The sequence below is a fragment of the Cyrtonyx montezumae genome, unplaced genomic scaffold (assembly GCF_038088225.1).
Source record: "Cyrtonyx montezumae isolate F1298 unplaced genomic scaffold, pur_monq_1.0 scaffold_10, whole genome shotgun sequence".
In the NCBI taxonomy this organism is placed as follows: domain Eukaryota; kingdom Metazoa; phylum Chordata; class Aves; order Galliformes; family Odontophoridae; genus Cyrtonyx; species Cyrtonyx montezumae.
The window spans coordinates 31,016,091-31,141,950 of NW_027071826.1; the positions used below are offsets into that span (position 1 = coordinate 31,016,091).

A 125,860-nucleotide genomic window follows, 5' to 3' on the forward strand; every position below is an offset into this window, starting at 1 on the left:
ACGGGAACAGGCTGCACAGAGAGGTTGCGGTCTCCTACTCTAGAATTACTCAAAACCCTCCTGGACGCTTTCCTGCTCTAGCACGCAGGGGGTGGACTGGATGACCTCCAGAGGTCCCTACGATTCCGCGGTTCCCGTCAGCCCTGAGCCGAGGCGGGGGGAAGCGGCCGCTGAGCAGAAGGGAGACCTGCCGCCTCTTCGCAGTCAGCGCCCGCGCGGGGCTGCCCCTCAGGTGCCGCCCCCGGCTCCAGCTCCGCGCCGCCCGGGGCCAACCTGCGCCGCCCGCCTCGCGCCCGGCAGCAGGGCGGAGCGCATGGCCCCGCCGCCCCGCCATTGGTTCCGTCCCGCGGCGGCTGCGCTGCGATGGGCGCGCGCCCCGCTCCGTGCCGGCGGGCCCCGCCCCGCCGCGGCTTTATAACGGGCATCCCCATGGCCGAGGCGGGTAACCTGCCGTGCCGGGAGGGGCAGAGCCGACCCGGGGTACCGCCCGCCCGCCGCCCACGGACGCGCCGCCGCCGGGCCCAGGGGCGGCCGCCCGGGAGAGCAGCCTGCGGTGGCCGCCGAGCTCCGCCGCGCCGCCGCCGCCGTCGTCGCCGCACCTCCGCCGCCCGCCCCGAGGGACGATGCCGCCCCGGGCCTGGCGCGGTGCGGGGGCTCGCCCGTTCCTGCTGGCGCTGCTGCTGGCGCATCTGCCCCAGGGTGGCGGCCACCGGGCCGCGGGGCCCCGGGTAAGTGATCCGCCCCGCTGCGGGCGGCCCCGCTCCCGCCGGCACCGGCGGCGCCGCAGGTGGAGCCCCGCGGCGGGTCCCGTGCCGGGCGCGCAGCCCCGGGGGCATCCGCTCTCGGTTGGGTACGAGCCGGGGTGCGGCCGTCGGTGTGAGTGTCGAGTGGGTGCGGGAGGGAGGGAGGGAGGCGTGAGCAGGCTGCGCTTTATGCTGCCCGTCGCGAGGTAGTCGCTCCCAGAGCGTAGCTTCGGGACTTTTTCATTATGTTCCCAAGGAGGGATTAAATGAATCCCAGCAATAAAGCTAGACGCCTTCGGCCCAGACTGCTCCCTGTAGGAGACTAGCTCTGTTTTTTTCTTAATCTGACAACGTCTGTCTCTTGTTGGGGCTGTTAATTTCACTTAGCATACAATTACGGTACTCTGGGGGAGAACCCAGCATCTTTTCTAAATATGGTCCTCCCCGTGCGCTACCGCCGCTGCACCGCGATGGGGTAGCAGGAGAGCTCTCTTCTTCAGCCAAGGCTGCAGGAACGTAGTTCTGGGTAAGTGGAAAAGCTCAATCTCTCTGCAGGCATGTTGGATGCACTGGCCATGTGCATTCTTGACCCATCAGTCTGAAGTGTTATGAAATGCAGTACTTAATTAACTTCTACCGTGGTTAAGCAAGATCAGAAGGCTTTGGAATCCCTACTCAGACAGAGTATAACAATAAGGGGTTTGAGCGCAGTGCTGTAGTTTGTTAGAGCTGATGTTTGACCATGAGGGCAGTTACGTGCTTCTCAGGACTGCAGAAAGCACACTGGCTGCTGTTCTGTCCTGGTGTTCGGCTACAGCCTCTTTTATGGCCAGATGTGTAACAGCAGCTGTTAGGAAGTGGCAGATTAGATTTAGTGTGCATCGTAATTCCTCGCAGACCTGTTTTGAAGGATAGGGAACCACTGGCTGCTTATGCATGCGTCTCTATTACCTGACAGCAAACCTAGTCCTTGAGTCTGGAGCAGAACCACATTTGAGGAGCTTTGGGGTGGGAGGCAAGAGTGACTGGAGTGCTAAATCACTAATAGTATCTGAATGCTTCAATGAGGAGCAACTGAGACAAAGAACAAAACAGAAAATTCAGTCGGCAGTGCATGATTGTACAGTGAGCCTGTCTATCAAACAGCTTCCGTATAGGCTACTTTTATATGCTGTGCTTTACAAGGCAGTTTAATTGCTCCATGTGTTGTGTCATCTATGGAATGGATGACTATCTACTTCAGCTCCCTTAATACAGCTCCAAGTACCAAGGACTTCTGGTTTACTTGTTGCTTGAAATGATGAACTGATTTTACTCTTCCCTCCTTTGTGACTGAGGGGAAGGGGATTGGCTGAAGTGAGCACCACTGTCTGTGGTTCTGCAGAAAGATCTGCCTTAAAATTGTAACTTCAGAGCTCTGTAGTGGAAAACTCTGGACTTCCAGGATATTCTGTGCATAAAGCATGAAGCGTATTTTCATGCTGCCAAGTGTTCTGCCTACCAACATGCAATTTGGCACACTCATTCGCAACCATGTTGCTAGATCCCTAGGCTTATTCTCTTCTTGTGATTAGACATTGCCTGTGTAACTGTTACCTGGTGTAAAGGCACTGTACTATAGATTCCCACGCGCATCAGAAAGCACTGAATTTTTCTTTTTTCTTTTTCTTTTTATGATGACTACCAAGACTTATACCACTGTTTCTCAGAAGGACTTGTGATGAGGACTGTGTTCTGTTCAGGAACCTTCCCTGGAATCTGGGGTCAGTGTTGCAGTCCTGGGGTCTAATCTTGAAGGTGTTCAACTGCTAGGAGTGATATTTACATGTTCATGCCACTTTTTGTATGGTGGGCTCTAGAAATACAATACGTGCAAACTCAAATGCTTTTAAAGGTAAGCAGCAGGGAGAATACTGGCCAGCAATTAATACAGAAAAGGGAACTGTTCATGTAATCCAGTTCTTCTTGATTAGTTTTAAATAAGCAGCAGTAATACTTGAAACAAGTTCTTGATCTGTTTCTATTCTTGTATTTCCTCTTTACTACAGCAGTATTCTGCTAATCTGGGCAACCAGCAGTGTCACTGAATGTGTAAACAGAGAAATATGACCTACGTCATAGAATCACAGAATATCCTGAGTTGGAAGGGACCCACAAGGGTTACTGAGTCCAACTCCTGGCTCCACACACACCACCCAGAATTCAAACCTCACGTTTGAAAGTGTTGCCCAAATGCTCCTTGAGCTCCAGCAGCTTGGGGCCACACCTGCTGCTCTGGGGAGTCTGTTCCATGCCCACCACTCTGGTGAAGATCCTTTCCCTAGTACCCACCTGACTCTCTCCTGATGCATCTCCATGCCATTCTCTCAGATCAAGCCACTGCCACCAGAGAGCTCACCCGTGCTCCCATTGTGAGGAGCTGTAGGCTGCCGTGAGGACTCCACTCAGCTTTCAGGCTGAAACTGGTGAAAAGTTAAGGGCAGCATAGAGAAACAGGCAGATGTACATTTCTTGTGTCAGTGCAGGAACAAACTTTCAGGTGCAGCGAGATGACCATTTGGATACTAAAGTAAATTACAAGAGCAGCTGATAGCTGCTGGCCTGCTGAGGTACCTCTGGCTCTCAAAAGATGTTGTACAAAGCTTGGTGTTTCCTCTTAAGAGTAAAGCTGAGCAGGGACATGAATCACTTTAGGCTTCGAAAGTGTCAGTGACCTATAGGGAACATCTGGCTTTTGTATATCTGCTGTACTGACAGTTAATAATTGTCCCAAGTAAATCCCCATAGGAAGCTGAATGTCTTGGAAGTCTGAGGCTATTGTGACTTTATTCTTTACTTGACAGACTCTAGGATAAAGTGTCTGCTCTGTGAAGCAATTGCTTGATCACTTCTACTCTTGCTGTGCACGTGTGTATTTGTGTCTAAAGAATGTTTCCTTGTGGAAAAAGATAATGAGGCTTTATTTTTCTATTCACATTCCCTTCCTGCATGCCTCTTTCTCTCTGCTAGCATGAGATGAGGAATTGTGTGACAAGCCAAGTTTTGTCATTTCTTCTCCTTGACCCCACATCTTGGCTTGGAAATATGGGGAGCTTGAGTGTGCCGGCTCTTGCATCTCCTACTGTGTGATGAATTTGGGCAGTGCACTCTCATGGCAGATTAAATAGATCATGCCACTAAGCTCTCTTTTCCCCATTTGGACAATGAATTGTGACCTTTGGCTTTCTAGTTCAGAAAGATAGAGCTGTGTTTCCTGTAGGCTCCCTGCGCTTTGAGGCCGACTCCTGACCATTGCGAACTTGCTCCATTTATAGCAGAGCTATTATTGGCAGTAATAACAAAAACTAGAATAGGAAAATGGTGTGTGCTTGCAGCAGAAGCAAAACGTAACTGCAACAATCAGAAGTTAGGAGCAGCCTCGAATTTGTGGAAGATGGGGGTTCTGTACTTCCCCAGCTGACTGAAGAGAACTACGAAATGGGAAAGGAAAGCGTTAGCTATAAAGGTCTTCCTAGCTTTACACGTACTTACGGGATGTATTGCATATTGCTTCACAATAAAAGGATGCTGGCTTCAGTTTGGTGATGCTGTAAATGGAAGATAGTAAATAGTGAAACTCTGAAGATACCTACATGTCCTGAAGCCTAAACTGGAGTAGAACAGATCAATGTGAACTCCCTTCTACAGCTGGTTACTAGTTAGAACCTCACATGAGCACCTTAGTAAAAGAGGCTTCAAAAGCTTTTGCATTGCTGCCATTTCCCCTGGAGGGAACAGCATTTCCCCTGGAGGAAGCAGCCTGGTGGAGGAAACTTCTGCTGTGTCCTCACAGCAATGCTGCTGGTAGGGCTCTGCAGAGCAGGTGTCCTATGAACACCCTGCTGAAATTAGGGACAGTGTTTCCTTTGGGGTAGGAAGAAATTGGGGAAAGACATAAAATAATAATACAAGGCTGTGTGTGAAGGAGATCTAGAAGAGTGGTACTTAGAATGGGCTTTCGGCAGTTGACTTTTGGTGCTTGTTTTGAGCTTGGATCATCACATTGCAACAGTCTAAGCTGATGAGTAACAGAGGAAACGTTTTAGTGAAGAAATAAGTACTTAAGGTAAGTGCCTAGAAAAGCATTGCCTAACAGGACAGATTTGTTATTCTATGATAAATAGCTTTTGTTTGGAGTTAATTCTGTTTTGTCTGAATGATAGTTGTTCTTGCCTAAGTAGAAACTGTAATTAAACATGAAACTGTAGTAATGATTTTTCTCCCCTTTCTTGTTCATATTTGGACCTTTAATGTTAAATAGCCAAATCCCTTGCAAAGTAACAAGCTGATCTGACTTGCTTTTTAAAAATTATGCAGCTGTGCTGAGGAACAGGATTCATTCTTGGGTGGAGAAGTATTAAAAATTACAGTACTTCACTATTAGAACAGTGGGTCCTGTTCTAAGCAAGAAAGAGCTATAGGACACAACTTGTTCTATATAGTCCTAGTGTGTTTTAACTGCTTGAGCTTCTGAGTTGACTTCAAGAATATTTCACTCATGTTAATTACCTCTGCACCTAATGAAAGATTCCTGGCCAGCAAAAGATTTTGTGAGGAAAGAGAAACTGCTCATGTACTTCTGCTGGCGGTGGCTGCAAGCTCTGCAGCTGTGGAACATCTATAGTGATAGTCTCTTGGGCTAATTTTCAAGTTTCTAACGCAAGTCATGTGCTAAGATAATCTTTGCAACCATCAGTGCAGAACAGATGTTGTCTTGGCTTCTTTTATTTCTAGATGGCCTGAAGCAATTGGTAAGATGACTGTAAACTTCATTTCAGTGGTACAGTGGTGCTGAAATACTAAGACTGCTGTTTAAATATCTTAGATGTTCTTATCCTGCCATCTTAAACTAATTGCGACATCACTTTGTTGGGAAAAAACCCCAAACAAAAACTCATTTGTCTCCTACTTGGCTGCTGAATCCCCAGTTCTTCTGAGGCTGACATATCCAACAGTGTACTTAAGTGTTGCACAATAAACTTCATGCTGACATTAAAGACTGAATGTTGAGGCAGTACAGGTGAAACTGAAGCTCATCCTGCAAGTCTGAGAACTGCTGTGCTGATTGTAACACTTGTGTGACAGCATAAGAGCTTCCCTTTCAGAGCTCCAGGTAGATTCCATGAAGTCACTGGTGACATAATGTTGAGGGATGGTGCAATGCAGTAGAGCTCATACCAGGCTTTGTGTGTGAGATGGGCAGCTTGCTGCTTTGCTCTCAAGTGAAGCTCAGAAAGAGAAGGAAAAGGTGTAACTTGCAGCTTGAACCACGAAGCTTCCTTTTTTTTATCTTTTATTTTTAATTTTATTTTTTGTTAGATTACAAGCTTAACTACTATCACAGAATTGGTGGAGTTAAAACTCCATTTGTCATGCTTCCTTGTGAGAAGCTTTTCCATTTGTTAGGTTCTTGCCCAGGCAGCACAAGGCTGCCATTGCTGTAAGGGATTTGCTTCAGTGCTGGAGCTTTCTGGGTAGCATGTGGTGTCCGTGTGAAATGTTTGCTGCACAGAGAGATTACTGAGATGTGCTGGCTGTGTATGGAGCTACCTCCCTCTTCTGTCGGGCTCACACTAACAGTTAGCCTTAAGCAGTTTTCATATGAAGCCATCTGCATGTGATGGTTTCTATGCTTGTGTGTGCTGGCAGGGCACTGGCACAGAGGCCCTTCTGGTGGTGGTTGTGTGATAACCAGCTCTACCTTCTTTTCTGAGAAGCTTTGTAGCTTATAGGAGAGAAACCGTAGGAAGGTGTAGCTAGTCACACCAGAGTAAAGTCTCTGCTCAAAGTTTGGAAATAACCACCCCACTGTACAAAGGAGTCCTTTGTATGTGGCCTCGTGTGGGCATAGGGTGGCTCTTCAGTCTGAGAGCAGCCAACCCAAATCAGCTCCCTCAGGACCAGGCCTTGCCTTGAAATTGGGCTCATGGCTCCTGTCAGGGATTGTGCTTTCTTTATCACAGTAGGCTCCTGATATAACTTCATCTCTTGCATTAATGCTGTAGATGGTGCATGCTATACTCATGAGTATTTGAGAAGAGTTGTCTGCCTGTTTGAGGGAAACATTGCCTTGCAAAGAGGGCATGCCCACTCATGAATGCTGCCTGTTCTGCAGTGGCAGACAACAAACAATGGCTGTTGTGCTCCCTTATACAAGTTTCTCTGAGGGAGACCTGTACTGTCTGATCAAGAGGCTTACACACTAAAAGTACATCCCTATGGGGTGAGGAGGGATGATGTGGGAAACCAGTTATAGCATGTAAAGGGATTTGCTGTAATTTGCGTGACCCTTCCAAGGCAATGTAAAGTTGACATGGGCCTGACTGGACTTTGTGAAAACCAAGATTTGTGGGGCCAGCTGGGAGGAATGGGCTTCAGTATGATGGTTTCCCATGGCAGTTCCTCTGAGGCAGTTGTGCTTCTATCACCAGAGCAGGGGTGTAGAAGCCTCTGTGAGCCTAAAGCTGCCCACACTGTCAGTCTCTTCTGTGGTGACCTCCCAGATGTAGCCTGTTTCAGAGGATGTGCTCGTCTGCTGGGCTCATGCATTTTGCATCCCACTGCCTCATGGGTGAGCCAGCTGCCTTTGAGAGCCTTCTGACAGGTGTTCTCATCTGGAAAGGCACGTAGCTGTGCGGTGGGAATGGTGTCAAATGAGGACAAGCCTTGAGGGGAAGCATCTGTGACTAGAGATGGGGAAATAATGCTAGTTACTATAGGCACGTACCACTAAAGGTTGACTTGGGGCTGTGTCAAGTAGCAACCCACCAGTGTTGTTGGCAGATTCTTCTAGGTAGGTGGGGTTCCTTCCATGCAGGAACTGGTGAGTGTAGACAGATAACTTGCTCTGCCATGAATGTCCAGGCTGACTGCTCTATCAAGCAGGAGTTCTTAAGGACCAACTGCTGCCTCTGAATGAAGAACATGGATGAATGTGAGGAGAACAGTACTGTGTAAGTTCTATAGAGTACTGTGCTGTTCACTGCTTTAGTACTAACCCATACACTGTTATTGTTTTGTAAACTGGGTTGTCTTGTCTCAAACATCTTGGTATTGAGTTGTTAGAAAGAAGCAATTTGCGTGCATTAATCTGTGTGTGCGTGTGAGATGTTAAAAGGAGGACTGTCTCATGGGTGAGTTTGAAAGAATCATAGGAAATGGAAAAGGGGAGGCACATAGGAATAAGGAAGATGGGGAAGTAGGACAGATGAAGTAATGTGCTTTCCTGAGGTTGTTCTTGGCCACTAGTCCAGTTAATGATAGTTGGAATCATATCCAGAGGGGAGTGCTGATCCCTCCAATAGGTAGGAGAGGTTCCAAACACTTAGTGGGCAGATTTGGTTTCAGAGTTTCTCTTGGCTTACCAGACCCCAGTTACCATTAGCTGGGTCACAGACTAGAAGGAATGTGGAAAATGTTATCCATCTCTGTTCTCTTCCCTGCTCTGTGACCGAGATCAATCACTTAAATTGCTTGAGGAAGCCATAGCCTGTCTTTTGATGAGAGAAGTCTATCAGCTGATCTGCTACACTTCTGCTTGCTATGGGATATTTCACAGTGCTTGCTTTTGTACTTTTCTGGAGTTCCAGTATTGGGAGTATTGGGTTAAGGAGTATTTGTATTTATACAGAGAACATGAAGTTTGATATTGTCTGATGCTTCAGTTTAAAATTTAGTGCTTCAGAGTTTGATGCTCCAACAGATTAAAACCATCCAATGCAGTCTTAATGTGGTGTTTTACAGCAACCAGAGTCTGTTTCTTGAGCTGCAGAAGTGTGGTGAGGCAGTGTCTTGTAAGGAGTGTGAGTGAAGTAGGAATCAAGAAGATAAGGAAGCATGCTCAAGCGAGAACACCTGGTAAAGGTAGTGATATCCTGTAGTGTACAACAGGAATGTATGCCTAGAAAAGCTGTTCAGATGTCCACTATCTTTAGATCTCATTTCTCTGTGTACGGGTTTCTTGTCACAAGCAGATAGGATGATAATCTTTTGTTGCAGCCCAGGCTCCCTTGAGTAGCATGAAGATTAAAGAGCCTGCTCTAGTTTGTACATCAAACATTTCCCTTCCTGTTTCTTTGAAGCTGATTTACATGTAGTCTATCTACACTTAGGCTTAAACAAATAGTTGGTGGAACGAGGTACAAACTGAGAACTGAAAAGCCAGAAGCTCCTAGGTGTGATTTCCACGTGGAGGATATTAAATGAGTTGGTGTTTGTGGATATTGGCCAGGTAAAGGGGTTTATATCTCAGCCAAATAGCTACTTGTGATTTGGGTCTAGCTACCATCCAGAGTAGTGGCAACTCTTATTGGCTCTTATCTGGAGTTTTGCATTTGGCTTGTTGCTCTGCTGTTCAGAGTGAGTGGGCAAGTGTTGCAAAAGGAGCTTTCTAAATCGTGTGTCTGGAATACTAGAGGATAGTTTGCTCTGAACTTGTAAAGGAAAGGCAGATTTTATGTGTGTGTGTCTCAGAGGAAGTAAAATACATCAAAGTCCATGAAGACTGATATATGAAGGGAACACAGCGTGGGGTTTTTCGGAGGTTTGGTTTTGTTGGTTTTTTTTTTTTTTTTTTTTTTTTTGCTACACAGTTCTAGATATCTAGGGATCTAGTATAAGACAGTATTGCAGCATTGCTGTCATTTCTTGCTGCTGCTGTAATAAACCGTAGCCATTTGGGTTCTCTGTGCTTTTGCTATCGTCTCATTTAGATGCAGTGCATCTGAAATGTGCTTGAAAGTTGTCATATGCCAAAAACCGTCCTGTTAGTGCTTTAACTTCTGAAAGCTGTTGCTATGAGATAGGATATCATAAATGCACTGCATGTGTGTACAAGTCCATGGGTTTATTTCATAACTGAAAGAGTGTGGTGCCCCCGGCTGTTGAACCCAGTAGCCTCACGTTTTTCTAGAGATGCTGTTCTGCTTCTTTATGTCACAACCTGATGTGGTTACAAAGTGGATATTGCTAATCTGAACACTTAAAATTGAGTGGTGGAATAAGTGACTGGGCTACCTAGTAAGGGGCTCATCCTTTGTGTGATTAAGGGGTAAACACTGGAGGAATTTTCTATGAATATTATCAAGGCTGCTGCCAGCATCCCACTGCCTTGGTACTATGTATGAGGTGTCTTCCCATCTTTACTGTTGTACAAGTACAGCCAATATTTTTAAGACCTAAAGTCATACCATTGGGTATGGGTTTGAAAGTTAAAGCTGTCCTCTGCAGACTTCAGCCTGTTAGGTGCTCTGCAAAGCCAGTGATGGTCTGCTGCTTTGAGGCAGGATGCTCTGTCTCTTACATTGACTTTGCTCTTCATTACTTATGCTCGAACTGTGGAAGGGGTAGTAGCTGCAGTTTCTTCAGGCATTTACAAAGTGGTCATAAACCTGTATTGCTGGGGTTGGTATATCAATGATGGGTAAAGTTATTCCCCAGAAGTATGGGGAAGCACATCAGCCCAAGTTTGATTTGGATGCTCGTTTTCAGGGACTTCTGAAGAACTAAGCATTCTCCTTGCAGTGAATACGTTTTTACATTGAAGCAGGCTGGACTTAGTCTAAGGCAGGCTTAGTCTTTCCACATCTGCTAGATTTTGTCCTTTTCCTTTGTCCCAAGGTAACGAATGTGCAGACAGGGAAAACTGTCTTGAACTGTCCCTTTCTTAACACTTTTAGAGTTGTTGAAACCTAATTGTAGGAACTGTCTTGATCTTTACAGTTCTATTAACCTATAATCTATCAGTTATTACACCCAAAAAATCAGGGTTATTTTTAATGTATCTGATAGTGTTGGATAGTTAAACGTTTTCTCCATGGTGTCTGTAGTATCCGTGCCTTTTGAGGGTGAACAGGATGGGGAGTAAGAAACAGTGGATGTGCAAACCTGCCTGCTGCTGCTTTTCTTGTCTTTGTCTCACTGAGGACTGAAGACTGTCTCAATTTCAAGATTTTTATTGCTAACTATAGATAGCTGAAGGAATTCCAAAGTAGCTGGAATGGGAACAGAAAGAAGCTGAGCATTTCTTTACCAGGATACTACCTGAAGCATTTTGGCAGTAATATTGGAACTGAAGCTATCTGAAGCTCATCAGCATACTGCAATGAATGGTCTGCAGTTTTCTAAATGTAAAGCAACTGTAAGGCAAAGCCCTGTAACTCATCTGTCTGTAACACATCAATTTGTACAGATACAGTGTAGTTGTTAGCTCTTATCCTAGGAAGCTGAAGCTATCCTGTTGTTTTTCCATTAAAGCAATTAGGAAAAATCAGTCTCAGCTTTCAAGCTGAGTTTTGCCTGTAAACTTCAGAAAAAACTCAGCATGTTTTCTAGAAATCTATTATTTATTTATTTAGTGCTGAATTTGGAATTTAGTGGGAACTGCTACTCTTGACTTGGAGTAGATCTGCATGTGTGTTTTTAAAACTTGCCCTTCATATCTCTGGAACTGACCCTGTTGTATTAGTACATTTTGAGTTGAAAGTTTTGAGATGCTGATCTAGCTTGAGTGGTTGGTGTCAGAAATAAACTGATTTTTTTTTAAGTTTCCCACTGGAACTCTTAAGAATTTACCTACAAGGCTCCAAGTTCTGCTGGCATGAAAACAAACTAAAAATAAAAAGCTTCCACAACTGCTTTGCATAACCCAGGGACTTCCCCCCGTGAGCCTCAGAGTAGATGGGGAAGAATTCAGTAAGAAAATACCATACAACTTAGAAGAATTTGATTTTGCTTGACAATTTAAAAACCACAAATGCTTATGCTGTTGAATGAATGACAGTCTTAAATAGTAATTCATACTTAATTATCAGCAATTCTTTTCTACAGAATGAGAGCATGAATTTCAAAGGAATATCTTTTTCCATATACTAAAGAAAAAGTAGGTATAGTATCAGAATAACTGGTCTTCCTTGCAAGACTTAATACCTTCTTGGGTGTCCTATGCTAATCTTACCTCATTATTGCTTTTCAAGTTTAGAAAAAGTCCACATCTGACTCAAAGTGAGGAGACTTAACCATAACTACTTCTAAGTTAAGCCTGTTCATTGGTAGTGTCAGCTTAAGCCTTCTGACTAGCTTTCTCCTCATCCTTGTCAAACTGTTCCATACTCTCCAAATTGTTCACTTTGTGCTTCTGTTCAGACATGGCAAGGAGAGTGGGAAGACAGTTCTCAACTTGGTAGTTCTTGCTGAACTGTATCTGGAGCTATTGCTCTGTCGAAGGTGAGTCTTCACTCATTGTTTCCTTTGGAAATCACTGGGGCAAGCACACTATGTAAAACTTCAAATATGTTTTCCACCTGATGTGCTTTCTTTCCATTTGCTCAGCTTTGATAAACATTTCTCAGTTGTAGAGAAATAACCAGCTTTTCAGTGCAGTGGTTAAATGCAGCATGTCAGAGCAAAAACTAAAGAGGGCTTTCACTTCTGTTTCCTTGTCTTCAACTTCTATGAAGCCATAAGGAATACAAGCTCTTATTCAGGAAGTGCCAGGAGGCAGATATTAGACATGATGAAGTCACCTCAGATTAAGAGGACAAAATAGGGCGTTATCTTTGGCTTGACTCTTTGGTTAGTATTTACTAGAAAGCAAGCCTAGGGATTACCACAAACAAACTAAGCCAAGCGCTTCAGCTCTTAGTAGATGGCAAACTGCTGTTCATGCATATCCATGTATTTCCTAAGGCAAACAATTAGGATCAAGTAAGAAGACAGAATCTTGTTAAATCTCATGCCAGTGTTCAGATGGTTAGAACCATTCCTGTCTAAAATTGCTGTAGTGGAACTGGCTAGTAAAACAAAAGCCACTAGCAGGTGCTGATGTGAAGATAGAAGACTCTCAACATTGGTTTTGTTGTGAAGTGATTGACACCAGTGGTAGGCACTATTTACAGAAAGCATCTGAATGAAGTCACCACGGGATTCAACAGTGAGATACTAACTGAAGACAACACTTAAAAATGCTGATACTGCAGCTTGCTCAATTAATGCCCTGTACTAAGCTGCGTAAAGGATTTGATGGTTCTGAATCGAGGAAACCTCTTAAAATCACCAGGGGGACAGGGTTTTAGGATGGATTTTTCTCTGAGTAGAGGGAGTACTTTCTTCCTCGTGACCCAGCTCTGCCCTTATTTTTGCTATATTTTTATAGTTGCTGAGTTAGAGTATCAACTCTCTGAAAGCTCTGTCTAGCTGCTGTTTGGCTTTTTGTTGTTTTTGATCCCTTGGCTTGGAGCTCCAGATCTCTGAAGCAAAGGGAAAGTATGAGGAAGCTTCCAGCTACTTCTGGTAGGGTCATGCCTGTCTTAGTTTTTACTGGACAGGGAGTTGATGGTGCTCACTGTGGTCTTGTCCTCAGTTCATTGTAAGCTTGTGCTTGGGAATCTTTTATAGGGAAACATCTTAAATCTACTGGTTTATGCAGAGGCTGCTCAGCTTGAATGGTGCAATCTGAATCCACTTCTTTCAGATAGTAAGAACTGTGGGAATCTTCCCCATGAGTGTGATTCTCCCTTTGAGAGAAATCTTGGTAGATATTTAGGAAGATTAGAAAGGCTTTCCACTTTAAAACTCAAATTGCAGTGATTCAACAGACATTACAAGCATCTAAAGAAACGATTGCTAGAGTGCCACATAAGTAATTGATGAGTGTCTGTCTTAGTTGAAGCTTGGAATCCACTGCGGTAATTGCAATGCAAGCTGTTAGGCTAGGAAACAGAAGGTAGATGCTTCTTTGTCACTTTAAAAGGTCAATAGTTCCCATGAAAATAATAAGATAACAAAACTCAGAATTGATGACTTGGTATTGGTCACTATAGCAAGATTAAACTGAAATGTAACTAATAATTTGATTCACTTTATTTTGTCGTCCCCTCTCTTGATTGACTTACTGGATTATTCATTTATGACAACTTCAAACTATCCCTGTATTTCTTAGCTCACTTGTGTTTAAGTCACCTCTGACAACAAGCAAGGTGGTATTAAGCTATCCACAGGACCAAATGGTATGGGCTGTTCTTAACTGAAGTGTGAAGATGGTGCCTAGGATCTGCAACATGAAAAGATTTCTGCTTTCCTCCTTGCTGGGGCAGTGAGTTGACCTTGGCCAGCTGTCCACTCAGCTGCTCTCTCATCCTCCCTCAACCAGTCTGGGGGGGAAAAAAGATGAAAGATCAGGGGTTGTGATGAAGATGGAACATCACTTAACCAGTACAGTTAAATCACCGAGCCAAATCACACTATTGACTTCTTATTCTCTTATTTTAAAAGAGGAAGAAAGCACACAGTTGTGAGGAAGCAGTGCTGTTATTGGTCATAGTACTGAATAATTCTGAAAAGGAACTGCCAGATGTTATAACTTGGGCAGCTTAAAAGAGACTGTGTGTAAATTCTGGTGTTCTGTACCCTTGGGTTTGGCCTTATGCTTTCCCTTCTGCAGGCATGTTTGTCCCTTACCAGCAGAAAACCTAGCTAGTTATGTCACTGCTATTCAGTGAGGCAGAGGGTCACAATAGAACTCATAAATTAAAACTAGTCTAATCCTTTTATCTCAAAAGCTCAAGTTGCAGGTGCTAAAACTTGACAAGCAATACTGCTAGTGCTCCATGGTGGGAAGGAAGCTGAAATAATTGAACAGACTTGATCTTTAGAGCGTAGCTTCTGCCAAAATACTTGGGTTGTTTGGTTAAATATTCTGTATGTCAGAGACCAACACTGGACTTGTCTTGACACTTTTAAGTTATTTGAGGCTAAAACATTGTTGTTGTTTTTAGATTCTGTCTTTCTGGGACAGCAAGAAGTCAGTAAGTAATTCCAGTCACAAGCAGACTCCAAACAAACCTTTAAAAGTTTCTAGAATCTGCTGACTTCTCTGTCATCTTAATCTGAGTGTTTAGACCTTCATCAAATCATCTTCTAAAGCCTAACGAAGGGTATGCCATGGCAGTAATTCACAAGCACTTACTGACCTTACACTTTAAAGCAGTAATAAAATTTTACTTCCCCTCTTGCGTTGGTAGCTGCCTTTTGGCAGGATTCAGTGGAAAGTACAAGTTCTGAGTGAAAAATAAAACAATTTATGAAAAATAATGGTCTGTTATAGTTTGAAGTAAGATTGTTGGTCATGGAGGACAACAGGCAACAAGCTTAGCTGGGTACTTCAAGCTCTAATGGCTGCCTGTTTTCAGTCTTTTTTTTCCAACTATAAGCAATCATTTATTCTGAATATGTATTGTTGGTTTTGGTTGCCAAGCTCATGTCCAAGTACATTCTCTGGTTACCTTCTGTGGGTTGAACTAGTTTCTCTGGCCTGTTGTGAGCTACAGCTGGGCTCCAGGCAGAACACATGCTTCTGCAGCAGGGCTGGCATTGAAATTTTGCCTGCTAGTCATGTGGCTGGAGCTGTTTTTAGTCACCTGCCTTGGCAGTCAAGTGTCAGTGAAGGACAACTAGTGGAGGCAGTCTGGACAGCTCTAGCCTCTTGGTGGAGTCATTGATTTATCTTCAAAGTTGAATGGCTTTTAGGTGATGGGAACACCCTTTTGCTGTAGTTCCTGATAGCCAGCTTGTGCAGGCTGTGGGCATGGATGACACAAAGTAGGCTCTTTCTGCTCCTGACTCAGCACATCTAGTTATCAGGCAGTTAAAACACATGAAAGAACTTGACTCGTTTCATTCATGCATCCTACTTAGTGAATTGGGTAAGGCTAGCTTTTGAAACTGCTCCTAAAGGCATGGAAATTAAAAAAAATAATAATAAAGTAAATCTGCTCCTTGCAACTTATATTTTGGAGAGTGGGTGCTCATACTGACGGTACATCTCCTGCTTTAGAAGCCTAAGATTGCCACTGCCTAAGATTGGTTTATTAACTCTTACTGTCACCAACAATAGAACTGCTTGACTTCCCCTGGATTGGAACTGTTGGGAATCATATAATAGAATCATGTCATTTAATGGCTTAGGTTGGAAGGGACCTTAAAGATCACTTAGTTCCAGCCCCCTGCCATGGGGAAGGTTTTTCACCTACTAGATCAGGCTGTCCAGGTCCCCATCCAACCTCGCCTTGAACACCTCCAGGGATGGAATATTCACAGCTTCTCTGGGCAACCTGTATATACTAGATAGGCTTGATAGATCTGTAAAAAAAAAAATTTGCTGGGTAAGCAGGATTAATTCCCCACTGAATATAGTGTATGTCTCAGAGTAGAACACTTATTTGCTAGTGTGAAGTGAGGCAGACTACTTCAGTGTGAGAGTAGTTAAGGGTATCTGGGCTAATGTTAGCTTAGGCAGATCTCTTTGCATTTAACACAGGAGCATTTTGCTGTACTGAAAGATCTTTTATAATGTACTTATTACCGAATATTGGAATTGCAACAGCTTATCTGCTAAAAGGGAAAGCTAGATATCTGTAGGTATCTGAAAGAGATCTGATGTACCTGGTGTGTCTCAGCCTTGGCATTATAAATAATTTTGTCCAGCCACTCGTTGGGCAGCTTTCCTTTCATGCCTGGTATAGTGGTGGGGATTAGATCTAAGTTGTTTACAAGTGTTGTTAAACTCAGCAAGGATGCCCACCTTTGGAAGCAACTGTAGAAAATGTGCCCTTGAAGTCTAGGCAATGCTCTGGAGCTGGTTGGACTATCAAGAGATGATTAAGCGTGCTGATTTAGAGCATGTTGCACTCTCTCTTCAAACTGGATGTAGCATGCTAGGGAATGTGATTTCTCAGACCCTGGCAGAGTTGTCTGCAGTGCACTGGAAACTGAATTTTAAAGATGTTTTGATTGATGGGTTTGGTCTTGCATGTATCCAACAAGAGCCTCTATTTGAACAGGGGAAGGAAACAGAGTCCTCGGGTACATGTGATAAATTAGATCTAGCCTAGCTAGGACACACAAATGAATTTTGGCTTCTGGCATGTACATTCTCCTTACTTTCAAGTTCCATGATCAACCTGTGCAAGGTTCTTGTCAGGTGCTTTTTATTCTCCTTTGTCAAGTAAGTAAGTAAGTAGTTGCTTGAAATAGAACAGTGAGCAGGTTCTGCTTAGTGCAGGCTTTCTGCCTTCATCTGTTGCCTGTTACATGTGAAAATTCAGGAGTGTCAGTTAGCCTTCAGTTCTCCTTGTTTAGGTTTGCAGCATGAGAAAGTGAAGATCTGTCATGGTTGTACGTAAACACAGTATGTTAAAGCATTCATGCTGCAACTGTGAACAGGACACGATTGAAATGAAGAAAGTAATTCTGGAACATTTAGCAATGTTGAGCAGTTTAGAAGGGAAGATAGTGTTGCTGTCTGCAGATGGGGCAGAGAATGCTCATAAATCCTGCTGCCTTCCAAAAAAAAAAAAAAAAAGAAAAAGAATAATAATAAAAAAAAAAGGAAATGGAAGGGCATACTTGACCAGTTTACCAGTGGCATGCTGGAATGGGAAGATACGGTTTGATGTGGTTTCTGTCCTTCTGTGAAATTGCTGATGGAAACTAAAGGCTGAAGTTTGGCATTAAGTCATCTGTGCTGCAGTAGATAAGGACTTCGGGTAGAGAAAGGCAGAACCAAACTCTTATGACTTCACTTGAAAGTATATGGCAAGACCTCTCTCACAATGAATCCTATTTTCAGAGCAAATATCAATGCCCTCTAGTGGCTTTAACCATGCAAGGAATTACTGTTTGGTTATCTACAACACCAGCCACCTGTGTCTCATGCGGCAGAAGAGGTGATTGAAGTGGTGACACAACCATGCTGCAGCTCTGTGGAAATTAACAATGGGAAACATCCGGGAAAACATATTGCAGAATGCCAAGGTGAGATCTAGAGGCACTTTTGCCCTTTTAGGCTGGGAATAAATCTTCTCTGGGAAACTCAGTGTAGATGAAGTTCAGCATTCCCTTCTGTGAGAGCCATAGTTTTTAAGAAAAGAATCAAATACTTGGAGGAGGAGTTAACAAAGACATACTTTCAGAATTGCATAGTGCAGAACTGCCTCAGCAGCATGAAAAAATGGTTTGAGGATATGCATACTGTTTTATCTACAGTGCAAGAGCGATGGTAGACTGTTTGGGCTTTGGGTTGTCTGTATTGGCAAACTGAGTACAGTTGTGAAGTCTTGAGATAGTTTAGTCCCCTGAAGCAATGGCTCAGCTTTGAATGCTGATGCTTGCGTGCTATCATGTTTGTCCTTTTACTTTCAAGGAGTAAAACCTGGTGAGTTCAATGTTTGTGCAGCACAGAAGGCAAAAAGGTGTTTGGTGGCGTAACTGGCTGTCTGAACTTGCTTACTACCAAGAAGAAAAACTAGAATATGCCTCAAGGAGCTTTCAAGATCAAAACTACTTGCAGAACTCTTGCTTTTAAATCTGATCTTTAAATTTACTGTAGCTTCTAATAACATTATTGTAGTTCAACTTCCATTCAGTATGTTGTTGGGGAAAGTTAATTAGATGCTTTAATTCCACTTGAATAGTCTGTCTGACCAATGGTACAACTAGTTGGCCACTTGGGCCATTTGAAGGTATGTGCATTGGTGTGTAGCATACTGATAAGGTGTCTCAAAGATGGCTTTCTTGTCTGTGTAATATAAAGTACTTTGAACCTGGAAATTGAGCAATTACATTTAGAAGCAGCTAATAAAAGTAGTGGAAGTGGTACAATTTGTATGTGAATGAACAACGATTGGGTTACGCATCTGTATCTGAAGACTTACGCTCATTTAACTGTGCTTGTGGACTGGAGAATCTCTGTTCTTGTAAGTTGTTCAGATTGTGTTTTAAGCTGTAGAATTCCTGAATAGGTTCAGCGTGATCAAAATGAGCCTAAAATGCAATTTGTGTTCTTTGAAATTCTTTTCCCCCATCTTGTTAAGGCTTTATCCAAAGAACTGAAGGATTTCATATCACTAGGCTTAGAATCTTGAGTAACTCTTGAGTGAGGTGAATGGCACACTAGGCAAAAATGTTTTAAAGATATCTTGTCCTACAGTAATACAATGGATATATAGCTGCCAAAATACTTGTCTGATCCTGTCTTTCTCAGAGTCCAGTGATCAACTTACTTCAGTAAGAACAAAATGAAGCTTCTGAACAATCAGAGGATGGTGTCTCTTGTGCCTACTGCTAGTTGTAAAACATCTAAAGTTACTTGCCTGTGTAATGCTTCTTCACAGACACAGCTGGAAGTCTGAGGAGTTCAGCAAATCTAAATGATTACTTTGTCTTGTACAACGTGGAATCGTTTAAATAAGAAATATACTAAGGCTGCTGCAAAGGTCTAGAAACAGACCTGTGATTTGGCAGGTGAGGAAATCCTTTGAGGCTCCCAACTGTTGTTTCAACAGGTCTGTGCTCTGGTGATAAAGCATTGAATCGGATTCTTCAGCTTCTGATTGTATCATTTTTACTATGCTTGATTGCAGCTGTGTTGCTGAGTTTATCTTGTGAACCCTGTTTGATATTGACCTTGGATGTTCCTGTGTTGGATACAAAAGAGCAATAGTGAGACGGCAAAACAGTTGCTAAAGCTGCTATGCTACTTCTTTAGTTGCTTTGAGCCAGTTGGTTTGGATACATCTATCAGTTTATTGCTTTGATGTCCCACAAAGGTTGCACACCTTAGATCTGATGTACATATATATATAAATATATATATTTAACTGTGAGCTTATCAGAAGCTGAGCAGTGTTCTCCATGAAAGCAAATGATGTTAGCGGTATAAGTATAGTAAAATTCATTGTCAACAACTTGTATGTTGTCCACCAAATTTGCAGGGCGGAAATAGGAACTGTGCTGGAATCTTTCAGGAATAATCTGCCAAGCTCTGAATCTTATTGGGAATTCCTTGTCACGCTGGTCGCTTTTTCTGGCTTTTTTCTTGTCTGCACTTAAATTGAGTCTGGAAGGGGGTCTCCCTGTTTTTGCATGTGTAGCCCCATCCCTTGTTTTGTAGTGCCTTATGCTTTTCCAGCTCCTAGTTAGGTAGATGAGTGACCTTTTTACTTTTACAGAGGAACTGCCATACATTTCTAGATTTGCAACTGAGAGGAAGTGCCACTACTGGAATAATACTGAAAATAAACTTGTTCTTCACTGCCTGTCCCAAGGCAGCAAAGAACAAGTCCAGGCTCTTAGGGTGATGGGGAGGGATGGTGCATAGAAGTCCTGTGGTGTGCTGCTCTCTGAGGGCACAAGGTACTCCTCTGAGCTCCCAAATGGTACTTTGCACTGCTGTAGTTGAGTTGGGGCCATGTTTACACTTAACTTGCCCCAAAAGTGGGGAAATGGAGGGGGAGGAATGTCAAGTATCTTCAACTTGCCGCAGGATGTGATCAGGTAACATAAGAGGATTTTCAAGTCTTTCAAACAATGAGTAAACATGTCAAATGTGATGGAAAGCTCTGGAGTGTTATATGGACTATCTAATTCTCTCTGTCAAACTTGGAGCATCAGGTTAGTGTTGAATTTCTACTCTCTTTTGACCCCTTTCCTTTGTGGAGAATGTACCAGCTGTTGGAGGGGAAACAGGCCCTTCAGGGCTGAAAAAAGAATAACTTGCCCCCTTCCTATGAATGTTAATGTCTTATGGCAAGCTACTAATGAACTCATAACTTTTTTTTTTTCTTTTGTGAGAAACTGGATGGGTCTGAGTTCCAAATTACACTTGACTCATGACCCGAGGTTAGCATATGTGCAACTTTTCTAAAAGTCCAGGCAAGTTGGCAAGACTGTGGTAAGAATGCCATGAATTCACTGAGCCCTAGCTGTTCTGCCACCTTGTGTTTCCTCTTAATCTTTCCTTGACAGATGAAAGATCTCTGGCAATGCTTAGTGTAACATCTTGTCTCCAGTGTAACACATGCTGAAGCAGTGTAAAAGCAGTGATAGGTTGTTGCTTAGCACTTCTCTCTTGAATGGCATTCACTGCATTGGTCCTGTCAAAATAGTATCACTACTTCATTCTGCTCTCCAGTCTTGTTCATTACCCCCTCCCACCCCGTATTAAGTGGCCTTAGCAAGAGTTTCACCGTAGTTAAAGTGACATCACTTATAAGTGAAGCCTGTATTTCCTTCACTGCTGTAATTGCCAAGAAGTAAGAGTTCTAAGACATAAGGAGTTAACTAAATGCTGCCTCTCACTGCAGTGATGCATTATTGTACCCTTGTCTTGGCTGTGATTTTGGGTAACTCTGAACATGACCAGAAGCTGGGGGAGAGTAGCTTTCCATGCATCAGGTGCTTGGAGAACGGCGGCAGCTTGTGCTGGCTTTCTTTTCTGCTGGCTTCTTTTGTGAACTTGACTGAGTTGCCATCTCTGAAGATTCACCTAGAGAGGGATAATGCCTTTTGTACAGGGGTGTGGTGGAGCCTTTTTCTTAGTAAATATGCTGTCATCCACAGATAAAAGAAGTCTTAGAAGTGCAAAACCTCTGAAGCTGCACAGCATGCTTATAATATATCCCCATTAAACAGCTGTTTGGCAATGTTTGCTGCAATTTCCAGTTAATGAGGGATGTTTTCAGACTGGGCCTAGAGAACAGGTGATGTTTTAAACTGATATATTTTTTAATAAGTCTTTATTTCGTAAGAGACAGCCAAGTATGTATCCTGTTGCATTTGATGGGATCCTGGCCATTCTTGTTTTTAAATAGGATCCCAAATTCTATTGCTCAAGCATTGTACATCACCCAGGAGAATCCTTGCCTTAAAATTCAAACGAGTAGAGAGTATCTGGGGTGTCTACACTGTATTGAGAACAGCAGAGAATCTTTTTGAGTATCAACCCCACAGTCCACTAAAACTTGGAATAAGCTACACTAGAGGGTTTGGTATGTCCTCTCTTAAATTTAAGAATGTGAATGTGTTCTGATGTGGTGATTGCTCAAGGGGCAGGCTGCTAATACAGCAGTAGAAGTTGCTTATCCCATTAATACTGTGCTTCTGCATCCAGATCCACAGTGCAAAACATCAGGAGATTGTTCAGTTTCCTGCAGAATGCAGCCAGTACTGAAAACTGCTGGCTGAAGAGTCCTGACAGAGGTTATCTTAAGAATGCTTGAGATGGCAATTGTCTCTTGCTGCTTTCTCTTCTGGGCTGTGTAGTCATAGGCAATAAGTGTCTGAAACAGAATCCGTGCTGATTGTTGCATTGGTTTGTTGCAGAAGAATGTGCTTGCCATGTAACAGTTCTTATGGAGCTTGGGGAGGTAAGAGGTAGAAGTGTGATACTATTTATGAGCTGCCTTGGCATTAGATGTGCTGTCCTCACTGCTTCTAAAATATCTCAGAAAGAAAAATACTTATTTTTGGCATTATTTCCTCTTTGTTGTGAAGTGCAAGGAACTAAATCTTAGAGAAGATCATGGATGAGATACTCAGACTGAAAGACCGCACCAGATAGAGATCGTTCCTGATAAACTATATTTGAAGTTGGCTGGAGATTAGAGTAATTAAAACAGCCTTTTTGATGGGCATTATTAGGAAAATTCAGTCTTAGGAAAGATGTTCACAGTTAAATATTCTGTGACTTTCATACTAGGCTTTCATTGGATATGATATGCTTTCCTTTGCCATTCTGTGTGCTGTCCTTTAAATCTCTGTCAGTATCTTTCCTGATGCTTAGCTTTCATGGCATGTTTTCTTTGCAGGTATGATACTTTTTCCTAAAATGCTCAGTTGCAACAGAGTAGTATGCAGAGTTGAAACTCCTTGTAGATACTTAACTTCTGAGGCTGGAATTCTAAGCTACTGCCATTTACAGCTGTGTAAGACAGCTCAAGGTGGTCAGGCTGCAGGATTTCTCTAGTGTTCCTGTTATATTTTCAACAAGGCTAAAATAACGTATCTTTCTCAAGAAGGGCAGACTCATGCTGCCTGAAGAGGTTGGTGGACTTGAGAAACCCATTTTTCTCAGGTTAGGAGACACATTCATACAGCACTAAACCTGCTGCAAACAGTTCTGTGTGGGGCAGAAAGTCGAGACCTTGGTGGACAGTTCTACTAATAGTAACCATAATAGTAAGTCCTCTTAGCCTCAGACTAAGTCCCTTGTTAAGTTTCCTTGCTGCTATACAACTTAAGGGGATCATTTCCCGTGCAAATATCTGCTGTTTCCTGACTACTGGTTTTGTTCTCTAATACCTGACCCTACAAAACTTGAAAGCTTTTTCTCCATGTGGGTAAACGTTCCTTTGTGTGCGTGGACATATTTTAAAGGTAATGCAAATGTGCAGCTCTGTAGATCTTAAGAAGTATATTGTAGGAGCCCATGATAAATTGTTTGTTACATGAATTTAAACAGGCCTTTTGTGATACCTCTGCAATGCAAATACATAGAGTATTTGTGCTGTGACAGCATGTACTCATGATGCATGTGTTCATGCATGCTGTATTCCACTTGGTGAAACAAGACTGTGTGAGTGGGGGAGGAGGAGAACTAGTGTAAGCCTGAGGATGGCAAGCTTTATCAGAAAATACAGTTGTGCTGAAGGAATAATTTATAAATGGGACATGGAGCGCTCCTTTCTGGATACCGACATCAGACTGCCATAATTTTGCAGAATGTCCAGGCCCCATAAGTAAATTATCACTTGAAGGCCACATTAGTACAACATCTTTGAAACAAATTCTTCTCCCTAAATTCATACTGCTTATACTGAGTTTCTGTGGGGATACTGTGTTTCTGTTTCTTGGGCTGATGTCACTTTAAGCTGAATGCTTATTTATTTATTTTTAAATATTTAGCCATCTGAAGCATTGCATGCATTCAGAGCTCTTCAGTTCAGAGAACAAATCTGAGTAAAAATGTCTGGGGCCGTTGTCATTAGTGCTTGATAACCTGTGATTCAGGGTGACTAGTTGCATTGCTAGGCATCTCTCCAGATTTGTTTACTGATCTTTAGGAATTCATTCAGAAACAGATTTTTAGGGACTCGTGCTTACATTTTGGCTACTTCTGAAGAAACTTCTTTCCATGGTTAATGATATACACAGTTCCTACTTTCAAGGCTTTCTCATAAAAATTTCTTTGTACAAGGCCATCTGTTGCTGGGATTCATCCAATTTGGAGTACTTTAAGTGACTCTGTTTTAAGAACAGCACTCAGCTGAAGATCTCTGCTCTAAGGCAGACTTCATATTCTGACAGAATCAAATTCTGGGCAGAGACACGGAGAATGATGAAATAAGCAAGGTATATGAATCTGCCTGCTAGAGCCAAATATTTCTGTCAGCTTCTTTGCGTGCAAACTTTAGAACTTCCCTCCCTTAAACCTTGCTCACAGGTGTTCAAAATCTGGCTCTGGCTTTACCTATTGAAACTTTCCCTCCCTTTTACCTAGGGATTAATGATGACTAAATTACCCTGCAAACTTTTCTAAGAAGTTTGTGTTGGGCTCTGTTGAGAAATGAGGAAATTCCAGTGGTGGGGGGAGAGGGAAGAAGGAAGCTCCTTGGCAGAGACTTCACAGCCAGATTTGTGTGACTTTTGTGAGCTGTAAGATACCCATATACCTAGCAGGTTCTGGATGCACAAGAAAAGTAGCTGAATCCAGAAATGAATTCTCTACAGGACAACTTGCTGTTGCTTTCAGACATTTTGCATTTTCTTAAGGATAATTTGCTTGCTTGTTTTTTTTTTTTTTTTTCAGGCAGTGGTTATGCCTACTTGTCACTGTCTTGGTACTGAAATGTAACTGTATTTTGTGGTGCTTCTAAGAAATCTTTGCATGAAACTGAGTTCTGTTTCTCTGCCAAGTGGCCAACAACTAGGTGATACCCAGTGGCTTGTTAGGGGTAGGATTCAGAGCTACGCTGGCCTTGTCCTGTTGCTGAAATGTAATGAAAATCTAATCTGTTTTCTGGACCTACAATTTTTCTTCCATTGTGATGGTTCAAAAACAAGGCAACGTTATTGGACTGGCTTACTTCTGTCTGACTCCTCTACAGCCCAGATTCAGAACTCTTGTGAAAACAAAGAAAATATACTGGCTAGAATATACAGCTCAAGTAATTGAACTGTAACTGGTAAAAGAAGATAGGGGACTGAAGTAGTATCAGGTGATAGAGAAGATTACTGAGTACAATTACAGCTTTTGAAAGTCTGGATAATAATTTCCTCTTCCAACTTGCATTCTGAATGAAAAACTGGCTAATGAAGTAGTATGGGTTTGTAAGTGGCACTGGGATGAGAGGGAAGATCTGGGAAGCTGCTTTTGTTGAGAATTGGAGAGGAGAAGCTGGAACAATAAGCTGGGATGGAAATGAACCAGCAGTTTGGCATGCAGATAAACCTGTTAAGAAGATGCTTGGTGCATCAACATTTCTGTCTCTTAAGATGTTAGTGTAATTGCTAATGAAAATCTTTCAGTCAGTTATGAGATTGCCAGCTCTTGTGCACAGAATGACCGTACTTCGAGGGGAGGAGCAGAAGTGTCTCTTTTGTGCTTTAATGTATTCCCAGACAAACAAAAAACAAACAGAACTCAGCTAGGGTCTGCAGTACTTCATAGTTGCAGTGACTAGAGCTCTCCTGAGGCTTACTTTTGAGCAGGGTGAGGCAGCATGATTTGCTAGTGTATTACTTCCTGTGTAGGTGAGAAGGAACTTGTCCTGTAATTGCTAGATGGCGGACTGTAGGCATATAGGAGAAGGGATGAGAGATGCTTCATCTCCCTTGTTCCCTGCCGCTGTACTAGTTTGTCTCTCAAGCAGTGCAGTACCTTATGAGCAGTAAGTAGCCTTCCCTTCTTTTATGATATTCAGAGAAAAACCAGCCTTGCTTCTTCTAATCACTCTTACTGGAGATACTTTGTTCTTTCTGGGCTCATCTTTGTATAGGGCGTAGTCCAGGCTGTTGGGAAGGTGGGGCATACTCTCCAAATGAGAAGAGTGACCTTAATCTTTGGAGTCAGAAATGCAAACTCCTTTAGTTGAGATCAGACCCACCAACTTCATAGACTCTTGGAGTTATGAAGGAAGAAATCTGTTCCCTCCTATGCAGAGGAAACTCCCGGTACTCTTCCAGGTGTGGTGGTGACAGGAGCACTAATTACTCTTCATAGTTCAAAGAAGTCACAAAAAAATATATGCAGAAGCTGGTGTCACATGCTACTTTTAGTCTGTTGACTAAAAATGTAACTTTAGTTTTTGTCCACTTTGAGAAGTCTGACCAGTGAGCCTGAGTATGTGTTTGTACTGAGGCCAGGTCTCAGACCAGACTGAAAGAGATCCAGAAAATCTTAGGAATCCAGATAAAGCCACAGCTGTTTTGCCATAGCTTTCTCAATAACATGCCCTGAAAAGGAAGATGAGAAAGTGCAACAATCTTTCCAATTATCTGTGTCAAGGATTTATTGTGAAAAGGTTTCATATTTGCTTGTATTAAGGCTGATGCCCTACTCCCTTCAGGGAGGCAGGCAGCAGAAATAGACTCATATGTACAATAGTGGTGGGTTCTTCTGGTGCATTATTATTATTATTATTATTATTATTATTATTATTTTATTTTATTTTATTTTTTAGCTTCCACTGAAGACACAAATACAAATAGTTAGCACGGAGTTAGCTGAGCACTTCCAGAAGCCCAGTGAGTGCAATTGTTTGGAGGAAAGTTAACCTGGCGAGTTCTGTGTGAATTAGCACTGGAGGTGGCTACTTCTATGAGAAGTTGACAGGCCTGGATGGAAAAGCTCTTGTTTGAAGGTACACCACTAGCCTGAACAGCTTTTGACTGCAAGGATCTTAGTACAATGAAAGTTAACTTCTCTTGTATTTAAGGGTCAACTTGAAATGCTCTAAAACTTAATTCTGCAGAAAGCAAAAAAAATTAAGATACTAGCGAAAAGGAATCTTCATAAGCATTCTGCAGCTCCTCACCAAAGTGTGAAAAATAGGTCAGTGTCTCTAGAATCAACCTTTCCTCCCAACTGAAAGCAAACATATTAAAATAAACAATTCCATAGTCCAAAATGTGAAAAAGCTGTCAAGCTGAGCGTGTGAACAGCCTGTATGAAGATCAGTCATCCTCCAATGTTCCGCTTGGATGTGGGGATTAAATATATGTACAACATAGTGGGGTGATGGAAAAGGAGTGTTGTATCATACTGGGGAAGCTCATACCGATGACCTGATGCAGCATCAAGACACCTGTAAATGCTTCTACTTGCATAGACACCTCTTGTCTTTGCTTTCCCTTCCATATATTAAAAACTGAAGGCCTTGGGAGTCTTAGAGCAGCAACCCTCACGGGTTAGTGATGACTTGCAGATCTCTTTGAGAGTACTGCTGTTTGTAACATTTTACAAACCACATTTGTTGTTTCAGTACTGCAAATATTCTTAATCTGTGTGAACAGTGTGTCAAGATAATTAAATAGAAACATTTCCTGGCAGTTCAGTATCATAGAATCACCAAAGTTGGAAAAGATCTTCAGGATCATCTAGTACTTCTGTTCACCTACCACCAGTATTTTCCCACTGTCTGTTAGTATAGCATCTAAGTGTTTCTTGAACACCCCCAGGGACGGTGACTCAACCACATTCCTGGGCAGAGGTCCCTTCCAACCCCTACAATTCTGTGATTCCAGTACCTGACCACTCTTCCAGAGAAGAAATTTTTTTCTAACATCCAACCTGAACCTCCTCTGGCACAACTGAGAGCCGTTCTCTCTAGCCCTGTTGCTGTTACCTGGGAGAAGAGGCTGACCTTCAGCTTGCCACAACCTCCATTCAGATGGCTGTAGAGAGCTATAAGGTTTTTGCTGAGCTTCCTCTTCTCCAAGCTGAACAATTCAAGTTCTCTCAGATCCAGACAACTCACCAGCTTCATTGCCCTTCTTTGGGCACACTCCAGGGCCTCAAAGTCTTTCTTGTAGTGAGGGACCCAAAACTGAACACATTACTTAAAGTGTGGCATCACCAGAGCTGTGTGCAGGGGTACAACCACTTCTGTTCTCCTGCTGGTAACACTATTTCTGATATAAGTCAGGATGCTATTGACCTTCTTGGCTACCTGGACACACTGCTGGCTTATGTTTAAATGAGTGTCAGCCAATGCCCCCAGGTCTATTTCTTCCACTTTCAGCCACTCTGTCCCGAGCCTGTAGCGGTGCCTGGGGTTGTTATGGCCAAAGTACAGGACCCAGCACTTGATCTTGTTGAACTTCATCCCAATGGCCTCAGTTTAGCTATCCAGCCTGTCCCGTTTTCTCTGTTGGGCCTTCTTATTCCCATGCATATCAACACTTCCTCCCAGCTTGGTGTCATCTGCAGACTTACTGAGGGCACACTCAATTCCCCCCATCCAGATCATCAGTAAAGATACTAAACAGGACAGGCCCCATTTCTGACCCTTGAGGAATACCATTCATGACCAGTTGTCAGCTGGATTTAGTTCCATTCACCACCACTCTCTGGGTCCAGCTATATAGCTAGTTCTTTACCTGGTAGAGTGTACCTGTCTAAGTGTGGGCTGCCAGCTTACCCTGGAGGAAACTGTGGGAGGCAGTATCAAAGGCTTTGCTGAAGTCTAGGTAGACTATGTCAGCAGCTTTTCCCTCATCCACCAGGCAGGTAACTTGATCATAGAAAGAGATCAGCTTGGTCAAGTAGGACCTAACTTTCATGAACCCACATTGGCTGGACCTGATCCCTTGGTTGTCCTGTGCATGCCATCTGATTTCCCTCAAGATGATCTGCTCCATAACTTTTCCTGGCACCGAAGTCAGGCTGACAGGCCTGTAGTTTCCCTGATTCTCCATACTACACTTCTTGTAGAAGGGAGTTGTGTTGGCAAGTTTCCAGTCCTCTGGGACCTCTCCAGTTCAGCAGGAATGTTGATCGATGATAGAAAGTGGCTTGGCAGTCATCTCTTCCAGCTTCCTCAGCACTCTTGGGTAAGTCCCATCTGGTCACTGGGCAGTAAAAGTGATAAAATGCAGCATCTTGCTTCTAGGCTTTCAAAAGATATATAAACTCTGTACTTAAATAAGATAGAAAACTTTGCATGCTAACAATATGCCAGTTTGAAATGGCATTGCCTGGTATGCAGTAAATGGCAGAACAATAGCAATAGTAATGTTTGACCTGTTTTTAATTTCTTCATTTCAAGTTTCTGATCATCACCAAAGTTACTGCTGCAACTCTGAGGAGAGAGATGTGTAATTGTTAAGGAATCCTGTCTGCAGAAATGAAAATATATATTCATATTTACTCCTCATTGTGTACACTAACACATTTCTGAATGTTGTCTGCTGCTGACAGCAGATGATGGAATTAAAACTAATGAGGATCCTTTGTTTTTTGCCTTGCATAAGTGTTTTATCTTAGAACTGTCTCTTGTAACTTTTTCAATTCCTGAAGCATCTAGTGCATCTTGTCTGTAATGGAATGTTCATCAAATATTTAGATGGTCATATTGAGTAACTTTTTTGAGGTGGGAACAAGTAATTAAATCTTCATACTGGCAGAATTGAAGTTTCTGCCCTGAGCCTTCCACTCACAGTGAGTTCTTCCATTTGTGGTCCAGAAGTACTTCAGCAATGGGGAAAGCTTCTCTGCTGCTGCCTGTGCTGTGCCAAGAAGCTTTGACTGTCTGACTGTTCAAGGAAGCGTTGTCCACCATTATTCATACAGAGCAGAGGGCTCAACTCTGCAGGTGGTTGTCCCCTATGCAACTGAGCAAAGCATTTCGTTTAAATGAAGGAGGAAAGATGAGAAATATTGTAAACACTGTAAAATACAATGCGAACAGAGCTGCAGAATGAAGAAACAAAACAAGGGCTCTTTCCCTTAGGGAGTTAGGGGAAAGACTTCTTTTTTTTTTTTTTCTGACTTTTTACAGGAGTTTCAGTTCTGTTTCATACATCCTTTCCTGATTTTTTTCCCTCTTGCTTTAAATTCCTGGCTGGCATATTTCTTTTCTTGGTAAACAAGACTATTTTATTCTGAATTTAGACCCTGCCTTAGATGAATGCATCCATTTATGTCAGTGTAGCATTTACTGAGATAGGTTTGGCACTTGAAGCAGGAACTGTTAAAAGGTGAAAGATAGGAGGCTTGCAGTGACAAAAGCACCCTACTGGAGGGCTATTCTGAGGTCGCTATACTGATCTGCAAAAGCAAGAGTTAAGATTGCTAAATGGTACATACTTAAATGTTATCATTTGACTTTTAAAGCTGTCTCTGGAAGCACCTGTCTGCAGCTCTGATGATCTGAATGACAGATAATTCTGTGTGATTGGACTGTGAACGTAACTACTGCAGTGCTTCATAGGAAGAGCAAAAAGGACCTCATAGCTATTCACTGTTAGTACATTTACTGAGTTTGATCTTTATTGTTGTCTCTTTGTCCGTAGACTGAGAGGCAGGGAGTGAGACAGCCTCTAAGATACTAGGAAAAAATCTCTTTAAGAGCTCTGTGGAAGGGTGAGTTATAAATGTGAGAAAAATATTACTTTCATAGTGCTGACAAAATGAGTTACTCTGTATTTAATAAGAAAACATGATATTCTGTAATTAAGAAGGTGAATTTCCTCTTTCTTTTCTTCATTTCACTGCTTTTGGTACTTGTAGTGGAGTAAATAAGGGCAACCTCCTTTATTATTCCGTGTAGTGGTGAGAACCTAACTGAGCATTTGCATATGCAGAAGTACACCTTCTATAAAAGGAGATGTGTCAGTATAGTTATTTTCCAAGGCAAAGGTAGTAATAGAGTGTCAGAAGCACTGATACTGAAGCATTGATGATAGTAAGTATAAAGTCAGTGGAATGTGGTGAACTGCTTGATGCAGCCACCTTCCACCGAGTTCTCTTTTGTTCATCACTGTCTTTGGATCATATAAATGTAAGCATGTAGATAACAAATGTAAAATCCTCAGTGATCACAGTACCTTCTTTTTCAATATCCCTCCTCTGCAATGGAATGCCAGACCTGGCATTCAGTTAGTATACCTCTACTGATGGGCAGCCAGTCCTTGCTGGGTTTTGAACTAATGAGCTCAGCTATTTCTAATATCTTCTTCTTGGTTCTGCTGTTGGCAGCAGTAACAACTATAATGAAGGCTTGATGCCAACTTCAATTTGAATGACTCTTTCAGTGTTTTAGGCGAATTGATTTAAGAAGGACTGAAACTTGTAGGGCTATGGATTTTTAATGGGTGTCATTTTCAATCCTGGAATATCTACAAGAACAAAACATTTGTGTTTCTTATGTATACTGTGTTTCCATTGGAGCTCAACTCTAAAGATACAGCTACCAAGCTGTGCCTATAAAGTTGGTTAAGCGTCACTTTGTCTCGTGATAATTTGCTAGCAGAGTTGAGGACTTTGAGGGATTGTAGTTCTCTTCATACATCTGCCTTGTTTACAGTGATAATGTCTGATATGTATGGCTAGTCACTGAAGTGAGACTGACAGTGGTAAAGGCTGGATAGTGGCTATTTTTCTTGCCTTGCCAATTTGGGGTAATTTAGAAAGCTTATCGGCTGACTGGGAAACTCCATTTAGAATAGGTGCTCTGCTCGTATAGATAAAACACCGAGGAAGGAAAGGGAAAAGTACTTTTAGCTCTTGAGGTGAAGTATGAGACTGCTCAAGAGAAGGATTTGGATGAGTTGACATCTGATGATACAAACAAGTTTTAAGAACTTTTGAAGTGAAAGAGAAGTTGTTTATAGCTACCAGGCTACTGGTGGAAACTCAGAGAGCTTTTATTTCACACAGAAGATCATTCATTTAAGAATGCTTTAAAAAAAACTTGGTTATAATTGGACATGTTAATGTGCAACAGGCTTATGTAGGAAACTTATTTGAAATAAACTCTTTGAAACAACTTCGGAGCTAGAAGAAGAGTTACATTGTTCAGTACAGTGTGGTGAAACGTAATGTTGGGGAGACTCACATGAGAATAGTTTTGAGACAAGTTCAAGGGAAGGGTCTCACACTTGTTCTTGTGCAGTAATAGGTCCCACAAAGGTTCTAATGGAATTATTGGGAAGGAAGTAAATATAAGTGGAGAGGAGGAGTATGATGGATTACATAGCTGGATCTAGTTAGGTGAACTTCTGTCTTCCTCAGCTTGCTAACTCTGTCTGCAGTACTCCTAGTTCTTTCCCATGGCAAAAAGGGCGTTCCTAGGGCTAACTGTAGCCATTTCTAGCACAGGGAGTACAATGGGGAAACTGGGCTCAGGGAAGTATTCTCTTATAGCTGAATTCTGTACTTACATGGGAAGTTTAGTCACCAGAACTCTGCAAAGTCTGAAGCTGACACATAGTTGGTTATATGGTGAAGGGTAAGAAAGCACACACTTGAAACTCCTACATTATTCAGAAGAGTCAGAGGCAAGAGAGTCTGCTCCAGATCATGAGGAACATGTTCATGACACAAAAACCTTCCTGTTAAGAACAGGGAATGCTTCCCACAAAAATCTTGCTTGAGAAACTGCCCTCTTTTAAACTAAGCAACGTATATTGCTTCAATTCTGCTGCTTTCCTGAGACTTGAGTTTCTATACCCTATTACAGTAGAATTGTTAACTTCTCTCCTTCTAGTGACAGCACAGAGTTATAATCCTGCTACACTTGCTGAGGAAAAGAACAGCCTTAGCTATCATTAAGACGAACTAAAGTAAGGATATATGTAGCCTGAAAGGAGGCTAACCTGGCATAAGTTGTACAGGATGAAGTTTTAAAGTCTGGTTCTCTTCTTGAGTTGTGCAGAAGAAGACTCCCTAAATCAGAGTGACTAATGTACATTATTAAACAATACAATTTATTAAAGACAGCATTCCACCTTTAAGTCAATGGAAGTTTTGCCATTGTTTCCTTTGGGACAAGAAATTCATTGCTTGACTGTGCAAACATCTGGATTTTCTATCTGGTTCAACGTTATATATAGTAGCACAGCTAATGAGAAGAAATAGTCCAAGTTAAACATACCTCCTCTTGTCAATGTGTTTGACAAATTAAATTTAATCTCAAATTTGTTCTAGGCTTGCATGTCATCTTGGCTGCAAGAGTAATCTGACTATGAGCATGAGCTTTGACAGAAGCTGAAGTAATGTTATTTCAAAGGAATTAAATCACATTCTACCTTAATACTGCCAAACTAGAAAGATTTAGAAATCATGTTAGAATTATAAAATAAAAACTTCTGTTCAAGTACTATATTCTAGAGATTTGTTTTCCTCTGTTCAGTTGATCAGCGTGTTGATCTGTGATCTAACTACTAATCTAATATGCTGCAACAAGCTAGATATTTATCAAACTGAAGGAACTTTTATACACATACCTGTATCCCCTTTTTAAAAACTCTATGGAAGAGGAAAGGGTTGTTTAAAAAGCTTAAATGAACTTCTTTATGTCTCAGTATTCGGTATTTTCCTTCTGATAGATGAACTTTAGTTAAGCAATTTTACTTAACTGCATAAGCTTGCACCTTGATAGCAAAAGGGACTACTTGGAAAATTTACTCTTGTACTGAAATGGCTTTTCCTTGTTTTGTTTCTGAAGACAAAAACAAACAACAGAAAACAAGAAAAAAACACACAGCCACCCCCTGCAAAACAAACAACCCAACAAACAAAAAAATCCAGCAGAGCTTTTCTGGGAATGGTCAAATTCTAAGGCTTTTCTATTCAGCTATTTGTTGTAGGAGAGCCCTTAGAAAGCTTCTTTAGCTCTAGTCCCTAGTCTTTGAGCACAGTACAGCTTCTGCAACATACTTTCTTCATGAGCTGACTCCCCAGACTGAAGTATTATTTCCATAGCTGGAAGTCTTCTAGCAGATGAAGCACAACGCTTCAGCTCTCTCCTTCCTTGTGGGGGCTTGCACAGAGTAAAAATTGAGGGAGAATCACTGCAAAAAACAAGGTTTCTAGCCTGAAAGGGAGGAAACTGTCTTTAACTGAACTCCTACAAATACGTACAGAGTTTGTCTGCTTTGTGACTTGATCATGTGTGTTTGCCCAACGTTCACCATCCTCAAGCACCCAGGCTGTGTGCTTTGAACCCATTCTTGTTTGCACAGCTGGGGGCCGGGGGTTGAAACATAAGTGGTGCTTTAACTTAGGCTAGGACTCTTTGCAGGTGGGATGATTCAAGGAATAAAAGCGCTTCAGTGCCCTTAAGTCTCTCCTGTCTGAGGATGGAGCAGAGCCCTTTTAAAATCTGTTGGGAAAGCCTTAAGTTGGAGTATGAAACTGTAAGGAGGCAAAAAGCACCTGTACAGAGACTAGAACTTATTAAGATGCAGATCTTTGAGAAACTTGAGTTTAAAACCTTATCTGTGTGGGCGAAAGTGAAGTACGTATTTCCAAAAAGGGAATATTAAAATCAATTAATGCTCTCCTCCACCACAATACACAGCTGGTTTTGCAGGAAGCTGCCTTTGAAAGTTCTTTTTTTTTTTTTTTTTTTTTTTTTTTTCCTGCTAGATAAAATGTGAGGCTGAAGGTCCTGGTCAGTTACTGGGAGCTGTGGTGGCTCTGGCTCTGGCTGACATTATATGCATGAGGGATACTGCAAACCATGATGGTCCCATTCCTGCCAGAGTTTCAAAAGCTTTCAGGCTTTCTTTCTGCGTTTCTAGAAGCCAAATGTTTTGAGTCTCTGGCTTAGAGCAGGGTCATTGACACCTTTGAGGGCTGCTAGGTTCCATGGCAGGAAACCTGGCTGAGATCCCAAACTCATGGCTGGAGTTGAAGTTCTTGGGCCCTATGTAGGCAGCCTGCCATGGGGCTTAGAGTCTAGCCATGATTAAAACAGGGACTTGGCTGCAGTTCTTCCTCCAGTATGGTTGGTTGCACCAGTTTGGAGCTTGAAACCAAAGCATAAATCTGTAAGGTTAAAACTAGGAAATGTGAAATGATGCTTTCCAACAACAACAAAAATGTCCAGAAGTTTATAGTCTCTTCTAATGTATAAAATGGTATGGTTTTCCTGGGGAATTCTCCTTGGGAAGGACTGGCTCATTTGTACTTAAGACAGGCCAGTCTGAATGCTTAGACAAATGGGTGACTGCACACCTAGATTGATCATTTTTTCCAAAGGTGTATTCTAGAGGGTCTTTAAACTTGAAGTCTGCCAAAACTGGAATAGGGCATTGCATATGCTGTTTCCTCTATCTCTCTACTCCTCATTAATTTAGGCAGCAGCCTGTACTACTATTGTGAAACAAAGCTGCTAACCAGCTGAGGTGCCTCTGGTTTGATCTGCAGTGAACACTTGTCTTTCAGATTTGTTCTTTAATAGACTTCCAGTTTCTCACATCCCTGTCACTTGTGTCCCTTGGTCTCTCTTTTCCTTGGAACTTTGCAAAAGCGCTTTGCAATGCTGCGGCCATTTCTTGCCACCTCTATCACAAAGAGCTGTGCTGTTCTGTTTGTGCTTATAATGTACCCAGATGGTGAATAGAATGAGTGACCACCAAGCTCATTTTCACTTGTGGGGTCAGACCTTTCTCGGCTAAATAACACAAGTGTTCCCAGCTGCTATGCAGCTGCGGGGAGTCTGCTTTCCTTCACAAGCATTAAAAACCCTTTAATCAGTGTTTGTTGTTTGTCAGCAGTGGTGTTGAGGTGTGGAGAAAAAGAACAGATACGCTTTGTTGGCAAAGTTAACTTTATTTTGACCTCTTATCTTTCCTTCTTCTTTTCAAGTCTGAAGAAGCAGAAAGTAGTTTGGGAAGTGGTTTCTGCAAACACCTGTGTAAATGTATTTGCTAAGGGAGGAGGTTTATGCCCTCATACAGATACAACGTTTGACATAAAATGATGCTCTGAGAACTGCCGTGAACTTTTTAGAGCAGGGACTCTCTAACTGATTGGTGTTGGAACAGAGCAGTTTCCTTTAATTAAGCAAATACTGTGAGAACATAAGTATTGTTGTCTAATTCTAGTGTTACTTATGCTAATTTTAGTATAGAGTCTATGTTTAACAAATAACCATTTAAATATGGTCAATTACAACATTTTCCTGGAAAATAGATTCTTCCAGCGTTTTTGTGGGTTTTGTTATTGCTGCTTGTTTTGTTTTATTTTTGCTTCTGCTTCTAATAGCTCTTCTCCCTTGGAGAGAAAGGGAGGAAAGAAGGGGACTGATAAGCAAGTGACACCCTCTCCAGTTCCATTTGTTTTGAATGTCATCTGTTCTGAAGGAAATGAAAACACAGGTGTCAAGAAGAGGCTTCAAGAAATCTCCGAATTAAGATAATGATTTCCATATTCCTTCTGGGTGAGGCTTTGGAATGGCTGGTGCTGCACATTTGTTTGCAGGGTTACTTTTTCCATGGGTGCAGAACTGTTCACATTGTGTGCCAGCACCCAGCACACCTCCACACGCGCTGATCATCTCGCTGTTTGCAAAGTCTGTTTGTGTGGGAGCCCCGAGGCTGTTAGGACTTTGATTCCAGCTGCAAGAGCTATAGGATGTTCTGTATGAAAAGCGCAATAGCTAATCTTCTCTCTGAAGGGAGCAGAGATTTGTGGGGCTGCTGTGGTGTTGCCCGATGGGATTGGAGGTCAGGCTTTGTGAGCATCACGTCTACCTTGCTTGTGGCCTTCTCTGGGTCAGTGGTGCCTCCTGCCACAGCCTAGGGCTCTCTGGGAGCATCATCCTGGTCACTCGAAGTGGGGAGGAAGGATTGGGAACAAGGAACTTGTGAATTGAGTCCTAGCTGTGACAGTGATAGATTTGAGTGCTCTCGCATTTGTTCCCCGCCCCAGGTGGGCAGACATATTTAAGCATTCATGCAGCATTTTTCTGCTCTATGTTGCTGAGGCTGCTAACAAAGGAGCATTCTTGGAGAAACAAAATGCTGGAAAGAAAACATCCTGCACAGGCTGGGAGGGGATGAGCACTCAAGATAGCTGCTTCCTTAAGGATTTTTGGATGGGCTGTGTTGATGATTGCTTGTGTTATGTTAGCACCTCTAGAAGTGGTGGATAAAGAGCCGCCATTTTGTTATCTGAAAGCTTCCAAGCAGAGGCGAGGGCTCAGAGCCGTGAAGTGTCTCCTGTCAGAGGTGGGTTCAAGCCCTTCAGCAATGCCTGCAGGGGATGCAGCCTTGCTGGCAGTGCTAGCTGCTCACATGGACCTTGATCAGACAGGCACAGTCCTGGATCCTTCTGGAAGTTAATGCAAACTTTACTATTAAAATCTAGTCAAACAAAACAAGCACCATCTTGTGCAGCTACGTAAACCATAAACTTTTTTGGCAAGGCAGGTGTGGCATCTTCAGTGCCTGGAAAGCACCTAACATGCTGTGTGGGCTCTCTGCTGTAATCCAAATTATAAATGCTAAAAAGGCTTTGATATATATATTTTTTAGGTGGTTCTTGGCTTCATTAGGATAGGCAAGAACTTCATAGAGACTGCATTGGGGCACTCTGCATGCTTCCTCAGGCCCTTGTAATTAATCAATGTCAAACTGTTCCTCCCCATCCCTCTGTGAAGAGGCACCCATCGAAAGCTGTTTGATAGCCCTGGTTTCAGCTCGTTTGTATTGGCTGCCTGAGGGGGGCTTTGTGTTCCTCATCCATGCCCTCTTTGGGAGCAGGGGCAGTCCTGTCCTATAAGGCCCTCTGGCAAGTTTTGTGGTGCAGGCAGCCTGAGGTTTAGGTGAGTTTCCAATATATTTGCGGTATGGTTTGATGTTGGAAACTAATATTCTGGTTTTTTGGTGCTCCTCTGGCTAGCTGGTATGTGGAACTCATTTCCTGACGCAAAGGGTTTGCAAAAATGGCTTCATGCTGGTAGCTCAAGCCCAGAGTCATGGTAAATGATAAATATTTCTATCTTTTGAAGCAGAATGGCTTCTGTGTTTAACTGAATGCTTAACCACTGCATGTGTACTGTGCTATGCTGTCAGGTGCTCTCGCTTTTAAAATCTGTTTACATAAACAGCTGAAAAGCCTTGCAAGTCTTTCACAGTCTCTGACGTAACACAGTGGGGGGATGCTTCAGCATCACTGGTCTGCTGCCTGTGTCTTTACAGACACTGGGGATCTTTGCACTTCAGGAGCTACAGAAAGACATGACTGTACCAGAGCAATTCCATCCTAACTTCTGGTAGACAAGAACTGGGCAAAAATCTGGTCCAGTTTTACAGTGTTTTTATAGTCTAGTCCAGGTCTCTATAAACCATCTAAAATTGCCTTCAGGTTTAAATTTTCCAATTTCCCATTTGGAACAGGTGTTGCCAGGGTATAGAAAGTGTTGCAGAAAAGGAACAAAAGCATTAAAAAAAAACCAACACTGCTGTTAGAAATTTTGGTAAATCTCTGACAGATGAGAATTGAGGGGAAAAAAAAAACACCAAAAAAACAAAAAAACCCAAAACTTTGCCCCACCCAAGTTAAAACAAGTGCAGACCTTGCTTACTTTTCACAGCTGTCAGATTTTAATAGGGTTCTTAGTAATGCATGAGTCTTCAGAAGACCCAGCAGTATGGAGCTAATATGTTTTCATATGAAAATATTCAATTTCTCAATTGTTTTTCATCTTGCTTAATTGGGAGGGGGAAAGAAAACAAAGAATTTTTTTTTAAATGTCAAAAAACAAATTTCTGAGATGCACGTTGCTGGAGTGGTTAAAAACCATCCCAAACTAGGCTTCAGGCAATGTTTTTTCAACAGCTTTAACCTCAAAGCATGGAGCAGACAGCTTTGTAGGCAACTGTAACACCAAGGTGATTATGGTAGTGACTCACACTTCCCTGTAAGGCATCCAGCTATCAACACACTTGGAGAGCGTGGCTTTGTGCATGCAAGCAGGGTGTCAGTCAGTGCCCACTTGCCAGCCAGCTCCGAACTCCAGAGCTCTTAAGTACTTTGACAGTGTGCTGGGATCGTGGTGTATCAGAGAGCAGCTCTGGTTCTCTCAGGCTCGCAAGAGGCTTTAGAGAGATTGCTTAGAAAGGGGAAGTGCAAGACAGGTTTAACTTCCCATCTCTTTCCCTTGCTTAATCCTCGTGACACTCATTTAAAGTCTGCTGAAATCTTCCTGTTGATCAGATACTTGGGTTTGGGGATGAAGTAAGGATTTGACTAACCACTAAGCAAAGCTGTGAAAAGAGTTGCTACTGTACTGCCCCACTGAAAGTAGGCCAGTGATTATGGAAAGAGAACCGATAATCATGGTCCTTGGGAAGACAGCATAAACTTGGGAAAGAGATCTGGCATTGCTGCAGTCAGGTTGGAGTGCAGCTGAGGGTATAATGTTAACCCATCACCAGATATTGAGCTTTGCAGGGAACAAGCTGATGGAAGGGGAGGACTTGTCCGTATGGACATTGTGGCTTTCACTGACTCAAAAATATAAGGCAGAAACTAGGATGACTTCAGAGAAGGGAAACACCAGTGTTGTGGTGTGGCGGACATTAGGGTGAGGACTTGGGATGCTGGGATTTCCATGCAGAGAGACTGACGAGAAAGGAGTGCCGTGTGCATATAGAAAAACAGGCTGCATCTGCACTACATGCTTGGAAAGAGGAGACATTCAGAAAGATGGCAAATGTTAAACTTCTGATTGGAAGTAGTTTTTCATGTAGTGTGCGTTTAGGTTGTCAGCTTTCAGCATCAGGAAGCAGGAAAATGTGGCCTTGGGAGTGTGCAGGTCTATGCTGTTGCAGGTGGTATCTGCAGATGATACAAGTAATGCTTTAATAAACAAATAACTGGTAATATAAAGCTGGCCACATCCATGGTTTGCCCACAAGGCCCAATCTTGATGGGTTGTTTGGGTTCCTCCATCCTTGGTGATGGGTTTCTTACGCCTCTGACTAAAGTTGTCTTGTACCAGATGCTGTTTGTGTCAGGGCACTGGGCAAGCTGGGCTGATGTGACTCAGTATTGCCCTTCCCGTGTGGGTTGTGTTTGGCTTTGCACATCTTGTGTTTTCAGAGGTGAGGCAGAGTGAGTAATGTTTCCCTTCTATTAAAGAAAATGGAATGGCAAAGACCCTTGAAAAAAAATTAAAAAAATATATGTGTTTCATTTTAAGTTCCCTTCAGGCAAAGTCAGCTTTGGTAGGCAGCTTAAACTGTATTACAGGCTATATTGATATTGTCATAAAAACAAAGCGTGCTGTGCTGTGTTTTGGGAAACTAAACAAAATCAATGTCTTTCTTTTTCCTCCCACTCTCCCTCCCTTTTTTTTCATCTCCTTCAGTTTTTAATAAGCGACCGTGACAGAGACCCTCAGTGTAACCTGCATTGCTCCAGGTCCCAGTCCAAACCCCTCTGTGCCTCCGATGGCCGAACGTATGAGTCCATGTGCGACTACCAGCGAGCCAAGTGCCAGGAGTCCAGCCTGAGCGTGACACATCGTGGCCGGTGCAAAGGTAGGTGGACTTCAAACCCCTTTGAGTGGGGGAGTGGCAGTCCTACCCACTAACAGACTAGTTGCTTGAGTTTGTTACCATGTACTGTGAGAAAACTGATTTAAATTATGTGTCGATGTGAGCACGGATATCTGAATCTGAGATGTAGATGGCCGAGGTAAGAACTAATTAAATTACCAATGAAAGAGGTCAAGAGAGGCAGGGACACCACAGAAGAAGGCCCCAAATATGTGTCCGTGGAGCAGAATGAGTTGAATTGTGGAAATGCAAAGTCAGATCCTGAAAGAGGGAGTTTTCCTTGCTACTGCGCCAAAGAGAAACTAGGTTACCTTTGGGCAGTAGGAATGTGGAATGAGGAAGAATGTGCAAGTGCATTAGTTGCACAAGCCTGAGAAAGGACCTTTTCACTGTGCTGAGCTAAAGACGACAGAATGCATGCAAGTCTTTACATGGCTTCTGCCGTTACACCTTTACTTAAAAGTGAGAATATTGTCTTTCTGTTCAGCATTTCTTTTGCATAGCACAGAGATGAAGCTGCAACTTTTTTATTTTAGGAATGTTGGTGTCTTGTCACACAAACGGTTTATGTCTGCAGTGAAGTGAAAAATTGAGTGCATTTTCTGAGAGCACCATTGACTCAGAGGGCAGATGGCACAGATGTTTTTAGCAATTGGTTGAAAGTGACAGGAGAAACATTAATATCCCTGTGGAAGGATAAATAGGCATATGTTTAAGCCTGACTTATTTATGAAAATTCTTTGATTTGTTTGATTTTTTTTCCTATTTTAAAAATGTATTTTTAAATTGCTGTCAGAAGTGCTTGTTCTAAACTGGAAATATCTTTTCAATGTATTGACAAGTTGTATAGTTTAGGTGAATTGTCAGTATGACCTCCAGTATTGCTGACTTTTAAATGGATGAAAAAAGCTTACTTGTATGATTTTTCTTAGAACTGCTGGATTGTTTTACATCAGCTTCTTTCCTACAGCAGGATGGCTTAAATAAAGATAAAAGAAAACCCCAATTCCATACTGCAACTAGCACAGAAACTGTAATGTAGTACAGCAATGTGTAAAAAAGTTGTTTTTTTGCAAATGGGGAAAATGCTGATTGGAAAACTGTGTGGTCTATCATGATTGCAAGGGCTTCCAGAGAAATAACTATATTTATTCTCTTAAGCACAGGTGAACCTTACTTTTCGTGCTTAGACAACTGAAATGTTTAGTTGAAACTGCGTTCTCCTTTCCCTTTTCCCGTTACCCAATTTCACTGTGCAGCCACTTAATAATGTGGCGGTGTTTGACAACCACAAGTCTTGCTTTTAGGCCACTGTCTAACACCCAAGTGAATCTCTGGGAAGTAGAAATATTTTTTTAACTATTATATTTAATTTTGCTGGTGCTGCAAAAGTACTTTATTTTTCTAGTCACGATGGGAATATGGCCTCTGCTTGTGCATAGAGATCACTGTTCTTGCAAATGCAGACAGTTGCAAGACAGGTGTGCCTATCTACAGGTCTGTATCTTGTGTTCTCAATAAGGGAATTATCACCAGTAGTTCTTGAGCACGTTCTACCAGTGGCAGTGGAGCCCCAGGTTCATGCTTAACAGCCTTTGTTCTTTCTGCATGATAACTGTGTTCTGCAAAGGAACTCCTATAGACCTAGAAGGGATCCAGAAGGCCATCCCAGTAGACACCAAGTTATATTGGGTATCTGTGTTTTAAGTACCTAAGTTCAGTGCTAACTGGCTAAAGAGCAAAAGGTGTAACTCTTGAGCAAAAGATCTAACTGGCGTAGGAACTTGTTTGCTTTATTTAATTAAAAAAAGGAGATGGAATGTATTCTGAAGGTTTCCGTTTAGATTTATAGTGATTGGTTTTGAAAGTGGTGATACAGAGCTTGTTCTGCAATCACAGGTCACTGTGTAGGATGAATCTCTCTGTAAATTACTGGTGGGAATTGTAACAGAGGTCTTCAGCCCGTATTCCTGGGAGACCTTGGTGAACACAACTTTGGCTAGCGTGCTGGAAAGGGAGATCTCATTGTGACTAGTGACGTGATGTTTGAAAGGTCCATTTTCCTCTATGCACAGTTCTCTCTGGGAAGGAAATTTTTTTTAGATTTACTAGATTAATATTATTCTTATGAAGTTCTTTGAACTTTCTTATTCCCATTGAAGGGTAGAAAAAAAAAGCCCCTTTTTCTCAAAATCTGATATTTTCAATCCTTTTTCAAATCTTTGCATGTTTTTAGATCTGCTCCAAATAAAGTAGGGAGCAGCAGTGGTGTCTGGATATCAAAGAAGCAGCAAAGTGTGTCAGCATGGAAGGAAACATGTTGGAGACTGCAGGACTATAGAAATGAAATGAAAACAATTGGAGTGTGGAGAATGACTGACATTGTGTGAGACAGATGAGCACATTTTTGTAGTTGGCTTAGCTTCCATTTTTGCCTATTTTGTGTAAAGACAGATCATTGGCTGGAGAAAACGGATATGAATCTGCTGATTTCAAAATAGTTGGGCTGTCTCATGTCTGATGGGGGTCTGGCTTGTATGTGAGACAGTTACCTAATGCAACTATTAATAGTTCAAAAGCTGTTTGGATCAATTTTTGCCCTTAGGGCTTTTGATAAAAACAAAACTAAATAGCTAGATTTTTGTGGTTACTTAGTATAGATTAGCTGCTAGTGCTCTGTAGGTGCCTGAAGATGTTTTGTTCTGTATTATTAGGATACCTTTAGTCCTCATACCATGATGCTGTGTGGTTTCAGAACTGCCTCTACCTGTTGAAGAGAGGATGCTGGAATTCTTGGGACCTATTCAGGAGTGCACTGTGTATATTATGAGGGACATGGTGGTCTGGTTTGAATAAACTATTCATGGATAAGATCAGCCATGGTAACCAGCCAACTTCATTGCAAAATCCAAAATTGTGTGCACCTGTATTCTGCAGATTAGACCCCAGATGTCAGAAACATCACGTGTAGTTGAGTCTTGTGGTTGCCAACTAATAGCCTGAGAATGAATTTTCTTTAGAAGGCAGCTTTCTGAGCTGCATTGAAACTATCTGAAGTTTGAAGACATTTTAAGTAAAATTATTTAACAGCTTGGTTTTTTAGAAACCATCCTGGTTTCTTCTTTTTTTTTTCCTTTTTTTTTTTTTTTCACCTTACTTATGGAAGGGAAGAAGGTCTTCTTTAGTCTGTCTGGGCTGTAAAACTGGAATGCAGTAATGACATTCTGTTTTATAAACTTGGTGTTTGATAATTCTGAGAACATTTTTAAGAAAAGAAAGTGCTGAAATGCTTGATTAAGCAATGCAGGATAGGGTACGTGAGCCTACATCATAGCATCAGGCTTTAGTGAAATTTGTAATGCATCTTATATTTGGGGTGAGCCATTTGGCAGCTACTTTTTAATGCTTGGCACTTATGTAATATTTTATATTTTCTAATTAATAAAGCAAAAATAGCAAGGTGAAGTAATCCCACTGAAATCACGTGTTATTGCAAACATAAAAATACCAGTCTGTGTAGTGAGGAAGGGAAGGATTGATTGTCCTTTTAAAAATGAATGGGTAAATGTTGATATTAAAGGCACTATTCTTACTGGAACTGATCTGTGAAACAACAGACAAAAAGATAGCAGCATACACATGCCTTTTTTGCCTGTGCAGTAGAGTTGATTATTCCAAGTCAAGACTGTAAGAGGTCTGGTATGACCTTTGGAAATCAATGAGGGAGGATGGGAGAAATAAATTAGTGCTGAGTGTTCCTGAAGAGGAGAAAAAATTGCCATCTTTTCTGTGCTTCTTCAGCAGCAATTTCTGAAAGATGCCTCTTGAGCAAAAGGTTGAATTGTGAAAGAAGATGTTGCAACAGTGATGGGCTCTTAAACTCTTTGTTGGAGTGGTGGTGTGCTACACAATGTGGTCAACTGTGTGAAAGAAGAGTTTGATCTGTAAAGACCTGTTAAAATTGCTAGAAAGGGCAGAGCAACTTCAGTGTACTGTTTAAAGCATCTTTTTACTGTGAGGGCTTGGTTTTGTGTGCATCAGATGGACTGAATAAAGATTGGAGATGACTGTCCTCTCCCCAGGCTCTTAGCATCTTCATGCTACAAGGGTACCACAAAAGATTTGCTCCTACCATCATGGTGAAGCATCAAGTTTCAGTTATGTAGGCAGTGCTTTGTGTGAGGCTTAAGTGTACTGACACTTAAGTAGATGCTATGTGGAAGTGCTTTACACTTCTGTTTGATAATCTCCTATGTCATGCTAGGCAAGATAAGGCTCCTAAGCTTGAACAAGAGATCTCTAGGTGATGGTTAGGTATTTAGTCAGCAGCATTGCTAGTGCTTCTTTTCCAGCAGAAGAAACTAGCATGTAGCTTGCAAACCTGTCCTCCAGTGGAGGGAGGTATGCAAACAAAATCTTGTTGTCTGGTGACTTTTGCACCCGAAAATTGAAATTCCAGCCTCCATGTTATATCAAGGCTAATTTAATCAGAAAATGACCAAAATAAAGCCTACTACTGCTTCTCAAAATTCAGTGTAAATTTAAGACGCTCTGACTTTTTTTAAACTCTGTAATAACCTTAGTCTTCTTATGAATTCATCTTAGGTCCACCTGAGATAGAAGGCCTGTTTGCTGAGGGCATTGTGCAAACAACTTCCAAACAAGTTACAATGTAAATGTGAGAGTTACATAGGATCAGTGAGGATACAGAGTCGTAGGGGGCTGAGGTCTCTGCTTGTTGGTCAATGGCAGAACTGATGCAGGCCTTGCTTTGTAACCCAGTGCTTAAGCTACAGGTATCTGTGCTGAATACTTCTGCTGCAAATAATGATCTTTTTTTTTCTTTGTTTTTTCAGACAGAAGGGGATTGATTTCCATAATTTCATAAGACTTCTGAAATACTTACTGGAGAGTGTGTTAATGTGATAGGTTCAAAATGAAGTTGCATAGACGATGTTAGCAAACCTGACGCTTAGTTTCTCGACTCATCAATTTGTGTGAAGTGCTCTTTTTTGCACTGAAAATCTTTCAGTCTGTGGATGCTTGTGAAAAGGAAGGAGGTGCTGGTCCCTGTGTCAGTCCCATAGAAGCAGATGTTTGCTCTTTTCCTTCTTTAAAGACTGAACAGCAACACTGTTAAACATTGTGCTTTTGAATGCAAACACAGAGTCAATCTATATCTGTGTGGGACAGAACTCTCCTCTTTGACCCATCAGTCAGTCCTGTCTGGGCCTACATTCCATAAAGGTGCTCTAGACTTGGAAGGGGTTAAGGTCATGCTACATGCAGCCATCATCTGAAATAAGTGCAGAACTGAGTTCTTAACCCCTTCAAGCTCAACTCGCAGAGCAATATTTGTTTAGTGTCAGAGTCGTTGATATGAGGAGCTGTAATGCATGCCTAGCTGTGAGCTATGGGACTAGAGGTAGAATTTGAGTTTGAGTAAGCCACAGACAGTGACATGTCTGCCTTATATGAACCACATGAAGGTGAAAACTTAGCTGAGTGACTGGTTATTTTAGCACTTAGCTGGGAGAATTGCTCTGAGAATCTTTGCTGGGGCCATTCCTTCTTTCACACTGTTTGCTTCTCAGCCTAAATTATTCAGTTTATGCTAAGTTACAGGCTGCTAACAATAGAACAAACACAACTTCCTCCAGAAGGACCTTTCATTGTGTAAATATTATGCATGGAAGAAGCCTCAAATGTCCTTGGATGACCATAAATACTACTGCCAAGAGGAACTGGGCAGCTCCTCATTAACTGGCTCAAAGTTTGACGCTATAGATGTGTCTTTGGGAGTCATCACTGCTTACTCTATAGTAATGGTTGTTGATGTCTTTTTTTTTTTTTTTTTTTTCTCAGCAGCATTGTGCATCTGGAAGCCATGAAGAATCCAAATGGTTATTTGCAATTATTTGCAAAATGGGGTTTGCTTCTCTTTTTGTAGATGCCGGCCAAAGCAAGTGTCGATTAGAGAGAGCTCAAGCACTGGAACAGGCAAAGAAGCCCCAGGAAGCAGTCTTCATCCCAGAATGCAATGAGGATGGATCATTCACACAGGTAAAGTTTCCAGTCTTCCTTCAGGCAGGCTCTCAGAGGCTGCAAGGGATTTACTGCTAAGGTGTGAGCCAAGTGCGAACGGCAATGTGGGTACACAGTCTGATTCAGTTACTAAGGTGAAAGTGTTGAAAGCTGAGGACTTGTTCAATCAATAGGACAGTTTGATTCAATCGCCATCTGTTCCATAAGACACTTACATATATGATGGTATCTACCTCCAGTGTAGAACAAAAGCAAATCTATGCTGGAAGTTGCAGGGGAGGCCAAGTTTTCTCTGAAGATGAGCTGGAAAGTGCATTTTGACTCACACAGAACAGGGTGAGTCAAGCTTACTCTGCTTTTACCTGTGCTTCTTCTGTCTCAGCATAAGAGTTGTCTACTGAGCTTCTTCCCTCTGTATGGCACTTCTTACTCTTGCTTTCTGTTCTTTGCCCTATTGTGGTTTGAGAGTCTAGAAACTAAGCAATGAGAATTGTTTGGGGTTTCTGATTAAGTATTTACTTGCTGGAAGTAAGTGATATGCTGGGTTAGTAGACTGTTTTATAAGTTGCTTCTCTTGAGAAACAGCTATCCCATGCAGGGAAGCAGGGGAGGCTCATTGTTTGTTGGCCTTTAATGTCTGTGCAAAATCAGTAGTCAGTGTTGGTTGGTAACTGAAAATAAGTGACTTCACAAATAGTTCAACTGAGAGAGGTCCTGCAGGTTCCCAGAGAAGCTGGAATAGTTGTGGGAAAAGGAAAGCACTCATGAAGGAAATTTGGAGAGGAAGAGTGGTCTGCTAATCATATAATGGTTTGGGTTGGAAGGGACCTTAGGGATCATCTAGTCCACCCCCCCCTCCTGTGGGCAGGGACACCTTTCACTAGATTGGGTTGCTCAAAGCCCCATCCAACCTTGCCTTGAACACTTCCAGTGATGGGACATTGCCAAGGCAGGGTAGAAATGTGCAATGTTATTTGGCTTTGTTACTGCTGGCATGTTAAGGTAGTGTTCTAGTGCTGACTGAACTGGATGTTAAAAATTGTTCATGTGCCATTCCCTGGCAGATAGGAGAGGTAATCAGATCTCAAAAACCCAGATTCTGTATCTTTGGTGGCTTTGTGAGCTTGGGTAAATCATGCAACATTTTGTCATAGCTTCCCTATATCTAGACTGTTCTATACATCTTGTGACTGAGAAATCTGAGGATTGAGTAGTTATTGTTGTTTACAAAGTCTTTGGAAAGTTATAAAAAAAAATCCAAAGTAAAATCAATATTGGCTTCAAAAACATGAGAAGCTGAGAAAGCTTTGGGGCTGGTTCAGAAACTCAGCAATGCCTGGGGAAAAAGGAAAGATTTTTTTTATGTTAGCCCATGAAAAATCTGTATACCGTCTCAGCCTTACCCTCCCATTATCTATTGCGTAGGAGTGTTTTTGTTTTGTTATTTTGTTTTGTTGTTGTTGTTGTTGTTTTTGTTTGTTTGTTTTCCACGGTGAATTGGGGAAAGTTTTAACCATCGTGCCAACTCTGCATACTTCTTTGGAGCAGCATCATATCAACGTGCAGTATGGAGCATCTTGGCAAGGTGGGAGTAAGAGATGTGGCCACATTTTCTTAAAATCTAACTACAGCCTCAACCAATTGTTGAAATTGGATTTTGTGCAGTTGCTCAGGTTATGTTGGCACTGGAATTGGAATACTTATAAAAACCTAACATAGCAGCCAACTAATTGTTCCATGTTGAACTTTATAGTTCAAGAAGAAGGGAGTAAGGAAAGCTGAATTTTCAGTTTGTCAGCTGTCCATCGGCCTCTTGGAGAGGTGAATCCTAGTAAGCTAGAATGAGGGTGAAGTCGATAAAGCTTTATATTAGACAGGTTTAGGTGGTAGATAGGTACTGGCATCTAGGTTGTGGAGCAGTTACTGAGCCTTTTTTTCTGCACATTCTCTGGCCACTGTGGTTTGTCAGTGTTCTCAGTGGAGGAGCAGTATGAAACTGCTTAGCGAAATTGTGTACTCTGATCTGATGGCCAAGTTATGTTTTACATTCTTCCTTTATTTAGCTCTGTCTGTGAACATGAAAATTCTTCTGTTTTACCTAGCACGTGGAGGAAAGCCCATGATCACTTTGCAACTGGCATTAACTGAAATTCATATCATTCTTTGGATCTTAATGCCCTGCATTCCATACCTCAGGAGCAAGCTATGTCGGTTGTATTGCAAGATTTAAGGTCGTTGTCCCTGCTGAAGATGTGAATGAAAAACAATGGCCGAGGAAGTTAACTGGTTTCAATCTGCATTTGAGCCAAACGCCTCTGGTTCAAATTAATATAACTTGATTTTAAAAGCATGATTAAAAAGTAGAATTTTGGTAAACAGTATAAACAGCTTTTGCTTCCAGCAGCTCACAAATAGATCTGGTTTGTTGGAGGTTGTTTGGACACTGCATCTCTTTAGCAGAGAATTGGCACCCCCGGGTTCAGCTCTGCAGAAGAGCTGTGTAGGCTGGTTCTTCAAGTGCCTGGGGCCTTGCAGAAGTCAGATCTGTGCTGTTATTAGTTTATTCTGGTTCAGTACCGCCTGAGTGGCTCCATTCAAACTCCAGAATCTCATCTGGGAAGTTTACACAGTGTAGCATCTTTCAGTGATGTTTTTAGAAGGAATATCCAGTAAGATCTTCAGCTTTGGATCCCTTTCCCAACAAGAATCTAACCAGTTACATGCATTTCAGGGTATGCCCTGTACTTGGACTTGTCTGGGGGAGACTTTTTAGCAATTTCATCCTGATCATGTAACTTTTATTGCAGACGTATTTAAGGTGAAAGAAAATTTTTGATGAGAGGGATAAAATATGCATGTGTACTCATAGAATATCAGATGTCTTGCTTGTTACAGCACTCACAGATCTTGAGCTGAGCCTCTCCCTTGTAGACACATACATAGCATGTAGATGCCTGAGCCAACATCACTGTCCTTGCCATCAGACTTCAGAATATCTGTTTTTGTTTCTTTAATGAGTGGAAATTCATGAAATTCTTGTGGGAGCAAGAGACAGAAACAGTGCAGGTTTGGAAGCTGCTTTTGGTAGTGCTAACAGTATGTTCTCAGAACCTTCTTGATGTTTACCAGATTGAGCTGTTGATTTTGTTTCATCATCATCCTCTTGATTAGAAACCAAATTGGTATCATATGTTGCACAATGGATAAACACAGAAAACGGTGCTAAGTGAGGCTTTTTGAGGCAGCTCATGTCTACACTTTCTTGCTCCTTGAATTTCAAACAGAAAAAATGGATTGAGTTTGGGGGCTGGATGTACCACACTTCAGATGAGTCTATAGGCTCTAGAACAGGGCATGGCTGCTCTGGTGTTGTGCCCCCTGCAATATGTGCTGTACAGGGAGCAGCTAGCAAGGGGGGGACCTTGCTGGTATTAGTTCTTCCTGCTTTCCTGCAGAAGAACTGGCTCAAAGACCAAACAGTTGGATGGAGTAGCAGTGGTAAAAAGGAGGAGGGCCTGAGGGCAAAGACTTTGCTTCAGTTTATGTTTAAACACTTTGAAGGAATCCTGTATGTCTTACATGCATTCCTATAGACTCTTTTCATAGTCTGTAAAATCTAGACTGAAAAGAATTATTGCCACCAGGTATATTGATGGATGTCCAATTTTCCTTGGCAGGGCTACTTCTAATGAATTTTGTGTACTTCATGAAAGGGAGCAGCCACCTGTTGATTTCTTACTTTTCATAAATGTACCTATGCACCATGTCTGCTGCTTCCCTTATTCTAGGAGTTTGTGCATTGCCAACACCTTATCAAGCCTCCCTTTTAGCACTGCTTGTACATCTAAAAATGTAATGTGGATCTTCAGTGTGGGAGAGGTGGTGGTGTTGAAGGCACAATAAAATGACTGTATGTAGGGGCAGACCTGGTGAATTGCTCTGGAAAATGCAGTAAGGCTATTTCTTTGTATTTCAGTCACTGTGTGAGGAATATATATATTACTTATATAACAAGCACTCAGTGATTAATCAGTAAGCAGGCAGATAAAATTTGAGTTATTCAGAACATAAGGATGTTTGTTTGATAGGAGTAATTTGATTAATTGTACAACACTGAGGTCATGTTCTGTTGTGCAGAATTGGACATGGCTAAAACCAGTTTCTGTTCCCAAGACTGGCTCTCTCCGTTTTGTTGTTATGCTGTATTTTGCATAAATGCCATTCTCTTTCCATCTTTCCATGCTGCACTTAACCTGCTGTGATCTGTTCTTCATAAACAACAGGCTCTATTGGGTAATCTGCACACTTTCTTTTGCTGCCTGGTGCCATTGGGCTTGTTGCCATGGGCTGAGAGAGACTTGCATTCTTCATAGTTTTCCCCCCAAGCAGTTTTTTTTTTTTTATAATAAAAAAAAAGGTTGCTGAGGTTTTAAACAGAATGAGTTTCAGACAAATGAATATGAACATGAATAATGTTAACCTTACTCTGAGGGTGTAGTCTTGTGTGGCTTTTTATGATGTCTTGCTATTTTGCCACCTCCTTCCACTGTTTAGCTTTGTTGTATTTTTTTTTTTCAAGACCAACTGCAAGTGGCTGAGATATAAATATATATTTATGGCATTTCTTCAAGGAAGAACCAGTTTAGAGAGTAAAGGAAAATAATTTTAAAACATGAGTGGAAAACTGTATGGAAAGTGACAGTATAAGATCATTATCCTTAACATTTAAAGAGTCACTTTTTGCTTCTGAAAGGATCAGTGTGTCTTTAGCTGGGGGTTGCACTCCTGCTAAAAGTGATATCTGTGCAGAGTGTGTATCTTGGCACTTCTCTTGAGCGTGGCTGACATGCTTTTGTCACAAATCGCTTTTCCCCAATTACATTAATAGTGAAATCGCCGTAAAGCAAATGTTTCTTGAACAGTGCATAGATGTGAGGAAGGGTGCTGCAGAAAGCCTTGGTGGGAATGTGGGAATGTGTCTGTGCAATGTCATTTGGAAAGAGTTAAATGTGAGAGGGAGACAGAAAAAATGATGAGAGCGCTTTAAGGGATTGAAATCCCAAAGAAGCTCAAACTTAAGTTGTAGGCTGATTGCTCCCTAAAACTGTCAGTAAAGGAAAGGCATGCTTCTGACAAAGGTCAGCTGACAGCCTAGAAGAAAGAAGGACACAGACCAGGTCTTAAGCAGTCCTGCACGATATTTAAGCCAGAGCAAAGGTTCCATCACTGGGGATAAGGATAAATAATCAGCCCCTTGATTTGCCTTTTCAAAAAAGCTGAGAAGGGAAGATGTAGCTTGCTTGTTAAGAATGCTTGTGAGCCTGATTCTGGCTTTTCCACTGAGATGCTGAAGAAACACAAACACAAGTGGCTTTTTCTCTCAGGAATTAAGAGGCAGAGGTGTCTGCCAGTGACCGTAGTTTTAATGTTTTCATATTGTAATGAACATGATGAAGGCAGGTGTTCATTGATGCAGCCAGTGACTAGTGTGGTAGCTGCTGGCTAGTTTCACACATTGTGATGGCACAGGGGAATAAGAAGCTGCTGCCAGACTCTTAATTTGGGCAATGGCAGCAGAGCAATTTTTGTTGAGCTTATCCTTTGAGCTTTTCATCATTCCATTGAAGCTCCACTAAGGTGACATACCTCTCACCCCAAAAATATGAAAGGGGTGTTCCTCTGTGTATTCAGGGATGCAGATGCTCACAGGGCTTTAAATCAGATTTTTATTTATTATTATTATTATTAGTATTTGAAAATGTAGCTGTTAGTGGGGAATCCAGAAGACCTCTGATGATTTGCATCATTATTTGGCAGGTTCCCTCCTATATAACTTAAAATGTTTTGCTGTTGGACAGGTGTATCTCAAGTAACAACTTGAGATGTCTAGCTGTCTGTATTAGCCTTTCCTGCAGCACTGAGCACTCCAGAGCTTGGTTAGGTATTTTGTATACAGAACTGATAATGTCTTTTTCATGTGTAGTCAGCTTTAGAAGATCTATGAGAAGGAGAAAAAAAGAGGAGTCAAACTCACTTTTGGTATAACCCAAATAAGAAACTCAATAGCAAAGATTAGATTTGTGCAGTAAACATGTCATTTCTATTCTTCTCACTAAAGCGATATTTAAAAATCTTGCTACTGTAAGAGTAAGATTAGATTGAGGTTGAATTTCGAATAGAAAATTTTAATGTGAAACACAACTCAAGCCTAAGATCATTGGAAACTCATTGGAAAAATTAAAAACAAAACAAAACACAGCTGAATCTCTAGGGTTCCTTACTGTTAGGAACTGTGGAACAACTGATACTTTACAGTGTCTTATTTTGTCTACGCACAGTGTTTAGAAATGGTGCTGGATCAGCTTATTGCCTTTACATTTTTCAGATACACAGCAGTGCTGAGTAATTGAGGAAGAGTATTTCAGTTTTTTTGTTGTTTGTTTTCCCAGTATTTAAGCTGGGAACTCTCTAGTATGTAGGCTGATATTCTTATGATATCTAAATGTGCTGAAACCTTTCCAGGTATCATTATGAAAAGTAACATCTCTTAATGTGAAGACCTTCAGGAAAGCCAACTTAGGTGAATTTTTGAGGTTTATGAAGTATCTATTTTTCATAGGTAGTTGTTTTGTCTTCAGGAATGAAAAGAACAAGGGCTGTGCTTTCATTGCTCCTATTGACTGTTGTAGGGAAGTCATTTTGTGCTGCAGTAAAACATGAGTGGTGTGAAAGCGCTGTCAATTTGATTTTTTTTTTTATTTTTTATTCTTATTTTTCCTGATGAGATGGGAAAGATGCTATGAGATACCAGAACAGAGAGGGCTAGATTTCATTTGAGTTATTCACAGGGTTTCTTTGCCTTTATCAGTGTAATATCCTTGAACTGAATAAATGATTGATATGTAATTAGTAACTTTCCAATGGAATAAGCTGCATGACATGCTCTTTGATGTGTCTACCCTAAATCTGTCAGTATACTTCTTGGACTTCTCGCCATCAACTCCATTATTTTCTGAAAGTTTGACTGAAGGATTTTCAGTTCACTTGAATTTTTAAAAAGCGTGTGAGCTATATTAGGAGATCCAGAAGAGATGATGCTGTACAATTTTAAGTTGGAAAAAAAAAAAGTAGTACAAACACGTATTAAAAAAGCCAGTGATGTTCATTATACCTTTGTTTTGAAAACACTTCAGTCCACGTGTCCAATTCTGAAGAAGTGATCTAAAATGCAGACATTTCTATAATAATGTAGTAATCTTGCTCTTTTTGCTTTTAGGGCTCAGATGTAAAGTCAGCAAGTCAGCATCTTTTGCCCTTGAGAATGCAAGCATAAGATCAGAAAAGTTAAACGTTAAACATGGAAATCCTAGCATTTCTATTCTGTGTATCTTAAATATGCCATTGATTAAACCAAGGAATAAGAAATACTTTGTAACTTGATTATTGCTAGTTGTATTCATAATGCTTTTGAATAATTCGCCATCAATTTTGTGTTATTTTGAGAGAATAAATAAAAGTGTGCAGATAGCAAGAATGAATTTAGTAATGTGGGTACATGAGAGTATTGTTGATTTTGGCTGCTAAATGTGAATTTGCTTGAGGCAAAATGATTGCTTTGTGCTTTAGTAAAATCCAAGATAAACACGCGGTAGTGTGGCATAATTGCTCTTAGATCATGTTTTATGTGATACTCAAAGCCTCTTAAAAAGACCATCGTTAAATCTCTGAACAAACTCCACTACCTTAGGGAATCAGAGCCAGCTGTCAGCAATAGGGGGAATAACTACTCTGGTTCTGAAAGATTCCTAATGAAGAGAATGGGGCAAATACATTATATTGCTCGTCTGTTCTCTGGGGAGAGTACTGGAAAGGGAAATCAAAAAACAGAGAATGGACAGAATTCAATTTAAAAACAAAAGGTTTCTGGAGTGATTTCATTTCTTGGTGTTATCAGAACTCTATGATGGAGCCATCTATAGGGCCTGTATCAGTAAGAACTGCTATATCATTTCAGGATGCTGGTATTACTGATGCACAGACTTGACTACAACTGAAAGTGTGTTTGCTAGGAAGAATTTTGGAAACTGATAGTGTTTACACAGATGCCTGTGTGATGATCATTTACTTCTGTCTTGAGAAGTCAAATGGCATCCTCAGTTTTATCCAAGTGCTGATCACTCTGTGAAAGTTGAGGCAAAAGCTGTAATGTTAAGCTGGATGAAACTATAGCACCACTAATATCTGCATAGACATCACTAAGACTGCACTGCTAGGTCAGGATTTCACTCTTCACGTATTAACTAGTCAGTCTGGTGTCCTTCCACAGTGGAAAGATGGTTGGAAAGAGCTAGGCAATTCTAAAGTTAAGTTCAGGTGCAGAGGTTTAAATGTGAGGTAACTGAATCTTGTGCTGTGCACCCTTTGGCTCACGCATCCCTCACTGAGTGTTCTGAAATCCTATCAATAATCACAGAGCAAGCATCTTGCTCCCACTGCCTGAGCTGACACAGCAACAAGAGTGAGCTCAAATCTGTCTGAAGAATGTTTGTTAGTATATTGTGTTGTGTTTTTCTAGCCATGTTTACTGAAAAAAATGCTCTCCCAGCTCCCACAGAGCACTGCTCTCAAGCAGTGTCTGTAGAAATGGGCTGAGGTGGCCTTTCCTCTTTCCAAGTGGGATGTGATGGGACTCCAAGGATAAATTGTTTAATGGTAAATAGTAAACAAGATTTAGCAAAAGGTGGGACGAGCTGAGCTGTGATTGCTGCATACCCAAACTGAAGTGTTCTCAGCTGAGTATCTGTAACTTCTGTTACCCCCTGAATTTTAGCTAAAGGAGTAAGAAAAATAACCTTTCTTTGGGAAGGGAGGTGGGAGGAGAAAGTCTTTGTCAAAAAAATATATTCACCAAACAATACAATGTGACTTCCTTGCTCTGAAGTACTTCCTTGTGTTGCTTCAGGGCTGGGACTTCCACTGAGATGCTGGATTGTAATAATATTGGTGGGTGAGAGAGTGAGAAATGAAATGCCTGCTCTTTGTTTTATCAAACAGGTGCAGTGCCATACCTACACTGGATACTGCTGGTGTGTGACACCTGATGGCAAGCCTATTAGCGGCTCTTCTGTACAGAACAAAACTCCTGTATGTTCAGGTACTGTGGGAGTGGCTTCAACAAATACTTATTTGATAACCAAAAGGGCATGGGGTGAACATGTTCTGTTCAGAGTGCTTAATCTTTTCAGGTGACTCAGCTAGTTTACCCAATTTGTAACTGCAATTGTTGCTTGTATCTCCCTGTTTGCTTGCTGGCATTTGGAACCTTCAAGGAAGCTTGGGCTGTGGCATTTCCACCTGGCACTGGAGGTACTTGACCTTTTACTAGGCTCACTGAGAAAAATCCCTAAGGTAACAGAGTGGAAGCACAGCTTGTGGTAGCTGAGGCATAAGCCACAGTATTACTGTGTACACCAAAACCAGGGGTCCCCATGGCAGACAGGATAACTCTTTTTCCATAAGCTATAATTAAAAGAAACAGCTCTCAGATTGCATTTAGTTGGGCTAAGGAGTCATGTTGCCTTCAGAGATTGGCAGAAATGTACTTAAACTTTGCAAATAATTATTTTCGTAAAGCAAACTAAAGTTTTGTTTCTCCCTGCAGTTCAGTACAGCTACCCACTGCCCAAGTGGAATGGGGCTGGAGAGGGGCTCCAGATTTTCATATGGCCCAAATTTCAGGTTTCGATTTTAGCTTTACAGGCTGCTGTGAGGAGAGCTGCAGTGGCTGTGGCAACGTACTCAGCACAGGGAGCAATGGGAAAGCTGCTTTCTACAGTTTGAGAGAATTCAGAAACAACATTAGAATGATGTCCCATTGTTCCCAAAAAGAAAAGAAAGTGAGCATAGGCTTGTCTAACATGTTAAGTAAGGCTGTGTAGGGGCTGCCTTTGACTTCATGCTTTACACTTTATACCTCACAGGTATTTAATGCATTTCTGCTCTCATCTTGCATTGTTTGCCTATTAAGTGGAAACACAGTAGCAGTCAAACCCTTATTTTTAATCCTCCTCACCTTTTTCATTATCTTCTTGATTGTAGGATGTGTTGTGGTAGTAAGCAAACATAGTGACTTGCATGAGTATTCAAGTTGAGTTGTGCACGTGTCTGTGGACTAGTGGGGTTGAGTAATGTAGCTTGAGGGGCTGCTTGGTGTTTCACAGGTACATGGAAAGAAAATAAGATCTATACCGTAATTTGGCTTTCATCCACCATTCCAGATTTGGCAGAGCATGTTTTAAGAGTATGTTTTACTCATCTGTTCACTTACTCTTGAACTGTTTATAAAATTGTGTTACCAAGGAATCCAGAGTCATTGTGTTTTGTAGGATGCACAGATGTTAGCCTATAACTACTAGTATTGTGTGCCTGATTCCTATTTGTAATTCTGCAGTAGACCTGTGATGAACTGGTCTGCAAGTTCAAGTGCCTAGGCAATAAAGTTTAGGGCTTGTCTTGACTAGACTCTCAGCACTGTCAGAACTGCTTCCTTGAAACTGACTTTAGATCTATGATTCCTGAAGGAGCAGTAGTCACTGAAACCGTTTCATAATGGTGCATGGAAGAATCAGTTTCCTGAGAATAAAACTGTTTGACAAGGAAAGAAATGCTTGCTGTGAATTTTTACATTTTTGTTATAGATTTGTTCAGAAATCCTTAATTATCTGCTGAACTTTTAGTGAAAAATTCATGATAAGCACTAAAACTGTAGAAAGAAGTGCAGAATCATGTAAAATATATGAAATTTTAATTGTATGTTAAAATAAACAGGATATGTCCTACTCAAGTACATGCTGGATCTTATCTAATGTCCCTTTTCAAACAGCTGTGGATGTGATGTTCAGGGCTTGGTTGAAATCCATTTTCTGAAAATTGTCCGTCTTAATCCCTTTCCTTTAGAATACTGCCCCTTGCATCCCCTGCATGCTCTCCCTGCCTGTTTTTGATTTGTTCTTCCTGTTGTTTGCGAACCAAAGAAGTGACTCTTATTGATGACTCTTATTGATATTTCCTTCTTGCCCTTGGATTTATTCCAGGTTTCTTACTAGCGCACTGCTGTGTTAAGCTCTTTCCAAATCACTGGATCCAAATACTAAAGATTTCATGTTTACCCACATCCTAATTTCACATCCTTAATGCATAAAACGTCCTTATGCTGTCCCAGTTGGTTGAAGCCGCAGGACCTGTAAACCATGCTGTTGGCTAGTAAAGCAGATGCTTTTTAGATTGAAAAATTAACTGTTTTCAGGTAATAACTACATGTTCTGTGTGATCCTTCAGCATGTAAAATGTTTCTTTCCTTTTTTTTTCCACTTTAGGTTCTGTAACTGATAAACCATCAAGCCAGGGTAACTCAGGGAGGAAAGGTGAGTGGAGTCCTGTGCTTCAGAAAGTTGTTTTGTAATAGCAGTTCCCCAAGTCTGTTGGGATAACTTAGAACCTGAGTTTCTAAACAGCTCTAAGTGTAAGAGGTTTACATGCTTTTAGACCTCCCCCTACAGTAGGAGAAATAAGATGACAGTCTGTTCATGCATTACCTTATGGAGGAAAAACTGTGTACTTTTCTGCATTCGTCAGCTGAGATATGGTAAATGAAAGCAAAGCTTTCCAAAGCAGATATGGGATAGCCTTTGTTTGTTTGCCCTGATGTTAACTATGAGTCTTTGTCAGTAAAATCCCTAGAGATTAGGGATACACTTGTAGTCAGGAGTGCCGGTGTGATGATTGTGGCCTTTACATGTATTGTAAAGGTGTGTGGGTTGTGTTGGTTTATTTTTTAATTTAAATTTGTCTGCATAAAAACTTCTGGCCCACTGGAGCAGACCTACATTAAACCTTGTCTGCTCTTGCAAACCTTGATGCCTGATTTTAATTTGAAAAACATCTATGCTGGGACTGTCACTTAACAGGATCGCTGCTCAGAGCAATGATCTATTTTGAGCATATCTGCTCTCCAGTCTATTTGTTGTTTATGGTAGCTCAGGAGAAGGTAAGGAGAAGAAAGAGGCAAGGAAAAATACTAATTTAAGACTGATGCTAAAGCATTCTTCTTACTTCAGATAAGGATGTGTCTCTGTAAGCCTGTAATTATCTGTTAAACCTCACAGCCTGTGTAATTGCCACCTGAACACACTGTTATCATTCTGTTAATACAACCATTGCTAGTTTAGCCTGAAGTACAAGCAAATCGAGTAGCTCTTGCATTATTTCAGAGTTGGAGTTGTTTGTAGGATTTCTACCTGAGTAGTCCTGGTCTTTTCTTTTAGAATTAGAAGCAGCTGACATAGAATTTCATAAGAAACAGGAGCAAGGGGAAAAACATCTGAACTTTTTGACTGGAATGTACAAAAGAAAAGAACTGTAAATGGAAGGAATTAATCTAAAATTTGTAATATAAATTGACTGTTCTGCGAGCTGCCTGTGGCATCCTATTTCAGGAATGCTGAGTGTGATCACGTGGATGGAGAAATATCCTATGCAGTCACTAGCTGTCAAGAAAAGGAAAACATTTCCCTTTGGGCCAGCATGCTTCAAGCAGTCGTGTAAACTTTACATCCTCTCCAATTCTGAATGTGTTCATCTGTTGTAAGCCTCCATATAAGCCTTTCTCCTTCATATTAAAAAAAAAATCCTTGTGAGCAATTATTAAGTAGTCTGTATAGGTCTTTTCAAATTGAGAAAGTTTTCAGAAGCTGAAATAATTAGGTTTGAATTTTGAGGGAGTTTGCATTACTCTTTTGGCTGATGAAAAATGCCTAGTCTAAAAATGAATTTGATTTTTTTTCATCAGCTCTTCTTGACTGATGTTGTTGTGGTCCAAAACAGCATTTGTGGTAGGGAAACCAGAACCAAGAACAGGCAGCCTGGCTTTCCTGAAGCATATAGTTCACTGGAGGTCTGGGTTCTTTAAAGGCTGGTGTATAGCCAACATGGCTATAACCACCCATTCTAGCTGAATATTCAGTCTTCCTGTGAAGGCTGCCCTTTGCAAGAATACAAAAAGGACAGCATGAAGGGAAATCTGGCAGAAGAAACTGAATCAGTGATAATATCTGTATTGTAGAAGCACATCTTAGAAACTTCTGACATCTCTTTAGGCCACTCTCATTTGAATTAGTTTTTGGGATTTCCTCACTGCACAGCAGACTCCTCTCTGCAGCTCTAGTTGAGGGTCTCTGGATCAAATCTGTCACAGAATGGGCTCTCTCAGGAGGAAAAGGAATAGCTAAGACTCTCAGACGTGATTTCCTTTGTCCTATTTATAAAGGAATGTAAAATATGGAGCTAATAAACTGTATGATGTTGGTGCCTTTCAAGGCTTTAGGGCAAAATAGTTATTGGATGGACTGTGCTCTGCCTGGGAAACAGTACAGGTGGATAGGCTTAGGCTATTAGGTGACAAATGAAAGGAAGGCTTTACTAGCGTGTTAGCTGTCATGTAGGAGAAAGAATATAATGTTGGAAGGGAAAAGGGGCTGACTATCAGTAATAGCTCTCTTTCTCCAAATGCTTTGCCCTAATTTCTGGAGGTCAATAGGTATGATGGAGGCATGAGAAGATGTGTGAAGTACTACATCCTTCCTATTTGCAAGCCGTTTTGCTACTGATAAAAAGAAAATGAAATGGCTGTATGGTCACTGGTCTGACATGTAGTTCCAGAAGCAGCTATTGGAAGCTTTTTTCAGAGAACAGGCAACCGTGCTGGCAAAACATCTGTTGTATTTTTAAATCTCATGCTCTAGTTGTCCATGTTTTCATTGCCTCCTTTGCTGTCTAATGTAATTCCAGATACCCAGATGCAATTTGCCCTGTAAGGTAGTTTAAATTGAATCAAATTGGCACCATACGTAAAACTTCAAAATAGCCAGTATTGATTTGTTTCGTGTCTGTGAAGTGCTCTGCTGTTGGAAGGCAGAGAAGAGCTGGGCGTTGGGAAGTGGTGACATGTTCTTACATGGTAGCGTGGAAGCCCAGGCTCTCCACGGCTTGCAATTTAGATATTTACCACCATTCCTCCTGTGCTGAATTCAGTTTGCTTGAAAGTTTTATAAGCCAAGTCTTCTCAGGTTGGTCCCTCTTATCCTTAATTCTGTTAGGCTTGAGAGAACCAGGTGCATAAGTGTGAAGAAGTGAGGCCACAGCAAGAATGCTGCAATGTGGCTGATAGTACTGAGGGATGTATGTGTCCTTGGTGGGCAATTAAAAAAAAACTAGCTGATAGAAAGCTAACAATTACAGTGAGCACATGTGGAGTTCGCAGGTCACTCAGTGCAATTGTTTGCAGTGTTTTGAAGCAGCAGTTTGGAGTGTGATGTTAAGACTATTTCCACGCACACCTGCAATGTTCAGTGTGACCATTTCTTTGGAAACAGAGGCAGAATCTTTCTTCATCTGTGGAATTCACTAAAAAATGCTTAGCAAGTTGTTAGTGTCTGTAAGTCTGAAACACCCAAGTGCAGATGTTTCATTTTGTTTAAGAGTGTCATTTTGTTCTCGGGATGATGCAGGAGGGATTTCTGGGGAGAGGGGTTGGAGAGAAGTTTGGCAATTAGTGGGAAAAGGGGACAACAGTGAAAGAGGTGCCCAGACTGACCTCGTGTAGATTATAGGGTTTTTTGATGATTGGAGATCACTTGAATCTGCTATTATTCAATTCCTACTCTTAAGGTAATGCCAGGCTAGGTCTGCTATGCAGCATTCTTGCTGAGACGTAGCCTCTTGGCTTGGTTTTGCTTATTCTGTGTTGCCTGTGTCTGTGCCAGCAGACACTCCTCAAAAACAACTGGTGTTATCTGTTTGATCATATTCACCCCATTTGGGATTCTGTTTGCTTCTCACTGGAAAAAAAGGAAATTGTTTACTGGCTTCAGCTATGGTGTTGTGGTAGCACTGGTCTGACCCTTCATGACATCTTGTCCCTGGTACCCTGATCCTCCAGCTGCCAAGCAGCCCTTCCTGCTGACTCTGCTCTCACAGCCAGCCCTCCTGGTAGAAGTGGGTTTCTGTGCTGGTCTCTGTGCTGTGAAAGAGTGGTGAGACTCTGAGCGAATGGCTTCGGGTACTAAGCTAAGGTATTCTAAACTTTTCTGAAGCGCTCTGTTCTCTCTCAAGACAGACTGAGCAATCCTGAAGTGAAAAAGAGGGAAGAATTTCCCTACCTAAGAGATGAGGAAGCCCATCCAGGCTGACACATGCTGGTGGAAAAAGTGCCCAGGATTTTTCTCAGATAATGCAGGTTTTTCTGGGTTGAATTAGGTTATCCAGAACCTGCAGATTGTTGTCAATTACTTATTCCTGCTTTTTGCCCTTTCTTACAAGGAGCTTCTTGCTCTAATTTACTCCAGCTGCTCCTTACTTTGAAAGCCTGAGAGACTTGGAAGATGCACGTTGTCCCCTACAGTGCTGGATCTCCTCTCTCCCACTGGGAGCTTCTTAAAATATTAAGATGCAGTGAAAGGCATACTGGGAGCCAACATAACTGGATTTCTTCACTGCCTAAAAAATGCAGCTTGTTTCATTCCAGCCAAAGGGAAGTTGTGCTACACGTTTGAAACAAAACAAGCAAACACAAAAATTTTATTTTCTTTATCTGTGGGATGTTGAGGCTTTAGAACTCAACAGTGCAGACTTGGCATATTGCAAACATGAGTAGTGTCTTTCAGTCACCAAGCAGGCTCTAAAAAGGAGGCTGATCAGGAGATAGAGGGATGTTAAAAAGCAGTCATGGAATTTTTTATCTTCATAAACTCATGCAGTCTTCCTGCTGGAAAACTGGAAACTGAGTAAATTAGTAGTGAAACGAACATTTATGTGAGGATAGTTGTTAGTGATTTTAACTATTCTAGACACTGTGTGAGAGTTCTTGATATTATTTTATATCAACTGAATGAAGGAAATGGGATAGGAAGTGTGGTTCTATAGTCAGGGATTAAAAGATGAGTCAAGTACAAGTGAATACAATCTGGCTGAAATATCAGTGTCCATCATTATGAAGAGTCTTGAATGGTATGAACTCTCCTTTTCTTTAACAAAGTCTCTTGCAGTGTATGAAGACCCAGGCTTGTTTTGACTAGCTTTATTTCCCTATTGCCAAAGCTGACAAGAGCATCTGCCATTCTGCGAGCCTGCGGCAGGTGTGGTGATGTTATTGGAATGTGAGCTCTGATGGGCTCTGCAGGAGGCAAAATGTGGGTTGAGAAGTTTTACACTTACTGTCCTACATGCAGGCATTGAATTCAGTGCTTTGACTCGCATCAGAGTTGTGAAAACTTTGCCCAATCAGCTTACAGACAGTGTGTTTCTACAAGAAAAACACTGAAGCAATTTGAGGTACCTGATATGAACAACTTAAAAGTTCCTGCTAATTAAAAAATCTGGAATTTGGTTCCTCCTTATGAATTTAACCCCAAGAAATGGGCAGAGAGGCAGGCTCAGTTGCAGGGAGGATCTCAGCTGCAGCTGTGGGTAAGTGGGCCCACTCTGTGGCTCTCTTGCTACTGGTTTCCAAGAGTCTAAACTTCCAGAAAATGCTAATGGCTAGTTTTGCAGCCAGCAGTAGCAATTTGAGTCAGTAATGAGCCATTAGTCTGTGTCAGTAATTAGACTGAGCAGTAAAGGGTGAATGCTCTCCTCAGGCAAACCTGAGCTGAGGATGACTTATGTTAATGTAAATAAATGGAAGCATTGGTACCTGGAGACCTTGAAGCTTTATCTGCTGGTGATAGGATGTCAGGTGCAGCTGGCACCAATTCACCTGCTGCCTGCTTGCAGGAGGGGAGCGCTGCTTCCAGGGACTGGTACGTCTCAGAAGTACGAAAAGACAGATGATATCTTGACGAAAACATCCCACTTGGTAGACAAGGCCTTCAAGGTGAAATGTGACACAAACCTGAGACTTTAGACTCTTACCTTCTCCATTTTTTTTCTGGATGTAACAAACCTGGATCAGAGCTGTGTTCTTACACAAACCAGGTTTCAAGCACTCCATTATTCCCACCTCTCTGATCTGAGCACAAAGCATCTTTTCATTAGTTATGTCTTCAGCAGCTTGTGGTAGCTCTGGGAAATACAGAAGTATAGTGTGGCCTCCATCAGTGAGATGAAGGAAATACAAATTTACTGGGGCAGTGAAAAGTGATGGTTCTAACTGGTGGTCACCATGTTATCAACTTCTTGCAGAACATTGGCAGGTACTAAGCCTGCAGTGCTACTCAGACAATTCTGGATCTCTTGTGTTACTTATTTTAAGATAAATAATATCCTAATTTTTAATTCTGGATGAGGGAGAATTTTCATGTGAAAAATATTCTCTGAACTGTTTGCTTCTAAAGTATTCCTAAGCAAGGACTGAGATACTTCTTTCTTGTCTTTTTTGGGTAGAGTATACACCTACATGCACAAATTGTCTGTTTACAGTGTGTTTCCGTGTAGTGTAAATATGCATGTGTAATCTGTTTGCTTCCTGAAGGCATCAGATTTGCTGTGCATTGTGCTGTGTGAATGCTTTAAGCTCCCTTTTAGTGCAAAAGCTTGATTCCCACCATGCAATGATAGTGGCTGACCCATAGACACAGAAGTAGTTTCTTAGTCTACCCATTTAAAATTGAGCACAGGGCAGGAGGAAACAGGGATGTATGCTGCTTTTCAGGAACCTGGGTGAGATCTCTGGTGGCTTAGGAAGAACCTGGAGAAATGAGTGCTACAGTAATGTTGCAAAGGACTGCAAAGGTCTTGGTGAACCACAGATTAAAAATTGTGTGAATGGAGTCTGCACCACATAAAGTGGTGATTAGCTCCTATTTGTATTTCCAAGCAAGCTTAGGGTGAGAACTGAAGTTTGCTTCTTCATTATAAAAAATAGTTCTGTAAATATCATTACTTTAATCAGAAGGTTTATCTGTTTGCAGGTATTAAGAATTCAGTTCAGTTCTTATCACTGTGTATTGTACACAATATGCACATTTTTTTATTAAATGCCAACTGAATATAACTGTAGTAAGCAAGAGGATTTCACAGGTATAGCAAATTGTAGTTTGCCAATAGTACTATTTTGTAAGATAGAGAAAACCCAGCTTTTACCTGAGAATCCTGATCTTTTTTTTTTTTTTTTTTTTTTGTGAAAGAAGCATGTGATTTCACACCACTACCCATACTGGATCAATTTTCCAGAGCAGATGAATGCTCTAAGCAGTACCTAGATTTATCTCATAAATGAAACAGATTTTTGAAGTATTAGGAACTAGAAGAAATATTCAATTTTAGAATTGTTACATAAGTGGTAGCATTTACAAAGAATCCATTTGGGTGCCCACATTACTGATGTGTCTGAAATGGTGTAGTTTTTCATCAAGATATTTTCTGAGGCCTCAGAACATATGTATCAAATTTGAGGCTGGAGAAAGTTTCATTGGCAAGTTTAAACAGAAGGCAAATTTTTTTAAACATATATTTTGTTTGATATAATGCAAGAATTCTGCTTTCATCTATAAAGCAACAGTTCTAATCTGTAGGTTAGTCTATATAATATGACTTAATAAAATTGTAGTTTACAAGTGTTATTATAGCAATCTACAGACTACTCATGTCTGTAATGTCTTAAGGACAGCTGTAAAGGCTTTTAAATGATTAAGTCATGGTACTGAGCAGCCTGGTGAGTAGATCTAATAAGCAGGCTAACAATTGATTAAGCAACATCTGTTAAGGTATTATTAACTGTTTATGTGCTATACAGAGATTCCTGGTGTCTGACCAATTACGGCTTGCAGAGAAAAGGAATAGTTCTAGGGACTGTGGGCTGTTTTTGTTGTGTAAGTACTTTGTAGCTATGTGGTCTCAACACCTTTTCTTTTTTTAAAGAGTTGTTAAAAAAATAAATAAATTCTGCATACGCTCTTTGAGCGTCTGGATCAACATGCCAAAATCTTATAGTATTGTGCTATATATATTTCTCTAGATCCTTTAAAACAGCATCATTATAACTTTGAAATTAATAGTGCTAGACTTCCTGTCTTCTGCAATTATTGGTTCTTGAAAGCAAATCTGAGGATAAACTGGAGAAATTGATGGATTTGCAGATGAAAAAAGCTTCTAGCTTCATTTTTGTACCAGCTTAATGTGACCCTACTTTGAGTATTTGCATCCAGTGGAAGGATCTAGACATTTAGACATCTAAATGTTTAAACATTACTTTTTTTTCCCCTCAAATCAGAGTAATTCAATAGGAAATATATTTCAAGTCTTGGGTATAGTGGTTCAGTTGAGTGTGACTGGAAGTGCTTTCCTCTCAGGTCCTTTATCCAATAAGCTCTCTGAGTGTTTCTCTATAAGGGAGATAAGCAACAAAATTGTTACAGGGAAGCCTGAATAGATGCAGAGCACGTGTGCTTGTAAATAAGGGATGGGGAGGCTGGACGGGCAACCACAGTCTTTGTTCAAGCTCCTGAGATGGTACCCATGGGAATAAAAACATAGCTGGAATAACAGTTTCTCTTCATGTACTTATCCGGGTTTTTGTTATATACTGACAGCAAGCGAGATACATTGCAAAATACTTTGACAAAAGGAAGGGATGGGAGGAGTTTTACTAGCAGACTGAATTTCTCTGAGCTGCATTCATTCGTGTCCTTTATTAAATGTCAGTGTGCTCATATTCTGATGAGACCTTTAGGTGCTGCAGCAGAGCAATTCTCAGGTATATGGACTTGACAGATTTCATGACTGTTCAGCTACTCACAAAAACACCTTTATTTGATAGTGGATCTTAAGCTCAACTCTGAGCTTGTAACTTTGTGGAATGATCTTCCTTCTCTTAAAATACAAGTATTTTAAATTTAAGAATAAGATGCCCTGTTTCATTTTTGGTGAACCATGCATTATTCCATATATACCAGTTTCCTTTTCAAGCTTGTTAGTTTCTTTGGAAGTCCTGTGACACAATTCAGTAACTCTGCTTATCTGCCTTTCTGCATTCTTCCCCATCCCTTCTCTGATATAGAAAAACAATTCCTTCATTTTCATCATCAAATATAAAAACTTCAGACTAAATGCAGATCCCGGGATGAGCTAGCTGGGGCACCGTAGTCAAAGAATAGAGTCGTACTCACTCACTTAAACATCTGCATTCTACTTTAATGATCCTTAGGTTAAAAACAAAGCTGCAGAAAGAAATGGTGAAAAATATAGGCTTTTTCTCCCTTTCCCTCTTTTGCACATATGCAATACACACATAGCAGCGAGGTATCCATTCTCTTTGCAGTGAGGAAATGAAAAGGCGTATTGTAAGCCCAAGACTAGCCTGGGTGTCAGCCAGGAATTAGTCCTCTACAGGAGAAAGGGAGAGGGGCTGGTGAGAGAAGAGGTTTCGGAGGGAGGGGGGGGGGGAACTGGAAGGGTGAACGTACACTTTGTGATAGGTTCAGTGCTCATGGCTAGAGATGCAAGGGGTCTTGTGCTTCCTCAGCACGCAGGTGTGTCGGGAGAAAGGAAGGGAGCCTGTGTTCTTATACATGGCCATGTGTCTAGGGGAGCAGGGTCAAAAATTTAGACTATTTACTTAATCCCTTGGAACAGCTTTTTTCTCTTCTGTTTTCTTTTTGTGTTTAACAGACAGCTTTACAGGGGACACGTGTGGTAATTAACACATGCAGCTGTAGGGCTTCAGCCATATGTCTGAATTTCAAATGGCTATTGATCTGGGAAATTTGCTGCCGTCTCCATCCCCCACTTGTAGGCTGTATTCCTTGAAGATGTAGGGGAATTTGTAGAGCCTTTGTCTAGAAGAGACTAGTGCTGGAAGGAGAGGAGAAAAGGGAGTGTGTGTGTGATGTTGTGGAAAAAGCAACGAGAGACTGAGATTCTAATCACACTCTGTGCCCCTTGCCCCAGGCCACCATATATTTCAGGTAGCTACTAAAACATTCCCAAATTTAGGGATCTGATAATTACTCATAAGAAGCTTTCAGAGCGATCATTACTTCTTTCCTCTTTCAGTGGAACAGTCTAAGATCAAAATTGCAATATCCTTGCCTGCTTTTTAGACACTTGCTCCCTTTTCCACAGCTGCAACTATTTACCCTCTTATAGAGTCTGGGAGCAGCAAAGAGGGAGTTGGTTATAGACTCTGAGCAGCCCTTTGGGAGAGGTAGCCAAGGGGGTAGTTTAGAGGTTTGGGGGGGGGGGGGAGGGGGAATAGAGAGTACTTCACATCAAAGCTAAGGGTCCTCAAAGTAGACGTCTGATATATTGTAGGTAGAATTAAATCAGAGGCTAAACAGAAATTGTGTGGTGGTTGCTGCTTTCATCTAACTGTGCTCAGGCAGTTGCTAATACTGCTGTAGAGCTTTCTGCATGCTTCTGTCTAAGTTTGGGGCAATGTCAAGTGCTAAAATCTTGTTATGAGGCATGGTATTCTAGAGTGAAATATTTGTTTGTTCAGAAATTTGATGCTCCCTCTTTTATTTCAAATATTCTCAAGGCAGAAGGATCCAAATGGAAAATGATTAAAACACGAGATACGGGTTTAAAATCCTGCAGTAACTATCCTACTATTGGTATTTACAGGGTAAGATAAAAATGCATGCTTCCACCAAATGGGAAGCTATGAAAAAGACTTTGAACTAAAACTTTTTTAACTAAAACAGGGGAGATTTAGGTTGTATATTAGGAGGATATTTTTCCCTCAGAGGCGGTGATGCACTGGAACAGGTTGCCCAGAGAGGTTGTGGATGCCCCATCCTTGGAGGCATTCAAGGCAAGGCTGGATGTGGCTCTGGGCAGCCTGGTTTAATGCTTGGCAGCCCTGCCCACGGCATGGGGGTGGAAAGTAGATGATCTTTGAGGTCTTTTTCAACCCAGGCCATTCTGTGATTTTATGATATGATTATTCCACTATTATTATTATTATTACTATTATTCCACTTCTTCAGTCTCATTCATATGTGTATTCAGAGAAATGTGTCTGTTGTTGATTCCTTATTTTTGTCACTCAGGTTATGCTGATACTGTGAAGGTGTTTCTGCTCTGGGAAGAAAAGCACTTTCATAACATGAAGTACATGCTCCAACTCTTGCTGAAGGGGGACTATAATTTGCCCAGCCCTTATAATACTGCTCTTCTCTTTTTCAGTGTTCTACCTCCACTTTCCCTGGGAAGTTTACTTCCAGGATTGCCTGGACCAGACATGTACCATACTGCCTCTTTCTGACTTAATTCCTTTTCTCTCTTTGTTACTATGGACAGTTTTCCTTCTTGGGAAAAGAATTTCTAACAGCCCCTCTGTGGATTGATGTGAGCTTTTCCAAATAATTTTGTCATAACCTACACTGAAATGTACTTGGGTTCAACTTTTTTATATCGATGCAGGGACTGGCTCTCCTTTATTCACTGTTTATTATAGCAGTTTTCTTTACTTTCAATCGTTTATATCCCTGAAGTTATTCCTTTTCTTCCTCACCTCTTCACTGATCTTTTTCTCCAGGGAAAAATATTCCACTGGGGAGGTGGGAGAGGAGGAAGGGAAGTGCTGGATTTACAGACATACATTGCCCTTACCACAGCAAGGCTTTTTTATGCCAGATGATCATTGAAGGCCTTCAGGTGGTCCTCACTGCCAGCTGTCACTGTCCATTGGGAAATAGGCCATGACTTTTCAGCAAGCATCAGGTAGTCATGATTTTTGTTAACAGGAAGTTTTTAATGCCAGTTCCTTAAACTATTTAGACTCCTTCAGTCTTTTTGCTATTCCCCCATACTTCCTTAGATATGAATATCAGCAAGGGGATGACTTTAGACTTTTGAAGGACAGATGGGTGCATAGCACAATGTAAACTATTCTTTGCTTCCTTAGGAGCCTCTTTCTGTAGCCTTCATGACTTCTTTCGATTTGAAGGCATTGTGATAGCTTTCCTAAATGTTGTAGTTGAGCTTATACCACTGAAGTTAATGCTGGTACATAAGAAAAACAGCCATGCTCAGTGGTGGTTGCAGGTTCTCTTACCTTTATCTGTTCAGAATGTTGCTAGAAGCTGTGAAACCTCAGTCTGCAACAACAGGCAGTCTGCAGTCATGTCTGAAAACTTCCTAGGTGACGGAAGCAGAGCCTGGAAACTGAGCTGAGGCTTCACATCCCCATTCCTCAATGGGTAATAAAACTAGCATTCTTTAACTGTGCATTGTGACTGGTGAGGATGGGCTCACAGCTTGCATGATGCAAAATTTTATGTTCTAAAATCATCTGCTGCAAAGTAAAAGTGAGGTACAGAATTTGAGAAAACAAGAAATCGTATTTCTCTGGCTTCAAAGTTCATTACTGACAAGTTAGAATAAAACGGAGATTGCACAAACTTGAAGCTCCTTGCCTTTCTGCCAAATTAATAGCGTTATAGTTGGATGATTTGCTTGGGAAAGGAGAGAGCAAGGTATGAGACTCTAGTTTGAATTAGATAAGTGCTCTAAATACTAGCTTTAATTATTTTCAAGTTCTTGCTTTGTCTTTTTCTTGGTAGTGTGCCCATATACCTGAGGAAAAACATGTTTTGGAATGCTACGTTTCTGTAACTGGTTAAAATAACAATTTTCCAAAAGTACTGAAGCAAACTTAACATCACCAGAAAGCTTGATTATCTGAGCTTTTATGAATGTTGCTTGTTCCTAGAATAACATTTATGTCTTTCTTGGCTTTAGCACTAAAATCCGTAAAAGCTCTGTCATGAAAATAGTAAAGCATAATGGCTTAGTTTTCATTGCTGCATTGTTCTCTGTACAGCAGTATTAGAAAGATTTTTTTTTCGTCCTCAGAAAGGTTTGCATAACTTATGTGAGTCAGGTATTTAAGTGGTAATTACCATAGGGCTTGGTTCAACCTGCAAAGTTCAAATCTGAATCTGGATCTGAACTTTCCCAGAGGCAGGGGGTGTGTTTGGACATTGTGTTGGTTTGACCTATTATAGTGCAAACTCTAAAATGCAGGTCCAGATGTGGACTGGGATTCTCTATCTTTCCAAGTGTGTGATATTTAGGGGAACTTTGTTTAAATGGAGTCTTGTGAAAAGAAACAATTGAAATAATATAAAACTGGATCTCCTTCTGGGGAAGGTGTCCCCAGCATTGTGTCTGAATGGTAGTTTCTTGCTGTGCCTTTATTTTTCAAAGGGAGCTGATTGCTGAAAGTTGTAAAGAAAAAGAAGAGGGCAGCCTTATTTTGGCTAATTACTGAAGAAGTAGCTTGAGAAGTCAGGCAGTAAATAAGAACATGAGATTTTAACCGAGATACTATCTGAATCTTGGGATTCTGCAATTTTAAAGCCACAGAATCCCAGAGACCAGAGCAGCACCGTTAATACAGAGTGCTGCTCCAGGCCTTTTTGACACATTTTCTTTTGAAGGACCAGGAGCGGGAAGAGAGAGCTCTTTGTTTGCAGTCAGAATAAACTCATTGTACACCCAGACAATTAACTCTTCAATCGACTTGCCAGCCTCTGTAAAGCACTCCGGTTGCTTTCTGTCTATCTCCAGTGCTATTCAGACACTTAAGTGCACCAATGTTTTTTGTTTATTATTCTGAAAAAGTCCCTCACAAGAATAGTCAGAGCAGATGAACATTGTCCTCTCAGCAGCATTTATCTCCGCCTGGCAGTGAATGTGTCAATCAGAAATCAAAAAGCCAAACAGAGGAGGCTTTGAATTGTGTCACAGGGGTCAGAGTTGCTTCCAGCTGTCTGTGCGTGGGACAGGCTTTCTTGGAGGGCAAAGAATGGTACTGCCATACAAATGCACCAACTACATTGGACCACAAAGTCCTCGGGGCCTGAGTGGCTTTTTTCATGTTGACGCACCTGCGAGGGAGATGTGAGGAGGGAGGTGGGGGGGAGGAGGAACTAATGGATTCCAGAACAGCCTGCATTGCTCCAGCATACAGAATAGTAGATATAGGGAGGGAAAAGTCACTCCAGTGGCTGTGCTAGTCAGCCTGTGTAGGTAGAGTTCCTTAAGCCCTTTCTGTTGGGATCTCAGACATATTTTCACTTTTAAAAACAAACAAACAACCTCTTCTACATTCTGTCTGTCTGCAGGTGTCTGTGTGTTGTTATACTTGAACCAAACACACTGTTGCTCCTTTCTTAAAATGAAGACAATGGAGAGTGAGAGCTTACTTTCACTAATCTGGTTTTGAAAGTTGTTATTTTCCTAACAGCTGCGGGATCTCCATGCATAGATTTCTAGGGTGTGAAAACTTGTCAGGGAGGTCTCTCTGCACTGGTGCATTTCCATTTCAGCTACTTGGCAAGAAATTATCTTGATTTGGCTGGATTGTAAGAATTTCACATTTTTTTGGCATGAATGCTAACTTTCTGCATTTATACTGGCAAAGTATGTCTGTGCATAAAAGTTGCATTGGTTATTAGATTAATTACAAATTGCTGAAACTGCTTCACTTGGTGTAGGAGAGGACTATCATTAAGGTAACAACTTGCTCTACCTGTACAATACTGGAAGGGACATGTACTTTTGTACAAAACTCCCATACAGTGTAAGCACAGTTCCTGTCATGCTCTAAGTTGCTTATTTGGCCTCAGCTGTGCCCTGCAATGGCACATCAAAATGGGTGGTGATTTGTGGAGAAATCACCTGATACTGAAAACAGGCTGCCTCCTCCTAGCACAGAGCTATGCGTTTAAAGTTGTCATACTCTTACTACCTTCACTGTTCAAGCTGTAGACCTATGAGCAGACTAGGTTTTGTACAAGGGGACAACTGACCCTATAAACATTCTAGCACTCTTTAAAACGATACGAGTGTGAAGAGTGTGTCATGGATGCCAGTGAGGACGCAACAGATGGTCTACTGAAGATGTGAGATTGCTTAGAAAGAGAACAGATTTTAATCTGTTAGCATGATGGTGCGAGTATACGGATGACTTTTACAGTATTTTCCTAGGTAGGAGATGTGATACAGAAATTTAATTCCATCAATTATCTTTTCCCTCTTCTCCAGTTTCCAATAGATGATGCTTCTGGCAAAAACAGTAACTGGAGCAGCAGGCAGTTACTTCACATTCTTCCATAGTCACTTATGCCCTTCCTATGTCAAGGAATTTACTTTTGTCCTGGCATAACTTAAGTTGCTCATGGTCTTCGTGCCTGTAGTTCAGAGTATAAAAATCACTCTAACAGTCATCTTGAACTGGATTTCCTTGTCCTTCAGCCCCAATGTACCCTGCAGATATTCTGGATATGGATGCTTGCTAGATATTCAACAAGAACAAGGATAAGAGAGAAAAGAATCTTCATCTTAGTGGAACTATAAGGGATTCCTGCCCACCTCTAGCAATGTATCTGGACATGCAAGTAGTTGTCAGTGGTTTGAGTTTTTGTCAAGCTAACACAAAGTAAGTTGTTTGTAAGCTTATGAACCTCTGTGTTGTGATAGTGCAAGTGGGCTTCATGCTTGAAGGCATGGTATCTTAATGTGGAAGTGACTTGGGGAAGTTATTGGACCTGTCTATTTTGTTGTTGTCGAAGGTAAGATAAAAAAGACCAGTTTTAGTTTGGTACCAACTGAGTCAGAAAAAATTTCAGTTCAACTTAGTCAGATTGACCTCAGGAAAATGGAGGCTTACTGAAAAAGTTGTTCTGTGGCTTTCATACTCTGTCCCATAAGAGGTATTCTGTTGGATAATGCTGTCTTGTAGTCAGTGGTTGTCTTGAAAAACAAAAGTGGATTTTTGTGCTGGGTTGTGAAATATGGAAGAAAAGCATGCTGATTTACTCTTCATTAGGGCTCTGAGAATCTTCTACAAACAAGGGAAATTTTATCTTTGATTCTGTAGCATGCTGTTCCTTATCTGGAAGTATTGCCATCTAGGGGAGTTAGGAAGCACTCACTTGACCTCATTGATCTCTCTATTTTTGACAAGCTCTGCATGAGCAGCTATTGCAGTTCCACATCGTTTTATTAAAGTGTGGAATTTGAGTGTTTTCTGAAGAAAGGAATAAATCACACCTGATGAACACACTTTCTGACCTTTGGCTCCACATAACCATATGCTGTACATCTCACATAATATCACAAGAGATTCTGGGTCTCCAAAGTAGTTTGGTTTTTCTATTCCCTGTTAAAATGCTTGTCTGAGTAGCACAAGATATTTGTTCTAAGTTTTTAGGTATGCAGAATAGAATTTGCTCTGTTTACCAGGAGCAAATAGGCCAGTGGAACAAATGTTTAGTTATGAACGGTATATGGAGAGGGAGGAATAATCAAATGAGAGCAGACAAGCGTTAGGATTGTTATTCTGCCCAAAGTAAATGGCAGTGAAAATTCATGTCATAAACTGGTTTTCAACAGAGACTTAGTGAGAGTTGTCCAGTTTAAGAAATAGGCTTGGTAGTCTCCGAGTCAAGAGGCTGGCAGCTGAACAGGATGTTTTTAATAAACTGCATTTTTTGGTCCTTTATGTGACTATTCCATGACCTTTGGAAAAAAAAAAAAAGTCAAAAATATCCCTGACTTTTGATTTTTGAAATACGGTGGATGAAATTACAGAGCTACTGTTTATTGCATTTTTTTCTGGTGTGTGTGATGAAAGAACGGTGTACTTGAACAAGAAGGGAATAATTTTGCTTCCCTCTATTTGCAAGATTCTTAACACTGTTCTGAGTGCTGCTACAGTAATGGATTTAGTGACAACTTGGCCTTGGTAACTGAGTGAGGAAATGATTGTGTTGTTCCTAGAGCACAGTGAGATGATCATTTAAAAAAAAGAAAAGAAACAACAGCTTTAAGGTTAGCTTGGTATTTTTGTCTGTTTACTGCATTTGTTCTGTTAATGTTTAATAGATTAATGGCTGTCTTTGTACAAAATAAATGGTACAAAATCCCTATTCTCTAAGTGTGTTCCCCAATTTCACGCACACACAGGTAAAAGACAGAAAGATGAGCCATAAAGAAATCCCCTGAACCTGAAGCATCCTGAGTTCTGCCAAAGTTCACATAAGAGTTTGGATAAAAAGTGCTATGGCTCAGATCCACATCTAATTTTTCTCCATTGTTGGCTCCTGGGTTGCTGCTTTAAATCTGAAGAGCAGTTCTGTAATTACTTGCTGCAGAAGCATTCATACAAACAATAGAAATTAACTTATTATCATAATGGTAATTTCTTTATGCCAGGTCTCTTCTTATTTTATGTAACTTATGAATGATTTACCTTTGCAGTTGCTTATGGGTTGGTTTCTCAATCTGTAAAACCTATTGTGTGATAGAACAAGGGATAATGACTTTAAACTAGAAGAGAGTAGATTTAGATCAGATACTATGAGGAAATTGCTTAGAGGGTGGTGAGGTCCTGGCACAGCTGCCCAGCGAAGCTGTGCATGCCCCATCCCTGGTGGCATTCAAGGCCAGGTTGGATGGGCTCTGGGCAATCTATATGATCTTTAAGGTCTCTTTCAACCCAAGCCATTCTGCAATTCCATGATAGCATATTGCTTACTTTTTCATTACAGCATTAAGTGTTATCCTAAATAAATAAAAAGCAATCGTTGTGGCTTCTGAGATACCTTGTATAAGCAGAGCAGCCTATTCTGGTGACAAAAGTGAAGATCAACTATTTACTTTTATCCAAAGATTCCTTTTAAAAGGCAAGATGTTCTTTCTTGTAACTTAATGAAAAATAAGGGAATTGTTCCAAAAGATCACTTGCTTAAACGTTTTATAAAAATTACTGCTTGTCTATGTTACTGGTAACACCCAATACAGGAAAACTCAAAACAGGAGTTAACTGAGAAATGGTAAGTATTTTCTCTTCCAAATTGTTTTAATGTTTAACAGTGAGTGCAGCAAAAAATAAATAAATACACTGAGAGGGAAAATTACTTAAAGGTTTTCTCTTGCTCATTTCTTCAGTAGATCTCTAAGGCTGAAATGGAATTACCAACACATTTTTTCTGTGAGTTAGATGGCTTTGTGTATAAATACATAAAGTTAATGCTGCAAGGAAGAGGTTTTCAGTTGTTTACTCACTTTATGAAACTGCAAATGTGGATTTTGATTGAAAAATAATCCATGGGACTGTTTCCCATCTCTGCCCATCCCCTTCCCTTCAGTGGTCTTTTGAATTCTTTGATGTAACTTGAGCCACTAAAAGGAAGCCAGAAGTCAGATGTTGCTACCATAGCAAGCAAGGGTTGACCTGTATGCCTCTCCTTCAAATGACTTATGCCCTGTGCATCTGATACAACCTAAAAGGTGGTGGTAACCTGCCTTCTCTGGCATGGACTCCTCTCCAAATGATTTTTACTGAACTTGGCAGTTCTCCATTGTAGGTTGTTGCCCACTTTCCTGATGCCTATGGTCATCTTTGCCCAGAATACATGAGAAAATGGTTGCTACAAATTGTGTTTTTTTCAAAGCCACTGTTTTCTGGAAGAAAGGAAAAAAAAATTCTACATTGATTACCTTTTTCTTAGTTTATACCCAAACAATATTCTACATTCTGATCTTGCAATATAACAAAAAACACTTTCCTATATAGTTTGTACCAACTTAGCCAAAATATTTGATTGTGGGAATGTTCACTTGATGCTGTCCGTTGTTCCATTGCTGTGTAATAATGATTCAGGCTGGGTCTTGAAGTCCAGATCCCTCTGAGCATTGAGAAAAGTAGATCCAATGTGAATTCAAGCTGTTTCTGTCGGTGTGATGGATAGTCATATTTGGCCAAACGGAGTGTAAGCTGAACGCTTTTCCCTGTGGTCTGTCTCTACATTTTGTGATTTACATTTCCCATGGAATCTATTTTGATTGAAGATTTTAATTATGAAAGACCTGTGGTCAGAAGACATGGAGCACTCTTGCACATGAAAAAGTTATTTTAAGAGAAGGTTTCTCCACAGTTTTTCAATTAGAAGGCATTGCCACAGCATTGCAATAGAGAACACCTTGATTCAGACATTGTAAGAAACCAAGATTTGCTATTGACTATCCCCTTTCTAACAGCTCTGCAGTGAAAACTGGTGCCTGGTTCTGCACAGGTAAGTTTCAGAAGAATAGCTTTTCTTTTGAACAAAAAGAATAATGAGAAAGACACAACAGGGCAGCAATCCCTAGACCTGTGTTGTCACAACGAATGACCTGTGTGAGATGTAGCCACTTAAACCATTTTGATTGCCTGCTCAGTGCAGCAAGTGTAAACTGCCAGGTGATTCATACTGGTGGTTATGGAGGGTGAAGGAGGGGAGGGAGGCTTCTTTAGAGTCTGAGGGTAGTCTGCATGCTTGCTATGTAAAATGTTACTGCTGGTAGCATAAACTCTGAGTGATTTGGTTTTGGTTTTGTTCTGTCTGTCTTCTCTCTCTTCTGGACTTGGCCGGGCCATGTACAAATCCCAAACATTCAACAGTACTGGAGAGTAGATAGTATTTACCTCAATAATGGTAGTTTCTTTTCGATTCTTTTTAACTCTCAATTCAGATGACGGGTCGAAGCCAACGCCTACCATGGAAACCCAGCCTATTTTTGATGGAGAAGGTAAGAGCAACCTTTTAAAAAACAAACAAAAAAAAAACAAAAAAAAAACCCCAAACCTCCTCCCCACCCCACCCAAAAAAAAAAAAAAAGTGAAAAAAGATACATGCCTCACTCTTTTCCTTAGGGTTTACAGCTCAAACTTTCTTTATCCTGCAAAGCAGAAAAGCCAGTGAATCTCATAAGTTATCCAAATTTCACAGAGCTCTTGGGACCTCAGGCATTTTCCCTAATCCTTTTACATCCTCTTCTCCCCCCTGGAATCCAACAATAACAGCAGTTGAACAAATTCCTGGGATAACCTTGGAGGGAAAGGTGTCATGGCTAAAAAATGTCTTTTGAGTCAGAAATGGGAACTTCCTTTCGGTTGTCCTTTCCCCTTGCTCTCTTCGCTCTCTCGATGCTGTGAATTTTGTAACCTCTGCAGTGCATTACAGCTTAACTACAGGGAGGACAGAGCTAAACCACAGCTTGTGCATGTTGATTGGAAGAAAATTGCTCATGTGTTTTTTAATATAGTAATTACTTTCATTGATGCATATACTATCTGAGCTAATGAAGACAGTGTCCTGAGTCTACTTAATTCATAGCCCACCAAGGCAGCTTCCTTTACAAATAGGCTAGTTTTGTAATTGTATTGTTTCAAAATACCAGGCTTCAGTCCATTGGAAGCCTTGAAACAAAGGTGAAATGGCTGTCATCAAGACTTTTAAATATACAAACAGAAATATTTACCAGTGGGGATACTTGTCCTTGGGTAGTGAATGGTCCTATTAGCAGCTGAGCTGTAGGATCAAGTCTAGGCCATTCTGTGACCGGTTTACAATTTTTAAACTGGATTAAAGGCAAGAGTAATTCATACTGCTGATATTTCCTGCTTTCTTGAGAAAATGCAAGGCAGGAATGGAGTGTCTGTTGTTGTTGCTAAAACAAGCTTATTTAATAGCAAGATACTGTACTCCTGTCACTTCTAGAAATCACATGTATGTAAGAATCTTCTTATGAGCTTTATGAAACAAAACAAAGTGTTTGCAACAAGAAGCATTCTCAAATAAACAGTGGAGACTAAAGCCTAGTTAACTCTCTCTTGTTTATAGCAAACGAAAGTTCCTTCTGGCAACTAGCTGATGTTCTATTAAATTGCTGTTTGCAATCACAGCATGCTTCTGGCCTTTAAATCTTCCCATGAGGGAGTGCCTATAGGTATTCAAAGGAGAGAATGCACTAGTAAAATGCAGGAGTAAGCTAATCTAGTTAAAACAGCCTGTTCAGAAAATCCTTCTGTGAGCAGCTCTACACTTCAGTCATTTTAAATAGAACCGGGCAAATTTATTGAGAAATATTGCTGTGAACAGATCTTTTCTTGTCCTTATGTGACAGGCAAAATCTAAAAACATTTTGTCCTATCTTTTATGAAAAGTATTTTCAGTCCAAAACTTTTGGATTAATTTCTTAAATCAGGAAGTGTGTAAGAACACTACAGAAGAGAAGGCTTAAGGCTGACCTTGTGGCAGCCTTCCAATACCTAGAAGGTTATCTAAAAGATGGAGACAGGCGCTGCACAGTAATGCATGATGGGAAGATGAGAGTAAAAAAACCTGAAAGAATGTATTCAGACTGAATATCAGGAAAAGCCTTTTTAGCAGTGGAGCAGGCTTCCCAGAGAGACAGTATGATCTACTCTTCCTTTCCGAGCCAGTGTGATAAAGCTGTGAGCAGTGTGGTCTGATCCTGTAGATGGTCCTGTCTTGAGCAGAAGGTGAACTAAAGATCTAGGGATGTTTTGATGAACAGTGTTTTTGCTGTGAGCAACCACATCACAGTGCTCAACTAGAACTGTCTCCCAGTATCCCAGGTAGTTCTTCTTGAGGAGCAGCTTGTAGTTGGTGTTGGATGCAATTGTCAGATGACAGAAAAGCTTAGAACATTCAGCTATCAGGTCTGTACTCTGTGTAGATGTTCAAAGGAGTTAATGTCCAAATCTCATTCAATTCCTGTGTATTTAGGATTGAAATATCTTTTGGGTTCTGGAAAATCTGTTTATTCACAGTCAGGCAACCAGAGTGGATCTTTTAATATAAGATGAATGGACAATAAAAATGTGGATTTCTTTCCATGCTGTATTTTTGGATGCCTACCTCAAGCAACAAGAGAATGACTTATATCAAGAGGCATTAAATATGCTCAGCTGCCCCTAAAACTTCTACTACATACTGGAATTCAACATCTCTTAGATGAAGGCTCACCTTTTTCATGTTTTCACCTACATTACACGTTATGGGTATTCACATTTTTGACATAGTAAATTCCCCACCCACTTCCTACCCTTCTTCAAAGGGCATAACAGAGCAGTGCTAGAGCCACAGAGTGTAGATCCAATAAATTAAACTATTTTGTTCAAGGTTTCTATTATAAAAATTCTTTCAGAATTTTTTTGAATTGCATTACCGTACAAATCTCAATGATTTCTGTAGAGATATCCTCATAGGACAAGATTCTCCACTACAGAAAAGTGTTTGAATGGCCCTTGCTTCAGTTGTAAATAAAATCGTTAATTAAAAAAAACAACTCACAAAAGCTTTATTTCCTCCATACTCCTAGACCCAATTTTCTTAGCATGCAACCACTATTTACTTTCAACATGCAAATTATATATATCAGTCTTACTTAAAGATATGCACTGTTGTGTCTTTAAAGGCCCTGACCCATTTTTTTATCTTCCCTTAACTTCGCTTATCCCTTCCTTTTCGGCTGTAGATGTATCCAATGCAGAGTCAGAGCTAAGTTTAATCCCAAACTTGGGAGTTTGGATCCAGCGCTTTGCTTTATGGCCTTTTCTGCTTTTGTGCTTCTCCCTTCCCTCATCCAATGTTTTATTTGATGTGGCTATTGAAAAATATAAAAACCTAAGCTATGTGAGTATTTGTATTTTATAGGAGCACGTAATGACTGATAATAAAGTAGTGTAGTGAAACTTGCAGATAAGGCAGTCTTTGTTAAGCAAAATTCTACTACTGCTGGGATATCTATCCGTGTTCAACCTGTACTGTCAGATAAAAAAAAAAAATGCCCTGAGTGTGATTACAGTAATATTTACAGTCCAGCATAACTGAAAACATATAGGAAGGGAAGATTTTCATTTTTCGTTGGTGCACTTTTAATGTGTAATCAGTTTCTCCTGTTGTCAGCCAGCTTCTCCCTTGTTGAGCAGATCCATGTAAATGTCAAAAACAGCAGGAAAACCCTTGTAAAAACTTCTTGGAGGAGCTTCTTAACACAAACTCCAGGATCTAGTGTGTAAAGCATGCTCTTGTGGAAAATGAAAAATGTTCAACTTACAAATATCAGTGCTGAAAATGTCAGCTGAGGAACTCTAGTCTGTGGTACCAAGTACTGCTTTGCTGTTAAATTCTATTAGATACTGTTGTTTTGTCATTTCCATAAGGAGTTGCTTAAGGCAGGTTCTGCTGTGCTCTGAAATTGATTGTAACAGTTCAGAGGAGGAACTCTTAGCACTTTTATCACAAATTTGTTTTGATATCTTGGCTGTAGAGCATTAGAAGCACTTTTTAAAACCAGAACTTATTTCTTTAACAAATTTCCCTTTAAGCCTTTCCAAAAATATACTGGTTTTTGGCCTATTTGAGTTTTGTTGTTGCTTGTTTTTGGGATCTGACAAAACTGTGGTCAGTTCTGCTTGAACTTAAAACTATATTTAAAGTCTGGGTTGATTTTTTTTTTTATTCTGGATTTCATATATACTTACGTGGAAACCAGTATATGACATAGCACACAGCTTAACTAAGTATTGAAGAGAAAGGCTTTAGACTTTAGAATCTGGCTAAGAAGTGGGAGTTGGAAGGAGAAAATAATGTTTTGCCAGTAGAGAGACGCTCTCTGGAAGGTGAAGATAGTGAGATAACCTCATGGCATATTTACAAATACTAGCTTTTATGTGGTGGGAAACTTGACTAGGGGGTGAGCTGATGTCTACAAAGATGACGGATCATTGAAATCTTGATTGTAGCAAACACATTGCCCTCACAAGTAATGACCATGTGTACTCATGAGTTGCTGCATGAGTTTATTTAAGACAGTTGTTTTTTCTCTTTCAGAAATCACAGCACCCACTCTGTGGATCAAGCACTTAGTCATCAAAGATTCCAAACTGAACAGTTCCAGTATAAGGAATTCAGGTAATGCTCCATCTTCAAAAAAAAGAAAAAGCTTGTGGGTTTTTTTTTTGTTTGTTTGTTTTTTGTTTGTTTTTTTACTAGACTGCAGTTGCTCATGTTCTTTTCTGGTTTCCTTTATTTTTTTTTTTACTCCATTATAACATATATGGCTGCATCTGCATTGCAGGACTAGAAAGGCAGGCTAGAAAAGAATTTCAGGCAGCATGTGGTTTTTTGTGTCCATAAGGCCACTGCAGATGTGCCACAAAGGGTGTTTGTCTCCCAAGCCAGAACTAGGGAACCTTTAATTTCTTCGTCTGAAAGATTCATCCCAGCCAGTTTTCACCTTTGTTCTACTTGCTGATCTGCAGTTTTTCATGGACTTGCAAATTGATGCGTTTGTCTCTGAGGTCTTTGCTATGGATTTGATCTAAGCAGCTGAGAAAATACCACTGAGGGTCTCCTTGCAACTTCAAGATTCTTCTCTGCAGGGGGTATTTCTTAATAGAGTAATTGTTGAATTATTTCACAAGAGAAAGTAAGTTACTTATGTCTGGGCATAAATGTTGAATTTATATGGGCAGTAGAAGGGATGATAGAAGACTGAAGAAAAAAACAACAGAATAAAGGTATGAATGTGAAAGGGAAAAGAGGGGACTAGCAAAGATATGAAGCTAAGCTGTAAAACTTGAGATTGGAAATGAGAACTTAACTGTATGAATTAACTGTATGAAGTATCTGAAATTACAAGAAACATGAAGGAGAGTTAAGTAGGAGAATGAGGGTAACTATGGTTTCTGCCTGATATGTTTTAACTGATGTGGAAGAATGTGAGAAGGTAAAAGGTACATAAAGAAAATTGCCTTAAGATGCCATGAGTTTGCTCTGAGGTTTCAGTACAAGCTGCTGCTATTGCATGTATTTTACAAGATTAACAATTTCCAATTCCAACAATTATTGGAAAATTTCAGTCCCCAGAACAGTTAAACTGTGCTGGCTTGCAGTAGCTGATCACATGGTACTTCTGAATAAGCCAGAGAGCTTTCATTGACCATCTACAATTCCTTTACGCTCCTAGTGCTCCTTCCCCACTGTAGGGTGAAAGCAGGGCTAGACCATGGTTGTCTTGCTGCAGCATGGAGAAGAGTTCTTTGCAGGAGGGGACCCAGTGTTGCCCAGACCCCAGTTTTAGAAAGTGTTCTGTGCCTCATCTCCTAACCATCTTTGCAGTAGGGTAGTCAGATTCTCACTTGCCAGTGAGAATCATCCAAAAGTTTCAGATGATGTAGGAGAGTTAACAGTCTTCTCTAGGGAGGTTTTTCACTGAAGAGCAAAAGCAGCTTGTGTTTGCCAGCTATCTGCGCAACCATTTTATTCACAGTGCAATTGAAGGTGACAATTTAATATGAAAATCCTATATAATGGGTCGTACATATCTTGGGGGTCCATTTTTACAAACCTGGTAGCTGTGATGAAAATAAGATTTCCCAGATCTGAGTTCTGATAGGCTACAACCTGACTCAAGAGTTGGGAGTGTTCTGTACTCAAGAGCCTGTCTCCCACCCTTTGGCCTGGCAGAGCTGAAGTAGGCTACCTTTCATGTTGTTCAAGTGTTTCCTCAGGAAGCTGCCTCATGTGAGCTGGAGTTCTGTATGTGAAGAGTTCCTTTTGTGAGCTTACCCATTTTCCACATTTTTTTTCCAATTAGTTATGATGTAATTTCTGGTATTCAAACAAGATTATTGTGGGTACAAGCTACAAATCAAAAATAAGTGGTCTTCTGGAAAATTCAAGATTTCCATAACAGGTGGTTTCTATAGCATGCTAAAAGGAGATGTGTGGTTCATCTGACTCAGCCTTTCTTGTGGCCCTAACAGGCACTCGTTAAGAGTCTGAGCTGCCAGTTTTAGACCCAAGTTTCCACACCAGGCCATGCAGTCATCTCAGTTTTTTACAATGAGTTATTGATATCAAGAAATGCTGCCTCATCAAAATGGTACTATGGTGTAGCTGATAGGAGATGTGAGCTATTTTACTTTCTTTCAGCCAGCTAAGCCTAGTCCCCTGTTTGGTACCTTTCATTCTTGACCCTGTATGTGAAAAGACAAAAGGGTTGGTGGGATTGAACAGCAAAGGGCCAGTAAGATGGATTATGATTTAGAATGTTTTTTCAAATATCTTCAAATCTCTCTTGGATGAAGATGATGATCAGCTGTTGTGGAATGGACATTCAAAATTAGGGGAAGTTTTTAACTGCTTTTGTTCCTTAACAGCTTGAAATACTAATGCTCAACACACTTCTGATTTCTGATCAGCACTACCATTGAACATCTTGGAAAGCTAGTGCCATCACTATACTGACTGAGAGGAGAATGTAAGAATTGCTATATTGAGACAAATAGCCCATAATTTGCTATCATTCTCTTTCTGGTTAATGTTGAAGTGAAGGCTTCTAGAATAAAGCTTTGAGTAAGCCAATTGCCAAACTATCCATTTTAGAGAGATTTTTAGCTGCCTTTAGCTAGAGTGGTGAGTTCCACAGTATGTATTAGGAGAAAAAGAGGAGCAAGGAAGAAAAGGCTAAGGAACTGGCAATGTTCTCTTCAGTCCTTTCTTTAGGACAATTAAGAGTGAACAGATAGCAGTACTTCCAACATTGTTGTTAATAGCTCTTCTCAGCAAGGCTTTGGGCCTTGTCCTGTGTCTGGGCTTTGCATCTATTAACATCTTGACGTCTGTGTGGCTGTGTACCTGATGGGAGTGAGGAAGTTGGGAAGATTTGCAGAATTTGTTGTATCCATCTTGGTAGTAGGGATGGGTAGGATACTTTCTTGCTACTGAAATAGCAGAACTGAAAGCAATTTGAGTCAGAATTTCCTGCATCCCATCAGAATGAACCAGCCAGCAGACTGATGAACACTGCAGAACTAGTGACACCTCTGCTTCCTCCTAAAACAAAATGCCCATATTACACGTGCATTCTGTATCTCACAAGAGCTGTTTCAGAAATCCGAGTGTTCTACTTTCCATTTAGTGTGGGTGAACAGGAGAGGTTCTTCTGAAGCAGTCTTTGTTTTGAAGCATTTATGTTTTGTGTGGTATGTGTAAATACAATTAAGCTAGGGATTAGGAAAATCAGAATTACTCTTTCCTGTTGATTAGAGTACTTGACCGAGATACCATGCGTCTCCAGGTGTTTTGCCAGTGAATTTTTCTGTGTTAGGCAGAACAACATTGCTAGGAGAGATTGCTAGTTCTTCTATCTCAGTCCACCTTCCAAACGATGACTAGATCTCTTTCTCACTGGGGTGAGTTACAGGTTGAAATACTCTTGTCCAGAGGCAGGAATCAAAATGTGAACATGCTGTAACATCTAGACTGTTAAGCTAAAGAAAAATTGTGTTTTTCTACACTTACAACTAAGCCTTTTGATATTTTTTTTTTGTGAATCTTAAAAACCCATAATTCAGTTTTTGTGTTTTGTTTTTTTTCTTTAAGGTAAAGGGAACATCTAGATCAACACAAAATATTTTGTTTGCTGTGGCACGATGATAAAAATATTTTGATGTTTGTTTGGTTTGAATTGATTTCCACCTTTTCTAAATGTGCACACACACAACCCCCAAACTAAGCCTGTTGTTTAGCACTCACCTTTGTGATGTGTCATTTATTTTTAATATTGGCAGGACAGGAAGGGATACAGATGGGATTTTTGCAATGGCTATTCCTTCATCAGCATGGGTAGGATTGCCTTTTCATTCTACTTTTACTTTTTCAGACTTGTACTGCCTCCTCCTTCCAGTATACTCCAGCCTAGAACAATCCAAATGATTTATTTTTTTAAATACTTCTTACTCTAGGGAAGTGCTTGATAGTGGATCTTACTTATAAGAATATAAATCTGATGTCAGCTTGTTTGGGAGCACCCCATCTCCACTGAAGAATCCATGGTTGTTCTTCATTTCTAGGATTGGGTTATCATTTATGATATCCATTTATCCATTTATGCTACTTAGTGATTTGGTTTTGATTAGCAAGAGACTCGAGCCTATATCCAGCTTACCGTGACAACCTTTAAGAAAACCACAGAGTGATGTAATGAGCTCATGCATGGAAAAATAAACAGCTCTAGAGAAACCAGCAGTAGCAGCCTCAAGTAAATATTCTGTAGTCACAGGGGTTTTGAACATGACGTTATTGAAGAGGAAGAATGAGTAATACATTAAGGTTAGCGGCTGAAGACAGGATAGTGTGTGTGTCAAGTTTAAAAAAAAAAAAAAGTAGCTGTTTATTTCAAAATCCTGCTTGTTGAATGGGAGCCAACTCCACATAGCCTATTCTGTTCAGCTCTGGCACTCAGGCAACATTCAAGCATCTTATGTGACAGCTATCCAGTGATGATAGAGCTTTCTGTTGGTTGGAGCTCTTAGTAGACAGGGTTGTAAGTATAAAGGAGCTTTGAAAACAAGAATGGTGGTATTCACCTTCCAATGTTTTTTTTTTTTTCAATTGAATTCATGTGGTGTCCAATCTTTAAAGTTTATAAAAGAGAGAAGTAGTTTGAAAGCTGTATGTCTGTACATACTGCTGCAAGAAAAAGCAGCAAACATACCTGGCCATGCCAAAGGGAGCCTATGCATGGTACGACAATGTAGTTTATCTCCAAAGGTATGCACAGTGAGGTGAAATGTGGTTATACCAGATGTATTATCAGGACTCAGGTTCTGTGTGATTTGTCTGCTTTGTCTTGACTTTTTTTTTTCCCACGTGCAGGAGAGGAAAACAAAAAGTGAGAAAACCTACCCAGCACCCCACAATAGCTCCCTCCAGTTCTCATCTAGGAAGTGATGCCATTTTGCTGCATGACTTTCCTAATGATCAGGGGTAGTTGTTGCTCACAGGGGAAGTATACTCATGTTTCCATAGGCACATGGTATCTCTCTAGGATTCCATACGTTGACAAGGAGTATGCTTTTAAGCCGCTTATTTTGAGAACTAGTGCAGTTCCTCCTGCGTCAGGTTGTCAAGTGAGGCCAACCAACATACAACAAGGCAGAATCTACTGATTTGCCCTTAAAAAGGAAAGTGGAAGTGACACCAAAAATAGCCAAGAATAGGCAAAATTTTGTTTTATTTGTTAGTAGGCTTTTCACTTAGTAGTGAGGACTAAACCTAAGGAGCTTGAACTCCCATATTGTTTTCCAGAATGAGGAGTCTGTAGCCATTCATATTGAATGTATTGTTATTTGGAGTTGAAACAAATTTCCTTGTGCCTTGGAAACTTGGAACAGCACAGAGACCAGGGAGTTGGAGGTGGATTCAGATGAGACTCTTGAAAGCAAAGCACTGTTTCAAAGGGGGCAGTTTCTCACCTGTGCTTATCCTTTTCTGTCTTCTCAGTCACATTCCTTAGCTGTCCTGTCTTGGCACACTGCACTCCCCACCTCATTATTTAAAAACATGCGAGTCCATGGGATTGTGCTTCTCCTCCCCCTACTTTCCTCCTACTTTCCGCTTCTACTAAAATGGTTGTTAGTTGTTGTGTTAATTCCAATCTTACTGTCTCTCCGTGCCATTGTGTTACTGTTACTATCTAAATGTCTGTCACAGGATTGTAGGCTCTTCTCCACAATCTGTGGCTGTTTACTGTTAGGCTACCAAGTGGAGGAATCAAAAGGTGATCTCACTTCAGCAGAGAACAGATTGAGAAAGGGAGGTAGAATGGCACAAATGTGGACTAGTGACATCTGAATATAATGTTTCAGTGACATTGAAACGGGAGCATTTTGGAGTGTGGGGGTGGCATCCTAATGTAGACTGCAACCCTTCTTGCTGAACATTTTGGTAACTGCTTCTGCTCTGGACTTAACACCTAGGAGAGCAATGTCTGTTGAACTTTCCTGTAGTTGTCAGATACGTTGCTTGGAACAAGAGTTCATGAAAGGGAACCATGAGTTGGAAAGATTTTGAGTTTTCTACTGTCTGCAGGTTCATGCTATTGGGCTAAAACCTGTCACTTTACTGTCCCACCAGTCAGAAATATTCATCTTAAAACCTTGTTGGTATTCCTCTCTCCTCCTTCCTTTTAAAGAGAGTTTTGTTGGTTTGTTTGTGAACAGGCAGGTGTTTGGTTTTGTTTAGGAATTCATTTTAATTTAGTTTCTGGAAGTGAAGCAAGATCAGGAGAAGCTGATATTTAATATTACACAAAAACATACTAATTCCTTTCAGTTTGCACTGCAAATTGCTGTGCTTTTCTCTGCCGAGTTGGTGCTTCCTTGGAAGACATAATGTGCTGTATTGTGTTTCCCTTGCTCTATCCCCCCTTCCTGCTTCATCTGTGGTTCAACCACTGGTCTTTATGGCTGTGTTGGGGGATCTTTGTCTTTTCCTCCCTCTTGGAAATTCTAAGGAAGTCTGATATGTCATACCTGAATGTGATTCTCCCACAGTCTCAGTGAGACAGGTGTGGTGAAGAAGGCAGTAGGTAGTGGAGAGCAGGACCAGGACCCTTCCCAGACAGCCAGCAAACAATGTCATAAATAACATGCCACTGGGGACCAGTTAATCTGCTCTATGAAAAGGTGCAAAGTATACAAGTGGGAAAAATAACATTGTATAATAAGCAGCATGCAACCATAGGTGTTAAACCATATGCAGCTAGGCAAATAAATGAAGCTCCCCCAGAGTGCTATGTGATAAATCATTCCCAAAGAATTCACTCACTCCCCCCTCCCTATCCCCCAAAGAAAGAAAACAAATTACTCTAGACATGGAGTCATGACTACTACAGCTGCCAGTTAAGGAGAGTGGACAGGGAGCAGTAGGAGGGGGCAGTAGGTGTCAAAGATGTAAGCCAAGGTAAAAGGAAAAAAAAAATAAGCAAAAAAACCCAACAGCTACATTTAAGGTTAATCTGATAAAATTTTTGAGGGGAAAAGGAAAGGAAATAGACAGCAACACCACGCACTGCCTGAACCTATAGTGACAAGTGGAGAGAGGAGAGGTCAACTTTATGGAGTTTGTTTTGCTTTTTAGTAGGAGCTGATTCATAGTGAAGGAATTACATTCATTTGCTGAAGTGAGTTCCTCACTGTATATAATAACACAGCTCAGTGCAGACTTGTGCTTAAATCTACGCTTCAGGCATCCATTTGAGCATATGCCGACGCCTGCTGATAGACTACACGTACTGATGCACCTTCTCGTCTTTCTTGGAATGTTCCTGCCAACTTCAAGGGAAAGATTATAGTATTTCTGAGGAGCCACAGATAAGGAGAGGTGGTAATAATGGCTGGTTCTGAGCTCCCATGTTCACTTTGGAAAAGCGTAAATTTACTAGGCCTTTCCTAAAACCAAAAGCTCTGCTAGGGTTTGGCAGTTATGAAATTGAGGACCCAAGTGGTTTGCAAGAAGCCAACTGAAAGAAAAATTGGTTCAGTGGTACATGGAACAGCATCTCCAAAAGTGTCTGCTGCCCCTAGCACTGTACAGGGAGGCTGCAGATATCACCTAATAGAGCACAATGCTAGGAAAGCACAGAGCTGTGTACCAGAACCACTGGAGATCCCTATCTATTCAGTGAAAGCTTCCTTTTCTTGTCACTTTAGGATGGAAAAAATGATATTCTAGACTTCAGTGGACCTTAGAGATAGAGCGAGTAGATGAAGGGAAGATGGGAAGTGTGCAAGGTCCTGCAGGACTATCAGCAGGGCTTGTGCAGAACATCTGAGGTAAATGCCAGCTGTATTCTCTTTCAACAGCCTCATGTTAACAGAACTATGAACTATGTTGTAAGAGTGCTGTGTATATTTCTGTATGGAGAGGGTGAATAAAAGCTGCTATCCTCATCTTCCTTTTCTTTTTGCAATCCTCACAATTTTGCATTTTTCCAGACCACCAAAATAAAGTGGTCAGTGGGGATCGGTGAGTGTGCTTGTGGTACAACTCAGAGATGTCCTAGCTGTGTGTTTTCAGGCTTTTGAAAGGCATGTAAGTAGTGGGAAAAGTCTCCTGGTAGAATATCCCAAGGGTTGTCTCTGAAGAGTCAGGAAAGGATTTGCAAAGAACCTACCCTCACAGCCAGGCAAAAGATGGGACTGTGTTTAAAAAGCAAGGCAGCCTTCAATCTCTTGGAGCACGTGAGAGAGGAAGATGTGTAAAGTTGGCATGTGAATGGAAGAGCATTTCTCTGGTTTCATCAGTTGTAATGCAGGGAAACATGATCCTGCTGATATCATCATTCTCCCACCTCATCTTGTTCTCACTGAACAGGCTCTGACAGTGCAAAGCTGCAGTAGATCTCTCTACAGTTGAGACCTGCAGTTTGCATGGCATAAGGCTTTTTAAAGCTGCAATTCAGCAGAATTGTTCTGGGAGAAATACTGACTTCAGAGATAGTATCACCCTGTAGTCTTTCCCTTGCCTTTCAACCCAGATTGTGGAAAGGAGCTATCTGCTGACAAAGATGTGGTGAGAGTTGTTTCATTGTCAAATATCTGAGTTCCATATGCTATTGTCATTGAGTTTCTAAACCCTAACCATTTTGCCCAGAAACGACCTGGCTCAAGACACTGTCCAGCAGTGACAGCTAGTGCTCCTGTCAGAGGCAATTCCCTTTACCTCCTAATCAAGTGCTAAATGCTTCTGGAAGAAGCTGATCTGTCATTACACGAAGAGACTAATCACACTGCTAACTTGCCTCCTTCTTTCCCCTCTCCTACACTCTAGCAGTAGCATAAAAGAGGAATGGTACTCTAATTAGGTAGACCAGTCTGAAATATTTCTTACCTGCCTGTGACAATTTTCAAAAGCTTTCTGTTTGGTGTCCTATAATTAATTATACACTTACAATACTGTAAAAATGCTGTGCTCATATAGTCCAGCCAGCAGAGGTAGGCAAACTCTCCAAGAATTGCCATGGTACTTGTTCCAAGTACTATTAAAAACAGGTGTGGAAGTGAAAAATAGTTTCCCAGTAGTGTTAAGGCTCCAGTGGAAACACCTATGGCTTCTCATTTTATTGAAAAGCTTTTCTCAGTATGGAAAGAGTGCAGCAAGAAAGGATAATAGGGAAAATGAATGACCGCGTTCAAAGACAGGTGGCTTATCTCAAAGTTAGGTATGCCACAAGCTAGCAGTGCTTAGAAGCTATGTGAAATGAAAAATTGGAGTTGCAAGAGGAAAACCATGGACTCTGAGTAGCTTCCTCACAAAGTCACAAAAGCAGCATCTGAGGTGAAAAGCATTTCTACTGCTAAGGAACTGTCCTGATGTAAAGAACTGAATAGTGCTCTGTTTTGTTGCCTTTCTCTGCTCATGCTAGAAGCTGTTGCCACGAAGGTGCTGCACAGCTACAGTTGTCTTAGTGTCTGTGGCAGCCAGATACATTAGGAAGATCAGATCCCAAAGTCTGGAAACTTAAACCAGCTCAAATCCCTTGAAGACTTCTGGCTGTGTTTGCAAAGAGGATGCCTCACTTATATAGGATCTGCTGGAGTTTATCAGCCCATGTGAGGAGAGCAGAAAAGACCTGAAGAAGTTTTCTGCTTCAGTTCAGCTCAGGATCATATCCAGCTAACTGCAGCTGTGTACTACCTGTGCCTGAAACAGGGGCAGCAATTCCTCTGGCTCTTCCAATGAGCAAATTGTTAATTGCTGGGGTGTATTTATATCAAACCTAAATCTCCCTTCTCTAAGTAAACTGTCTGCTACTTGAAATACCCATAGGGAAGAAAAAAATGATCTACGACCATCTCTTTTTTTCTTTATAAATATAACAGCTTTTAAGTCTCAGAAGTCTGAATGTCATCCCTAGACTAAACAAATGAAATTCTTTCAGCATTTTCTCATAGATCAAGTTTCCTAGACCTCTGCCTGTTCCCTTTGCTCTCTTCTGCACTCTTGCCAAATGATGCACCTCTCTCCAAGGGCACTGCCCAGAGCTGGACACTGCACTGATTTAAAGGCTCGTAAGGCATCAGTGCCTATTTCTCATATATGAGGCCCATCACTACATCCCATAACTAATTGTGTTGTTTGCAACACCACGAAGTTGAAGACTTTTTTTTTTTTTTGTGGTCTACCTAAACTCCTGACCATATTTTTTCAAGTGTTACTATCTTGTCAGTAATTTCCTTTCCATGCATTGGATTTCTGTCTGTGGGTTGTTACGCTGTGTATTTGTAAGTTGTGATCATACCGATTGCAAACCATTTGTCAAGACTGCTGTGAATTCTTTCCTGAATTTTCATCTGCAAAATGGATGCCGTGTTCCACAGGCCAAACTGATCACTTAGAACAGTTTGCTGCAAGACACATCTGATGATCCTTTTCAGTACAGAAAAACTGATTCAGAGAGAGCTTAATCCTCCTGGAGCTTGTGGGTTTTTTTTTTTGTTTTTTTTTGCCAGGACCGTGTACTATAGCCATAAAAAACAGTACTGTCTTCTTTCTTCCATTCTTCTGCTTGTGTGTATAGTTCTAGAGCTAGGGCTGTGGGACTGGCTGCCTGACAGACAGGATGGTTGTAAGAGTCCAAGCCCTGCCTCAAAGAGAGTTGAGTTGAGGGTTGCTGGGACAGGTAGCTTTCAGCTGCCATGAATTGAGCTTTAATCGTGTGTGGTTTGGAAACTCTGGAGCACGCTCCCTTCCTACCTGGACAGTATGCAGTGCCCACAGATTCCGCACGTGTTGTCCATTTAAGGGCAGCTTGTATCTTCAGCAAGTTCACTCTGATCTGTGGCACAGGCTTCAACTCCTAAAGCCCTTCCTCATTGTTATGGTTTTATGATTTTTGTTGTATTATTGATATTCCACATCATAACATCATGTGGTATATTGGGAGTTAAGGAGCTAATGCTCCAGCTGCATGCTGGGTATTCTCATCTGGGAATCGAACCCAGGTCACGGCGGTAAGAGCCCCGGCTCCTAACCACTAGCCCAGGAGCATTAGCTTAAAATCATAAAACCATAACACTCATAATTTCAAGCTTGGGTTAGATATGAATAGACTTCTCATCACATTACGCTGGAGGGAGTTCAGGGCAGCTTTACTGCTTTGAGCAGAATGAAAATGGCAGGGATGGGGTGTGTTCCTGAATAGCTTAAGTTTAACGAGCCACTTGGAACAATGCATTTTTAAAATTATAAGCCACCTGTTGAAACTTCACATTGTACTTGTTCAGCACTGGAACAAGTAATAACCTCTGTTTCTTCTGTAGTTTATGCCTTGAGAAATGAAGTTGAGTGAGGACCAAGGTAAAGCAAGGACTGCTAAACTGGTGCAATATTGAAGCACCTGCAAGGTTTGTTTTTTTCTTTAATTTTACATGAGCCAGAATACCCTGGAAAGACCACAATCCCAGACAGAACAGGGTGGAGTGGGTAGCAGTACTGATGACTAACAGAGGTGAGGAGAGATTTATGCTGTCCCCGTGAGCTGTGTTTGTTCAGCTGGCATTGTGCTCGTAGTAAACACAGAAGGGGTTGTTTCTCTTCCTCCACCCATATCCCTGCTTTGGGGACAGGCAGCTGGTGCCTGTTCATTACCTTTCTATGGTAGTTCTTCCAGCCCTTGTGAATGTGTGTACCAAAGGCTTTTCCAATTCTCTTTCCCTTCCAGAGTGGAAGGGATGCAGATTTGGGCTGCTGTTTATAACATGTGCTGAACTTTCCCTTAGGAGTGAGACTGCTTTCTGCCTGCGGCTTCTGTATGCTCCATATTTGGGCTGAGGCACCTGTTCTAGAGTGGCTTCAAGTCCTGTTTATGTTAGAGCTAGCTTATGCAGCGTGAATGCACTTCAGTTCTGGTACAGAGGATATGCTAAAATAAACCATTCAAGACTCCTCCACCGGAGCAATGCAACAACAAGCTAATCCAAAATAAAAATCAACCCAATTTGAATTAAGCTTCCCTGAGAGACTGGCAAATGCTTTCTTTCACCGGGAGGAAAACAGATGCAAAAAGACACTTAGTCCTCGCTTTTGGTACAGGATGTGAGTAGGAACTTGGCACTAGATATCTCTACTGCAGCCTTTTATTCTGTGCTGCACTAGTTCCTGATGAGGGAGTGACTCAAAGTTGAACAAAAGAAATTTGGGAGAGATATGCGTGTGATTTTTTTTGAAGCCGTATTTTGAAGTCAGGTCTCTACTGCAGTACTAACAATGGGGGCTGGTCAAGAATCTTTCAGTAAAAGACCTTTTCCTCCCCTTCTGATGAATGCTTGTTCATTAAAACTGAAGCTTTTTGTGGGAACTCCATGGGAAAAGTTTCTCCGGTCCAAATGGAATTTCTGGTCAAAAGAAGAGAGAGAGGAAAAGGGAAGCAAATCTGCCCTGTTTGTGGAGTAGCCAGCAGCTCTGAGTTAGACTATTCACGTAGGTTCATTAGGGCTGTGGAGAAGCATGGAGAGAGATTGCACCCTCTGTTTTGCCTCAGATGGAAGGAGGACTGCTGTCTCCTGAGGATGATGTAGGGATCTCTCCAGGGTGGTTGGTTTCAGTGTCATAGCTATTCTCCTTTTATTTTTGTATTTTTTATTTTTTAATCATAATAAATTGAGTACAGAATAGCAATATTCAAAAAATTATAAGCAATATTCAAAATAATGAACTGTGGTTGAATGGTGAATGTTCCTTGTGTCCCATCCTGACCACCTCCGGCATCTTGCAGCCCTGGGATCAGTGTAGCGTCTTTTGCCTCTGCCAGCAATGAGCTCAGGAAGCTGGGGGCTGCCTGGACCTGGAGCAATGCATCAGCTGCAGCCAGCCCTGCAGGCTGAGCATGAGAGCTGTCAAGCACAAGCCTTTGTTTTGATACTGCTAGACACCCTCCCTTCTAACTCTGTAAGGTAAACAAATACTCCATCTCTTTAATAAGCATCTCGTTTATTAGACAAGTCAGATGAGTCCCTTAACTCATCCATCACTTTTATTTTTATTGTGCAGACACTAGATGTGTGGTTGAATGTGTGTTCTTCAGGGACCAGGCATGTGAGACCTCTTTATGTATCTGACCACGTATTTCTCTGAAGACCATTACTGGGAGAAAATGGATGTGTCAATAACTGCAACTGCAGATGTCCAAGCTCTGCTTTCCTGCAATAGCTCGTGGCTTCAGAGATGCTACTTCTAAGCATGTTTTAGGGAGTGTTGGAAGCAGTCAAGAGTAAGAAGCAACAGAAAATTAGCATTTTAGAGCTGAACAGTTAAAGAAAAATTGTTATTTCTGCCAGTGATTCTCTCTTTTGTGTGTGCGTGTATCCCATCTTTTTTTTTTTTCACTTTCATTGGATTTGTTGTAACGTGGATTTGCCGTCACTGAAAGATTCTGTAGTGCTACTCAATTGCTTGGCCAATGGCTGTCATAAGTCAAAGCAGGGACGATGGGAAAAAAGGGAATGTGACAGTGCCTTAAGAAAAAAAAAACGTAATGTTACTGTTGATACTAGAAAGGCTGTTTGTCCCTCTCTGACTTGCTGTCTTAAACATTCCTCTCTCTGTTTAACGTAGGGAAAGAAAGCCTTTTCTCTGTATTTTTCTGTACTTGCAACCCCCATTAACTCAAACAGGGCTTTTAAGTACCCTGCACATACAGTGAAGATATGCTGCTTTGTGAGATGGCAGTTTAATTTCACACCTGGCATTAAACCTAGCTTGGCCATAGGCTTTCCATATCCTCCGTAAACTTGGCCTTGGCAACAACAAAGTTTCCAGTAAGCAGTCTGACTGGAATGGGCTGACTTCAGTGTGCTGGAGCCAGGGTAGCATTTGATGGTTCCCTTATTACCAGTGAGGCTGTCTTTAGGGTGACAATGCATGTGTTTCATGCCAGGTCCCATGCTGGGGAAGCTGATGGTATGGATTTCCCAGCTGATTTTGCTGGCTGTTGGAATATACTCTTGCTATTAATACTCATGTTTGTTTTTAAGAGAATTAAGTGCTGTTAGAGTGATAGCTTGGAGGAAGGAGCCTCTCCAGAGGCTAGTGCTAGTTAATTCTGTCTTCTGCCTCTTAGACATATGGCACCAAAGGAACTTTCCACAAGGCTGTTGTCAGAGCCACCGTTTAATGTCACTGTATTTGCTGTTTTGATCCCCTCTAGCTTAGAGAGGATAGAGTAGATCTGGAACAGGTTCAGAGAAGGAGCAACTGGGTCAGCTGGGACCCTTCAACATGTAAAAGAGATGAAGCAGGAATCCATAAAGTAGTGAGAGGCAGGGAGGGAGAGACTGCAAACTGATTGCTCACTGTCTCATCCTTCAGAAGAACCAGGATCGGCAAACAAAACTGGTTGGAGCCAGGTTTAGATCGCACCAAAGTATGTGCTGTGTTCCACACACACTGTGCAGCTGAGCCAAAAACTAGCTGCGGGGTGTCATAGTAAAAGTTTATGAGGAGGGATGTGGCAAGCTGGTGGAAGCAAAAAATTATAGCTACTTTCTGAGTGCAAAGTGCCTCTCTTCAAGTTTGATCCACATAATGCTTGAGACTGGAAGAACATACGGAGGAAATAACTATACGCTTGTCCTGTTTTTCTGTTATCCTCTAAGTGCCTGCTTTTGGCCACAATTGTAGATGAGAAGGTGACAAGTTGGGCCCTTGGTTTGCCATAGCGTGGCTGTTTTATGTTCTTCAGAGAGTGGTGGAATAGGTGGAACTTTCATATTGACTACTTCCATATGCATGCTAGCACAGAGAAAAATCTGATCTCTCTGCTACTTCACTTGTGGTGGTATGATCGCTAGAGATGGACTGCTGAAAACTGGTGACAGTGGTGGGCTTTGCATTGTTTTATCTGTTTGAAGTCAGCTGAACAAAGCTGGCAAGCTGCTTTGCTTTTAGCCTTCGGACACATTTCAGAAAGGAGTGGCTGGCAGTTGGTTCTGTATTCTGGTAGATAATGCCATGATTTCCATTCCCACGCACTTCTCTTAATACACGCAGACAAATTCTTGCCATTTTTATGGAATAGTAAAAGCATTGTGTATTTAAGTTTATACATCTATTATAATTTACTTACTTCACTGGAAATACATATATATATTATAAGGTACTAATTCATTAAAAGAGACTTCTTTCCTTTTACTTTATTCATTTCAACAAAGGTGACGCATTTTGTCCCAACTCATGCAAGCAAAACTTTGATATTTTTATCCAGAGACATTTTTAGTGCTAGTTGTGCAAGAGTCAAAGGACTTGAGAGATCTTAGCTTGACTGTGCACACTCGGGAAGTTTTGAGATTTAGATAGAAGAATTCCTGGAATCTGGATCTGTTCGGTGGGAGATGTTTTTGTTTTGTTTTGCTTATTATGTAAAACGATGACAAGCAGAGAGTTCTGGCTGCGCAAACGCTCCTCCTCAGCAGTGGACCAAGGTGCAAATTGCCATCAGGCAGCCCGCAGGCGCGGGGCCCTGTGCCGTGAGTGCTTTGCTGGGGAGCCTGCAGCCCTCTGCTCAATGAGTTCTCTGTCCAGGCGCAGCTTGGGAACAGTCACGGTGCCTTTTTTTCAGATGTGAAATCTGTCAGCAAAATGAAGTCAGCTTAAATATCAGCTGAGGCTTGAGCTCTCTTTCAGTTTTTGTTGACTTTATCCCCCTCCTGCTCCTTCCTGATCAAGTTTCTCTCTGCTTGAGTCAGACTTGCCGTCACTTATAAGTTTTTAGTCTGTGTTTCGGTTGTGTGGATTTGTGTGCGACGGAGTTGAGGTGCCCTTTATATCCCTAAAACACTGAGGAGAGAAGGAAACCACTCTGGGTCTTTAAGGCTCCTTGTGTTAGCTGCTAGAGTTCAGTTTGGTACCCAGAGCACGCTGTGCTTGTGTGGTGCTGTGCAGAACTGCTGCCATTTGGTGTGGGACATCTTCTGCCTGGCCAGGTGTTTGCCACCGGAATGTAAGATGGAACTGATAAGGTGTAGGAAGGCAGGCCAAATACAGGGAGGCAGCAAGTATTGCTGGGTCTGTGCTGAGCCTGTCCTGGGTTAGGACATTTAGGTAATGCAGGAGAAGAACTGCAGGTTTGGGATGAACCCCTGGCATCACTGCTTGGCACTGCTGAAGCATTTTGTGTTTTGAGAGCAGGAGGTAGTTCCTGACATTGGCTTATTTCAAATTAAAAAAAAGAGAAAAATCAGAGCAAACCACAAGGGGAGAAGACAGCTGGGGAAGGACAGAGCTGTTACCATTTCTGGCTTTCATCACTGTCTTAACAAGAAAACTCAGCAGTTGTCTTTTCTTTCTAATTTTTATTTTTTTATGCTAGACTTCGTGTGTTTTAATCCTGTGATCATCAGCACTGATTGCTTTTTCTCCTACTTGCATGCTTTTCTCCTCTCTCAGATATCTTCTCTGCTTTCCAAAGCTGAAGTTGTTTTCCTTCTCCTAAAAGGACAAGAATGTTTCAAGATTTCTTATTGAGAACTTCTGGCTGTTGAGATAAATAGATTGTAATGTCCCATGGAATATTATCCTTTGTACTTGACAAAGTGGTGTTAAAGTATAGCTTTCTTTTCCTCTTAGGCACATACTGTAAGGACACTAAATGACATAGAATAGTGCAGTGCATTCTGGATAAAGAGGTGGTGGGAGCAGGGCATGGCTATTGGCACCTTTGTGTAACTGAAAATCAAACAAGTGATGACCTCTAAGTATGAGAAAATATCACTTGTGAGAAGCTTGCCCAAGGAGTGCAGTAATAGTGAACTATTATTAACTGATAGATCTCTTCCAAAGTCCAGGTGAACAGAAAAAGTTTTCTTGCTCTTCCTGGCTTTCTGGACATGCATCAAACAATGTCTAGAATCTAGAATCTTGTAATATCATCTCTGATTGTAGTTAGAAGTTCTTAGCTCTGAAATCTCTCATTCTCTAGGGTGAAAGCTTACTGGTGTTTACTGTGCAGAAAGCACACTAATGTGCTGCTGTGGACGATATCCCTGACCTGCTGAGCTGAGGAAGGTGATCCTGATTTGATGTTTTTTCTCTATACCCCTCCATCTCCATTCTGTCTTCCAGAGAAAGTTCACTCCTGCGACCAGGAAAGACAGAGTGCACTGGAGGAGGCCAGGCAGAACCCCCGCGAGGGGATTGTCATCCCTGAGTGTGCTCCAGGAGGGCTCTACAAACCTGTGCAATGCCACCAGTCCACCGGATACTGCTGGTGTGTCCTGGTGGACACTGGACGCCCCCTGCCTGGTACTTCCACTCGGTAAGAGCTGTATGCCTGGAGAGGTGCCTGCCTCAGGGAGATAAAACGTGAAAAATAGTATTGCTATACCAGATAAGTTAGTGCTTCTTGAGCAGAGTGCTCTGAGCTACCTTCCCTAGAGCTATCAATGTGATGTGCCATATTGAATGTTATCTGTAGGAGCTGGTACACAGTAACTGCTTTTCTCTCAGCTAAGTATTATATAAAACAGCCTTTTTTTTTTGTCTTGCAGCTTTTTGGTGGTAGCCTGAACCAGTCCTCTGCTCAAAATATAGGCCCGTGTTATGAGTGGCAGAAGCTGCTGCAGGTTTATTTTTTTCCCCTGCAGTGAGCAGATAAGGTGACCCCTTAGCAACCATTTGATGACACTAAAGCCATATCACACAGTTTAGCATCTTCTACTCTTCTTTTTCAGGTATGAGACTCCAGTGTGTGAAAGTGATGCCAGATCAAAAAGTACAGAGATTGATGATCCATTCAAGGACAGAGAACTTCCAGGTTGGTGAAGAATGAGAGCCCATCTCTGTTTATCTCACCTCGGGACTCTCAAGGGGGGAGATTGTTGAGGGGATTTCCCTTACTGTACTTATTTTACCATGGATTTTACTCTGTTTTATTTTGGATAACTGGAAGAGCCTGGGAGTACCTGGGGAGGCTGCTTTATTGCCTGTCTGTCTTTCCTTGGAAACACAGCTGAGATAGAATTGTTGGGAAAAAAAATACCAGGATGCCTGGATGTACCTGGGCTGAAGAATGATCTCAACATTCAAAACCTTTCCTCAAAGCCTGGCCAAGGCAGGATTCTTCCTGTGTAGTAGGGCTTTTTAGTAGCTTGATGGTGTGCTGAGCAATGATGGAGGACACAGATGGCAATTGTCAGTAGATCAGCTGGCTCCCTCATACTGCGTAACAGTATTCTTGGTTCACTAAGGTCACTTACCTAATGCTGACTGCTTACCTGGCTGGACTGGGTCCCTCACTTTCTGCCTGAGACTCACTTTATCTCCCATTGCTGCTTGTTTTCTGTTCATCTTTCCTCTCTTAACACCATGAGAAGCCATAATTTCCTATTTGCTTACTTTGTTTCTGCTATGAGGAGGTGTGGGGCATAGATGTCTGAGCAGCTCTTAAAAATATCTTATATACATGCTCTGTTTTTAACTTCCCTCTGCCTTTGTCAGGTACAAAGGGAAGGGCCTTCACTGAGAGATGAGTCGTTGTGCTCCTGTGTGCGGAATGACTCCCAAAAACAGAAGCTACAGTCAGTTGTTTGCACAGTGAGGGAGCAGTAGAGACTAGGAACTCCACAGAAAGAGCTGGTAGCAATGGAACTAATTCACTTCTTTCTGACCCTTCCTATGGCTGACATAAAGTGGGTTGTCTCGGAACAAGTTAGTAAAGGAAATGAGATTTGTTCCAGATTTGCCTTTGGCACCTCCTAATTCTCCTACCGGTTCCTGACCTCGGGCTTCATTGCTCTGTGCTTAGCAGCTCTGACTCCAGCATGGCTCTCTACTATGCAGCTGCTCATTTTCACAAGGCGTGTAGAAATTTCTTATCTGCCTTCCTCTTACATTTGAATGAAATTGGCCAGTTGGTTCAAGTATTACTCTGGGGGGTGAGGGATTACCCCCATTTAGCAAGTCAGCTAAATGATTGCATTAAGGCTCATTTCCTTAGAAAATCACTGTATAACAGGAAAACCTTACTTCCTTTCATCTCCCTCCTCTTTTCCCTTTGCTTTTCTGCCCCTACTTGCATTTCCTCTCTGTCTCCCCAGAACTCAGTGAAAATCCTTTGCGTTTGGACTCCTAAGGATTTCTTTCTGATCTTCCAGGGAGACAGAATGGCTTCTTCTTCATTCTTCTGCACTGCAGCTGCAACTGGAAGAGGGGATAGGAACTACTTGAGGCCTAAGAGGGCATATGTAGGATGCTCTGTAGCATCATACTCCAGGAGAGTACTCTTATCAGCTCAAGCCATTTTTTTGTACTTGAGTAAACATTTAGCTCTGTGCTTGGATGTATGGTTCCCATCCCTGATGATTCCTGTCACTAGGAATACTGTTGTCTATGGAGAGGGTAGGAGATGGGACAGAGGAGTTATGTATCCTGGTTTGTCTGCTCTGTGGTCTTTTGATGCAGACTTGAGGTTTGTTTGATTAGCTACTCTTGAATATAAAGCTTCGCTGGTGAGTCAGAACTGTAGGGAATGAGAAAAGATGTTTTCTTTTACCTTTTCTCTTTCTTACCAAAACTGAATCTTTGGAAGAATCCCTGTTTTCATTTGAGACATCTTTTCATTTGCATTCACTTCTTTGAGGGAGGTTCTTTGCCTTATCCCTTTTCTAGAGTTTTCCACCCTCCAGACCTTCAGTGCTGCAGGCAGTAGCATCTTTCTCCTGTGTGATCCAGCACAGGCCAAACTGGGAGAGATAAGAGCGTGAATCTGTGTGCACCTACACATAACCTCTTCACAAGCTATGTCAGGCAGCTCACACTAGAGCCAGAAGAAGGAAGGAACGTGTTGCTTGCACACAGCAAATGGCAAGCTGCTAATTCCTGCGGACGGTGAGATGCTGAGGCCCCAGGGAGATGACTTCTAGCAAATGGTTTTTCAACCTTCTCATTACTGCAACAAAAAGCTCCTTTAAGTGAGTGGTCTCCTCTGGCTGCCATAGCAGCTTACCCATTACAATGCTGACATTTTCTGGACCACGTGCCAAACAAGTGCTGAGGGGTGTACGTGTGTGTAATGCGTGTAATATGGAGACAGGCTAGAGACTGTTGGTTAGCTGTTGCAGAGAACAGAGCCTGTAATGCTGCAAAGGAGGGAGTTTTGTCAGATCAATTTGCAAGCTGCTTTCAGCTGTCAAGGGATTACAGTAGGTTTCTGCTGCTGCGTTGGGGTACATGTGCTTCTCTGCTTGTCTGGGAAAAGCAGAAAGTGTTGACATTGCTACTTGTTACTAAGGCAATACTGTTTTCTGGTGTCTGCTCTCCTACATGGATAATTGGTAGTGAATAGAGGTTTTGGAGAAGAGGAGAGTAAGAAGGTGGTGATGGCTTCAGTGTCACATCGGAGAAAACAATGGAATGGAAGCTGGTAGGTTTTGGACAGTGGCTTTGGAGGTGATCAGTAGAGGTTAAGTGTATTTGTGCCTTGGTAGGCTAGAGCAATTGTTACAGTATTAACATGGTGTTAAATACAGCACGCTTTTGCTTCTTTTAAAAGCAATAAAACTGCATAGCTTGCCTCATAAAGGTAAGGAGATGGAGATTTATGTCTCAGCTCTGTCATGAGACTGACAGGAGACTTCATCATTCTGTAGTTATAATGGTGGGTAACTGGATGGTCTCAGGACTAAGTCATGGAAATAGTTACCAAGCTTGTCTTCAGCCCGCTTTGTCCAATTCCTGTCCAGATCAGCAGTGACTGGAGGCTATTGCCATGTAATGACTTGGTCAGACTATTTCCCAGGCAGTCTGGAATCGCAAAGAACTGAGCTATTGTGGTAGCTCCTGGCAGGCGGTGCTCTGTGCCTGGAGAGGGAGGTACAAACAGCAGCAGTCGCTTTGGCCCATGCTTTAAGAAGCTTTAAGCTGTCAGTTAGAACCTCAGAACAGCCTTGTTTTCAGGGGAAGATGACCCAGGAGGTAATGAATTGTTTTTTAGACTCCTGTACAAGTGTTACCATGGGAACTCTGTCTGCCAGGCGCTTCCAGCACATCCCTGTGGTTATGCTGGTAGGGAACTGGGAGAGGCTGGAAAGTCAACCACATGATCTTCCTGCCAGATATTGTTGGTGACCGTGTGTGTGCTGGACAAAGCTGCAGGACAAATTGCCATGCGGAGAAACCCACTGAGGAATTCTTCTGCCTTTCCTCCAATGATGTCTACAATGTTACAAACAGAGGAGGTTCTGACTAGTCCTTGCTGCACTGGGCTGGGAGACCAGTCTTGTGTGTTCTTGCATTAAACCTCCTCTTTTCTTTCTGCAGGCTGCCCGGATGGAAAGAAAGTTGAATTTATCACCAGCTTACTCGATGCTCTCACTACGGACATGGTACAGGCTATTAACTCAGCAGCACCTACTGGGGGAGGAAGGTGAGTCTGGAAAGCACTCGAGCTGAACCCACCAAGGTGATTGCAGAGCTTTGGATGCCAGTGAGGTGGGGGTGGGAGGGAGGCTGGTGCTCTGAGCCGATTCCCGTTCATCTGGATTGCTGGGAGAGGAGCTGGTGCTGCACCATCAGAGGCTGCTCTGTCTTGTCCTCCTAATCTGGCATGCCTGCTCCCACCCCTCCTCCCTGGCAGCTGTTTCACCATAAAGGTTAGTATAGCCCATTTGAAGTGTGAAATGAGAGCTCAGTGGGAGGAAGTGTCTTGTTCTTTTGTCCCCTGATGTATGAAAAGACCTAATAAAATGCAAATGGATTGAAGGAGACCGTGTGGCCTACTGGCTACCACAGGGAGTGAAGAATGTGAACAGAATTCTTGGCAGGACAAGTGCTGTGGTTTTGCTGTGGGGCTGAAGCCAGCCTGTGGATGAGGAGAGAAGCTGTTTTTCATGACCCTCCCCTCTGACCAGCTGCCTCTTCACCCCTCTTGGAAGGAGCAGCAGGTTAGGCCTTTTGAAAGGTGGGCAGAAGTGTGCTTTTCTGGGGAACTGGAGAAAAGCTGAGATCTTGTCTCCCCCTCCTGTTTGATGGTAGGAAATCCCCTTAGTGCAGCAGCTGCAGTGCTGCAACATGCCAGGCAGGATAGAGCACTGGGAATGGACTTTGCTGAGTTTAAGGGAATTGCTGTGTTGCCGTGACTAGGCAAGGCTTCTGTGGTTCTGACTATAAAAGAGGACAGTGCTAGCCTACCAGGCAAGGATGCCTCAGCAAATAATGTGCTCACGTTAATCCAGATGTGGAAATGGGGGTGCCTTTGTGCATTTTGCTTCCAGCAAATAATGTTGATACCTTGCTTCCCTCTTTCAGAATGCTTAAGGAAGCAATGCCATCTTTAAATTCTCAAGACAAAGACTTCCTGGGTGGCACCTTTGTGCCTCTTGGTTGCTGGATGGATTGCTTGTGAATCCATATGTTTTTAACTTTGTGTTTGGACCTTGCAAATGAGGCCGGCTGCTGAATGCCTGCACATGGAATAGTCTGCAACCCTTCGAATTAGCAGTATATTCCTAGCATGTCTGTACTCATATAAACAGGATGAAAAATGCCCCAAGGATGGGAAATACGTTGTTCTCTCCCAGCCATAAGCATTCCAATGTCAATTCTGTATAATTTGCATGGTTCAAATGCTGTGGGTGGGGGTGGCAGGAAGCCCTGGAGAGTATTTGATATTTATTTGGCATCTTTGGCACAGAGACTGAAACCCAGCCAATGTAATCATCACTCTTAAAATAAAGCTTAATATAAACCAATATTGTAGAGACCAGAGATATATATGCCCCCACTGCTCTTCTATAAACCCAGCAGGCTTGCTTCCTAATGTTCCCCAAGCTTTGTGTATTTCTCAGCTTTGAATAGAAGCTTTTCTGGCAGAATTTTTCACTGCCCAGCTCTTCACAGTCGCCACATTGATTTATTTTCAGCTGCAGTGTCAGCAGCCCAGTTGAAAGGGGAAAAAGAAATCTTTTAGCAGTCTGTCCTTTGTAAGGCAAAGGACTCCTGCCACCCAAATATTCTGCGTGCTCACAGCCGTGATTAAATTCAGGAAATTACTCTGGCATAAACTTCCGCGTGCATCAGTTAGGGTAAGTGCATACCCCAAAGAGCCTACATCAAGCTTTTCCATCCCACCGTGCCACCATGGGACCATTTATTTTGGAAAAGAGAAAAAACAAAAACAAAATTATTTCAAGGAATTTAACAATTTAATCAGTACAGCTTTCATTTGGTATGAGTTTGCAGAGCTGGGAAGCTGGAAAGCAGTTTCTGTGCAATGAGTTCTGCTTTCCAAGTTTCCCAAAGGGGAAAATGTCCAGAGTCCTCTCTTCAGGAACATCTGAAATTTTGCTGGGTGACCTGACTTCACTCTGGCATTAGAAATGAAAGCTCTTTTTTATGGGTATCTTATTCACCGGGCTAACAAATGCCTTTCCAGCTTTAACAACAAACAGAATACTTAATTTATGACAGTGCTTATCCTGTACCTCCTTCACCCAGGTTTGTTGAGAAGGTGATGTTGGAAAGAAAAGCTCGAGATCTGGTTTAGCTTAATGTCAGCTGAGACACTTGTATTTGCGAGGCTCTTCTCTTGCAGGCTCTTCTCCGTCTTTATGATGGCTTCCTCTGTATCCTACCTCTATCTTCAAAGTGTTCCCCATTTTGTCTTTTTGGACCCTTTTAGAGGCTGAATGAATGAAGCCAATAAAGTATTTTTTTTAAGCTACTGTCAGCAAAGTTTATGCCTGTTGCAGAAGCCAGGCAAACTCAATACAAGCAAGCTGTTTTTCCCATGCCAGTTGGCCCCATGTATTGTCCTGTGTGTTCTAAATACAAAGTGAGCACTTTGGGTGTAGGTGGACTGAATGTAAGGCCTCGCTTACCTGTGCAACCTAGTCTAGGGAGCTGCTTTGTCAGGGGGGTTGTACTCATTGATTTCTAGAGGTCCCTTCCAACCCCTGCAATTCTGTGATTCTGTGATTCCAGCGTAGAGACTGAAATGGGGCAGTACCCAAAACAGTTACTGAAATGGATTGAGCTGCGGATACAAGATTGCAATGTGGGAGTGTGGAAAAAAGTGAATATTTATCATCAGGAAAGCGGTGAGCAGTTTTAGGGAAGGGGGGTTATTTCCATTTCTCTGTGACAGCAGGGAGATGAAACTGTCATACAATATACACCTTTGGTATCAACATTAAAAGGGGAAACAGCACATGGAGAATAGCCTTGCCAAAGTTTTCAAGGGCTGAAAAAGCCCAAGAGTGTAAGTCTTACGGAGTTCAGGCTTCCATGGGAAATTAGAAAAATGAAAAAAGGATTGAAAGAAGATTACATACATAATCTGAGTGTGTCCGTAGGGACAAAAACTCTACAGGCTCTTTAGTCTAACAGGGAAGAACATGATCAGCTGAATGTAAACCAACTTCTGATCAACATTTCTTTAAAGTAAGGCTATTCGTAGGGCAGAATGAAGAAATGAGGGTGGTGATGGGTTCTCTCTCTCCAAGGCTTCCTTTGGGGCTTGATAACCTTTCAGAAATACTTTAGTCAAATCCAAGTTCTGGTCTTAAATGTAAACTGATTCACAGCGTGTGCATGTGATGTACAGAAGATTGGACTGGCTGTTCCTGCAGCTTTCAGCCTGAACCTGAATATTTGGAATGAAAACTGCCTGCATTTGCTGAGTGTCTTCAAGACTTTACCTATATATGCTGGAGTGAATGTGTTACTACATTTTCTTTGGAGGGAAAGGAGTAACCTAAGGAGAAATGCTAGAGATCAGCATTTAAAACTCTACATAAGGCTGTGCTGAACTGCATGCTTTACACTTGAAACACACCAAAACAATCTAGTAGCAGCAAAGTGAGGTAGTACAACTTGCTTGTCGCTTCAGGCAGTGTAAGTAAAACCTGATAAGGCTTTTTTTTCTTTTTTTCTTTTTTTTTTAATTGGGCATGCTTAAAACAACCTTGTAATCCCTTATAGGTCTTGTCTTGTTTAAGCAAGTTCAAAGCTATTGATTTTAATTGAGTTACTCTTGCTTTACAATAATGTAAATGAGAAGAGAACTTCCCTTCGTCATGGCCCTGGTTTATATTACAACAAAATAGCCAAATAGACTTCATTTAAACTTTTGAAACAGAAAATCTCTGGTAAAATTCATTCTTAAGTTTATTACATAATCTCCAAGGCACATCTTGTTACTGTATGTTTTCAAATTAATCAAGGGAATGCTCGTAGGAAATAGGTTTATCAAACAGTGCTTTGTATCCTTTTTGAAAAGATGCATAGTTGAAATAGTTCATGCATAAAACCTATATAATAGAAGCAGCATATATTATTTAAAAAAAAAGAGTTCAGTACATTTTATTCTATTTTGTAAGTCAGACATATTCCTATCACGTGGGGCCTAAACTAGAATAGACCAAATAAAATAAACTAGAATAGCCTCTCTCTACCCAATCTGAGAAACTATCTTTAGTCTTTGCCAATTCAGGAATAAATTTTAATTGCCAAAATGTGCTCACTGTAGCTTGTTACATCATCAGGAAAAATATGAATGCCCTGTGGAGTTTTAGGTTAAAAGAGCAGCTTCTGACAGCTACCCTTATCATGTAACTCAGCAGCTGTGTGCCTTCATTGTAAGCTGCCAATTATTTCCCATGTAATAGCCCTAAAAGGTACTTCAGAAAATTGCCCCCAAGGTTCCCTTTCATGCTGTAGTTGAGCAGTTGGAAGCAGGCAAGTAAAGCTCAGCACATCTCCAGGGTGTTCTGAAGTTGAGCCATGTTTTAATAAAGATTGACACTTTCAAACAGTATGGGGAAGTTAATGCCCAGCTCCTATTGCAATTCAATTGAAGTTGGATACTGAATTCTCTTTATGCTCCTATGGAAATTCTAGCCTAATTAAAGATATGAGAGGGATCGTGTAATGGGAGAATCTTTTGAAAGTCAATGAAGAATGAAGGGAGTTGATTTTTAAACCTCCTAAATGATTTATCCCAACATCTTCAGAAAAGTTGTGTTCAGAATAATTTTTTATACACAACTTAGCCAGAGGGAGGAGAGAAAGAAACTGGCTCTGTAATGGCAAGATAGCTTCAGTTTTAGCTGTAGAGGAATTATGCATTCTTTGTAATGAATTTGGACTGCGCAGTAACCTTTTGTTTAGTCTGAATGCAGCTTATTTTTTTTGTTAGCTTCTTGACTCTTTCCCTACGGGAAAGGGAGAATAAGGAAACAAATACACAATCCTTTTTACAGTTTCATTAGAGTAATCCTCTTTGATTCAAGCCATGTTCCACAGTTAGAGCTTTTAGCTTTACAATAGATAGCCTCTAGGAACGACAAAAGGAGACTGAGAAATGGAAGCAGAGGAGGCAAGAAGAATCGTGAGTTTTACTTTGTCTGTTAAACTGTTGCCACTTTCCATCATTACATCCCCTGGGCACCTTGGTGGGCATCGTTAGTGCTCTCCTGGGCGTTGACTGGCAAGGTCAGTACTGATATTTCTTTACATCCCTCCTTCATTCAGCAGCAGCACCAAGCACGGCATAAATCCTTGCAAAATAATTTCAAGACTTAGAAACTTATAACTTGCAGTACTGTGGACAACCTGACAGCATGTATTCCTTGTGTGCTGGGAGTGGAAGCTGGTTTTTTTTTCTGCTCTGTTACTTCTGCTAGTAATTTCTTGTCCATCAGTGCTCTTTCATCCTGGAATTGGCTCCCAGTGGTTTATAAGCTCCCATTTTCAGTCCAGAGTTAGGAATGTTAGCCTGGTCTTAATCTCCTTCCATCCTCCTGCCTCAGCTGCTTTTGTTGCCAATTAAATTTTGTAATAGAAAGTAACGGATTTTGGAAAAAGCCCACAGATGATCATCTGCTGGGTACAACAGAGCTTTCAGTCTTGCTTTCTCCCAGAGAAGTATTTTGTGTTTGGAGATTATCTGTCACTGCAATAGTATGGGGAGTCTGTGTAGTGGGATGCAGTGGAGCTGCAAGTGTGCAGGGAGCAAAATATTGACTTTGAAAGGAAGGGACTTAGTTTTACTCATTTAAGTATAGTTGAGCCTATTACCCTTTGACAGTACAGCCCAATGCGGGGGAATATGATTGCACACTGTACATGTCTTGGTATGTGCGTACTGTTCAACCTTGCTCTCCTATATTTTAAGCTATATACCTTCCCTGCTTTCCTGCTCAGTTAACTCCTCCTGTCTTGCTAGGGAACTCAAGGGCTGGAAAGCATCATGGAATGCTTGCAAAGAGCATGTTCAAGCTGTCTAGGTGGTGTTTTGGCATACCCTTCCTCTGCTCCAGAATTTAGTGCAGCTGCAAAAAGCACGTGTCCATGTTTATTCATAGCTTCTTTGCTTTCTGTTGTACCCCAGTTAGACCAGATGATATGATGATGTTCTTGTGGAAGTGTGTCTCAGCTGGAAAAATAGCCTTGTTGAAAGTAGTAGTACATTAACCCAGGTGTCTTCAGACATTAGCCAGTGAAGAGATAAGTAAAGACCTTCCCATGAGGGAGCTGACAGCACCATGAGGAGGAGCAGAAGATTACTTAGACAAAACTATTCATTTGAAAATAGTGAATTAGTAAGAAAGCTGAAAGAGCAGATTATCTGTCCTCGACTGCTAATGAAAGACATCTCTTCTCTTCCTTGGTGGGCTCTTGGTGGGCTTATGCTGTATAATGGAGCTAAACTTGTTGGCTTTTATGTACTCTGCATGAGAAGCCTGAGAAGCTGTTACCAGTCTGTAATGAGAGACAAGTTCAGTGGATTTTTGCGTGACTGGTGTTGGAATAAGATATGTTTTATTGTAAGCTGAAAATGGGCAGTGGAGAAGCAGCCTAGCAAATTAAGTTTGCATCTGAGGAATGATTTGTTTCTCTTGCAACAACAATAGGCAATAGAATAAAATTCCCCAATAATACTCCTTTAAACTCTGCACTGGCAAAACAATCCGAGTCCTGAGATACATTTCAGCTGACCCAGCGTGTGTGGTTGTTGTCATGGCACATCATCAAAACTAGGTGGCTTAGCAATGCTGTGAAGTTGCTTCAACTCATGTTTCTTGTATGGAAAGTAAGCGTCCTGCATGGACTATCTTTAAAGTCAAGATATTTAGATGGATGTTGTAACCTCAGTATTCTCAGTCTATCAAGTAATTGCACAATGCACAGGGAAGGTATGGCTGCAGCAAGATGACGTGGCTCCCCAAAGTCCTCCCTGGTCTGGGATTCTGGATGATCATTAGAAAGGGCAAACAACCAGCTCAGGAACTTTGAGGCCAGCCAGCAGGAAGTGGTAAAAACTTAGTAATGGCTCTATCTTCCTTCCTCCTACAGTCACAGAAGTTAAACTAATTCCCTTTAGTTCCATTAGCACGCTGCTGTTTTCATTATGAACGCTCAGCTTGTTTGTAATGGCTAAGACTGATACATCATCACCTCATGAGTCAATGTATTTGCATTACGCTGTGGATTGCCTTGGTTTTCATTATGGAAGTGCTGGAGAAAACTATGTTGCCTCTTCTAGTAACTGTGAGAGCTCCCCCTTGATGTGTTTCTGGAGGAAAAAGAAAAAAAAAAAGGCACTTTTAAATCCTCCTCTTGAGTGTCTTTTCAACAGGTAGAGAGAAGCTAGTGTTCCTGTCTACTGTCAGTGCTAGAGATGCTCTTTCCTTTTTCTCCATTTCTGTATCTTAAGATCTAGGTCTTTGGAAAACAAAGGTCAGAGGCAAGGGCAGGCCAAGGTATGGACCAGGGGAATCTCACATGCAAAAACTGGGGCTGTATTCTTCTATCTCAGCAAAGGCAGAAGCTCCTCTCTTACAATACAAAACGTCTAGTTCTTCCCTGTGGCTGTTGGAAACATGCAAGTCTTCAAACGATAGCCAGCTCACTTCCAAAAGGGAGAGAGGCCAATGACTGTGTTTATAAATGTCATAAAAACAAGCCACAGGATGTGTTTTTATTCTCTCCTGTCATCCTGTTCTTCATGTTGAGTTTCAAGGCTCTAAAAAATCCAGGCACTCCCTTAGCTTCCTGGGGAGATTTTTGCAATTTCTACTTGTCCATAGGTAGCTCCAGGGGCTTGCCTTGTATTTTGGCTCCCAAAACTAAGACGGACTTATTCCCAACCTCTTCTTCCTCCCACACAGTGTTTATCCCACTGTGTTTTGAACCAGATGCTGTGACTGAATGCCAGGCTGCTTCTCAGTGAAGTATTAAATGATCAAGCCAACATTTTCAATTAAAACCTTGTGAAGTATGTTGTGTAGGTTATCTACTTCTTCCCGTGAATTAAATTTTAGGGGGATCCACATGTCCCCAAATAGTGACTACCTTTCACATTAGTGATGTATCTTGACTGTTGGTTGTGATTTTCTTTTTCAGGGGTTGTAGCTGCATTTTGGAGGCAGAAGGGTTCATATGAGAAGGTCAAAAGGATTTTCACCCTTCTAGTTCACAAAAAAGAATTTTTCAGTGACCATTTAAGTTACATATCTTACCAGTTTCTTAATTAAGGTTTATGACAGTCTTAAAATGCATTTTATAAAGTACACCTTAATGAAACTGAACCTGGATTCCTATTTCCCTAGCTCCAATGCCCAGAACTCACACCAGAACCTGGCTGCTTGCAGCTCACAACTGTCCCTCTCTCATCACTGGGGAAGGAATTAGGCAGCAGCTGGACGTGTCTCCTGGAATAAGTCAGAGCAACTAGTGCCAGTGTAGTGTCCACTAATTTCCATGCCCTGAAACACTTTATGCTCAGGAGGAAAAATGCTCAAGTCTCAGCATCATTTCAACTTTTTAAATGGTACTTTCATCCTATGGAGAAAAAACAGGCTACCTTAGTGAACTTTAAAAAGAAAAAAAAAAAAGTCATCTTTAGAAAAGATTTCTTCCTTGATTCTTTGTATCACTGAGGAATAAGTCCTTTCCTACTGATGGAGAGCACCCCATACCATGTAAATAGTATGACCTAGTGCCTCTTCTTTAATGGCTTGAGATTGAAAGTTAGTGTTCTCTACTCATGTATCTTCAGTGGAGGCTGTTCCTCCTGGTCCTCCTCTCTGATATTTTTTGTTGTTGTCCACAGAAAGAATGTGTGAGCCAAATAACGTCAAAGTTGTAATATCAGAATGAGTAAGAAATGGAGCACACTGAAATTGCCAGTTCCATAGTATTGTTTTTAATGAATTTGTGGTGCTTGTCTGCTGTGGAATTCTTGTGTATAAATCAACCATGTGAAAAGCATTAAATATGCTGCAAATACAGCACAGGAGTTCAGATCATATAAATAGATACAGCAAGAATGTTGCGTCTTGCCAAGAACATTTTCAAATAATGAATGTGACTTGCATTAAACAAATTTGTTCCCTTTCTGATGCCTAGATGTTGCTATCACAGAAACTACAATGGCAGCTGGCATTCGTGGCTCTCACTTTGGTAGCTCAAGGGTCAAAAGGACCATGGAGATTGCCTTTTGCCCTCCAAAGGGGAATCCTCTGGGATTAAGCAGAGTTTCAGCAACTGGTGTGAAGAGATACAGAGCTACTGAGGATATCAGTCTCTTGGAATCCCTTGTCACCACTTGTTAATGCCTAAAGGACAGTTTTAGAAAAAGTTCCTCTCTCTCTCTCAAACGTTCTCAACTAAAAAGAGGAAATAGTAAGATTTGTGTACTTATCCTGCTTTACATATGACATAGTATGTGGCTTGACAACGCTGGTGAGAGCACACACTTGATGGGGGCCTCTGCTTTCCCCCCTGCAGGTTCTCTGAGCCAGACCCCAGCCACACGCTGGAGGAGCGAGTGGTACATTGGTACTTCAGCCAGCTGGACAACAACAGCAGCAATGACATCAATAAGCGAGAGCTGAAGCCTTTCAAGCGTTATGTGAAGAAGAAAGCCAAGCCCAAGAAATGTGCCCGACGTTTCACTGACTACTGTGACCTCAACAAGGACAAGTCTATCTCACTTCAGGAGCTGAAGGGGTGCTTGGGAGTCAGCAAGGAAGGAGGTAAGTGGCTTTCCTTCCCCATTCTGTGAGAATAAATGATGTAGGGTTACATTAAACTCAGGAATCAGTTTTATCACAGATGATTGAAAAATGCCACATGCATGAGAAAATGAGTGATTAATATCCTGCCATGCAACTACAATTCATTATTAATTATGGCTCTGTCATAATGTCCTTATCGCAGACCTTTGTGCAAGGAACTAAATGGATACTGGGCAAAAAGATGAGCCTTGCCCAGAACCCTGCTTGTACTGTGGAAGTCCTTAGAAACTGCAGTTCAGTTCAGGACCTCTCTGAGTAATACGCTGCTAACAATATTCTGTTGCCTCAACCATGTAGGTTGGATGATGTATGAGGCAGCACAGACCCAGTCCTTCTCCAGAGGCCCTGTTGACTAACAGAAATAATATTTATTTTCATTGCTAAATCCGGCACTCAGGAGAGGGGATGACGCAGAGAGAACAACTCAGAAAGAAAGTGCAGGACTGTCCTGTTGCACTTTTTCAGAGTTAAATTATGTTTTAGGATTTGGGAGAGAATTAGGGCATAGGAATAACTTTTCTTCCTGTTTAGTGGCTGAGCAATCAGCCCACCCTCCTTCCTTTTCTTTCTCTTCCATTTTCACCTCATCTTCTATTGAAACATGGACCAAACTGATATTTTTGGAAATGAGTTATAACTGTTCAACCCATATTCAATAATTATCACTCATTCTTGACTATGGGTAGATTTGCTTGGCAGGAGAAGGTAAGGAAGGAGATTTCAGGGGACTAATTTCCTGTGCAGGTGTTTTGGCTGTGTGGTCAGCTCTTGTTGTAACCATCATGCTGGTTGAGAAGGATGGCTAGCTTTCCTCTTCCAGTCCTAGCTTTTCCTTAGTGCTTTCCTCATGTTTAGCGTGATTGAGAAGGGAATGGGTACATTTGAGTGTTGAGAAGTTGCTTTTTCCAGGTGCTTTGCAAACATTCTTGATTATCACAATAAAAACGTTGCATTACTTGTCAGCTGTGAGAAGTTTTAAGCTTTTCTAGCTCAGTGGAAGTTTTTTTCTTAGTCATTGGTAATTTACTGAGAAGTTACATACCAAAATAGCAGCCCTGTTCCTTAATTTTATTACCTTCCCACAAGATGAATATGCCAAATGAGTTTTATTGCTGTTTGGCCTGGAATAAGACTCTCTGGAATCTGCTGCCTTGGCCCACTGACTGTTGAGAATTTTTATGGCAGGGGGAGAAAAAAAGGAGAGAAAGAAGAAAATGAGAGTCTTTGAGCTCAAGTGGAGGGGAAAGCAAGCAGCAAGGAAGGCATACTATTGTTGAGTGCCTGATTCCCAAACTGCTGAGAACACAGCCTGACCTTTCCTGGTTATCTCATTACATGAGGACAAGATTGTATGCAAAAACGGGCTCCAACCTTGTTTTGTCACATTGCTCCACGTACCTTCTTAGAGGCTCAGCAGGTCTTGAGGACCAAAGGTAAACGGGTTACTTATGAGAGGATGAGGAGTGGCTAGAGAATAATGAGGGCTAACAAGCAGTAGAGGGAGCCAGTGCAGGGAGCAGACCACCAACATATATAGGAAAAAACAAGCAAGGGTACTGTGGAGTACACAGTATGCAAGTTTGTAATAGATCTTATTAAAGGAATAATGAATTTGTGAGGCAGTGGATAACATGTTTGCTCTGCCTTCTGTTCACAAGACCTCTAAATTAAGAAACAGCCAGTCATGGCCTTTTTTGAAACATCCTTATCCCAGAACATGGGTTCTTGCAATCAGCCAGCTAGTCCATGTATTCCTTCTCTGTGTTTATTACTCTATACCATGGCCTCTGCACATTTGCTTGGGCTGAGGTCACTGTGGGTCCAAGCCAAATGCCAGTTGGTAAGTTTCTGTTGTAAGCTCAAATGAATCCAAAACTTTTCATGGAAATGATTGTTTCAACAAAATCTTTGTTAGAAAGGTTTTTCTGATCTGGATTTGGGTGAGGAAGGGCTTGAGGGAGGCAAGGAAAGTCATCCTTTCCCATTGATGTACTTCATTCCTAGTGAACTTGCCTCAAATGTTCCAAATTGAGGTTGGGATCCAGCAGCGTAAGGACTAGAATGAGGTTGGTCACCTTTCCAGGTGAGTGTGCCTCCTGCTAAGCAAATTGAACACTTGTACTATTTTGAAAATAAAACTTACATACAGATTTCGTAGGGCCTGGCATGGTAAGATAAACAAGTGTTAAGGTTTCTGCATTTTTATTAGTGTTTTGTTTTGGTTTTATTTATTTTATTTTTTGTTTTGTTTTTGTTTTTTTGGAATCGGTTCCATCCAAACATGGAAATAGTGTTGATTGGTGGGGGGACAGTGCATAGATAAATCAGTAATGTTACATGTCTCATGGGTAAAAGGAAGCCTTATGTGGGAGGATTCATCTGCAACGTTCATAATGACAAGCGTGAATTTGAGCTCTTTCCAGGCTAGGATCAAAACTGTTTGAGATGCAGAGTTATGTCTGTCCTCCCCTCCTCAGCAGGTTCTTAATCCCTGTGGTCACCTAATATGTGGGTACTGCTACTAAAGAAAGAAGAAAAAATAATGGACAATCTAAACGGCTGAATTTATTCAGTGGTGTTTGAGACTCTCCTAATCAATACCTGCAGAAATAACTGGTTTTCTTTGTGTGTGGGAGAGGGAGTGAAGATACTCCATTACTTAGGCAAGCAGTTGTGTGGGAGCAGGTAGCAGAGAGAGGTCATCTCAGAAAGGCCTCTGAACTGATGACAGTAGGAAGCTGATGACAATCTGACAGGCTATGAGGAAACTGTAAGATACCATTTGCTGAATGCATTTAGGTAGTGACTGATCTAATAACACTGAAATTCAGAGTATATTTAATTGAAATTAGATGTAGATTAGGATGTAAACGAGCTCCACTGGTTCAGTGCTTGGTTTAGTTTACCTTACTCAGATATTCCCCTTTGGGGTTCAGTAGAGATGCTATAGTTTGTCACCTTTAATCCTGAGGATTAGTAGCAATCTGAACATCAGTATTGTGTTGATGTGAGATAGGATTCCTGAGAGCATGTTTCTTCCCCAGCGAAAGTGAGAGGTTTGTTCAGTGAGTCAGAGGAATTACTTCTACTTATAAAAAAACTGCTGGGGTTTCCCTGATGCTTTTTCCTTTGAAAGACATCTGGCCTAATATAGTGTAGCTCAAATTATTACCTAAACTAGCATACCTGTGAGGCTGAGCAAATACTTTGCATTATGAAACTTGGTGAATGATGGGATGTCACCACCCTGCAATACCCAAGTGCTTCACAGATATACTCTATTTATCTGCTGTCTCCATCTGCCATACACCTTTCCCTCTTTCATTTCAACTTTATGCTCATTACAGTGATATTCTGATGGGGTTTTGTCTTCTGTATAGCTATGCATGCTGGCCTGTTTTTATACTGAAAGTGGCTGACTGAAGATGGTATTCTCTGCCTTTGGAGTGAAAGGTGGTCAGTTAAGTTGTTAGCTTCCCTGCACTAATGCATCTGGGATGAATTCACAGAAAGCACAGAGCCCTACCAGCATGCTGGAAAGGTCCGTCATACCCAGCCTTGGGAACCCCTGCCATTGCAGGCCATTTGGATCAACTTATCTGTTGTTTCCAAAATCTTTCTGTAGACAAACAGCCTCAGTCACAGCAATGAACACTAGTCTTAGCTTCAGTACTCAAGGGGGTGAGTGCATACTCTAGACAGAGAGGCCCTTAGCTGCAGGTAGGATGAGGGCAAAAGGCGATGACAGAGCAGGGCTGTGTGCAGCCTAGCAGCACCCTCTAGGGGAATAGCTGCCCAAGGATGCAGCAGTTCATAAGTGGCCCGTGTTTTTATTGCCAGGCCCCACGGTGAGAGCCAATTAGTTCTGGAAGAATCTGCCTCTTGGCAACAGAGCCCTGCTTTTTATGTTCAGGCACAGGAATAAGCTAAGAGCGGTCCCTCTGATCTTGCCAGGGCAGATGGCTGAGATGAGGCTGGCATTTGGGGACCTTGGAATCACTCAGTCACTGTGTTTGTACAGTTTCTCTTATTAACAGTTTTTAAAGCTAAAGCATTTTGCTTTGTGATCAATTTCAAATGCAGCTGCAGCCTTTCTCTCCCTCTCTTTTCCTTGTCAGGGTGCAGCATGTCTTCCTGTGGTTTCTTTGCTCTCCCACCCTGCTGTTACATTTCTGCTCATCTTTCCACACAGCAAAATGTTCTTTAGGCTTGAGTGCCTGTGCAAGTTAAATCACACCTTACTTTGCACCTTAAATCACCTGTGCGCACACATCAAAGATTTCAGCCTGGCCAGAACTGGGGGTGGCAACGTTCTTTTGGCTGTGAGCAGGAGGTCCCCCTTCTAGCAAGGCCTTGAAATCCCTAGTTAGCAGCCAGCAGGAACTGAAACATACTGTTGGGAGTGCTCAGCTCCTATAGTCCCTGTGTTGTCAGTACCCAGCAGGTGGTGGGAACTGGTTTGTTGTAGAGGCAAAAGTGCTGGCTGTTAGCTCCATCTGGTGTGGGGTGCGTGTGCCTTTATCTTGTGACAGTCATTACTGTGCGGTCTGTTCCTGCCCTTCTGCCAGATAGGAGTTCAGATTTTCATTTCATAGCAAAGACTGTTTTGGGAAACTTCATGTCACTACTTGCATCTATCCTTTCCTCTTCTTCCTTCCAGAGTTTATTTCAACTTTGTAATTGTTGCTTTTTGCCCACATCAAACCTCTGGATCTCATGATGTTTGGCTACTAGAACACCAGGTGTTTTGTGTCTGCTATCAAGCTTGTAGGTCTGACTCTAGCATGTGAGTCTTGCAGAGGCAGGACTTGCTGCGTGCACATCCAGAAAGGAGGAGCTCCTTGGAGCCTGCCTGCTGGCAGCAGATGATGAGGGTGCTCCTTGGTGATGCCATGGCATTTATTGCATTTAACGTGGTTCTTGGATTTTACAGGTAGCCTCAGCAGTTTCCCCAGTGGAAAAAGACAAGGCCTTAACCCTTTCAGTGAGTATCTTGTCAAAATATTTGTTACTTTTTCTTTTGTCTGTGGTACCCATGTGTCCCAAAATTTATGCTCCCTGTTCACAAATAGCAGTGCTTAAATAACTAGAAGCCAGGGTTGTTCCTAAGAGGTGTGAAGATTATAACATACAGGTCTACATACAGCACATAGCTAAGTAATCAGGATAGGATGCAGCAAGAACAGTCTCCCAGCCTCACTGTTCCTCTTTCTGGTAAGCAGCAGTTTAGGTGATTAGTTTCATTTATGTTTTAGTACTTCAAGGACATGTTCCCGTGAATATTCTTCCGTGTTCCAGTTAATGTCCGCTCTCCTCTGTACTTCGTGGCAGTGAATTGCACCCTTTCATCAGGTGTGAAGAACAACTTCTATTTGCTTTCCTTTCGGACCTGCTGCCACATGGCTTCATTGGGCACTTCTCAGTTTGTATTGTGAGAAACAAGGAGCAGCTCTCCCCTGTCTATCTTTCCCCTCTCGCTTAGTTTACAGCCCTCTGATATATCTGGTTAGACTCCGTTCTATGTTGGGAAGTCCTACGGCATATATTTGCTCAATTATAGAAATCCTCCCACACCCCTTGCTATCCTCCTCACTTTTCTGGGTGCCTTCTCTCATCCTGCTGCATGGTTCCTTTGAGAGAGGCTGAACAGGGAACAGAATACAGGATGAGCTAAGCCTTATGCATTGATACAGTGATGTTTCCTGGTGCATCCTCAGTTCTGAGCACGTATTTGAGTTTTGTTTGCCACTAAAAGCTGAGAAGAGGTGTTGCAAAAATCACATGCTATGGCTTCAAGTTCTTTCCTCGTCACTCATAGTCTTTAGCGTAGGACAGGTCACGCAGACATTGAGGTCAGTGTTATTTAGTGAGCACTGCAAAGCTGTGTAATCCAATTCAGTTATGACAACCCTGAGTAATTTTGCATTTAACAATATTTGCCCTCACTTGGCTGGGCATATTGAATCACACTGGTTCCAGTGAGGCCTGCCTAGTAATTTTTTTCCTTTTTGAAAGCCAGATCCATACTTCTGCCTTCTCTTTGCCATGTTTTCCCTGTAATTAATCCTCAATGAGAAAGGTTGTTCTAATCCCATAAATGCTTTGATCCTTAAAGAACCTTTGATTGAGGGACTTTCTGAAGAGAGGAGCACTGGAGTATGCACGTGCACCCAACTCACTCAGCAGCACGCTTGCACCATCCCCTGGAACAGACATTGCTCAGCAGGGCCCCAGGAGACCCAGATTCATCACCCTGTTAGGACTTCAGAGGGCAGGATGCAGGCAGGTCCTGAAGAAAGCTAAGCAAGGAAACTGCTATGTTTTGCTGCCACAGAGATGGGGAGAGATCTTGAATGTCTGCCTCCTGCTTGCCTGACAAGGGATGGAAGCAGCTGGCTGTGGGGCTGCTGGTGGCAGGGCAGCCGTGCAGCAGCGGGATTCTGCATCAGCCATCACAGGCAGAGGAGCAGAGGGAGAGACCAGTTCTGCCCAGACTGCCTGATGATTTCCAAAAGGGGGAAGGGAGAGGGAAGTGGTGGTTAATGTTTAAAAATACATCAGTCCCTAGGGCTGTGTGTGACTCAGTCAACACTTTTTTCAGCAAGGCTGTCTCATTAGCCCTGTGTTGTTTTCAGCCTCACAGCTTACTTGAGATCTCAGCCTTCCAGGGCCACGGTTGCAGCAGAAGCCGTGTACTGTATCTTACTTCATTTGGAAGCCATTTTGGTTTTAATCTGCCTTTTTTTTTTCCTCACTTTTCCTGCTTCTGTTTTGTTTCTCTCTCTTTGCCCACCCATTTCAGTAGGCCGCTTGGTGTAGCAGCAGAAGACAAGAAGGGAAGGCAGGAGCTGACCCAAAGGAAGGAAAGATACAGCGACAGATGGACACCTTGCTTCTTATGAGCAAGCATGCAGCATCAGCAACATCCAGCGTAGCAGAAGTGGCACCCAGAACGTTTGCACTTTCTAATAATTGGTTTGGGTTTGTCTTTAATTTCTTTTCAATGCCATTATCTAATACTTTGGAGAGCAGGGGGAAACAGGATCATGACTTTTTAAAATTGGAACAGCTACTGATGACTTAAAATTGAGTTCACTGGGACTCGAAGAAAGAGAATTTTATATACTGTATATAAATATGTATGTAAATTGTACAGTTGTCTTGTACAGGGGTTGGAGTCACTGTTCTGTTCCTCCCTTTGCTTTTGAAGGCTGTTAGGGTTAGAGGGACGCTTTGCATTTAATGGATTACAGTAATGCATTCATTTCTGCCACTGATCCATCATTCAGTTGCAAACTGATTTCTTACCATCCCCACGCACGAAGGAGTAAGCATATCAGCATGACCTGTGCACACTGTGCCCCACATACTAAATGCTTCTTGAGAACCTTCTCTGTGATTCCTGTGCAGCCCTGTGCAAGTCACAGGTGTCAGGGCTTTTGAGAGAGCGTGGATTTCACCTCAGTAGTTGCACACTGCAAAGCTCCTCAGAGTAGGGATAGGAAAGGGTTGTATTAAGGAAATGTAGAATTAGTTTCTGCACCTGTTGCGAAATGGTTAGAAATGAATTGCAAATGCATTGCTATTCGGGCTCAGAAGACATGCTTAGCAAAGATGTGCCATGTCCTGGGAATCTAATGCTATTGGAAGGGCGTGCAATCTGTAGGCCCTAGTAGAATCAGCTGAGTGATGTCATGCATCTTCTTCTCTGGCACAGTGTTCATCTATGTGATGCAAGCAATACAAATACTGAGGAATCAGCTAAAAGCAGCATCAATCTGCCTGTTGCTTTGCTGGAGAGCAAAGAAACAAATCTGTCAGTGCAGAAAGACACGATCATGCTGCTGGTTCCCAAGAGTCTGCTTTACTTCATGCTTCAGCTCTGCAGCTTAGGACATGCTTGCTGGTAAAGGATTGCCTGCAATGACTGATCCTGTCTTTGGTGGCTCCTCTCCTGCACTGGGGAGAGCCTGTCTAGCTTAGATTACCTGCTTCACCTGATTCTCTGGTATCAGTATCTCCTGTGCTATTTTGCTCTAGGGGCACATTTCAGTAACAGCAAAGGCTTGGATTGAAGAGCTTGGTGCTCCTGGAGGCCAGAAGAGCTGTTTCAACCACCAGCAGTTTTTCCAAAGTTGTTGCCTACTTAACCTCAGTCAGTTATCCCAGGTTTGAACGGAGTGTGATGGGACACACTGTGCTTTGCTTTGCTTTGTACGTTTTCAAGCTCCAGCAGCACTTGCCCATTCATGGGGGAATTCTGAGCAACTTCCAGTTTCAGACTTGGCAATCCTTGTGCCACTCGTTTCTGGACCAGGAACCAGTAGTAAGAAATGGCACTGTGCCATGCTGACAGGAAATCACACCAACAATCACTTGTAAAAGTGTTGTGCTACTGTAGAAAGTGGACTTGTCCCTTGAGGCTTTGGTGTAAATGTTGCAACACGGCCGCTCTGGCATGTCACCTGCTGATACAGCTGGACTGTCCTGATGCAGACAGTCAGTGCCTTGTTGCCAAAATGGAAAGTTAGAAAAAATAACACGCACTTTTGACATAACCATATAATAGCAATAACAACTCATCCCTGAGAAGTAGATTGGAGCTGACTGAAGCATTTTATGTGGCTGAAAACACTTCTGGTAATCTCTAAAGTGTACGTTACACCACCATAATGTAAAGAAAGCTCTCTTGAACAAGAGCAGATCCTGCAGCTCGATCCTTCATGGGTCCTCACATACAATGTATGTGTTTTTCTGGACTGCAAGCTTCTCAGCTGCATCTTTTCTTTTAAAAATGCCCAGCACTCATCTTTTGTGTGTTGGAATGATTTGGTTTAGTGTGTAGTTAGAAATGTTCCTATCTCCTGTGATTCCTATTGTAGGAGCAAAGAATGAACCCAACCATATAAAAAAAACTCTTTTCCTTGTCTTTATATGCTAGTCTTAGAAATAAAAAGCTCTGGCAGCTAGGTTTTTTGTTTTTTTTTCCTTTATTCTCTTTTTATTGCATAGTTGCATCCAGCAAACCCAGACATTTGGATGCCAACAGGAGCTCTTTCATCCAGCCGCTGGGGCAGGCAGTGCCCCACAGAACTGCAGGGGTGTGCAGAGCTGCTGGAAGTCATTGCATCTTTTCATCTGGAAATGCTGGCAATGTCAGTAAACCAGCCAGCCAGTGCTGCTGCCTGTCACACTAACATCCTTCTGCAGACCTTTTCCTTTTCCTTAGATCCTTCTGGTCTGAAAGGCCTGCTGCCCACGTGGAATTTGCAATTAACACTAAGCCTGTTCAAGGATAATCAAACAAGGTTAGCTTTGGTACTGGTCAATATTCATGTTGCTATGTTATTGCTGACTTCATGGAATGGGGGTCCAAGCATTATATTGCTTCCCTCTTTATTTTCATGGGAGGAGTCCAACTCACAGCATCACAGCTTTGGATTTGCAGAGGCCTCAGAGCAGCTTATGGCAGCATTTGTACATTGACATGCATGACCCAACCACTATGACTGCATAAAGTCTGGACACAGGTTAGATTGCTTGTTCAGGATTTGTGTGTTGGAAACACACGAGGCTGTACTGTCCTGATTCGTATAATCCATCCATTGAGTTGTCCAAATAGTCTGTACTGCTCAGAACAGAGCAATGCTTCAGCTCCCCTCATCCCTTGTTGCTTTTCTTGCCAGTCACCCAGCTGCCAGGCCAAATGTCCTTCTCTGGCAGTGGCAAGCATGTTCTGCTTTGCCTTGCATCAGTAGCATCCTACTGAAGCTGGGGCAGAGGGTGTGTCACAGTTGTGCCTGGAAGCAGACCCTCGGTATCTGTCTTCATCCTACAAGTCCTCCTGGGCCTCTTCAGCTCTACTTCAATGACAGCTGAAAACACTTGCGACAGAGGAGAACCAGGGCTCTACAGTGCAAATCATCTGCTCTTCCTGCCAGAAGCAAAACCATATCCTTTTGTGCTGATCCTCCAAGGACATGGTGTCTTGGAGGCAGCTGCATTATGGTGGGATTCACTTGTATGAAGGCACTGTTTTCCTTGGCCTAAGTTTGTATTGAACTTATTCTGCCCCAGCACATTTCTGCCTATGGCATTGTTTGTTAGACTGAAAGGCGTCTGTTTGATTTTAGTTTTGTAATAAAATAGATAACTTTTGCTCTAATGTCTTTTGGTTGTTTCTTGTTGAATATTGATATTCCGAACTCATCTTTATTTCACATAATGTTCTTTTACTTATGCAGTGCCAAAAGAGAGGAAAGGAGACTTTCCTTCTCCCAGAGTCAGGTTTCAGTCTTTGAATGGATCTGAGGATACTTCTCTCTTGTGTGTAAGCTTCCAGGATGAATTAAAACATGCATCACAGTGCTGTCCTCTGGGGTTTAAAGACTGACTGTGCCCAGGCTGCTTCAGAAGACCCAGAAGATTCAGTGACAGAGCAGAGGTGATCTCCAAAGGTCACACCCACAGCAAAATGTGATCTCAGAGCAACCTCTCCTTAACCAGGGACAGAAGACAGGTGTTGCGTCTCACATCTCCTGATCCATTCTCATGATGGAGACTGTACATCACTGAATGAGGAGGAACTGTTAAAGCTGTTGTCCTTAGATGCAAGTTAAATGATTGAAGTATTGCAAACTTAAGAAGAAAAAGAGAGCAGTGAAGCCAGTGTGCTTTTGTTGTCACCAAGGTGACAAGTTTGAGGTCTCAAGGAGAAGCAGTAGATATCATCTATGGAGTCCTACAAGACTTAAAGAATTTAAAAAAAAAAAAAAAAAGAGTAACTGTTTGGCCATTCTTCTTCTTTCTGAGGTCATGCACTCTGAGAGACCTTCATCCTTCCCTAGCCTTGCAGTGATTCTGTAAGTAAGTTAAGTTAGAAGAACCTCAGAGAGCTTGTTTCTGCCTCTGCCTTCAGCAGAAGGCTTTTGTTCCTCCCTTTCCCCCTTATCCTTGACTTAAGTAACAAAATGCCCATGCAGAAGGCCAACCTCCTGGCTTCTCAGCAGCCAGCCCTTACAAGCCATTTTGGGCAAAATAACTTGGCAGCCCTCCAAAGCTGCTGGTAAATCAGACAGCAGGATCTGCAGAAGTGGTGCTCACTGGCTTGGACAACACCTGGGTTTAAAAAGACAGCACCTCAGCAACTAGGAGTACAACAGTAAGCATTTTCTAAGAAGCATTTGCTAGAAAACCTGAGGCTGACTGGGCCACAAGTAATGATGCTTTTTGCTATTCTCTATCTGTGGTCTGGCCCACATAGTGGTTTTTAATGTCTGTTTTTGCTTTTTAGAAGTGCTTTGCCTGTGCACACCAGGAGGCATCTAGCTCTCGTTCAGAAAACGTCAGCTCTGTGCTACATGCTGCAGTGCAAACCTACATCCCCACCTCCCGTAAAAGCAAGAGCAAGCGTTTAATCCATGTTGCATTGTTCTCTCATCATGTTGGGTCTGTACTGGAGGCCTGTGGCTCTCAACCTGGGCAGAAGGACCACAGCCTCACTGCATACTTAGCTGTAAGAACGCATGAATTGTTGATATGTGGATGAAGGACTCAGCAGTGTGTGTGACCTTCATCCTTGGTTCGTTGAAATGAGTCCTGTAGCATCTCAGTGCTGTGCTTCAGGCAATAAGAACTGCAGCAACTGAATGCCCAGTGTTCCATTATAGAGTAACACTCTGGCTTTGCGTTGCATGCAGTGCCACTGCTATCCCATGATTTTGGCTGGGACTACTCAAGTGATCCCTTCTGACTTCTTTACATCAGAAAAAGAGCTGACACAACATTTGGCTGAAGAGTCGGAGCTATTTCTGAAGTGACTTGGATGTTCTCACTGTGAGCTGGCAGTTGTAATAGATAAAGCTGCACGGTGGTGGCTGAGGTTGGATCTGGTCACCTGCAGTCCAATGTGAATGCAAATTATTGCATCTCTTGAGCTCTTCAGGTTTTTTTCAAACGGTCAGGTGTTTGTCGCAGGCTTTTTCTGCTTGAAATGCAGTTGAATACCAGCCCTTTGTAAAATGAGTTAAAGTACTTCAAAAAGGTAGAACAGCAAATATCAATGAATTCAGGAAACTGGTGGGGGCAGGATCTCTGAATAGCTGTCTAAAAGGATAAAAGAGATCTGAGAACTGATACAAGGGCTGGGGTCAAAGTTCTAATAAGAAACTGTCGTGCTGTACAGGAAATTGAGGGGACATAGAGACCAGTGAAGGGCCTTCACCTGTGAAGAGCTTTAGCATCCTGGAAATTGAAAAGGAAAAACACAGAACCTGAAACAGGAGCGTTTACCTAAGGCTCTGAATAGAGCAATGGTGTGAGAAGGCAGGCATAAGATCAGAGAGGCTGAAGCCTAAAATACCTTTAATTAGCACATGATCTAAAGAGGTGGAGGGAAAAGGTAAGTTTTGTTATAGCATGGAAGATGATGTGAAATAGTCACTTAAAGAAAGCAGAGTCTTTAAAGCTTGCTTTATTCACTTTGTTAAAAAATAATAGTAATAATGTGACCCTATCCTTAGCAGAATTAATTTTATTAAGGAGAAAAGAGCATAACACCACACCAGACCCCGACTGATAAGGAGAAAGAGCAAGGTAAGTGATATTTTGGATCACTGAGGAGAATGGCAGCACGACCTGGTGAAGCTCACTGTGGGAAATTCAGAGCACTGGCCCAGGCGTTTCTGACTCACATGGGATGGCTTCTGGAGCACTGTAGAGTACACGTAAGTTTCCAGAGGACTTAAGGATGGCAAGACAAGGTCACCTAACTAGAGATGAATTAAAACGGAGTTATAGACCTGATAATCTTGATGATTCTCTGAGAAAACTTCTAAGAGTGAGGTGCTGAATACTTATTCCCTAATCACCTAGATAGATGTGTAAGTTTGTGGAAAATGGCTGGAATGGATTTGTTGATGTTTCGCTGAGGACAAATTGTATCAAACCAATCTGATTCCGTTCTTTGACAGGATAACTGGCCTCATCGCTTTGGGGTTAGCATTAGATGTGATATGTCTTGACTTTGGTAAGGCTTCTGGCACTGTCCCAGAAGACGTTCTCATAAGTGAGCTGAGGAAATGCAACCTATTTAGACTCACAGTAGATTGAGCTCGAAGTCAGAGAGCTTCCTTGGGAAGTCTTCTGAGTGTCTGTCCAGAGTCCAGGTCTATTCAGTGTTTTCATCAGCAGCTTTAGGACTCTGCTTTGCTATACAATGTCCTGGTGGGGTTTGGTCACATGGGGCTGTGAGCACTTTCAGTGGGTAGAACCAGAATGCATGACAAATTGGAGAAACCATCCAAGTCGATGGGATGAGTTTCAGCAAAGGAGTATGTTTTATAGAATACTGCTCTCAGAATACTGGGGTGAATGTACAAACAAAATGCAATCCAGTAGCAAATACTGCTTAGAAGATGAAAGAGGTGAAAAAGGGAGAACCTGAAGGGCTTTCTAACACACAGCATGCTCATATGAGGGAAAGTAACCAATAGTTTAGTTTTCCAGGCCACTGTGAGTAAAACAAGAAAGAAAAAAGTCGTCAGAGCAAAAGAAAACCATTTAGGTTTGCTGCTATTTTCTGTGCATTGCACTACTGAAGGAGATGATAGAACTTCTTCTGCAACAGTTTTTAAAAACTTACTGAACAACTATGGGGGTGGTCCCTACAGCATGCCCTACTCAGGTGCCCTTGAGACTTCAGGGCCCCAATTCATCTTTAGTGTTGAGATTTTTTCCTATATCTATCTTTTCTGTGTGCCCAGGTGGTTTGCATGTTGTTCTGTCAAAACACAACCAGTGTTCCTGTAATGCAAGCCTGTTTTCTGAGATGGCAGATCATCCCAAGATTTTATTTATAACTTCACAACTTATACCCTAAAAGAATACAGTCTTGCTTGAAGGGTTTAGTTTACCTAGATGTCATACTAAATTTAACTTTCTAGGCCTGTGTTATTTAATGCAT

General features: G+C 41.7%; 1 protein-coding gene across 4 annotated transcripts; it reads left to right on the forward strand.

Annotated features, from left to right (window-relative positions):
- Positions 1-557: 557 nt before the first annotated feature.
- SMOC1 (SPARC related modular calcium binding 1) lies at positions 558-120,051 on the forward strand. 4 transcript variants are annotated; one of them, XM_065754618.1, is made up of 13 exons: positions 559-728; positions 39,941-40,112; positions 46,081-46,193; positions 55,230-55,329; positions 57,551-57,598; positions 76,662-76,751; positions 80,864-80,944; positions 97,943-98,135; positions 98,551-98,633; positions 102,137-102,242; positions 111,608-111,855; positions 116,831-116,881; positions 118,703-120,051. In XM_065754618.1, exons 1-13 carry the CDS (start codon positions 624-626, stop codon positions 118,714-118,716), a joined length of 1,404 nt encoding a protein of 467 aa, XP_065610690.1. In that variant the 5' UTR covers positions 559-623; the 3' UTR covers positions 118,717-120,051. The 4 variants fall into 4 exon arrangements, with proteins under 4 accessions (XP_065610707.1, XP_065610690.1, XP_065610681.1 ...); XM_065754609.1 differs by having other exon boundaries at positions 561-728; positions 118,700-120,051; XM_065754627.1 differs by having other exon boundaries at positions 563-728; positions 76,695-76,751; positions 118,700-120,051.
- Positions 120,052-125,860: the final 5,809 nt, after the last annotated feature.

Bases quoted from the DNA above. Each gene is read 5' to 3' on its own strand.
- SMOC1 (XM_065754609.1), top strand. From the start codon at position 624: ATGCCGCCCCGGGCCTGGCGCGGTGCGGGGGCTCGCCCGTTCCTGCTG. The intron at 57,599-76,661 runs GTGAGTGGAGTC...CAATAATGGTAG, and splicing joins GGGTAACTCAGGGAGGAAAG to TTTCTTTTCGATTCTTTTTA. The intron at 102,243-111,607 runs GTGAGTCTGGAA...TCCCCCCTGCAG, and splicing joins GCACCTACTGGGGGAGGAAG to GTTCTCTGAGCCAGACCCCA.